The sequence below is a fragment of the Bos indicus genome, chromosome 15 (assembly GCF_029378745.1).
Source record: "Bos indicus isolate NIAB-ARS_2022 breed Sahiwal x Tharparkar chromosome 15, NIAB-ARS_B.indTharparkar_mat_pri_1.0, whole genome shotgun sequence".
NCBI classification, from domain to species: domain Eukaryota; kingdom Metazoa; phylum Chordata; class Mammalia; order Artiodactyla; family Bovidae; genus Bos; species Bos indicus.
In genome coordinates, this window is record NC_091774.1 from 81,278,866 (window position 1) to 81,393,805 (window position 114,940).

Here is a 114,940-nt window from a genome sequence, read left to right on the forward strand (position 1 = left end):
ATGAGTTCAAGGGGCCTTGAACTCTGCAGTCAGACAGCACACGGTGGGATGTTCCACACCTTCCATGAGACTGTTTCAAGTCCTCCCGAAAGGCAAAGGAAGTGCTAACTTTACCGGATGGTTTGTCCTCAAATTGCCAGGAATTATGCCACCAAACTTCACCAAAAAATGTCCTTGACTCTTGTGATTGAAATTCTAAGATGTCCCCCAAGATCCTTCTCCCACCCCCGGGCACACATGCTGAATAATCCATGGGGCCGTCTACAGGATGAATTTTTCTCCTGAGATTGTGCTGTGTTTTACAGGCCTTATAAAAGGGAGAACAGCCCGGAGGAGTCTAACCTAATGAGGCATACTCCTTTAAAGGGAGTAGGCTCTTTCTAAAGTCAGAGATTACAAACTCGACTGGAATTCACCCCGAGGAAGGTTCTCCATTGCTGGCTTTGAGGATGGAAGGGAGGGCAAGGAATGTGGAGTAGCCCCATCTCACAGTCAACCAGGAACAGAATTCTGCTACAACCTCAAGAGCTTGGAGGTGGACCCTGAACTCTAGATAAGAACACAGCTCAGCCAACACCTTGATTCTAGCCTTGGGAGACCCAGGAGCTGAAAATATGCAACCATGCTGTTGCAACTCAGTTCAGTTCATACAGTTGCTCAGTCGTGTCTGACCTTTTTGACCCCATGGACTGCAGCACGCCAGACCTCCCTGTCCATCACCAACTCCCAGAGTTTGCCCAAACTCATGTCCTTTGAGTCAGTGATGCCATCCAACCATCTCATCCTCTGTTGCCCCCTTCTCCTCCTGCCTTCCATCTTTCCCAGCATCAGGGTGTTTTCCAATGAGTCAGTTCTTCGCATCAGGTGGACAAAGTATTGGAGTTTCAGCTTCAGCATCAGTCCTTCCAATGAATATTCAGGACTGATTTCCTCTAGGATGGACTGGTTGGATGCTATTGCAGGGAGGAAGCCAATTCTGACTTCAGGTTGGAACAGTTTCTTCGACTTGCTTTTCGTTGCTTTTGTTATTATAATCATAACGGACGAGTTGCCTCAGAGAATCCTGCCCCTCTGCCTGACTTTTAAAGCGACTTTGTTCAGAACCTTGTCCACCTGTGGATTGCAGGAAGGAAGAAATTAACACATCCCCTGCCTGAGGCTGGCCATTGTAGGAGTTCCTGAGATCCATGGCCTTTTTACTTTGCCTCCTCACCTCCCCTCATCTCTATAAAAGAACCTGGCATCCAGACCCCAATAAGATGGTTGCTTTGAGGCGCTATCCTGCCATGTTCTCCGTCTGCCGGCTCCCCAATTAGATTAAAGTCTCTTCCTCGCCTCCACACCCCGTCTCTCAGATTCACTGGCCTGTTGTGTGGCGAGCAAAGCGAGCTTGGACTAGGTAACAATGCCATGCCGACACCTCTGACCCACAGAACTGTGAGCTAATGTATGTTGTTTGAAGCCACTAAATTTGTGCCAATTGTTATATGGCATAGAAGTCACATACAACCCTCAAGGCCCAGTTCCTTCTCAGGATGAAATTTACAGTTGGTACCACTGATGGCAGCGGGGGCGGTATTGATAGGCATAGGAGAGCGCCCCAAACAAATTGGCTGGTGGACCTCCCAAAGAACCCAGGGAGAAGTCAGGAAATATGAACAGGGAGGAAGAGAGGTTTGATTCCAGCCAGAAGCCCTCCCTTCCCCGCAGCCGTAAGAAGCTGGTTAGCCTCCTCTAGCTCCAAGTCCCACCCTCAGAGAAGCAATGAAGGGCAGGAACCAGAACTTCAGGGCTGATCAACTGCCTGCTGCCTGGACTCAGCCAACATCCCCCTGGGGCAGGTAAGAGGTGCGGGAAGGGTTAACGTCACCCCAGGAGTGAGCAGCCCAGGAGATACGGACCCAGGCCGTTGCTCTGCGAAATCAACCTTGATTCACAGTTCCTTTGACACTTCCCTATTTGGAAGCTTCAACAACTGACGAGACCAAGAGCGCCAGGGTTCGAAGGATCTTTAGAAATGGCCCAGGCCAGTGTTCACGCCTAAGATATGAAAGTGCCCTGGGCTGGACTCAGAAGCTCATGTTCTTCCTGCCCCCAAGGCGAGATAACGCCCCCTTCCCCTCCAGACATCTCCTCTCCCCGGGACTGTGCACACACAGCAAGGCTGGAAGGGATGTCTTTGCAGTCAGCGCCCATGCCCCTACCCCGGCTTCCACCTCCATACCTCCCCAGGCCATCTGTCTCTCTCCGTCTCTGCGGCCACCTCCCTAGCCCAAGCCACCGCACTGGATAATGTACGTTCAAGCCCATCATGCCCGTGCTTCCCATTCAAAGTGCTGCCTCTGCGCCAGCAATTAATTCAAGCTCATGACCACTGCCGGCAAGGCCCTCTATCCATCGACTTGTCCAACCACCCTGGTGCGTGTGACCCTTGTCATACTGATTTCTGCTCCTTTGGCCAAGCTGAAGCCTTGATACTCGTTCCTCATCCAGCAGGCTCAGCTCAGAGGTTGCCTTCTCGGAAAACTCTTTCTAACGAAGCCCACCCAGCACACTTCCCATATCTAGTTACTTTGATCCACATTATTCATTTATTTCCTCCAAAGAGATATGGAGAACGAAATGGCAACCCACTCCAGTATTCTTGCCTGGAGAATCCCATGGACAGAGGAGCCTGGGCCTGGTGGGCTACAGTCCATGGGGTCGCAAAGAGTCGGACACGACTGAGCGACTGACGCTTCACACTCAGAGATGCACTCTTCCTCTTTTGCTGGTTTCTTGTTTGGAAGAACTTGGAAGAAAGTTCCAAGAGAACAAGGACCTTGTCTTTCTTACTCACTGCCTAGAACTCTACCCACATCGTAGAAGGAGCTTTTTGATCAGTTGATTCACCATCTTGAAATTTAATTCCTGGAGAAGGTCCGGCTGAGTTAAAATCAGAGTATATAAGTCCATTAATTGGAATTCCACAGGTGTCTTTCTGAGCCCCAACTGCCATGAACACTATTGTGGGCCAGCTTCTGAGCACTGAATCATACATTCATACATTCAATAAATATTCTGAGTCTCTAATCTCAGGAAGGCCTCATGTAGCCGATAAAGCAAGACAAACAAAATGAATCTCTTAGTAAAACAAGGCCCTGTACTGAGCCGACACAGAAGGCTAAATCTTGCACGTGCGGGAAGACACTGATTTCCTGTGCTGCTGAAACAGACCAGGACCCTGTGGTCCTTGTCCCCATGTCCTCAGCCTGCCTTCTGTCTCTGGGAAAAAAACCTGAGCCACAGAGTAAGTTTAGTGAGAGAAGTGAGAAAAGGCAGAGACAAAGGAAATCAAAGACTAATACTGTCCTCATTAAGCGTCGTCAAGGACCTTGTTCCCTCTCAAGGGCTGTGGATAACATTCTGAGCCATATCCTGGGAGCTGTCTTGCAGAGACGGAAACACTCCCCGCCCTAAGGTGGAGAAGGTAATACATGATGACCGGACCGCAGCCGTGAAAACTCTGCTGCAATTCTGAGAGCTGATCTCAGAATGGAAACGAGCTGACCCTGAAACTGAAGACTAACTGTACCCGAAACACCCCAGATGATGCTGGTCAGACCACCAAGGACCAATTTCAAGGCGACTGTCAGGGCTGGCTGTGCTGTTTCTGCATGTGGCCCCTCACTGTGCCTATAAAAGCTCTTGCCCCCCTGAGTGTTGAGGGGCAGAGGCGTCAGCCTCTGGACTGATGTCTGCCCTATGCCTCTAGTTGCCGGCATCTTTCCTTCCCACCAAGCTGGCCTGTTTATTGGCGTTTGAGCGGTGAGCAGCCAGAGCCCGCTTCCAGCAACGCTATCAGAGCTGCATTGAGGGCAAGGGCAGGCAGAGAGGGCTTCTTTGAAAAGGCGTTCCTTGGACTTGGCTCTGAAAGATTGACAGACGGGATAGGAGAGGCAGAAGAGAAGCCCTTCTAGGAAACAAACCACAGCACTGCTGGAATTTGAGCCAGCATGTGGCTGATTTGGTGCTTCCTGGAGGTTAAGTCAAAGAACAATGCGAATTCTCTTTGCACCAAAACCGAGCTCCTCCAATGAGCCGTGTAGACTTAGTGAAAGTCGCTCAGTCGTGTCCGACTCTGTGACCCCACGGACTGTACAGTCCATGGAATTCTCCAGGCCAGAATACTGGAGTGGGTAGCCTTTCCCTTCTCCAGCGGATCTTCCCAACCCAGGGATTAAACCCAGGTCTCTTGCATTGCAGGTGGATTCTTTGCCAGCTGAGCCACAAGGGAAGCCCAAGAATACTGGAGTGGGTAGCCTATCCCTTCTCCAGTGGATCTTCCCGACCCAGGGATAGAACTAGTTTCTCCTGCATTGCAGGTGGATTCTTTACCAACTGAGTTATCAGGGAAGGCCATAGCATAGAGTTAACTGGCCAGCAACTCAACCGCCCCGACTCCTTACACTATATTACCAGACTACTCTGGTTTCTGCCCACCGTGCGATGCTCCACAGAAGCTACTCTTGCCAAGGCCCCCACTGGCTGCCTGATTGCCAAACCCAACAGACACTTCAGTTCGTGTCCTGCCTGACCTCTGTGGCGCCTGGTATCTCTTTACTTCCTCCTTCTTAAAAACAACGTCTTTTCTTAACAACCTTTCTAGCCACTCCTTCCCAGCTTCTGTTGAGGGGCTCCTCTTCCTCTTCCAGAAAGTTAAATATTGGCCATCCACTGGCTTCTTGGTGCCCTTCTTTCCTAACCCCATACCTGCTCTGTGGGTTAGCCCATCCACCCCTGTGTCTCAGGCTGCAATATATATACTCTCATCACTCCGAAATCTTCATCTCCAGCCCCAGACCTGCCATCCACCAGGTGTGGTCCACAGCTACAGACTCACATATCCAGTCACCCGATAAGCTTTCCAACTCGGGTGTCCCACGTGTGTTATGAATTCAACACGTGTCCGATTGACTCGTCTCACACACACACACACACACACACACCTGCTCCTCCTCGTGTGGTCCCTTCCTCTGGAGAAGTCATCACCTTGCACTCATACCCCCAAGCCAAGACCCCGGGGCCGTCCTCCACCCACCCTCTCCATCACCCGTACATCCAGTCTCAGCACCTTAACCATCTTGTCTCCCTACCCAGTCCCACCTCCTCCGCCCCTCTTTTAATCAGCTGCTGGCCATCCTTCACCTGGACCACCTCCAATCTCATCTTCTAACCAGCCACGGTCCATCTGTCACCTGGACCACCTCCCCATCTATCTTCTAGCCATCCGCTGGCCATTTGTCACCTGAACCACTTCAATGGCTCTCAAATCACTTTCCCTTCCTCCTCTTCCTATAACCTACCCCCATCTCTGATACATTGTCTGGATGCTGTTAAAATGAGCTCCTAAAACCTGGAGCTCATCACACAAACACTTGTCAAGTACTTCTAACAAATACTGTCTTTCTGATCTGGCCCCTCCTGACCTCAACCTGAGCATTTTTGACACTGGGGACCGGATTCTTCTTTGTTGTGAGGTGTTATCCTGTGCCGGGTTGGGGTTTAGCAGCAATGCCCTCACCCTCTAGATGCCAGTTGTACCTTCCCCCCAAGTTGGGACAATCAAAGATGCCTCCAGATATTGCCAAATGTCCCCCTGAGGGGCAGAACCACCTGCTACTTGAGTCACTGCCCTACAACCTCATCTCCCCAAACACATACACAGGCACGCGTGCGCGCGCACACACACACACATACACTGCTCCCATCATACTGAGCACCCTGCTATTTCCCAAATATACTATGAGCTCTCAGACACCATTTCAACTGTCTAGAGTGCCCTTTCCTTGATGCACTTTGCTGTACAGAAGAAATTAACACAACATGTGGGATTTTCCTGGGTTCAGAAGATCCCTGGAGAAGGGAATGGCAACCCACTCCAGTATTCTTGCCTGGAGAATTCCATGGACAAAGCAGCCTGGTGGGCTACAGTCTGTGGGGTCACAGAGAGTCGGACACGACTGAGTGATGAACACTTTCACTTTCAGTGACAGCTTGCACAATCCAGATCTACACATATAGTGAGCATATCTACATATATAGAGGTCCCTGGGACCTCTTCCAAGTTTAAGAAGGAAGGTTATCGCCTAAGGAGTTGCGACCCTTTGTGAGATTAAGAAGGAATGTTGTCTCCTCAGGCAGTCTGATTAATGCCTACACACAACACACATCTTCACTCCCAGAGCGGGGAGGCCAAACCAAGGAGAAAAGTTTTCTGTTTTTTATGCTTCAGTCTTTGTTGTCTTGTCATAAAACATACAGTGATTCCATCCACTTCCCCAACATGACACCTTCAACCTTCTCCAAAGCCTCCTAGTTCAAGTCATCCTGCATTTTCCTCAAGCAAGTCCCTGCCAATGGCAAATGGAGATCTCAGGGCAGTGGAGGCGAAAGAGGTGCCCCTGCCTCAGTCATTCATTTCCTTCCCTCCTTCTTTCCTTCCCCTCCCTTTCTTCCTTCCTTCATCTCTCTCTCTCTCTTCCTGTGTCTCTTATATCCAGTATTTCTTGAACCTCTATTGTGTACCTCCTTGGAAGAAAAGCTATAACAAACCTAGACAGAGTATTGAAAAGCAGAGACATTATTTTGCCAGCAAAGGTCCATCCAGTCAAAGCTATATTTTTCCAGTGGTCATGTATGGATGTGAGAGTTGAACCATAACGAAGGCTGAGCGCAGAAGAACTGATGCCTTCAAACTTACGTAGTTCTGGAGAAGACTCTTGAGAATCCCCTGGACTGCAAGGAGATCCAACCAGTCCATCCTAGAGGAAATCAGCCCTGAATATTCATTGGAAGGACTGATGCTGAAGTTCCAAACTTTGACCATCTGATACAAAGTGCCAACTCATTTGAAAAGACCCTGATGCTGGGAAAGATTGAGGGCGGGAGGAGAAGGGGATGACAGAGGATGAGCTGGCTGGAGAGCATCACCGACTTGATGGACATGAGTCTGAGCAAGCTCCGGGAGATGGTGAAGGACAGAGAAGCCTGGCGTGCTGTAGTCCATGGGGTCGCAAAGAGTCAGACACGACTGAACGATTGAACGACAATTCTGAGCCAGGTAGTGAAATTCACTCAGTCGTGTCTGTCTCTTTGCAACACCATGGACTGTACAGTCCATGGGATTCTCCAGGCCAGAATACTGGAGTAGGTAGCCTTTCCCTTCTTCAGGGGATCTTCCCTACCCAGGGATCAAACTCAGGCCTCCTGCATTGCAGGCAGATTCTTTACCGGCTGAACCAGAAGGGAAGTCCTCTGTGCCAGGTAGGGAGGGGGCAAAGCCCTGAGGATACAAGGGGTAATAAAAGACACTGGGCCTCCCTGGTGGCTCGGTGGTTAAGCATCTGCTGCCAACGCAGGGGACACAGCTGTGGTCCCTGGTCCGGGAAGACCCACAAGATACAGAGCGACCAAGCCCGTGGGCCATCACTCCTGAGCCCGAGCTCTAGAGCCCACGAGCTGCAACCACGGAGCCCACACACCTCAACTGCAGGAGCACAGTAAGGAAGACCCAGCACAGCCAAAAACAAATACATTTCTTAAAAATTACTTTAAAAAGATAACTCTATCATTAGGAAAAAAAAGATACAATTACTGCCTACCTGGAATTCCAAGACTGATGGAAGTCCTGCATTATTATTATTTTTTAATCTGTACATTAAACTGCAACTGTAACAAGCTCTGTGCTAGACAAGTGCCTGGTACAATGAAAATCCGTACAGGGTAACAGGCTGGAAAGGAAAGAAGGGAGGTAGGAACTGAAAGGAGTTAACTGCAGGAGTTAACCATGGGTTGGGTGCGATACTTCCAAGCAAGGAGAGTAAAATCCTTTCACTTCTAAAGCATACACATTAATGGAAAATAATTTCAAAAATAATATATGTGTGTAAGTATCACTGAATCACCTTGCTATGCATCTGAAACATTGTAAGTCAACTGTACTTCAATAAAATATATATTAAGAGAGAAAAAAAAACAAACAAAAACGTGCATTTGACCTTTAAGGTGATATTGTGCGTATATTAACAATAAAAGTTACTCCGGGACCTGCTATGAGCCAGGGCCAAGTGCTTTTCACGTGAAGCCTCTTCATCCTCAGCAGCAGGGAGAGGCTGTGACCCATTCAAGAACACACAGCTTGAGGACAGAACAGAGTGCAGGGCTGGCTGTCTGCACTCCCACCTGGACCCCAGCCATCCCTGACCCCTGGCCCCGGAAGGAATCCACAACCCAATCCCTCTGTGCCCACAGATTTCCTGTGCTGACTACTGCAGAAGCAAAGAGTAGGGCAAGAAATTAATATGAAGGTTGATATTTTTCACTGGCTTAAGATTTGGGATAGTTAGAAAGTTTTGTGGTTTTTTTGTCTTGAAGCTTTCCCATTCTACACAATTTAAGAGGATCTGCCCTGCTTTGTCAGACAGAAACGAGTTCCGACAAATGCTTGCGAGCTGGTTTCTGCCCTGAACCAAGGCAGTGACGTTCCAGGCTCCCCCAGGCCTGGAGTTCTCGCTCCGTCTGCCCCCCAGGGAATCACAGGTACTGCCGATAACATGCGGTGCTTGCCTGCCAGAAGCAAGGCAGTTTATGTCGTGTTCCAAGTGCTTTGAAGTCATTACTTCACTTCATCTTCCCAACCCCAAGATCCAATTCTATTGTTATTCTCAGTTTACAGACGAAGAAACAGAGGCACCTGAACCAAGTCCCGAGCTCTGGGGGGAGAGAGCCGGAAGCTGGTCGTGGAGACTCCAGCTGCCTCCAGGTTTTACTCCCCGAGTCCTCTCTAGTCTCTCCAACCAGCCCTGTGCTGTCTATCGTCTCCATCGCAGGTGAGGAAACTGAGGCTCTGGGGATGAAGGGGTGCCTTGAGGTCACGCTGGGCCGTGTCTGGGACGCCCTGAGCCTTTCCCTGCACCTACAGCTTGAGTCCACCGTCAGGCTTGGGAGGTGACCCTGGACGCAGGAAAGGGAATGCGAGGGCCCTGAGCACAGTCCCGGCGAGTCGGCCCCACTGTGGGCAGCAACGGGCCAGGAGTGGTCAGACGCGGCCCATCTGGGACTCCTCATCACCAACAGAGGACCGGAGTCTGGACTTGGTGCTGGAAAGCAAGCATTCTTCCCGCAGAACATTCAAGGAGGGACTTGGGGCTGTGCCCAAGCCACACTTGATGCATTCGGGGATCATCTAGGCCCGGAGAGGCAGGCAGGGAAAGGAGCTCCAGGCCATCCCTGCAGGGACCCCGGGTTTCGAATCAGCAGAGGACAAACCGCCCTGTGAAGCAGGCAGCCAGCGCCTTCAGACTGGAGAACAGTCAGCCCTAGACCAATGAAAGGCGCTCAGTCGTGTCTGACTCTTTGCGACCCATGGACTATCCAGTCCATGGGATTCTCCAGGCCAGAAAACTGCAGTGGGGAGCCTTTCCCTTCTCCAGGGGATCTACCAAACCCAGGGATTGAACCCAGGTCTCCCGCATTGCAGGCGGATTCTTGACCAGCCGAGCCACCAGGGAAGCCCAAGGGAAGAGGATTAAGCACCGTGATGGGGTTCCCCCAGAAACTCCTAAGGGGCTTCTCTGGCTGTTATTGTTCACAGCCCCGACCTGCAGCCCTCCACCCCTCTCCCGAGTCTCTGCCATCTGGGACCCCCGCCCGGGCAGCCCTGGGGGGACAGAAGAGACAGAGGCACATCGTCCACGACCCAGGGGGAGCCGGGAGGTCACTGTGCCATGGCCATCAGACGCGGGTGTGAGTGGCCATTTAAAGCCACGGCTGTGACAGTGGCGTAATGCTGTAAAGAAGGGCTTGGGAGGTGGTTTCCGTCATTACACACACAGTGGCACCTCGGGGGGCACACAGGGCCCCGTGCTAACGCAGACATTTCTGGGTACTGAAATGAACGGTGATAACCCTCTATCATGTGGCTCTTTATTCTCTGACCTGCTTTACAACAGCTGTCTCTTTCTGACATAAGAACGAACGCCGAGAGTGTGAAGGAAAGGCAGAGGCTCAGGTGGCATGAGCCGCCTTGCCCTCCACCTTTGGTCTCTGCATCTTTTGCAGAGCTTCTGACAGCGCTGGGTGGGCACAGGGCAGCCGGAGGATCTCAATCTGTGTGTCCACAGGAGCCACCGTGAGGAGTCTGGGGAAGAATACGCCGTGTTCAGTGGGAGGTGACGAGCTGTGATGACTGTGTTCTTTGGGTGTGGAGGCGCAGCCCTCCTTGACATCAAGACACCAACTGCTTAACAAATAATCCACGAGACAGACATGAAGAGATGTAACCTCTGAAAAAAGGATCAAACTCATCCTAGACAGGTTTGTAAATAACCTTACGGCATAAAAATAAGAACGTAAAGAAAAGGTCACACCTAAAAGGAACGTGACCTTAGGAGTCAGACAGATACAGGGTTTTTTTAATCTGTTTGATTTATTTACTTGGCACACCAGGCCTCAGTGGCAGCATGCAGCGTCTTCGTTGCAGCATGTAGGACCCCCGTTCCCTGGTCAGGGGTTGGACCCCAGCCCCCTGCACTGGGAGCACAGGCTCTGCCACTGGAGCACCCAGGGAGTCCCCGGACGTGGGCTAAGGCAGCAGCTCCACGAGGCACTAGCTGGATGGTCCTGGTGAAGCTTGCCGTCACAGCCTCGCTGTCCTCTTCCGCAAGTTGGTGGTGAAAGCAGATGGCCACACGCAGCCGCTGACTCACACTGTCCCTGTCCTGGGGGCAGCAGGCGCCCTCCTCTCCCTTTGGGTGGACTGTCCCCTGCCCCAGAGGACCCCGCCTGGCACCGCCTGCAGCGGTCCCTGTCTGCTGAGGCTGGCAGCAGAGAGCAGGGTGGCACTGCCCACCTGCTGCTGAGTGGAACCTACCCTCGTGAATCCCCCGGCGAGCTCACTTCCCTGTTGCAAAGAGCGGTTGATCGCATCTGAGGAGGAACTCACAGAAGGGTTTCTAGGATGATAAAAACGCTCTGAACTTGACGATGGAGACGGTGGTACAACTCAGGGCACTAAAACCCAATGCGCTGTGCACGTTACATGGGTGGATCGTATGGTATACACGTTCTATCCCCATAAAGCTGTTACTAAAAAAATGCAAGTGCCTGGATCCTTCAGGAAGTGCAGAGAACACCTCTATCCAGAGTCAGGGGTGATTTCTGGGGAAGATGAGTCAGTGAGAAGCAGCTCACGTGCCCAGCCCTAAGAGTTCTCATTTCCCTTCTGTGAAAGTCAGTCGTGTCCGGCTTTTTGTGACTACACAGTTCATGGAATTCTCCAGCCCAGAATACTGAAGGGGCTAGCCATTCCCTTCTCCAGGGGATCTTCCCAACCCAGGATCAAACCCAGGTCTCCTGCATTGCAGGCGGATTCTTTACCAGCTGAGCCACCAGGGAAGGCCTCTATGGATTTTTCTGTTCTGGATGTTTCGTATCTGAATGAAAATCATACTACCCTCATGGTCCCTGTCTTCTCTCACTCTGCATGTTTTCAAGGTTCATGCGTGTGGTCGCATGTATCAATATCTCATTCCTTTGTATCACCAAGCAGGAGTCCACTGTATGGTCATACCATTTTATTAATTCGTCCACCACTTGGTGGACACGAGGCAATCCTTTCAAAATTTAAGACATTAACTGTAATGATAGCTTTGATCCGTTAGGTACCCCCCGTGTCTAGGCACCTGACCTAACTTCTAATCCAGTCCAGAGAAGCAGGTCTATTTCCCCAATCACACTGATAAATAACCGAGAGGTGGAGAAGCGGTCCCTCCAAGGTCACACTGGTGACCGAGCCGGGATGCCAAGAGGGTTGCCTTGGCTCCTAGTCGATTGTTGCCCTCCCCACCACACCCTGTGTGCCCTGCTCTGTCCCTTGTTAAAGCTGAAGCCAGAACAAGACTCCACTCATTCAGTGATCAGTCTTCCAACAGGCAGTAACTGGCACCGCGCACCTGGCAAGCAGCCGCTATTCCCTGAGCCAGGGGTGAGACCCAGAGGCTGCCTCCCGGGCCTTTGTGTCCAAATGGGAAAAGGGGCCAAGAGAGGAGGCGGGGGCCCGTCTCCAAGAAGGGTGTGACCAAGGCCCGGGAACTCAGGGCTGCTGGAAGCCACAGAAAGGCTTTCAGAGGAGATGGCGTTTCGAGCCGGACCCCTGTGGACCCAGCAGAGTTCCCTGGCAGAGACGGGCTGGGAGGGAGGAACGGGCAGTTCTCGCAGATGTTAGAGCGCACACCTGGGCCCACGGGGATGAGCTGGGCCCCAGGAGGTGAGGACCGGAGGGGGAACTGAAATCACGTTGCTGACCGGCCATCCGCACTGCCAGGCTGGCATCTAGGCTCCACCCCATGGGCCACAGAGAGCCACCGAAAGCTTCTGAGCAAGACTACCGGATGAAAGCATCTATCAGCAATCATGTCATCTGCACACCCAGGCCCGGCCCCGGAAAATTAGCCCTCGGCAGCTCAGAGAAGAGCTGACTTCAGACTCTCGGGCACCTCTCTCGATGCCCCAGTGCCTAGAACAGACCCCACAGCAGCTCAGTAATCTGACTGAAGGCAGGAGTCAGTCCTCAGTCCTCTCCTGGAGAAGAGGAGTCAAACCCCGGCCTGTTGCAGACTTTCTCCCATCTCGCCCAGCCCGCCCCTCACCAACGAATGCTCCAGGGTGCCCAGCACACACCAGACAGTGGAGACCACCTTCAGTTCTCGCAGGCACCTCCGGGGTGGAAAGGACTCACCGCAGCCAGCAGTTAAGGACCTCAGGGGCCTGCCCAGCTGCTGCAAGGGTCAGACCTTCTGAGTCCAGCTGGGGGGTGGGGGCAGGCGCATGTTACAGCAGGGTGGGGGCAGGGTGGACAGCAAGAGCGGGCGAGGCAGGGCATTCCTGGGGGCCCCCCAGCCCAGGCCTTGGGACCAGGTGGCCGGACCCCAGTCTGAGGCTCCTGCCCCACCCTGGGTCCAGCTGCCATGCCTGGGGCTGTGGCCAGCCACCTCCACACTGCCCACGTCCACGCCCCCGGGCCAGGTCTGGGCTGGAACACACAGGCATGCACACACACCACCACGGCCCCAAAGCCTGGGAGCAGCAGTTGTCTTAGACAGAAAAGCTTTATTTCTTCTAATGAAATGATTTAGGACATAACTCAATGTTATAAAAACCAATCATCTCCCTTCTTGAAGAAAACCTCCCTGAAAGGCTTCATCAGAGACCCCTGGGTCCAGCAAGCCAGGTGGTTCTCATGGCTCTGAGGGTGGGCAGGCTGACACTGTTCTGAAAAACTTCTACTGGCCCAAAACTTTGTTCGGGTTATCTCTGCCCCCTCCTCCCGCCCCCCATAACATCTTACAAAAAACTCAAATGAACTTTTGGGCCAATCCAGTGGAACACGAATGCTGGAGGGAAGGCCGACTCCAAACCCCCTCTCCTTTCACAAATGGGAAACCGGCGCTCCGAGGGGAGAAGGGTCTGCTCAAGGCCACTTGGCATCAACAGCAGACCTGAGACCCCCACCCCAACCCACCTGCCTCTCTTTCCCCCCGGGCTCATCCTCTGGGCCGCTGGGGGCAAGCTGGGTGCCACTGCTGAACGCTGAGTAGCGGGACAGCCTCAGCCTTCACCGGGAAGTGTATATGGTGCACAGCGTCCAGGCGGGCTCAGGCTTCAGGGACAGAGACCCGGAGAAGCAGGAGACACAGTTCACCATCCCATCACCCGCCTCGGGCCAAGCATTCGCCAGGGCCAGCTGTTCCTGCCTCTGACACTGAAAGCCTTTCTGTGCCTTTGCTCCCATTTTGCAGATAAGCAGTCTTGGCAGGCAGGTGAAAACGGCTTTTTGTCTTACGGAAAGAAAAATGGTTACTTAATATAAGCAGCCTGGGTGGCCAAGTCTTCCTGGATGTGGGGTTCTCCGAGGGGGAGGAAGATGACACATCCTCGGGGCAGCAAAGAGGGGGCTTCTGATCTAGGCGACCTCACGGGGGCTTTCCTTCCGCTGGCACTCCCGGTTCACCAGGAAGGGGTGGATGAATGTCAGGAGAGTCAGTAGCACCAGCATTAAGTTCACCTGGAGGGTGAGGGGCAGTGAGGCCAAGTCCACCACCATGCAGGGACCAGAATCCCGCCTGCAGGGTGAGGGGGCAGTGAGGCCAAGTCCACCATCATGCAGGGACCAGAATCCCGCCGGGTTTCTCCTCTGCATCCCACTCAGACCTGACGGTGCCCTATGGGATGGATTCCGGGTGACTTTTCGTTCCACCCGCCTAAGGGCAGGGCAAGGAGGAAAGCTGTGCCCATTCCACAGGTGGAGAAACTGAGGTCTGCAGAGTCCCCGATGACCTGGGAGGCCATCCACGTTAACCCTTTGGCTTCGGGGATCCCCGGCACACGATAGGTTCTCCCACGGACTCCCGTTGGAAAAGCAAGACCCAGGACGTAGCCATGTGCAGAAACGTTCCCGCGGGAACCACACCCAGGCCACCCCGGCCAGGCTTGGAGACTGACAAAGTCGCCCCGATCTGAGTCTAAGGCCAGGGTCCCCGCCCCCCAGTACTCACGTATAACGGGTCATTCTGGAGGGGGCCTTTGATGAGGGTGAAGAGGGGAAACTGCAGCAAAGACACGACGGCCGACAGGGCCATCACGAGTCCAAACAGCTTCCCGAAGTGCTCCGAGGGGAACCTGCACGGGGGCGGGCAAAGGAGGTTCCAGCGGCTCTGGGGACCCTCGCTCCACGGAAGGGCCTGGCTCTGGTGGGTCTTGGTCAGCCCCCTGCTCCCATTCCCCTAGTCTAAGCCAGCCAGCACTTACTCACACCCACGGGGCCCCCCCTTCACCTCTGCTGGAGCACAGAGATGGCCCCGCGCTCGACCCGGGGAAAACAGCAGGGCCCCAGACGCAGGCTGGGCCCCAGGAGGTCTCAGGAAAAAGACACAGATACATCCACCATATACTAAATGATGCATGCCCCAGCAGAAGCAGCAAGAATAATGACTTCCCTGCTGGTCTACTGGGTTAAGACGCTGCACTTCCCATGGAAGGGGTGTGGGTTTGATCCCTGGTCAGGGAACTAAGATCTCACAAGCAGTGCGGCAGGGCCAAGAAAATATCCCCCTCACCCAAAAAAAAGAAGAAAGAAGCAGAGTGCCACAAGGAAGGAAAAGGCTTTCTTTCTGCTCTTCCTTGGGAGGGCTACAGCAGAAGTGGGCGTTGCAGGGCGAACAGGAGCTCGCCAGGCAGATCACAGAGGCAGGGGAGCAGACAGGGAGGGCGTTGGTGGGTGTGAAGGCTCTGCCTCTCCCACAGCCTCCAGCGCGCCTCCCCGGCATCTGGGTCTCCTCCCCGGACTTCTCCGCCCCCAGGACATGGATGTGAAGGCCCTGCCCCTCCCACAGCCTCCAGGGCGCCTCCCCCGGCACCTGGGTCTCCTCCCCGGACTTCTCCGCCCCCAGGACATGGATGTGAAGGCCCTGCCCCTCCCACAGCCTCCAGCGTGCCTCCCCCGGCATCTGGGTCTCCTCCCCGGACTTCTCCGCCCCCAGCACACCCCACTCAGTCCCGGGGAATCCCCCATCAGGGAGCGCACATCAAGCCCACGTACGCGAGCGTGAGGAAGGCCGCGTTGCACCCGTACAGGAAGGAGCGGCTGACCACTTGCAGGATGAAGGTGGCGTATTGCAGGGGCAGCACCGGTATGGAGGCGCAGACGGCAAAGCCCAGGCTCAGCAGGGACGTCAGGGTCAGCGAAGGCACCACCGAGCGCAGGGCAGCGGCCTTGGCCACGGCCCCTGTACCGAAAGGGAGACAGGAGGCTGAAGGGACGCCCAGGGGGCGGGGGGCCACGCTGACCCCTTCTCTCCATACACCCCATCTCCAATTCATCAGTACATGCGGATAACTCACTTCCTAAACATTTGGAGAAGACTCTTGAGAGTCCCTTAAACTGCAAAGAGATCCAACCAGTCCATCCTAAAGGAAATCAGTCCTGACTATTCATTGGAAGGACTGATGCTGAAGCTGGAACTCCAATACTTTGGCCACCTGATGAGAAGAACTGACTCACTGGAAAAGACCCTGATGCTGGGAAAGATTGAAGGCAGGAGAAGGGGACGACAGAGGATGAGATGGTTGGATGGCATCAGTGACTCAGTGGACATGAGTTTGGGTAGACTCCGGGAGTTGGTGATGGACAGGGAGGCCTGGCGTGCTGCGATTCATGGGGTCACAAAGAGCTGGACACGACTGAGCCACTGAACTAAACTAAACCAAAACACCATTCAAACATGTACCCATGCCTCCATCTCCAGCGACTCATCTTAATCACAGGCCAGCGTCAGCCACTCGTAGATGATCACAGCCTACAGCCAGATACTCCGGGCAGGACCATGGGTTCCCGCGAAAGACCGGAGGTGTCCAAACCAGCAGCAGGAGGCGAGTGACTGTGGCAGACGGTAACAGAACGAGGCAGCAGACGAAGGCAGAGGGCTGCCTGGGGGCTCAGGGGGAAAGAAGCTGCCTGCCAACGCAAGAGACGCAGGTTCGATTCCTGGGTCGGGAAGATCCCCTGGAGAAGGAAATGGCAACACACTCTAGTGCTCTTGCCTGGGAAACCCCATGGACAGAGCCTGGCGGGCTGCAGTCCATGGGGTCACAAAGAACCGGATACGACTGAGCGACTAAACAACAGTCACGGAAGGATGGAGTCCTGCCGAGGGGCGGTCCTGGCTGCCGCCTTTTACCTAAGAAAGGGAAGCTGTTTATGCAAACGAGTCTGTCTTTAAGGGGGAAAAAAAAGCAATTACCAAACAAGGGCAGGAAGGGAGGCCAGGGGACCGAGGAGGAAACAAATGCGGTGGGCTGGTTCCCATTTCCTAGTTGTGGCTTCGGAATAATGTCAACGTTTGATACAAAAATGTCCTTAAAAATTAAATCAGAGTAATAGGAAGAAAACAAGCAAGGCCATTCCCCCCCAAAAAGAAAAAAAAAGAAATCCAACGAGATGAAACCAACGAATGCAACTTTTTGTATCCAGTTGCTGACTCTTAAAATACCATAATTTTGACGGACAGATCCTAGGGGACGTACCTTCAGAATGAGAATGAGGGAAAGGAAGGCGCACCAACAGTCGGCACCGGCACTGTTATTAGTAACAGTACTGACCTTGCTAAACCAGCAGTCATGCGTAAAATATATTTTTAAAAAACTATATATAGAATATATATGTGTGTGTGTGTGTATATATACAGTACACAGTATGTATATATAGTATAATGTATAGTATTTTAGGAACCATGATTTTCAGAAGAAAAGAGACACAAATGCAAAAATCAAGTAAAATTTGAACTAAAACATCAGTATTAGATATTCATGATTTATTTTCTTTTCATCCAAAAAATTATCTATATTTTACCTCTGAGGACTAAAAGCCATGAGAGCCCAGGAGAATTAGAAACCCCAGCATCCAGACTGCCATTGTTAAACACCACTTCTCATTCAAAGGGACCCAGGACTATTTGAAGGCATGGGTGGTTTCGGGTCTGGGCCAGGAAACATACCCAGTGAAAGGGACCCGAGCACTCTCCAAAAGTAACTTTCTGTAAAGGACACAGATGCTTGACTGGTCACGCTCCCAGGGGTCAAGGGTGAGGGAGTCTGAACCTCAAGAAGGATCGTCACAGAGACGGACTGAAACACGTCAGATATACTGAAAATAAGATTTCAAAAGAGAAACCGTGAGCGGTTACCCCTGGAAGTTGCTTGGATACCAACTCACTTTTCTGAAACTAGTAAAGAGGAGGAAAAAGTGTCCACTGCACATTCGTATCTGACTCTTTTGCGACCCGGTGGACTAGCCCGCCAGGCTCCTCTGTCCATGAGATTCTCCAGGCAAGAATGCTGGAGTGGGCTGCCCTGCCCTTTCTCCAGGGGATCTTCCCAACCCAGGGATCGAATCTGGGTCTCCAACACCGCAGGCAGATTCTTCACCATGTGAGCCACCAGACAGGCTCAAACAGAGGAAAAAATACGCATTTATTTCCGGGTAAACAAAACAGTTAATAAAGTTTGTCGTTCCAGGGAAAGTTTTAGCTATGAAAAGCAGAAGGAAAAGATAGTCATAGAAATTCTCTGTTTTGCAACCCTAATAAAATAACGGGTCTAGGCATCAAGCATCAGTAGCGGCAAGGCCTGCAGCTGATGAGAACCTTTCACAACGGGTGGATCAGACTGACAATGTCTGAGTGCACGGATCAATCCTAACATCATAAGAACAAGGCAACGGGTACCCAGGGTCTGCAGATGAGACCTCGGAGGAAGCCCACGGCTCCACCTCTCAAGTTATTCTTGCCAAAAGATACCAAACTGAGTCTCCGATCTGCCTGTTTACAGACAGAGCCCAGTCAAAAGAACGTTTAAAAATGACACGAAAAGGATGCCAAATGCAAAATGTGGGAAACCTGACCGGACAAGTAACCCAGTCCCGTCAGTAAGTGAACGAAGCGGAAAAAGGGGGCGGGGGATAGAGACTTACTACACTGTGGCCCTGTATGGATCCGAATTTGAACAAACAAACCGCTGACAGAAAGACTCAGATGAGACCGTTAGCGAAATCCGAACTGGACCACGTGAGTGAACACATGACACTGAGAAATCATCGGAGGCTGTCTCATGCGTCATAATGATATTCCTCCCGGTGATGCTTCACTTAAACAGAAGAGGCCTTACTTGTTGGCACTACATACTGAAGTGTTTACAAATAAAATGATCTGACGTCTGAGGTTTGCTTTAGAAGTGGCTCAGAGAAGCGGGGCGGGGGAGATGAAACTCCAGGGGTACCGGCAGTCCCTGGGGTCCAGCGGTTAGGACTCAGTGCGCTCACTGCCGTGGCCAGGGTCCAACCCCTTAGTTGGGGAACCCAGATCCCACAGGCCGTGCGGCTTGAGGCTGAAACAACAAAACGAGCAGGCCGCCCTGTCCATCTGTTCTCGTCCCAGGATCAGGCCCCAGCTCCCTGGCAGGACGCCGCCTGCCCTTTCTCTCCTCTCCCCAGCCCCCGCCCCAACACGCCCTGTGCCTGAACCACCTGCTGGGGCTCCTCAGCTTCCTCAAGGTTTCATTCTTTCACCACCATGAACAATGACCCCGCTGCACCCCTGGGCCACATCCCAGGCCCTCGCCTTCATCTTGCCACTTCTTACTCTCCCTTTAGGAGCTCAGAGGCCGCTTCCTCCAGGAAGACACAGTGTAGGTGCCCTGCTTTGTGTGGCCACAGCTCCCTGCAGGTTTATTTCAGGGGCCACAAAGCTTGACTACTTGCATTTCTCTACTCTCTAGACTAGAACAGCGTGAGAACAAGGACGTAACTGTCAGGTCTGTTACCGAAATCTGGAACTATGGTTGGCACGTAACTGGCACTCAGTGACTACTGGGTGTATGGAGAGACGGATGATGGATGGATGGTCGATGGATGGATGGATGGATGGATGCATGATGAATGGACAAAAGGACAGATGATGCATGGAAGGATGGATGATGGAAGGATGAATGAGTGAAGGATGGATGAATGATGGGTGGATGAGTGATGAGTGGATAAAAGGACAGATGATGGATGATGGATGGATGATGGAAGGATGAATGAGTGAAGGATGGATAAATGATGGGTGGATGAGTGACGAGTGGATAAAAGGACAGATGATGTTTGGATGGATGGGTGAGTAAAGGATGGATGAGCAATGGATGGATGAGTGATAAGTGGATAAAAGGACAGATGATGGATGATGGGTGAATGATGGAAGGATGGATGAGTGATGGATGGATGAGTAAAGGATGCATGAGTGATGGACTAATGAGTGATAAGTGGATAAAAGGACAGATGATGGATGATGGGAGAATGATGGATGGATGGATGAGTGATGGATGAATGAGTGATGCATGGATGAGTGATGGATGGATGGGTGATGGATGGATGGGTGAGTAAAGGATAGATGAGCAATGGATGGATGAGTGATAAGTGGATAAAAGGACAGATGATGGATGATGGGTGAATGATGGAAGGATGGATGAGTGATGGATGGATGAGTAAAGGATGCATGAGTGATGGACTAATGAGTGATAAGTGGATAAAAGGACAGATGATGGATGATGGGAGAATGATGGATGGATGGATGAGTGATGGATGAATGAGTGATGCATGGATGAGTGATGGATGGATGGGTGATGGATGGATGGGTGAGTAAAGGATAGATGAGCAATGGATGGATGAGTGATAAGTGGATAAAAGGACAGATGATGTTTGGATGGATGGATGATGGAAGGATGGATGGGTGATGGATGGATGAGTAAAGGATGCATGAGTGTTGGACTAATGAGTGATAAGTGGATAAAAGGAGAGATGATGGGTGATGGGAGAATGATGGATGGATGAATGAGTGATGGATGAATGGGTGATGGGTGGATAAAAGGACAGATGATGGATGATGTATAGATGAATGATGGATGGATGAATGAGTGATGGATGGATGGGTAATGGATGGATAAAAGGACAGATGATGGATGATGTATAGATGAATGATGGATGGGTGAATGAGTGATGGATGGATGGGTGATGGATGGACGGGTGATGGGTGGATAAAAGGACAGATGATGGATGATGTATAGATGAATGATGGATGGGTGAATGAGTCATGGAAGGATGAGTGAACAGATTCAAGTAGAAAAGGATTTAAGAAAAAGACGATGGGCGTGGATGTAAACAAAAGCCTCCCGCACGCTGGCTCCCTCACCCTCTGGAGCGCAGGGCTCACCTGTCCTCTTCGCTTCCTCCTGGTACTTGTGTTTGAGCCGGTCCATGAGCAGGCCGTTCCAGGGCGCACACAGCACTCCGAAGAACTGAGTCACGGCAAAGGCGTTTGTGTAGGTGCTGACTGCAGAGGGCAGAGAGGGGTGGGCAGCAAGAGCTCTTTAGGACTGCCTTCCCGAGGAGGCCACCCACCCACCCCTGCCCGGCCTGACCCTCCAGCCCACACCCCGGGCTCAGACCTCCCTCGGAGCACAGAGCCCTGCTGAGCTCAGCGCCCCACCACGTGAGGTGCCAAGTCCCCAGAGGCGATGCACAGAGGGGCTGCCTCCCGACCCCCCACCTACCTATCGCACTGTCCCTGCTGGCCAAGTTGTTGAGCAGGGAGTTGAGGGTGCCGATGAAGAGGTAATGCCACAGCTGTATCACGGACAGCCACACCACGTGCCAGGCAAAGCGCGGAGAGAAGGTGTGGCTCCAGAAGGAGCCGGGTGCCTGCTGCTGTCCCGGGGTCTCTGATGAGCGGGAAGAAAATTCGGGTAAGAGCTACTATTGAATTGGGGGGGGGAATGGGTGCACAGGTCTTACCGGGAGAGCCCGAGCTCTGAGCTCACCCGTTCTTCCCCCCCGGACTCTCCGAGGGCAACACCCCCGCCTCCACGCAACATCCCAGCCCCACCACCGTGGGGGCACAGCTCTCCCATGCTCTGCTGTCCACTATCTGACCCTTCACACTGGGATGCTTCTCGCACTACCAACCTTCCCAGTCGTTCTCAGGCAGGATGAGGAAAAGACAGGCAAGGAGAGGAGCAAGTCAGAGGCGATGTGCGGGATGGCGGGGACAGCGAGGATTTCAGCGGCTCCACAACCCCTCCTCCTCTTTCAGCACCAGCCTCCAAGTCTCCCACGGAAACCTTCCCCGCCCTGATCTTCACGGTCCGGGTGAGCCCGTGGACTGAGTGCTCTGCGCCTCACCCCAGGCTGCCCAATGGGACCGTTCTTCTCGAGGGGCAGAGTGGTGAGGATTTGACCCTGGGGTCCCCAGGGGTATCCTGCTTCGGCTCCTCCTGGATGCGGCCTGGCAAGCGCACTCCTCCCTTCATTCGGTGAACTTCCCAGGGTCTTATTCTTGTTTCTACCTCAGCCGACAGAGCTCTGGGACGTTTGTAACCCAGGACCCAAAACAGACAGAAAGGCGAGGCAAGATGGAGACGGGGCAGTGAGAGAGGGCTGACCCACGGGACCTGCAGTACTGGACAGATAAGGCACGCTTAGGAGCGGGCGGGCAAGGGAAGGCGAAGGGTGGAGCCTGAGCTCTGGGGAGCAGGGCCACGGCATGCTGGGGACGGAAAGGAGAGATGAAGTGAAACCGGTTGCCCTCTTGGACGCTCGGTAGGCTGAGGGAGTTGGAAAGATCCTACAGGTCTCTTCGCCACCTGACCTTCTCTGGCCCTGAGTCCCTGGCAAAGCTCTGGAGGTGACAAACCACGCTGGCCGCAGGGGAAGGCCAGGTTCTTTGGGGGGAAATGAGTTAACCAGCAGGCTTCACCTTTCTTCGGGGAAGGGAACTCCTTTGACTGCAGCTCCAGCTTTTCGGACCCAGCTTCCTTCTTGTCTTCCTCTGGGGGGCTGTCCCTGGAGCAGAGACTGTGGAAACAGAAGCTCTATCAGCCCAAGCCAAGGACTGGGAGCTGAGCCTGACACGCCTGCGGGATGCAGGGAAAGGAAATGGCCCCTGGCACTGCACACTGGGATCACCTTTTCACAGCCCCAGCGCTGGCATCCAGGCCCAGACCAGCGGAGTCAGAAGGTCTGGGCATGGAAGGTAGGCTCCCGTTATCTTTTTCAGAAACATCTCCAGTTAATCCCAGCAATTCTAATCTGCAGCCACATACGGGAGCAACAGAAGGATGGGAAGCGTAGAACAGACGTGGGTTCCAATCCCAGTCCTGCCTCTTCCTGGCTGTGGCAACGTGGCTCAGACCTAACTCTTCCGAGCCTCACTGTTCTGATCTGGAAGATGGAGATACAGATACGCAGCCGAGTACTACCATGAAATGAAACCAGAGCACATGCCAGGCTGCCAGAGAGTAAGTGACCCGCCAGCAAATGCCCCTGGCGCCACTGCTCGTACTGAGCAGATGCAGAGATGGTCCCGTTTCTTCATCTGCTTTCTTCTCTACGCTTTGCAAAGGAACTTGGCAGCTCTGTTTCCCCAAACCCTGAATCTGGGCTGGCCTCGTGAGCGGCTTCAACCAGGACGACCCATCAAAAGTGACGCACCGGGCCTCCCTGGGGGCTCAGCGGTGGAGAATCCACCTGACGGTGCAGGAGCCACGGGTTCAACCCCTGATCCAGGAGGATCCATGTGCCATGGAGCAACTAAGCCCGTGTGCCACGACTATGGAGCCCGGGAGCCACAGCTCTGAGCCCTCGGGCGGCAGTTTCTGAAGCCTGTGTGCCCGAGACTTTGTGCCCCGCAACAACAGAAGCCACAGCAGTAAGAAGCCCGCTCTCCACGACCAGAGAAGAGCCCATGCAGCAACAAAGACCCAGCACGGCCAAAAACAAACAATAATACATAAATTTATTAAAAATAAATAAGTGGTGTGCCAATCCAGCCTTAAACCTGAAGAAAACTTGCATGTTGCTGCATGCTCTTGGAACCCTGAAACCAAGAAGTGAAGAAGCGCCAGCCAGCCTGCTGGAGAATGCAAGCCACGTGACCCAGATATCCTCGCCACCCCAGATAAGCAGACAAATCCCCTGTGAGTAAGGCCATTAGGCCAGCCGGCCCCCGGCTAGCCCTCCAGACGATCGCAGGCATGAGAAGTCTGTCAAGAGCATCTAAGTAGCCCCCCCTGATCAGTAGAACTAGCCAGCTACCACTAGACTTAGGAAGATAATAAATGCCTAAGGTTTTAAGCCCTTAAGTTTTGGGATCGTTCATTACGCAGCAGTAGCTAACTGCTACTTGGTCTAGTCCTTGGTCTAGTCCTCCTCTCCAGAGACAGGTTTCCTCTGCCCTACTGTAACCACATCCGTCCCAAACCCTCTTCCCACTCCAGGTCAGAGGAGGGACTCTGGCCACACCGTCCCCAGCTCACAGTCCTTACCCGTAGCGGTAGTTGGCGGGCAGCGGGTAGGGGATGTGCCCCCGGGGCATCAGGAGGAGAGTGCGCCCGACATGCCAGGCACTGCAGACAGAGATGAAAAGGAAGGAGGCCTTGATGGTGACGCCCTGTTCATAAAGGAGCTGCAGAAACAAGAGGGGAAAGGTCAGCGTGACAGTCACGTTCACACCAGCATTACTCACGACACCTGAAAGGTGGATGCAAACCAACGTCCCTTCAAGGATGAACAGATAACAACTGTGGCACGCGCGACGGAACAGGCGTCAATCTTAACAGGAAGGGAACTCTGACACCTGCTAAAACAAACTGTGAACTTTGAGGACATGATGCTACATGAAATAATACAGTCACAGAAAGAAAAAAAATAGGATGTGATTCTACTTCAGAGGTACCTGCAGTAGCCAAAATCACAGAAATAGAAATTGTAACAGTGGTGGTCAGGGTCCAGCGGGAGGTGGATGGGGCGTGGGGAGTTATTGCTTGATGGACAGTTTCAGCTTCACGGGGTTGAGAAGCGTCCCAGAGATGGGTGCTGGTGGTGGTCGTACAACAGCATGAATGAGCTCAATGCTACTGAACTCACACTTAAACACGGTGCAGGTGCCAAGGTTTATCTTGTCATAAACTGCATTGTACAAAAAGTCCAGGTAAGAATCCGGGGCGAAACTTATTTCTAAGAATACGTCTTGGTCCAGGCTCTTGCCTTCTACGCTAGAAGCTGATTATGGATGTCTGGGGCCCACCCCAAGGCCCAGCCAGCGGCAGGGGACACAGGCGATTGCCACCCTCTACCTTGATGATGAGAAAGACTGCCGAGGAGGAGTCAAATGCTCCGTTGTACATGGTGATGATGGTCGAGCGGTGTTTGCCAAACAGGTTCCCGATCTGGAGAACACAGGACCAGCCCGAGTCATTCACTCGCCCGTGAAACACTTCCCATGCACCCAGCAAGCGTCAGGCCCTCATACACAGACCCCCCCTCCACCCCAGGAGCTGCCACTCCGGCTGGAGCCCACGCCATCAGAGGCCGCCAAAGCAGCAGGGCTTGCGCCTCCCCCGCCCACCCCAAGGTCCTGCCAGGTGCCCTCGGCCAGGGCGGGCTCACACCTGCAGGTTGGTGATCAGGAACAGGATGCCCCCCACGGCGAGCATGGGCATGGCCAGGAAGAGCAGCACAGCTGAGTCTGCAAGCATCCGAGACAGAGGCGGGGTGATGCCACCCAGCAACCCAAACACGGAGTCCCGCACTCTGGGGCTCCCCTCTGCTCCCCACAAGCCTTCGCTCAGGGCCCCGATTCTGGGCAGCCCTTCCAGCACCCTCCAAGTGTCTCAGGGGACTGTCAAGGCTCCCTCACATGCTCCTGCAAAGGGACCCTCCTCCCCGTCAAAGATGACCCTTGGTCCTCGGCAGGCTGAATGTCTACCGAGAGAGGCAGGACTCGACCCACTGCCCACTTCCTTCACTAAATCGCATGCAATCCTTTTCATCTTGACACTGCAGGGGAGAGGAGCCTGGACTGAGCCCACACACCCAGCCTCTAACTCAGTGCACTGAGCTGGACTCTGAAGTGCGACTCAGTCATCTCATCTGATAGATGGGAACAGTCCCTGCTCTTCTGCCTTCCTAGGGCGCTGTGGGATCTGAGAGAGAAAATGCCCGGAAACTGCATTTCCTCTGTTCATTAGACTTTGAGCATTTCTTCTGTGGTGGGTGTTTGCCTGGCGTTAGAAATGTAGGATGAATAAAAAGAATTTCTTGCCCTTGAGAAGACTGACATGCAAAAAAAAAAATCACTCCAGTGGCTCTGGCAGCTGTTGGGCAAGAAGAGCAGGGCTGAGGAAGAACAGCACCAGAGGCTGGGGCTGGTGCAGCCGCTCAGTCGCGTCCGACGCTGTGCAGCCCCACAGACTGCGCCCCGCCAGGCTCCTCTGCCCACGGGCTTTCCCAGGCAAGCACCCTGCAGCGGGCTGCCCCTTCCTCCTCCAGGGCATCTTCCTGACTCAGGGATCGAACCCATGTCTCCTGCACTGCCAGTGCCGTTTCAGGTCACTGCCTTCTGTCCACCTTCATGATCTGGGCCATAGGCCGTGCCTCTCTTATTTGCTAAAAAAAAGAATTTTTTAATGTGACTCACTATCCAAAAGGAATCTATTATTTTTGAAGGAAACTTTATACGTGGAGTTGCCTGGTGGCCTTGTGGTTAGGATGCCAACTTTCATTGCCATGGCCAGGGTTCGATCCCCGGGTAGGGGACTGAGATCCCACAGTGAAATAGCGAGGGGGCCAAAAAAAGGGAATCTTTATATTACGAGTGTCAGTGAAAACTAACTGGCGTTGCTTGTTGTGAACACGTGTGTGTTGGTCACTCAGTCGTGTCCAACTCTTCTCGACCCTATGGACTGTAGCCCGCCAGGCTCTTCTATCCATGGGATTCTCCAGGCTAGAGTACTGGAGTGGGTTGCCATTCCTTCTCCAGGGGATCTTCCCAACCCAGGGATCGAACCCAGGTCTCCTGCATTGCTGGCATATGCTTTACAGTCTGAGCTACTAGGGAAGCCCTAACTATAAAAATAAGTACAATGAAAGCAGTGTTAATAAATTGTAGCTGAATGCAGTTGCACTTAGAATGTTCAAGGCCTGATTCCTGCTCTTGCCAGTCTTAAAATTACCCCAGCCCTATGTGATTTCCTGAGTGAAATCAGAGGCCTGAATGAGAAATAAAAACAGCGTAACATTTCCACCAAGTGATTCAACCTTAACATAGCATACGTGTGCTTCCCAATAATATTCTCCAAAGTAACTATTATTCTAGTAACTACTGTTCCCTACCTGGAGACACACGGTGAACTTGCTCATTTTAGAGCATTCACACTCCTTACCATTCAATTTCTGTCTCTGGAAAAGGTGCCTCCCCAAACACCCTGAAGGTTGGCTGAGGTTCCTTTCAAAAATAGCATCACTGTGGTCTCAACACTTTTTCCAAAATCAAAAAGCCCCATTTTCTGGGGGAAGGGCAAATTGTGGCTCCAGTGATTCACAGATGGGAGTCAAAACGTAGCCAGCCATTACCTCCACACTCAGCCACTTGAAAGTCACGTTCAGACTTTTAGGGACAAAGCCGTGCTGATGAGCAGAGTGGGTTTTAAATAACTGGCTGAGGTGCCAGGCTACCTCCTGAGGTCTGTTCAGACAGAAACCTCAGTTGGCCTGTGTTCACTGAACACCAATGCAGACCACCAGCGTCGGGCGGCCGCCACTCACAGCAGAGCAAGGTGCTCTTACCTCCTAAGCCCCAAAACTGAGCCCCAAGACCTGACTCCGGGGAGAAGACCGAAAGGCATCTGCTGGCCTCTATAATGAGAAGCTGCTAGCAAAGAGCACAGCCAGGGTCCCAGCCCCACTCCCCACTAACTTGCTCTGGGGCCTTTTCTAAGTCTTTGCAAGGGGGTTTCTGACCTCAGTTTTCTCCTCTACACATTCCCCACTTTATTCCCCATGAAGAAAGCTGGGAATAAACCAGATTGGGCATTGAATGGTGGCTCAGATGGGAAAGAATCTGCCTGCAATGCGAAAGACCTGGGTTCAATCCCTGTGTTGGGGAGATCCCCTGGAGGAAGGGAAAGGCTACCCACTCCAGTGTTCTTGCCTGGAGAATCCCACGGAGAGAGGAGCCTGGTGGGTTACAGTCCATGGGGTCACAGAGATTCGGACACAACTGAGCGACTAAGCACATCACAGCACGCAGACCAGTAAAATTTGAAGAGGAAAATTTTTTGACTACCATAGAGTTGTCGGTTTGCACCCTGCTAAGTCAGGATATTTTCAACAACTACCGTTTATATTATCGTTTCCTTTCTTTCCTCTTTCTTTGGCCGTGCTGCACAGCTTGTGAAATCTTAGTCCTCTAACCGAGGATCACGAATACAAGCAGAAGTGCACACCGGACTGCCAGGGAATTCCCTATTATTTCATTTTTTAAAAAGAGAGGACATTTTAAGACATAACAAAAGGATGCAATCTTTTGAATCAGTTCTTCCTCTCTGAAGCAATTTCTCCCCTGTCCTTATTATTCACACTTCTCACTAAGCTGTTTTTAAAGACCAGCAATAGCGCCCTCAAGGGCCCTTTCCAGCTCGGAGTCTGTGGATCTGAGTAGCTGTGGGGCCGGTGTCTCCATGACCCTTCTGCCCCTGCCCCATGCACCAGGTGCCCGAGGTCACGTCCCTCCCCACAGCACTCACCTGCAGAGGTGAAGGCTATGGTGAGCGTGGCGCTGGTGTAGAGAAATCTGGAACACAGAAGGGGAGACGGAGAACGTCGTCACGAAGAGAGAAACCCGGGGACTCCCCTTGCGACCTGGTGACCAGGACACGGAGCTCCCAACGCAGGGGCCCAGGTTCAACTCCTGGTCAGGGAACGAGACCCCACGCACCGCAACTCAGGCCCAAGGCATCCAAACAAACGTTTCTTTAAAAAGAGAGAAGTGTGGCGGGGCAAGGCTGTGTGGAGCCAGGTCCTCCAACCCAGAAGTCCCAAGAGGCCAAGCCCTTAAAGAAAGACGTCTGGGCCTGGTCTACAAAACCTTGAGTTCAAACAGCTCTTGCTGTGTGACCTTGGGCAAGGTACTACTCTCTCTTAGAAGCTTGTTTCTGTAAAGGAAATGACTGGACTGATCCAGACCCCAGGCTTAAAGTTCTAGGATGCTATGATTTCACGACCAAGATCCCAAGGTTACTGAGATCTCTTAGAAGTCTGGGCATCTTGTAAGGCAGGGGGTAATAAAAACAGGGCTTATGTGTGATATTCTGATTTATGACAAGAACTACATATTTGGTCCTTGTCCCCAGGCCTTGACACAGGGGTTCTAATAATTGTATAAGTTCCTGCAGAGAAGACACTACGAGCGTCTTTTGTTCTACTGTTCTGATGAAATAACTGTGGAGGGGTGGAAAAGCCACAATGAGATGCCTGGAATTTCCACCCCTGTGTCCACTTCTCTACAGAGAGGGGAGACGGCTGGAAGTGGACTCAATAATGGATTGTGCCTATGTGAGGAAGCCTCCATAAAATCCCCTAAGTGTGGAGTTTGGAGAGCTCCCAGGTTGGCAAACACCTCCACGGACCAGGAGGCTGCTGCACCACAAGCCCACAGGGACGCAAAAGTTCTTGGGCTCGGAACCACCACCCACCTGGCCTTGTGTCTCTTCAAGTGGCTGTTTATCTGTATCCTTTATCATGCCGTTTCAGAAACTGGTCAATGCATCTCCCTGCGTTCAGCGAGCCCTTTCGCAAAGAACTGAATCCAAGGAGGAGGTCAGGGGCATCTCAAGAGTTGTAGCTGACTCAGACAGACGTTGTGGGGAACCTGGGGACCTACCATTGCAATTGGCATCTTAGAGGGGCAGGCGCGGTCTGGTGGGACCGAGCCCTTAACCTGTGGGGTCTGCTGTAGGGCCTCCAGAGAGAGTGTCAGGATTGAATTAAATTATAAGACCCCCAAGGGCTTCCCAGATTGCTCAGCGGATAAAGAATCCATGTGCAATGCAGGAGACAGAAGAGACGTGGGTTCGATCCCTGGCTTGGGAAGATCCCCTGGAGGAGGACATGGCAACCGCTCCAGTATCCTTGTCTGGGAAATCCCATGGACGGAGGAGCCTGGCGGGCTCCAGTCCACGGGCATCGCAGAGAGTCGGACACAACTGAGCACTTGGCACACACCTAAGACACCCAGCTGGTGCCAGAGAATGGCTTGCCACTTCACTTCTGACACATCTGGTGACCAGAAGTATCTCAGAAGTGACATGTTCTGTGTAAAAGTGGAGGAGCAAACACAGGTGGGAAGACTGGGTTTTGCTTTACATACTCAAGGCCAGAGAAGAGGGAAAGGGCAAAGGCAGGACAGGAAAGAGGAGGAGACAGGAGACTGGAGCCCAAGAACGACAGCGACGGTCACCCAAGGGCTCAGAAAGCCGAGGACCTGCTGCACCGTCCCGCCACGGCCTGGCCCGGCCGCCCTCCAGTCCCTCGAACAGCTGAACGCCCCAGACCTCCAGGGAGACACCGCGCTGGGTCCTAATCACGCCCACCAGGCCGCCGCTTATCACAGAAGCTGGCCAGCTCAGCGGCATCCCTGTGAGCCAGCGTGGCCCTCCTTCTCCTCGACTACTTGGCCTGGGCACCCCCACGGGAGGGAACCTCAAGTCCCCACCACCAAAGACACCCCGGGGCACCGTCCTGCCTAACTTCTGGGAAGTGACAGGGTTGGGGGGAGGCCAGGAGGAGGGTGGCGAGGAGCCACTTGGGTGTGATGAAGACATGGGGTCCCCTGCACCAAGGCAGAGACAGTTCAGTTTTTCTCTGTGGCCACGCCACTCGGGATCTCGGTTCCCCGCCAAGGGATCAAACCTGCGCCCCTGCAGTGGGAGCTCCAGTCTCATGGGTGTCAGTGGCAACTCTAGGCTTTGCTGATTTCACAAGCCCTGCCCCAGGCCAGCACCCCCTACAGGAAGCAGGCCTGGCCTTCTGCCCAGTTCAGCACGACCAACAGCCCAGTGTCACATGCAACAGAGAAGCGGGGGGAAAAAGGGAAGAAGGGGCTAAGGGAACAGGGAAAGCCGAGACAGGGTGTCAACACCCAGGTGTATTCCTAGCAGCACTGCTGGAGCAAAGGTGCCCAGCTGCCTGGCCTGCGGCTTCCTGCAAACAACGCCTCTGCCCAAAGTCCCCTTGCCCAGCCCTGGCCCGGTGCCCCTGGGACCTACATGGCGATGAGGCGGGCCACGGTGGTCTTGAAACGGTCGAAGATGTAGCCCGTGGGGAAGGTCATGAAGTTGATCGTGAAGGAGGCCAGGGTGAAGATGAGTGAGAACCGCTCGTCCCGGGCCCTGCACTCTGGAGGAGAGACGGGCCCGTCTCAGGAGTCCAGGCAGACGGGCCACCCCCCACCCGTCCCAGCCTTCCTGGCGGGCCCTGCACTCTGGAGGAGAGACGGGCCACCCCCCACCAGTCCCAGCCTTCCTGGCAGGCAGGCACCCAGCCTGTTCCCAGTCCAGGGCAGCCTCCTCCATCTGGGACAGCCTGCCGAGGGGAAAGTTACCCCTTTCACAGCTAAGCCGTGATGGCCGCTAATCAGCCCTTGGGAGCGGGCACCTCCCTCCCCAGGCACCTCTTAGGTCCAGGTTGAGGGTGGGGGAGGCTGATGCCCCCTTTTTCTCACCATAGAAAGCCTGGCTTTGGGCGGGGGGCTGGGGGGGGCGGGCCCGGAGTCCTGTCTAGCCCTTCTTCCCACCACCTGGGAACCAGATTCAGAGACGGTCCTGCTCCCTTACCATCCAGCCCGGTGGCATTCCCCAGCGACCCAGCATCCAGTTCACACAGCTCCTCAAAGTAATGCTGCTTTTTGAAGACAAACACCAGAGATGTCCAGCCAAAGAGGACACCCGCAAAGCCGAGGCACTCCAGGAGCCCTGTCACCAGCGTGGCCACGCGGAAGGGCAGGCTGCGGCCCTGCATGACGCCAGGGGAGCCGATGCCGTGATCCCACTGCTGGCCTCCGGGCTACCCAGGCCTGGCGTCCGAGCCCTTGGAGATATTCCTAGGGTCTGGTTGGCTCTCTGGTTTCTGGCTGTTTCAGGCTTGCTCAACAGTCATCCACAGGGCTTCTCTGGATCCTGTGAAGTCAGGCGGAAGCTGCTCGGTCCACGGGGTGCTGTGGGCAAGATAGGGCAGACCAGGGGTTCTTTGTGGGACAGAGCCCAACTGCTAGACACAGTTACAAACCTTCATCCCACAGCTGGCAACAGCTGGGGAGGCTGGAGCTGAGCCCCAGTTTCAGAGCCGCGGTCGCTAAGGAAGAAGCAGTTCTGGGCCAGGCACAGAGGCTGGGGGACCCCACAAGAGTCCTCCCTGAGCCTGCCAATAACTTGGTTAAGTGGGTCTTCCCAGTTCACTGACAGAAGCTCCGGGAATCTTGTCAGCTTCCCTAGGTCACGTGGGCTGATGAGTCACGCCGCCGGCAGGACCAATGGAAAAAACATCCCCCCAAGCCCCCTACCCCGCTCAAGATCCCCCGCGATCCAAATCTGGGACCCCCCAAAACCTCCACCCCACCCCACTGCGCCCCTCTTCCCATCACCATCCGCCGGAAAAGCACCCGGGACCCGCTCCCCGCCCCCACCTCGCTGCCCGCGACCCGTGGCCCCCGGCCCCCGGCCCCCGGCACAGGGTCAGCCGCCCTCTGGACAGGGGTTCCCAGTGGTTTGCGCAGCCCCGGAGCGCGCCGCCCCACCGGCCCCGCGCCCCCGGCCCGGCCCCGCGCCCCCGGCTCCAGCTCCGCGCCCCCGGCCACCGGCCCCGCGCCCTACCGGCCGGCCAGCTCGCCGAGGTCCCCAGGCGTGCCGCCGCGCGCCCTTCAGGTTTGCATTCGCACCGCCCCTCCCCGCCCCTTCCCTCCGCCCCTCCCCGCCCCTCTCCAGCCCTCCGCGCGCGCCCGGAAGCCCGGGGGGGGTGGGGGGGGGGTTGCGGGCGGAGATGCCGCGGGCCCCGCGCTTTCCATCAGTTCCTTCTGCCTGGGCTTTAGCAATCTCGCGGCCTCTTTGACCACGCACGGGGGCCTTCGCTTCCCGGCCTCTTCTGACCCCGGCGGCGTCTGTTTTCCTTTCTGATCCTTTTTCTCCCTCCCAGCTGCCGTGACCGACATAGTTTTAATGCTGTTGCGCACACGGTCAGCACCTCCCCCCCCACCCCGCCCCACGGAAAAAGATCACAAACTCACAGCACACAGAGGGCTTACCCGCAGACAGACAGACGGACACACACACACACACACACACACACACACACACACACACCCGCTTCCTTGGGCTCCATTTGGACCACGTTGGCGGGCACAGGTTACATTTCTTCCCATTTGCCCACCAGCTCGATCCTTTCTCCTGAGTTCATGCTCCTCGCACCGTCAGCAAATCCCAGCGGAGTCAGAGAACCGCAAACAAGAACTAGAAAGTGCAGATCAGATCAGATCAGTCGCTCAGTCGTGTCCGACTCAATACGACCGCGTGAATCGCAGCACGCCAGGCCTCCCTGTCCATCACCATCTCCCGGAGTTCACTCAGACTCATGTCCATCGAGTCAGTGATGCCATCCAGCCATCTCATCCTCTGTCGTCCCCTTCTCCTCTTGCCCCCAATCCCTCCCAGCATCAGAGTCTTTTCCAATGAGTCAACTCTTCGCATGAGGTGGCCAAAGTACTGGAGTTTCAGCTTTAGCATCATTCCTTCCAAAGAAATCCCAGGGCTGATCTCCTTTGGAATGGACTGGTTGGATCTCCTTGCAGTCCAAGGGACTCTCAAGAGTCTTCTCCAACACCACACTTCAAAAGCATCAATTCTTCGGCGCTCAGCCTTCTTCACAGTCCAACTCTCACATCCATACATGACCACAGGAAAAACCATAGCCTTGACTAGACGCACCTTTGTTGGCAAAGTAATGTCTCTGCTTTTGAATATGCTATCTAGGTTGGTCATAACTTTCCTTCCAAGTAGTAAGCGTCTTTTAATTTCATGGCTGCAGTCACCATCTGCAGTGATTTTGGAGCCCAGAAAAATAAAGTCTGACACTGTTTCCACTGTTTCCCCATCTATTTACCATGAAGTGATGGGACCGGATGCCATGATGAATGTTGAGCTTTAAACCAACTTTTTCACTCTCCACTTTCAGCTTCATCAAGAGGCTTTTTAGTTCCTCTTCACTTTCTGCCATAAGGGTGGTGTCATCTGCATATCTGAGGTGATCGATATTTCTCCCAGCAATCTTGATTCCAGCTTGTGTTTCTACTAGTCCAGCGTTTCTCATGATGTACTCTGCATATAAGTTAAATAAACAGGGTGACAATATACAGCCTTGACATACTCCTTTTCCTGTTTGGAACCAGTCTGTTGTTCCATGTCCAGTTCTAACTGGTGCTTCCTGACCTGCATATAGGTTTCTCAAGAGGCAGATTAGGTGGTCTGGTATTCCCATCTCTTTCAGAATTTTCCACAGTTTATTATGATGCACACAGTCAAAGGCTTTGGCATAGTCAAGAAAGCAGAAATAGATGTTTTTCTGGAACCCTCTTGCTTTTTCCATGATCCAGCAGATGTTGGCAATTTGATCTCTGGTTCCTCTGCCTTTTCTAAAACCAGCTTGAACATCAGGAAGTTCACGGTTCACATATTGTTGAAGCCTGGCTTGGAGAATTTTGAGCACGACCCAGATAATCACGATGGTGTGATCACTGACCTAGAGCCAGACATCCTGGAATGTGAAGTCAAGTGGGCCTTAGAAAGCATGACTATGAACAAAGCTAGTGGAGGTGATGGAATTCCAGTTGAACTATTTCAAATCCTGAAAGATGATGCTGTGAAAGTGCTGCACTCAATATGCCAGCAAATTTGGAAAACTCAGCAGTGGCCACAGGACTGGAAAAGGTCAGTTTTCATTCCAATCCCAAAGAAAGACAATGCCAAAGAATGCTCAAACTACCGCACAATTGCACTCATTTCACACGCTAGCAAAGTAATGCTCAAAATTCTCCAAGCCAGGCTTCAACAGTATGTGAACTGTGAACTTCCAGATGTTCAAGCTGGTTTTAGAAAAGGCAGAGGAGCCAGAGATCAAATTGCCAACATCCACTATTCATCGAATATTCATCGAATCCATCCAATATTCATCGAAAATCCAAGAGAGTTCCAGAAAAACATCTACTTCTGCTTTATTGACTACGCCAAAGCCTTAACTGTGTGGATCACAGCAAACTGTGGAAAATTCTTAAAAAGATGGGAATACCAGACCACCTTACCTGCCTCTTGAAAAATCTGTATGCGAGTCAGGAAGCACCAGTTAGAACTGGACATTAAACAACAGACTGGTTCCAAATAGGAAAAGGAGTACGTCAAGGCTGTATATTGTCACCCTGCTTATTTATCTTTTATGCAGAGTACATCATGAGAAATGCTGGACTGGAAGAAGCACAAGCTGGAATCAAGATTGCCAGGAGAAATATCAGTAACCTCAGATATGCAGATGACACCACCCTTATGGCAGAAAGTGAAGAGGAACTAAAAAGCCTCTTGATGAAAGTGAAAGAAGAGAGTGAAAAAGACTCAACATTCAGAAAACTAAGATCATGGCATCTGGTCCAATGACTTCATGGCAAATAGATGGGGAAACAGTGGAAACAGTGACAGACTATTTTTGGGGGCTCCAAAATCACTGCAGATAGTGATTGCAGCCATGAAATTAAAAGATGCTTGCCCCTTGGAAGAAAAGTTATGACCAGCCTAGACAGCATATTAAAAAACAGAGACATTACTTTGCCAACAAAGGTCTGTCTAGTTGAGGCTATGGTTTTCCCAGTAGTCTTGTATGGATGTGAAAGTTGGACTATAAAGAAAGCTGAGCGCCGGAGAATTGATGCTTGTGAACTGTGGTGTTGGAGAAGACTCTTGAGAGTCCCTTGGACTGCAAGGAGATCCAACCAGTCCATCTTAAAGGAAATCAGTCCTAAATATTCACTGGAAAATCTGATGTTGAAGCTGAAACTCCAATACTTTGGCTACCTGATTCAAAAACCGACTCACTGGAAAAGACCCTGATGCTGGGAAAGATTGAAGGCTGGAGGAGAAGAGGACGACAGAAGATGAGATGGTTGGACAACATCATTGACTCAATGGATGTAAGTTTGAGTAAACTCTGGGAGTTGGTGATGGACAGGGAGACTTGGTGTGCTGCGGTCCATGAGGTCACGAAGAGTCTGACAAAACTGAGCGGCTGAACTGACTGACCAGACAGGCTTTTGTTCACAAAGTAATGTCTCTGCTTTTTAATATGCTGTCTAATGTGTTGTCGTGCCCGATTCTTTTCCAGCCTATGGACTGTAGCCCACTAGGCACCCCTCTCCCCTTCCCAATCTATTGGACTGTAGATGCTCCAGGCAAGAATGCTGGAGGGGGTTGTCATTTCCTTGCAGCACCTGCAGGCAACCAGACGGTGCTCTCAGAGGGGATTAAGAACGGAAGAAACAGGATACTGGCCCTAGATAATTAGCATCTTATCTAGGAATAACTTCAAGAAGCGGAGATTCTTGCCTGATCCCCTACTTGTCTGCTTTTGTGATTGGCAGTTATCTTTTCATGTATGACAATATGGAGTGGGTTTTCTTTTCTTTTTTTTTGGGGGGGGGGGTCGGGTGTTTGTGTGTGTGTTTATTGTTTTTCTCCAGTAAAAACTCCTAGATATCCTGGCTCCTCCCTTAGCTCTTTGGAACAGTTCCTTGGAGCTATGTGAGAGGCTGTGATCGAGGGCGTCTCTTCAGAAAGATCCCCGAAGGAAACATAAGTCGCCACTTTTCATTTTTTTTTTTTTTCTTTTCAGTGGACAGCACCTTTTCAGAGACCACCACCGGGAGTGGTGCTCTGCGTTTTCAATGCCCAGGACCCCTTTGATTACTTCCTGCCACACCCCCAGCCCAGGTTCTGAAAGAGTCAACCCACCAGACCTTGATGATTAAGTATTCATTCACTGCTCCATTTTTTATTAATCAAAGACGTATATAATTGCCCGCCGGAGCTTGTGATCAGCAGGAGAGAGCCAGCCAACCCAGCTGCCCAGCTCCCATTCCTGCCCAGAGCAAGTGAGCTGCTGGCTTCCGCAGGGACCGTTTCCTGTTCCCTGTGGAGAAAGCTGAATTGGAGGAGAGAGCTTCTTGCATATTCAAGGCACTCTACAAACCCCCACGCCCAGCGTCCTGGGCTCCTCCTGGGGCTCAGGGACTCAAGCTATTCCAAGCCCACCCTTCCTTTTAATGAGGAAAAATTAAAAGATCAGGAGGACAGTGGAAAGTCAGAACCAGGGACTATTTTCAGGTCGCTACCAAAACAGAAAGGCTAAAGTGTAACCAGCCAAGCACCCGAGCCAGCCCTTTGGCAGGCGGCACTGCTGATAAGAAACCTGCCTGTTAATGCAAGAGACATAAGAGACTCTGGCTCTATCCTTAGGTCAGGAAGACCTCCTGGAGCAGGGCAGGGCAACCCACTGCAGTATCCTTGCCTGGAGAATCCCACGGACAGAGGAGCCTGACGGGCTACAGCCCCTGGGGTCACAAAGAGTCGGACACGACAGAAGCAGCTTAGCACACCTGCAAGCCAGCCCTTAGGAGGCCCCGCCTGTAAGATGGAGCCTGTAGCACCTTAAATTAAGGTCCCGATCATATCACGAAAGAAACAGAAGACGGGTTGATGAAGCTGCACAGCCAGGCAGTAGCCGGACTGTCCACTATAGTGCTGGGTTCTCCAGGGCCTGCAGAAGCAGCCTTGGGAGGGGACTTCAGAGGAACTTGCCTCGTCTGGTCACTCTTCACACTCCCAGGCTTCACACTGGCACATGGGACGTCGGTCACTTGCCTCAGTGACTTGGTGGACATGAGTTTGAGCAAAGCCCCGGAGACAGTGGGGGACAGGGAAGCCCTGCGCACTGCGGTCCGTGGGAGCTGCAAAGAGTCAGAAACGACTTTGCAACTGAACACCACCACCACAGTGGGACATGGAAGAAAACAAGTCTTTTCTAAAAAAAAGAAAAAATTGATCGATGGGTGGAAAACAAAGAAAGAAAATATAGCAGCTCAGGATAACCAGGACCTAAGATGCAAGATTTTCCATTTGACGGCAAGATACAAAGACACTGGAATTAATTCAAGCCCTTTCTCCTGCTCTGGCTTACGTGTTGGTCTCCGGAGGACCTGAGGGATCAGCAAGTATGGAAGCAGCAAGGGAGGGAACACAGTCGAATCAGAGAGAGGGAGAGATTCTAGACTGTGAATCCAGGCCCAGAGCTGGGACCGGACAGGTCGTCAGGGCTCTGTCTGCTTGTCCGGTACTCTCTCTGCTCTCATGGCCCCCCCACACCCACAGCTCTGTCTTCAGAAGGCATCCCTCTGGCCACGTGTCCATCTTGCTGACCCCGTTGGGATGCGATAATAGGATACTCTTTGACCCATTCCCGTTTTATGTGGATCGAGTTCCAGAAGCCAGGAGAGGCGGATGCTACTGAGATGACTCTCGAGCCTGACTCCGGTGAGGATCAGCCTGTAACATCACAGAGCGGGTGCTTACAGTAAGATCCGATGGTGCGCCCGGAGGTCTTTCTTCCTTCCTTCCCTCTTCACTTCCTTCCCTTCACTCTGCCTCTTTTTTTAACGGATCGATTCACTCCACAAACATCCGGGGGCGCTCTAGACGTTGTGCCCGGTGCTGGAATTCAGAGACAAGAGACTCACCACCTTCCCTCCAGGAGCTCACGCTCTAGCTGGGGAGCAGGACAGAGGGCCCCAGGATTTCTGGACGGAGGGGACGGTCTTGCAGGCAGAGGCCAGCATGGAGCCTGGGCAGAGCTGGAGTGCTCAGGAACCAGCTAGAGCAAGGCGGTGGAACGCTTCAGGCTGGAGTGGCTGCCTAAGTACGGCCTTTGGATGCCAGCCCGCATCAATCAATCAGGCCCTATCGATTGTGCCCCTTAATATCTCTCCTCTGCATCCTCGGCCACTGTCCCCTTCAGACACTCATTGTCTCTCTTCTGGACTTTTCCTGCTTCCAAACCGTCGCCCTTCTGCTTCAAGAGTCACGGTTGTGGTTCCCATTGGATGACACTGCTTACCTGTTCAAGGACTTCCCTGGTGGCTCAGACAGTACAGCGTCTGCCTACAATGTGGGAGACCTGGGTTCAATCCCTGGGTTAGGAAGAAGCCCTGGAGAAGGAAATGGCAACCCACTCCAGTACTCTTGCCTGGAAAATCCCATGGATGGAGGAGCCTGGTAGGCTGCAGTCCATGGGGTCACAAAGAGTTGGACACGACTGAGCGACTTCACTTTCACCTGTTGAAACTCCTCCCAGAGGAGAAGCACTGGGTCTCTTGCTTCCCACCCAAGTACTGGTGCTGGGGGGCAGGTTTCCTTCCCATTATGAGCGTGTCTGGATATGCAGGCTCCACCCAATGGATGTTATGACAAATGGGTGGGGAGGCGGGTATGTTTATTTAGGTCAAGGAAGGACAGTTTGCAAACAAGGCATAGGAATGAGTTGCACCAGGTCATCCCCTGGCCCGAGCTGTGATTGGCCCTCAGCAGCGTCAGCTCCCAGTGCAGCCCCACGTCTGCACGGAGCTCTCTCCTCCTCCGAATGCTCTCGTCCAGGACTGACCCCCACCCCCACCCTAAAGGGCACCCTTGAGACAGTGTCCACATGCTCTCTCCTGCCCCTTACTCCCTCCCAGATGTTTATGTGCAGGGGCTTCCCGCGGGGCCCGGTGTTTGAGGCTCCACCTGCCCTGTGCAGGGGGCGAGGTTCAGTCCCTGGTCAGAGAACTAAGGTGCACACGCTGCTGCTGCTAAGTCGCTTCAGTCGTGTCCGACTCTGTGCGACCCCATACACGGCAGCCCACCAGGCTCCCTCGTCCCTGGGATTCTCCAGGCAAGAACACTGGAGTGGGTTGCCATTTCCTTCTCCAATGCATGAAAGTGAAAAGTGAAAAGTGAAAGTGAAGTCGCTCAGTCGTGTCTGACTCTTAGCGACCCCATGGACTGCAGCCCACCAGGCTCCTCCATCCATGGGATTTTCCAGGCAAGAGTGCTGGAGTGGGGTGCCATTGCCTTCTCATAATCTGGGCTTGCTGCAAATCAAACTGATTCTCCTGGCTATGGTCGTGAATGAGGTTTGAAGGCCCTCCTTCAGAAGGCAAAATGTAAATGCACACATTTTCTGTTTCATTTCAATCGGGGAGAAAAATACTAACCATCTTGAGGCATGAAAAAAAAAGACACAGTTATTGGGCCAATTACTGCTCTTGCTGACCCCTCTGGGTTTCAGTGTCCTTTTCTATAAAGTTGGAATCAGGTTGCTGTATAGATTTAAAATGTAAGGAAATTGTCCAATTAGTACACTAGCTAATTAATAAATAGCAGCTGTTGTTGTTAAGAAAACTTACTTAGTTACCAAAAAACGGGGAGGAAATCACAGAGTCATATTTGAGAAGGGTGGCAAAGTGCTCCTAACAGCCTAAAGGCTGAGGTCTGTTCCAAAACCTCGGCCCCCGAGATCTGAGCTCTAGCTGCTCCCAGCTGCACAGCCCTGTGACCCCGGGTGACCGTTTCACAGCACCGACTGGACTGGTCCAAAGCAGGGGCCGGGTGGACTGAACTCTGAGCTGCAGAAGGAAGTCTGCTGGGGAAGTCTGTTGAAAGGATGGAGAGGGGCCGAGCCTCACCGCTGGACCCTTGAGCAGGTCCCCTGGTGTGTTCAAAGCAGTCTGAAGGGGCTGGGCAGGCACCCCAGAGCCCTGCGTGAAGGTGAGGCCCCCTACCCTGCTGGGAAGACCTTTCTCTTTATCCTAGAGTGAATATGGAAGGGCCCCTCCCCCAAAGAGGCGTGGGGCGGGGGGCGCTCTGGTGGAGGCTGGAGTCCACAGATGTTAAAACTTGCTCAGCCAGTGCCAGCGATAGAAATGGGAGTCACGGCCCCCACCGCACTCAGCCTCTGGAGCCCCCCACCTCCGCCCACCCCTCTCCACTCAGCTCTCATGTGATGCTCATCAAGCCACCGGTTGTTGGTAACTCGATCTCCTGCACAGACTCTGCTGGAACAGAGGGCCCTGGGTGCCCTGTTGACTCCTGAATCTCCAGAGCTAAGAACCAGGCTGGGAGATGCTGTCAACAGCAAGGCCTCCCCACCCCTGAGAGAAAGAATGACAAGCGTCAGGAAGCTTCTTCACTGAGCGCTGACCATCTGTCAGGCATTCTCCTAAGTGCTCTGAGCTTTTTCTCTCTGAACCTCAGACAATCCTGTGGGGATCGGTGGTGTTACTAGCATCCATTATCTGGGCCAGCTGAGGCCCACAGGGGCCAAGCAAGCCCCCCGGGGTCACCCCGCAGTACGTGGCAGGGCTGGATCGTACACCCTACTGCTCCAAGCGCGACAGACCTTCTCATCCTGTACCCCACCCATCCCCTCTGACGGGGCTCCCACAAGTGCCGGACAGAGCATGCGCGGGAATGAGGTGGGTGGGTTTCACTTATTGGTAATAGGGATGGGGCTGGGTACCCGCTTCGGAAGGTAGCCTTGATTAAAAGGAGAGCAGAGTGTTGCCTCTCCATTCACCCAGGGATCTGTGTCTCCCAGCCTCACTTACCCGGCAACCTGCACCCACTGTTGTGGATTCTGCTGAAAAGAGGAGATGAACCCAGGGGGAGAGACAGGATTCCCAAATGAAAACAGCAGGATTTTTCAGATGCCCAGCTCCGCCAGGAGAAAGAGGACAGGGAAGAGCTGGGGCCGATGAAAACACTTGCGTTTTGTGCAAAGGCAGAAGTGGGAAGAAACGCAGAGTCAGTTGTTAGGTTGATAGCAAGTCCGGTAGGAGTCTCCCCAGGGAGGAGATAGGGCTCTGGGGTTCTCAAGAAGCAGAACAGGACAATGGCTTTTTTCTATAGTGCTTTGTCTTAGTGTATCTTTAATTTAGTCAGTGTATCTTTATCAAAGTATCTACCATGTTTCTTGCTCAAGGACATGTTTCTCCTTAACAGGAACCTTCTGACCAATCTCGAGATCTTAAAACTTGTGTACTGTGGGAGCGGGTCTGGTAAGACCTTTCTATTGTAAATTCTAATCTTGTTAATTTGAGCTGTACGTTGTGGGAGAAGCTCTGGTAAAAATATAGAAGGCCTTGCCTAGACTAGCGAGGGGGTCAGTCTGCTCCCCACTTCTGATGTCTGTGCCAGAAGCTCTCTCTGTCCCTTATTCACTTTGATAAAACTCTGCTATACCAAAGCTCTTGAGTGATCCAGCCTGGTCCCTGGTCCCGAGGCTAAGTCTTCTTCTTCGGAGATCACTAATTGGACATCGTACTCCGTCAGCTCTCAGAACCGGGTGGGGGTGAGGAAGTACCAGGGAGTGGGCGGTTTCTGCTGCCCAGGAGAGCACGGGGAAACCCTGGCGCCCCCCTAACCTGTTCTCCTCTGCCTCTCCTCTGGGCCCCACCAGAATCACGCTTGTGGGGAGATTAGGGAAGGCCCCCCAGGATCACAGGACACGGGACAGAGAAGCAGGAGGCCTGGGGGCCGGGCCCAGGCCTGGGAACCAAGCTGGGAGCATCTTCTAGGGGAGAGCAGCACAGCCTGAGCTGAACCTGGCTCAGCCCCACCCCTGGTGATGCTGGGATTCTGTGCGGAGGCTGAAAGGGCTGGGGATCTGTTGGGGGTTGGGGGGAGCAGGAAGAACCCCACCCCCACCCCCACCCATGCAGGAGGCCAGACAAGGCCTTGGGGGTGAGTTGCCCTCGGCCTTTCTGCTTGGAAGTTGAAACGGCCTGACAATGACTCAGAAACCTCGGAAGTTCTCAAGGCCGATGGGTTCTTATAGATTGTACAGACAGCTCTGTGAAACCACAGGACAGGCTGTGACCACGCTCCCGGAAGGAGCTGTGTATGGCAAAGAGCTTTCTGGCCTCCGGGTCTTAAAGGAAACACAGACTCAACTCATCCCTTTGAAACAAAATTGCCTCTGGGGACACGGCAGGCCTCCACCTGCCTTCTCGTAGCATTCTCCTCAATGAAAGCCTCGTTTTGGATGTTAACAAAGCAACACTCCCGACAGCCATTCTGAGTGCCGTCTGTGGGCGCGGCACTAAGCGCTAAGAGCTATTCACGTGTGATATATGGTCACTTTATCCTTACAGCTACCCCATAATGTGGCTACTACTGTTATGCCCACTTTAAAGGTGAAGAACCTGAGGCCTAGATAAAGGAACTTGACCGAGTCATACAGCCAGTATGGGGAAGGAGACAGACTTGCAAGCCAACTCCAGAGCCTGTGTTCCAACCTCTATGCATTATCCCTCTTCCTGTGCCAATGTCCTCCTCCTCCAGGAAGTCTTCCTTGAAGTTCCTTTTCACGCCCTCCCCCGCCCCCGGAAGGCCCTCTCTGTCCTCTGCACTCTCAAAGGGCACATATTCATGCCATTCTTTGGACATCTTTCTTATATTACCCTGTTGATGTCTCCCCTCCAGCCTCTCCCTGGGAACTTAATTGTTGTCGTGGGGTCGGGGTGGGGGTGGGGGGGGAAAGGAGTGGGGAATGACCTAAACTAAACCAACTCACAAGAGACTGAGTGTTAAACCTGAAATGCAATTTACTAATTTACACTGAGAAATGAAACCATCTAGGAGACAGGAATCCTGAGGTTGGCTGGTCAGCACAATCTCTTCAGGAAGGACAGACTTTTGGGAAAGGAAATCAATACTTTGTTCAATCCAAAGTCAGAGTGAAGGGAATTGATGGGTTGACACTTAGGTGAAGGCTGACGCACTCCTCTAGAGCCTCCTACATGCCAAGGGACGAGAATATCCAAGGCAGGGGGCCATAGAGGTGTCCTTTTCTCTGGACAGTGCTGGATTTTTCTGGCTTCTACGAAAATCCTACCTTTATGGCTATATCATGTATCATGATCATGGCTGGCTTTTTTGTTCGCTTGTTTGTTTATATTAAATTCTGCATATCTGATAGAACTGCAGGGCAGTTCCCCGCTAAGACCCACCGTCCTCGGCAGAACCGTCACTTCCCTGTTGTCATCTCGTCTCCACGTGGCCTTGTGGTGGAGGGACAAAACACAAAGCCAGGCCGCCTGGGTGGATCCTGGTGTCGGCTTCCCCATCTCTAGGTTGGAAATAATAATAACACCCTCCTCATCATTTGTTGAGAGAGTTGAACGAGTTAATATACATCCAGTGCTTCGAACAGTGTCTGGCATCTGGTAAGCACTCAATCCTTGTTAGCAATGATTAATAATTAATCCAATAGATGAAAAAATTGAAACCCAGAGAGATAAAAATCAACCAATTCATACAGTCAGTAAGTGGTGAGGACAGAATTCCAGATCTAACTGGCTTCCTTCAGCTGCCAAAGTCTTTCCCCAAACCAGTTTCTTTTTTTTTTTTTTCTTTTCTTTATTTATTTATTTATTTTTACTTTACAATATCGTATTGGTTTTGCCATACATCAACATGAATCCACACGTGTTCCCAATCCTGAACCCCCTTCCCACCTCCCTCCCCATACCATCCCTCTGGGTCATCCCAGTGCACCAGCCCCAAGCTTCCTGTATCCTGCATTGAACCTCCAAACCAGTTTCTTATCCTTGATCCTTCATGAGAATCCCAAGGAAAGCCTGTTTTACAAATGCAGATACCCACCTACCAGGGTGGGGGAAGTTTGAAAGGGTGAAAAGATCACAGAAGGATGAGGCTGCTACACAAGTGGAAACAGACACAGCCACTCTGAAAACTATTCGGCAGTTTCTAATCGAGACAAACCCTCACCCACACCGTCAGCCAGGTTTCATCAGGGAAGCAGGCGTCCTGTGTCTATGGATTTGTCCCGGGGATTTCGACTTACCCAGTGTGGCAGCTGGTTAAGCAGTTTTGCAAGACTGTAGTTTTTGCATCTCACGTCAGAAGTGGAATTCCATAGGTAAGAAAGTTGGCTACAGGAGGTGGATATAAAGTGGTGGAGATCAAAAGAGGCTGGACCTGGGGCTTCACTGGTGACTCAGAGTAAGGAATCCACCTACCAGTGCAGGAGATAAGGGTTCAATCCCTGATCCGAAAGATCTCACATGCGGCAGGATGACGAAGCTCGCGTGCCACAGCTGCTGAGCTTGGGCTCTGGGGCCTGGGAGCCGCAACTTCTGAGCCCTGTTGCTCTGGAGACTGTGCTCTGCAACAAGACAAGCTGCTTCAATGACAAACCCGTGCGCAGCAAGTAGAGAGTAGCCTCTGACCACCTCGACTAGAGAAAAAGCTCTCATAGCAGCAAGAGACCCAGCACAGCCAAACAGAGAAATTAAATTATCAAAAAAAACACAACAGGCTAGAGCTCATAAGAGACTCACACAAGGACAGACTGAATCCCTGAAACTCATGTCTATTTTTGCTGCCTCTGTCCCTCATGCTGTGGGCATTTTGCAGGAGCCAACGTCCTTCCCCACTGGAGGTAGCCTTCAGCCAAGCCCTCACGTCACAAAATCATCATGTCTATCCCTAGGTATCTGCCCAACAGAAATGAGCGCAGCTCAGTTCAGTTCAGTCATTCAGTCGTGTCCGATTCTTTGCGACCCCATGGACTGCAGCACGCCAGGCCTCCCTGTCTTACTCAAACTCATGTCCATCGAGTCAGTGATGCCACCCAGCCAGCGCATATGTTCACGAAAGGCACGTGCAAGAGTGCTTCTAGGAGTCTTCTTCAAAATAGCCTGGAAGCAGCTCAAATGCCCCCTGGGCAGAAAATGAATTAGCAGCAGTCCTATAGTCATACAGAGGAGCACTGCTTCTCAATACAGAGAGCAAACCGTGGGTGCACAGGACACAGATTCACTTCACAGACACAACGTGAGCAGAGAAACCAGACCCAAAAGGGTGCATGATGGGGGCTCCCTGGCGGCCCCGTGGCTAAGACTTTGCCTGCGAATGCAGGGGGTGGACTTGATCCCTGGGGGGCAGCTAAGATCCCACTTGCCTCAAGACCAGAAGCAATGCTGTTCAGTTCAGTTCCATCACTCAGTCATGTCCGACTTTTTGTGACCCCAAGGACTGCAGCACGCCAGGCCTCCCTGTCCATCACCAACTCCCGGAGTTTACCCAAACCCATGTCCATTGAGTCCGTGATGCCATCTCATCCTCTGTTGTCCCCTTCTCCTCCTGCCCTCAATCTTTCACAGCATCAGGGTCTTTTCTAGTGAGTCAGTTCTTCACGTCAGGTGGCCAAAGTATTGGAGTTTCAGCTTCAGCATCAGTCCCTCCAGTGAACACCCAGGACTCTTTTAGGATGGACTGGTTGGATCTCCTTGGGGTCCAAGGGACTCTCAAGAGTCTTCTCCAACACCACAGTTCAAAAGCATCAATTCTTCAGCACTCAGCTTTCTTAATAGTCCAACTCGCATATCCATACATGACCACTGGAAAAACCATAGCCTTGACTAGATGGACCTTTGTTGGCAAAGTATGAATTCAATAAAGGCTTTAAAAATGGTACATATTAAAAGAAAAAAAAGCTTAAAAAAGAGCTTATGATGTATAAGTCTATTTGTGTGACATTCAAGAACAGTCAAAATGAACTCATGGTGAGAAAGGTCAGAGTGGAGGTTGGTTCGGCCGCAGCGGAAGACGGGCTCGGTGCTTACAGCGGGGAGAGAGCAGCTTGAGGTGCCTGAGGGCTCCGTGTCTGGGCCTGAGAGGTGTCGCAGAGCTCTGTTCACACGTAATATGCTTCCGGGCTATACACTTAGATTTGTGCTCTTTATCCTATGCATGATAAACTGTCATTTAAAGCGAAATGCAGACTCTTGCCCCTCCCCCTCCCCCCAGACTTCTGACGCAGCTTAACGACCACTCTGGGGAAATCTCTGCCCTGCACCTCATTTCTTCCTGAATCTGCTCCCCTTTCTGTAGGGTCAGTCATCCTTGAATTCGTCCTAAACCCAACTTCTTCAAAGAGAGAGAATATCCAATTTTGATCCTACATCTCTGGGATTTGAAAAAAAGCACATTTCTGTTCAAAAAGACACCCCGAGAGTGGGACTTAATCAGACAAAGCTTCCTAGTAACGGCCTTGGAAGGTGTGTTAACAATCTCTGAAGTTGAATTGCGCTTGGTTTTAAGATGCCAAGAAGCTTAATAGTTCCCCACTTTCAGGGACCTTTCCTTTGGGAACTGCTAGGAACCAGAGCCTCTCTGTGCTTATTACACTTGCCCACATCCCACACTCAGCCGCCCTCTCCCGGGGTGAACAGACCCAGGATGGCTGCCTTTGTTTCTAGAAGCTGCATGCTTTAGGGACCCTCGGAGGTCTCACTCCCCGAGGGGAGGGACATCCTCCCTGGGGAAAGCTCTAGAAAACCCTCAGTCCTGGATGCATCCGCACGGTTCAAAACGAGCATCATCTGGGACTTGCTGGCGGTCTAGTGGTTAAGACTCGGCACTTCCACTGGAAGGGAAGGGGGCGAGGGATCGATCCCTGACTGTGGAACTAAGATCCCACATACTGTATGGCATGGCCAAATAATAATAAATAATACGGTAAAATTCAAAAGTGAACACAGCCCTTCTTCCCGTCATTTAGAGCCTCCTCCTGTGGAGATGCTCCAATAGGCGCTCAAGTCCCTGTCCAGTCCTCCCTGTACCCGCTCCCCGGGCCTGAGTTTCCATTCTTCAGAGCTTCCCGCCGGCGGAAAGGGAGGAGACAGAGCAGTCACTCGGATTTGCACAGTTCTCCACAATTCATCAGAGGCCTCCCCACCAACACCCCACTCCCAAGCATCTGTCCCACCAGTGAGAAGAGACGCAGCGGTGTGTTTGCGGACGGGTTTAGACGTCCCTGAAGCTCAAACGATAAAGAATCTGCCTGAAATGCAGGAGACCAGGGTTCAATCCCCGGGTTGGGCAGATCCCCTGGAGAAGGGCATGGCAACCCACTCCAGTACTCTTGCCTGGAGAATCCCATGGACAGAGAAGCCTGGCATGCTACAGTCCATGAGGTTGCAAAGAGCTGGACATGACTAAGCGACTAACACTTTTACCTTTCAGGAATGGTGACAATGAACAATAAACCGAGTAAATAAACAATTTATGTAGCGTGTTGGAATTGATGGCAAAAAAGAAAAGAGTACAGCACATTGTCCAGCAATGATACGGCTCTGGGTTTGATCCCCCCTGCAAGTCTGTCCTGATGCGTCCAAGAGAATCACAGTGGTATCAGCCTCCTTGCCAGGGACTGATTCAGGAACCCCAACCCAAGTCAATCAGTGTATAATTCCTTTCAGGTGACAGCTGTCTCGAGGGGGTTTTGACCTAAAATATCCCGGAGAAAAGGGAAAGACTTTTATCCCGTGGCGGGGTACAGTCTGATTTCTCCTCCCAAAGTACAAGGAGACCTGGATAAGCCAGTTTGAGTTGGGTTTTCTGTAAAGTACTCTGTTGGATGAGGGGCATCCTTCCCATTTGCACTGTGTTCTGGTTTGACCCTCTCACAACTCAACATAAACAGTTCCCCAAGGTTGTACATAAAGCGGTCTCCCCGCGGGCCTGTCCCCTCTCTGGGTACCGTGGTGAACCAAGGAGAAAGAGCAGATGAAACCAAGGAGGGTCCTGGCATGTAGGAAAGGAAAACCAGACCCTTATGGTCCTTCCCTCCTCATGTTGTGACTATCAGTGGATTTCAGGTCCTCCTGAGCAGTATAACCTGTCTCCCCTCCTACTCCGTAGGAAGAAGGCATTTGCCTTGCTTTCCCCAACCCAGTACACGTGTCTCATCCAATCAGCAAATGACCACAAGACCCCTACCCCACTCCTTGTACCCTGGGTATAAAAGTGGATTAAGGACTCCTGTTCAATGTCAATTCTCCTTTGAGCTGGCCTGCTGTTCTAACAGCGTCTTCCGCTCTAATAAACTTTACTTCCCTCTCATTCTGTCTCGTGTCTGGAAATCCTTTTCCAACTCACGCCCGGACCATGACAGGTACCACCCAGGACCAGCTGCCGTCCCCTCAAACCATCCTGTGAAGAATACATGATCCCCATGTAATGGACTCTGTTTTCACATTATCCCCGCCTTAGAATAAAGCCCTTAGACTTAGAGGAGCCACTGAAATGTGTCTTGACCAAAAATCCACGTCTGAAGCCTCCCAGCTGCTGGCCAGAGAAGAGACAGGTGAAGGTTGTGAACTGAAAAAAGAGGGCGCCTGGGTCCTGCCTGTGCCGTGAGAGCTACATCCTGCAGCCTGGAGAGCCACCGTTGCTCAGGTGGGTCTTGCCTCAGGCAGGAGATTCTTCCTTTTTTAATTATAAATTTTAAATTATTAAACAGGTAATACATGCAGAGGGTTTTAAAACAGAAGCAGCGCAAAAGGTTACACAGTGACGCCTAAGTCTCCCGGGGGATCCGGGGCGGAGCTGAGAGGTGGCTGAGGTGGGGCGTCCCTAGAACTCTAATCCACAAGCCCCTCAAATTACCCTGAGACTCCACACAGTTTGCAGGCCAGACAAACCCTGCGGCCAGACCCTTCACTCCCGCTCAACCAGAGTCCTTCCAGGACCCAATTCTGGGCAGCCACCCCTACCTGTTTTGTTCCCGTTCTTCCGGAGGGAGTCTGTGTGTATCAGTATATGTGTATATAACTCTCTATATTTCATCTCACAGGGTTTTGATACAAATGGTAACATACTATTATACTGTTCTGCACTTTGCTTGGCTAGTATCTTTGATATTGTTCCATATGAGAACATATGGGTATGTGTGTACATATATATTTACATGTTTTGTTTTGTTTGTTTTTTACTGTGCTGGGTCTTTATTGCTGCCTGCCGGCTCCGTAGTTGTGGTGCAGAGGCTGAGTTGCCCCAAGACAAGCGGGATCTTCCAGGACCAGGAATCGAACCCAAGTCTTCTGCACTGACAGGCAGATTCTTCACCTCTGGACCACCAGCGAAGTCCCAGAACATACTTGTTACTGTTTAGTTGCCAAGGCCTGTGCTAAGTAGCATCTGACTCTTTTGCAACCCCACGGACTGTAGCCTGCCAGACTCCTCTGTCCGTGGGATTTCCCAGGCAGGAATACTAGAACTTCTCTAGGGAACTCTTCCCAACGCAAGAAGCAAATCCTCACCTCTTGCCTTGGCAGGGAGATTCTTTACCACTGAGCCGCTGAGGAAGCCCCTAAGAACTCACAGACTTTGTTGGTTCTTTTTGACGGATGTGCTAAAATTTATGTAAACAATTCCCTATTGATGATACTTAGGTTGTGTTTCCTACATCACACGCTACCACACACAATGCTACTTTGACTATTAAGCTACAGATAGCTCCGTGTCCATTTCACGAATAACTGCAGGATGATTTCCTAAGCCTGAATTGAATGAATTTTGGAGTCCATGAGCATTTTACATTTAATAGCTGTTGTCAAATTCTCTTCCAAAGCGGCTGTACTCATTAGGAACCCCATCCATAATGAATGCGCCCACTTTGGAGGGCAGAGAGGAGAGAGCTGCTGGCCTGTTTCTTGTATAACCCTCATCACTAATAAGACCCTGGATCCAAACGGTGAAAGGAACGTAGGGGTCAAACAGTATTTGACTCGGATCTGGGCTGTTGCTCATCCAATGTGTGACCTGAGCAAACGTCTTAAACCCTACGGGCTTCGGTTTCCTAACAAAACAGAAATTAAAAGTTATATCCATTTTATAAGGTCATTATTAGGAGCCAACAGTAAAGTTTCAATTAGTCAAGATAGTAAATTCTAGAGGTATGCTGTGCAACACCGTGCCTAAGGATAATAAGTTTGCATTGTTTGCTTAAAAAATCTGTTAAGAAGGTAGATCTCATGTTAAGTGTCCTTAACACAACACAATAAAAAGAACTCTGACTCAGAAAAGGGGAGAAAACAAAGGAGAAGAAGAGAGCTGATTAGATCATGTGTATAAAGTTTCTAGTATAATGCCTGGCACACAGTGGGAGTTTAATAAAGTGTTAGTCGCTCGGTAGTGTCCGACTCTTTGCAACCCCGTGGACTGTAGCCCACCAGGCTCCTCTGTCCATGGGGTTGCAGAGACAAGAGTACTGGAGCGGGTTGCCATGCCCTTCTCCAGGAGATTTCCCCACCCAGGGCTCGAACCCCGGTCTCCTGCGTTGCAGGCAGACTCTTTATGGTCGGAGCCACCAGGGAAGCTGAAACCGGAATTAATTATTGTGGTGGGCAGCCTTCTGGTCTGTGTCCTTTCTGTCCACTAATGGCTCAGTGTGCAACTGGCTCAGGCATGCCCTGCGGATGCCCTGAGGCTGGGAGCAGGAAGGGGATGCGGGGCAGGGCTGGGAGGAGCTTGGGGAGCTTGGCAGAGCCCTAGGAGGGGCTCCAGCCTCAGGAATGGCCGTAGCGGAAACAGCGGGAGCTGTGGGGGAAGTAAGACTGGAACGGGAGACCGGGGCCAACTGTGGCAGAAGGTAGTTCATGTTTTCTTCCCCCAAGACAGGTTTACAAGATGATCTCAGGTGATTTTTTTTTAATGCTATGAGCACTTTTTTGTATTATTGCACATTGGAAAATACAACCAATACATTTAACAGATGATTCCAAGGGGATTCTTGTTTAGGAAAATACCAGAGTAGGCATTCAAATGTTTAAAAATTGAGTTGATTTACATTTTATTTTTTGGCCACTCAGCAGGGCATGTGGGATCTTCGCTCCTCAGCCAGGGATTGAACCAGCACCTCCCTGCACTGGGAACATGGCGTCTTAACCTCTGGACTGCCGGGAAAGTCCCCTAAATTTTAAAATTAAGTACTTCACAGTACATGACGTATGAGCCACATGTGTGTGTGCTAAGTCAATCCAGTCGTGTCTGACTTTGTGTGACCCCATGGGCTGTAGCCCTCCAGGCTCCTCTGTCCATGGGATTCTCCAGCCAAGAATACTGGAGTGGGTTGCCGTGCCCTCCTCCAGGGGATCTTCCCGACCCAGGGATCGAACCTGCTCTTAAGCAGGACAGTTCTTTACTGCTAGTGCCACCTGGGAAGCCCGTACGAGCCACAGTTATTCCCAAATCATGATGGTGGGACACTAGTGACTGAAGTGCCTCAATACGTGACATACAAAAAGCCAATCAACGGCATTGAGCGCAAGCTGTGGAATCAGAGAGCCCTGGCTGTAAAGTGGTGCAGGTGGCCGAACATCACAGGATCTCAGGTCCCTAATCCGTAAAGCAAGAATAATACTAGCTTTTAGTCACAGGGTTGTCATGAAGCTCCAATGAAACCACATGGATGACTCACTCACTTCACTGCCTGGAATGTAGCAGACAACTAACAAATGTGATCACTATTTTTTAAATTATTTCATTATTAATTAAAATTTTTACATCCATTATTAATATTTAAGCAGTCATTATAGTGAGTGAAGGCTAAAGAGTTCTGGCTTTATTCTATAAGCCATAAAAACGGTTTTGTTTTTATAGTGTTCATTCTGTTGTGAAAACATTTCAACAACATTAACAAAGAATGATTCTTAAACAAAAAGGAAAACCACTCATCATTTCCCCAACCTTAAATAATTTTCAATTTTGCATATTCTCCTACAGACTTCGTCAACATGAATACTTACTATTCGTGGTTGCAATCACAGCGTTCATGCAAATTGTGTATCCTGCTTTTTCTCAACAAACATGATGTTATGAACAGTTTTCATGCTTCTGCGTATTCTTTATAATTATCATTTTTGTGGCAGCAGAATGTTGCATTGACTACATTAGGCATGGTTTTCTTAACCATCTCACTGCCTGGAGAAATACAGGCGAATAATGCCTATGACATGCCTGGAGCTTTTTTCTTCTGTTGAATTGTGCTCTTAAAATCAATTCCCAGGGGTGAGATTAATGGGTCAAGAGGTAATAATGTTTTCAAGGCTCTTGTTACATTGTACTAGATTGTTTTCCAGAGTTTTGCACACTGCTTCCAGAGAGGGAGGAAGACAGACTTCATCGAGCCCTGCCAGCACCGGGGGATGGGGGTTGTAAATTCTGCTAATTTAATAAGTATGAAATGCAATCTCCATACTGTTCTCGTTTGCATCTCTTTGATCACTAACCAGCTGAACTATTTTCCAAGTATTTATTTACTCTCTGCTTATCCTCTTGGGTGGAGTACTGGTCCACATCCTTCACCGGCTTATCTGTTGGAGGCTTTTCTTATCCATTTGAATGAGCATTTCAGAGTCGATAAATTTAATCATTTGCCAGCCAGACTTGGCCACTGGAGCCTTCTGAGCAGGAGGGTGCGTGATCACACAACACCCTGGGAAGGATTCATTCTGAGATGAGCTGAGGAAAGTGGGCTGGGAGACCGAGAAAGCTGTCCGCGTGTGGGCTGCCGGGGCTTGATCCCAGAGTAGGGGTCTGAACGCCACCACAGGGCTGGGAACGGCACGAGGGTCTGTGTGCCCTGTCCTGGAGCTCATGGTTCCCTGCGTGGTCCCCCACAATGCCCTTCATGCTCCCTCACAAATTCAGGGGCTTTGGCCCACAGAATTGCTGGGGAAAGGGGCTGTTTTCGCTGTGCAGGTAAGTAAAGTGTGTGGTCCGCGGGGGAACACATGGTGAGGGGATGCCACGAACACCTCCCTCACCTGGGGTCCCCAAGGCCAGGGGGGAGCAGCTGGAGAATTAGGGCAACCAGGAAAGGGGAGTCAGGGGAGTCTTCTGTCTACAGCACGGGTGCCCAGGCTGATGGAGTCGAAGGCAACTCAGCCGATAGCCACCCCCCAGGCCAGGCTTCCTAGTCCTTCCCCACAGCCACCCTCCAACCCCGAGTTCTCACCTAAGGCAATGGCACCCCACTCCAGTACTCTTGCCTGGGAAATCCCATGGACGGAGGAGCCTGGTAGGCTGCAGTCCATGGGGTCGCTAAGAGTCGGACACGACTGAGCGACTTAGCAGCAGCTGGGTATCAGCCCCGCAGCACCGTGTACCACGAGGGTTTACTAGCATCCACCTCACTAGTCGATGGTCCGACAGACCAGCCACATTTGCCAAGGGCCTCCTCCGGGCCAAGCTGTGCCAGGTGCGTGGAACAGACAAAGTCAAAGACGACACGGAGCTCACAGTCTCGTGAGAAAGGGAGGCGCTCTTCACCGGGAAAGGCACTCCAGCAGACACGATGGGACAACCTGCTTTTTCTTTACATAATTTTGTTTATTTCTTGGCTGTGCTGTGCTGTGCTGTTGCTTTTCGCTCGTTGCCGTGGGCAGGGGCATCTCATTGTGGTGGCTTCTCTTGTGGAGAGCGGGCTTTAGGGTGTGTGGGCTTCGTAGTTTCTGCACGTGCGCTCAGTAGCTACGGGTCCCGGACTCTGGAACACAGGCTCAATGGTTGTAGTGCACAGGCTTAGCTGCTCTGAGGCCCATGGGATCTTCCCAGACCTGGGATCAAACCTGTGTCTTCTGCCTCGGCAGGTGGATTCTCTACCACTGAGCCAGCAGGGATGCTCAGGACCCAGGTTTCTAACCGAGAGAACCCCAGGGAGCCAACACTCTGACTGTTGCTCGGGACTGGCATGCAGCGTCGTGAAGGAAAGAAAGACTCACACAGACCTGGATTCAGAGCCTAGCTCCAGGCTTCTTTGTCATGACACCTCTGATGAAGCCACATGACCTCTTGGTCCAGCTGCCCTTCATCTTTGTAAACAGAGGCTCTGGTACCAAAGACTGGCAGGGTCCACGCCAGGCAGCCCCTGCCCACAAGGTACCCCCAGCCTTCTACCACACTGGTATCACTCTGTCATGTTCTTCAAAAGAACCTGACATTGGACGGCTAAGTTCAAGTTTAGAATGACTGACTTCTCAGAGCTCTCTACATTAATACAGCCAACTCTTCTTCCCAAACACAGCTCCATCCCAAGCCAGGGCCTCACACAGATGTATCCTAACATTCCTCTTACATGTCCAAGCTCCACCCACAGCCCCTCCAAACAGCTGCCTCCTAGCCAATCTAGGGATACACACAGGGTGCAAAGGCAGATGGAGAAGCTGCCCACACAGGTCCTGGAAGTAGGCTCGGGTCATTTGATCAGGAGATCCCAGGGTTCTGGATGCCCAAAGCATGGTTTCAAAGGGGAATCCAGGGAGTTCTCTTGTGGCTCCGCAGTCAGGATTCCAGGCTTTCTCTGCGATGGCCTGGGTTCAACCCCTGGTCAGTGAACTCAGACCCCGTAAGTCACATGGCACAGCTAAATAACTAATAAAAAGTAAAAGGGGAACACAGACTCTCCGAGGACACAGCTGCTTAGTTTCTGGACTTTCCCCCCATGGAAGGATGCTGGCTGGAGGAGGACCACAGCAAAACCCTCTACTGCACGAGACCCAGGGCAAGACCCCTCTCGCCCAGACCTAAGGCAGTAGCACCTCTCCGAGTTTGTATCTCCATCTGTGTAAAGCGGACATCGATAGACTCCCGGTGCATTGAGCTGCTCTGAATCTTAAATGAGCCAGTGCACATAAATTCGTGACACGAAGCAAGTCGTTAGTAAAGGCCAGTTATCAGCACAAGTGATGTAGATGAACAGAGACCCTAGAGGCCAAGCAGGGGAGAAGGCGCACTCTGACACCCTTGCCCTTTAAACAATCTAGTCTAGGTGTTGTCTCCCGTGTTTGTTTTGTGTGTTTAGCGACACTGCGTCTTCGCTGAGGCTGAGGACTTCCCCAGTTTCGGTGTGTGGACTCGAGCGTGCACAGGCGCAGCAACGTGGGGGATCTTGGTTCCCGGACTAGGGATGCAACCCACACCCCCTGCATTGAAAGGCAGATTCTTAACCTCCGGACCACCAGGGCAGTCTCCTTGTCTCCTGTTTCAGAAAGGATCCCTGTCCCCAGCACGCCAGGCAGAGGAGGACGCATGACTCATTGGCAAGGGTTCTGGGTGCAAAGGGCAGGGGCAGCGGTTTCTCCCTCCCTCCAGAGTACGCGCTCACCAACCGCCGATCACCGACAGGGTCAGGGCAGGCCTGGCAGCCAGTGGGAGTGCCTGGGGGAGTGGGGATCCCTAGAAACTCTAATCTTCCTCTGGGGCCCCCGTCACACCCCCAGGGCTGGGAGAGATGGGGGCAGCACGGAATCTAGCTGAGAGGCTTCATTTTCAGTAGCTTCTGATTCCTGAGTCACAATGGTGGGGTGTCACCCAGTCATGGCTTTGCGAGACTTTTCAAGAGTTCTGAGTTCAAGATGCACCTTTTGAAAGAAGGAGGAGCTGGAAGCCCAGGGACAATAGCTGTCTGTCCCACATCACACAGCCATTCAGAGGCAGGGTCCGAGCTAGAACCTAAGGCTTCTAATACAGACCGGGCAAACAGCCCTGGTCTGTGGCTGGGGCAGGTGGACAGGCGGAGGTCAGACACGTGGGGTGGGACGTTCGAACTAAGAACTGACTCTCAGACCCGGCTCTGCCACTTGGGACCTCTGAGATTTCAGGTCATAACTTTACTGTCTGCCCCTGAAATGCAGCATCTATGTCTTCCAGTTGTTGTTAGGGTAAGCAAGAAAATTAATACGAATGTTTTTAGAATTTATTGAGCATAGGATCAGGCTCTCTGTTAGGTTCTTTCATGCCTTGTCTCATTTAATCCTTAAACAACCCGATGAGCTGGGAGCGGCTATTGTTTTCCTTGTTTTTGTTCAGGTGCTAAATCGTGTCTGACTCTTGATGATCCCATGGATTGCAGCACGCCAGGTTTCCCTGATTTTTTTTTTCCCATTAATTTCTTCTTTTTTTTTTTTTTTATTTTTGGCCGTGCTGGGTATTTGCTGTTGCTCCTGAGCTTTGTCCAGTTGCAGCGAGCAGGGGTCTACCCTCCAGCTGCAGTGTGCGGGCTTCTGATGGTGGTGGCTTCTCTTATTGCAGAGCAGGGCCTCACAGGCTTAGTTGCCACGAGGCATGTGGCATCTCTCCTGACCAGGGATTCAACCTGTGAGGCAGGCAGATTCTTAACCACTGGACCACCAGGGAAGTTCCGGGAACTACAATTGCTTGCTGCCCTCCTCCACCCCCATTTTTCGGAGGAGGAAACGGAAGCTTAGGAAATGTTAACTGCTAGCCCAAGGTCATCTAGCTGTGACTGCAGCAGAGCCAGGACAGCACCTGGCAAAGCTCTGCTCTGGACCACTGAGCCACCCCACCTTGTTGCCAAATACGTGGAGAAAAAGAACCAGGAAGGTTCTGGTGAACTCACCAGATGGAGTTGCCCAGAAAGGGGATGGGGCCCTGGGGGTCACACTGAGAGTAGGCGTGATGTTGAAAGGAGGGCACTGGTTGATGAAGTCAAGACCCATCTAGTCTGTGTCCGTGTCCTGCTGCTTCTTCCAAGTGACCTCCTAGGTCTCCACCCAGGGAACCCTCCTTCCTTGGGCAGGGCGGAGCGGGTGGGGATCCATCCATCAGCCAATTTGCTTGAGCTCCTGGGTGTCCCTTGGGGCTGCAGATCCACCTAAGGCCACCAGAGGGCGGGCCAGCTCTGTGCCAAGTCCCGGGGACACAGCACCCCGCAGAACCCTGCCAGGTGTCCAGATCGGCATAAGATGCCCCCTTTCACTTTGCCCCGAGGGCCATCAGCCTGGGCTTCCCCAATGGCTCAGTGAGCAAAGAATCCGCCTGCAAGGAGGGAGACCCGGGTTCCATCCCAGGGTGGGGAAGACCCCCTGGAGGAGGAAAATGGCAACGCACTCCAGTATTCTTGCCTGAAAAATCCCATGGACAGAGGATCCTGGTGGGCCACTCATCCAAAAGGTCGTAGAGTTAGACACCACTGAGCAACTAAGCAAGAGTACCCACATCAGCTTCCATCCCTTAGATCCTCAAACCTCGAACCGCAGAAGTTCAGTTCGATCCCACAGGGTGTCTGATTCTACTGAGATAAAGACCTTAAGGATCACCACCCAAACAGTAACGACAGCTGCTGCCACCACCAACACTAGGCAGAACCTCGTTTCACTAAGCCCTTTCTCATACCTTGACTTGCTGGAGACTTATTGGTAAGCTGAAGCATAACTGTGAGTGGTATACTCCCATCGTACAGATGAGGAAACTGAGGCCCCAGAAGAAGGAAGGCATTCTCTTTGGGTCACCTAGAGGACTCTGGTCCTCCGGAAGAGCTGTTTCCAATTTCCTGCCTGTCTGTAAGAGAGGCTGGGGGTTGGGGGGACGGCCTAAGGGATGGGAGGAACAAGAGGTGGGAAAGCTCTCCTGGGAAGATGGTATTTCCTGTAAATTGAGACCCCACTGCCCACCCACGCGCCATTCATCCACCCGACCTGTTCATTGAGCACCTGCTGGGGATGCAAAGATGGATGAGGCGAATTTCCTGCCCTCAAAAAGCTGGAGGTTTAGTAGGGGAAAGTAGTGAGTCAGCAGATAATTATAGGCAACCGACGCCTGGGTAGTGGGGTACGTGAGCACAGGGAATGTTCACCGACTGGGACACACCCAAGTTCGAGGTGTCTCTTGGGGCTCCCAGGCCGGGATCATTGGCAGGGGCTCCCCCTTTCCTGCAAGTCACCCTGGGATGGGAGCTCCCCTCCCAGCTCCGGGACCCGCCAGTGTCGGGGGTCCTCCCGGGTACCCCCCAACCACCCCCTCTCCAAGAGCGCCGGCCCAGGGACCGATGACAGCGCACACCTGAGTCAGCCCGCCGCCCACCCGCCCCTCTGCGTCTGTCTCCGCCTCGTGTGATATTTCGCTCCCGGGAGCCAGCCCCACCGCGCTCCGGAGGCAGCTCGGCAAACAAACCCAGCGACAGATTGTGCCGCGGCTCATTCCGGGGAAGGCCGCCAAATCCCACCCTGCTTCCCCCAACACTCCCTCCCCGCCTCCCTCTGCGGGCCCCCCTCCCGGGCGCGGGCGCTCCGCGGGGTGGGCCCGGGGAAGCGCAGGGACCCTGCTTTCTAGAGATGGGTGTGTGTGGGGAGGGGGGGGGGGTGGACAGGGGCCCCGGGGCCGTCCCTCTGCACTCCCACCCTACCCGAAGTCTGAGTCGCGGGGAGAGGAAATTTAGGTGCTGGGAGCCGGGGAAGGGCAGACAATGGAGCCAACTGGGGGGCGCCCGAGCGCCGAGGGGCAAGAGCGCTGGGAGCCCGCGACTGAAACCGGGTGGAAAGGGAGCTGACAGAGAGACACGAGACCCAGAGATGGAGAGACGGGGTCACGAGGACCGGAGGCGAGCGACAGACACACAGACAGAAAGGCGGACGCGGAAGGGGAGGGAGAGAGAAAGGAGACGGGGAAGGATGGGAGGGGACGGGGACCGGGACCGTGAAATGTAAGAGTCGGGGGAGAAAGGAGAGGAATCGGACGGGAACGAGGGACGCACGAGATTACGGACGGACCGAGAGTGAATGGAAAGATGAGATCAGCATTTATAAAGCGCCGACTGTATGCCAGGCGCCAAGCTGTTGTTCTGGCCCGGGAGGGAGAGGAGGAGCCCGGCGGAGCGCCGAGGGCATCTGTCGCTTTGCTCGCGGGCGGTGCCGTCCGGGATGCCTGCGGGTCCTGCGCCGCCCGCCTCGGTGGTACGCGCCGCGCTCACAGCCCCAGCCCGACCTGCGGCCCCGAAACGGCGACCCCGAGGGCCCCCCACCCGTCCCGCGCCGGGGCGCTCCCGAGCTCCAGGTGCCCTTCGCCCTGGAGCAGGTGAAGGCCGGGGTGAACCCCACCGCCGCCTTTATGAGAAGACGCTTCGGTGTCGGCCCCGCAGGGATCGCCCCGAACGAGGCCATGAGGGGCGCAAGGGGGTCCAGAAGAGGTTGGAATACACCCCTCTTGAGAAGGAAGCCCGCGCGAGGGTTCCACCGCCCTCGCGGAGGAGAGCCTCGCGCACCCAAACTTGCCCCCGCTTGCGAGGGCATCAAGGGGCGTACACACGCCAGGGCACACACACCCCGGCCACCCCGGCCACAAGCTCGCCTGCACCCAAACTCCCCCGGCCCCAGGTTCCCCATTCGCGCGGACCGGCGCGCGGGGGAACACCCGGCGGCTCATCGGTTCGCCCACTCAGGTACCCAGGCCACCCCCCGGCCCGTAAGAAAGATCACGTGCCAGCCCTGTCACACCTGCACAAGCATCCTGGCTCGCGCGCGCTCACGTGGCCCGGAGCTTGCACCCACAAAGTCTTGCTGACACTGTTCTTACACACAGGGCTCGGGGTCTGGAAACAGAAACCAAGCGGGAATCTCGGAGTTCCCCCAGAGGGAGGAGCGTCCGAGGCCTGCGCTTAGGAGCCCCGGGCTGCGCAAGGCGGGCGGAGGTGACCCAGGAGCCCTTCGGGGGAGTTGGGGTGCGGGGGGGGGAACTGGGCGAGTTCACGGGGTTCCCGAACACGACCGCACCCCCTCAGGCGGGGATTCCCCCACCAGCTGGGCGATCGAACACAGCCCAGCGGGGCGATCGAGCACAGCCCTCTGGGCCCCCCAGACAAGGGAGGGGGCCGGACTGCCGGGGGCCGGGGAGCCGCTCCGCCTCCTGGCGGCCAGGCAAGGGTTAAGCAGGCGAGCCGGGAGGCGAGGGCGGAGCCAGCGAGCGCGGGGAGGAGGCGGTGGGAAGAGCAGCCTCGCCGTCCGCACTCTAGCTCGGCGAGCGGCCGGGGCGCGCGGACCGACGGACTGACGGACGGGCCCGCGCGCTGCCTGCGCTCCTAGGGGCGCGGGCCCCGGGCGTCTACGGCCAGCCCTAGCCCTCCGCGCCCGGCCGCGCCCCGCTGAGCCCCGTCGGGGCCGATGGCTGCTCCCGAGGCTCGCAGCCCGGGGGGCGCGGGGTAGAGCGCCGCGGCCCGGCCACGCCGCGCGGGGCCCTCCCGGAGCCCCGCGGGGTCCCCCGCCGTCCGTCCGGCGGGCTCGGGGAGCCCGTGGAGGCGCCCTTCCCCCGCCGCCCCCCTCCCCCGAGCGTCGCGACAAGATGCTGCCCGGGCTCGGGAGCCTGCTGCCAGGTAGGGACCCACGCGGGCGGAGGGAAGCCGGACGCCCCGGCCCCCAGGGCGCGCGGGTGGGGCCGCCGTGCGGGTGGGGGGGAGCACGCAGCCCCGGGCCCCGCCCCCGCCCCCGGAGCCCGCCGGGCAGGGCGGGACGCTCCTGAGCGAGGGGGGACCCGGGCCGGGGCGGGGGGCGCTCTGGTCCCGCCGTCCCGGCCCCACCTGCTCCGGGCGATGCTGAGGGCTCCAGGCGGCCGGGCAGCGCCGACTCAGCAACTTCTGGCGCCCGGTGCCTCAGCACTTTCCAGTCGCCGGGAGGAGACGGGGGGTGAAGGCAGGGCGCTGTCTGGGAGGGTCGGGGGCGACCCCAACGGCCCTCCCCGGTAGGACAGCGCGGGGAGGGGGGTGTGTGTTAGAAAGGGCATCGCTCCACGGACAGGTGTGGCCGACCGACCAGGGTGTGGGCCAGGGACCGGGGGCTGGGCTGGGCTGGGAAGGGGCTGGCAGCGAGGGGCAGGCAAGGAGCAGCCAGAGATGGAGAGGGGTCCGCGGAGGGCAGCAAGGAGGGGGCGGAAGAAAGGTTAGACAGGAAAGCTGGGAGGGAAGGGGGACCCCGGTGAGGACGGAGGGGCGGGGGCGGGGAGAGGGGAGGCCGGGTCAGGGGCGAGGGGGGCAGACCACTAGGGTCAGGGCCCGGCTCCTGGGGGTGGGAGGGACGAGAAGGCGCTGAGGACTGCGATCTAGGGATGCCGAGGGCGCGGGGTGTGAGCAGACAGCCGGCGAGCAGAGGAGGACGGGGCGGTGGACGGAGGTGCGGGGTCAGGGACAGGGGACCGTGAGCTCCAGGCTTGGGTTTGGGAAACCAGAAAGGAGAGAGCGGTCGGGGTTGATCAGGACAGGGCCGAGGGCTGGGAAGGGCCGAGAGGAAGGAGGCAGAGGAAGGGGAGAGAGAGACAAAGAGACTTCTGGTGAGCACGTCCACGTGGGGAGCCCTCCATTTCCAAAGCGCCTGCCCGTCACACCGCTCCTCGCAGGGAGTGGCCGGCGGGCCAGCCCCTCGCCCCGGGCTCTGCGCTGCGGGCTCTGGGTGGGAAGGCAGCTGTGAGGGGGATTTGGGGGAGCCACCTGTGTGAGGCGGCAGCCTCCATGGGTGGGCGCCCTGGCTGACCGCACGCTGCCATTTATACTTCTGGGCCCCTCCGGCCGTCGGAGGAGGAGGAGCCTGCCGTCTCCGCCACCACCGTGGCTGCTTATTTCGGGGTGTTACATTCTGGCAGAGTGAGAAGCTGTTTGCAGCGGCTCTAAACCTCCGTCACCCGCGCCAGTGCGTCCCGGGCCCTGCGTCACGCCATCGCCTCCCACCTCCTCGGCCCCTACCTCCTCAGCATCTGCCTGCAGGCCCCAGCCCTTTGCCGCCTTTTTGGGTGTCAGAACCCCAGGCCTGGACTCCCTCCCCAGGGAGCATTTTCCCTGGGGCCACTCTTCCCCACCTCCTCCTCCAGCTTCTTCTCTTGCATCGATCTCTGGACCAAGGGGTGACTCCTGGGCCTAGGACTTTGGGAGCCTTGACGCCCCAGGGCTATCGCCGGCGTCCTTGACAATGGGCCCTCGGTGAATGGATCATTTCTGGCTCTGGGCCCCTCTGCCTTCCGGGATCGGTGCCATGTTCCGATCTCTCTCCGTTCCCTCCCCGGGTCAGTTCTGGCCGCATCTTCTGGACACGGGCCTCTCTTCCCGCCTCTCGGATGGGATGTCACCTCGAACAACCAGAGCCTGGAGCCCAGGGAGCCAAAGTTGCAGAAAGCCCGGCTTCCCCCCTCGCCTCGACCCTGGACAGGCAAACAGAACCAGCATCACTGCTGGCCCGGCCTTGTGCACCTGGGCTCAATTTCCATCCTCGCTTTCCCCCAAGCCCAGCAACTCTCACACACAGGGGTGGCTTCCGTGGCTGACGTGGGGTCTCCCAGAGAAAGGTCAGAGAGTCCCTTTAGACAGGAACTTGTCCCATCCAGGTCCTGCCTTGTACCAGCTGCACGACCCGAGGCAACTCATTTCACGTTTGAGAGCCTCCCTGTCCTCGCTTGCAAATGGGGGCCAGAATCTTGGTCTCATGGGGGTGATGCTGTGTTGATTCTGTGCACAAAGACGTCTCCAAATGCGGTGGCTGGCACACAGTAGGTGTTCAGTCACAGATGGTTTCTGCCCATCACTGCTCTATGCTCCCCTGCAACTTGAGCATCACCTACCTACTGACTTCAGTGAAAAATGAAAAAGAGAAAAGATAGGATGACATGAGCAGAGAGGGTGGGGGGAGCTGTTGGAATGGGCTTTCTTTGGCCCAGATAATGGTGGGGAGTCAGATGGAGCCTTGGAGAAAGGGGCTGAAGGCAGACTGAGATTCGGATGAGGGCCTGGGCTGCTCACTGATGGCGTGGCCACTGAGATAAGGGGTCAGCCCCTGATGGCTGACGAAGTGTCCGCTGTTCCTGCTCTGAGATTCTGTGCCTCTCGCCCCAGTGGTCACCAGGGATGCACGAGATGAGGCCCGGAGTGGACCTGTGGTCCTTGGGGGAGAAGGCGGGGCCTGCGGGGGGGATGGAGTGCTGGTGGGGAGAGGCAGGGGGCAGGGAGGGGGGTGGTGAGCCAGAGACCTGGAGCACGGGCTGCGGGGGGCAGAGGGGGGGAGAAAGACACTGCTCACCAGGCCCTGGGGGCAGAGAAGCCCAGAGCCCCCCAGCCTCCCCTGCGCCTGGCTTCCAGTGTGAGCCGCAGCCTGAATTATGGATGAGGCTCCTTGGGTTTCAGCTGCCTTGCATGGCGGCAGCCAGGGCCAGAAATGGCAACAGAGTCACCGTTAGGCAGCAGCTGTCACGGGGGCCCCTGCCCAGGGCCCTCCATCAGAGAGGCCACGGGGGCACCACTAGGCCATGGGGAGGTGGGCCGGGATGATGGGGGCGACGGGGGCCAGCAGTGGGGCAGGGAAGTGTGGGCTAGAGGGACTGAGGGGGTCCATGCTGAGCCCCCTGCCCCACCCCAGGCTGGAGGAGACCCTGGTGCCCTGGGGACTGGCCCATCTCTCCTGGGGCTTCTCTGCTCTCTCTGTCCCCCTGTTCTCTGGGGGTTCTCCTGTTCCCTCTGCCTTTCCTGGGGGAACAGTCGACCAGGAGGCTGGGGAAAGAGCTCCATAATCCTGGGGGGACAGGGGGTGGGGTGGGGGGTGGTGGCTGGCGGCTTTCTGAACACACACGCTGCGAGGTGATGGATCAGCCGCAGGATTAAGGGCTCAGCGAGGGATATGGCTTTCTCTGGTGTCGAGTCCTTGGGGAAGGGAGCCGGAGGGGGACCCCACCAGGAAGGGAACGGCCCTGGCCGGCCACGGGGCCCCTCCACTCCAGTGCTTGCCCCACTCTGCTGTGTGACCTTGGCCGAGGCACTGGGCCTTTCGGATCCCCGGCTGGCAGGTCAGCAGAACCAGAACCTGGATGAGCCTGGAGGGCTGCCCGGCTCTGAGCACCGCTGTCCTGGGCCCCAAAGCCCAGCCCTCGTGAAACTCCCTCCCCCCCAGGCTTCCACCCCTGCCTGGTGGGGCTGAGGGGCGAGAGACGCACCCCTGCAGCCCACGTGGCTCCCAGAAACCCCGGGAGGAGAGAGTGATCGTGAAACGCCGCTCGGGGGAGGGGTGAGAAGGGCCAGCAGCGCGGAGGTGGTGTGAACGAATGGAACAGCGGCGGCTGTGTCACTGAGTATTACATCACACCCGGCCCACACACGCACGGGGCCCGGCACTCACACACGCGGGGGGCCGCAGGCACACACCTGCACGCTCGCGGGGGGCCGGGAGCCGGGGACGACCGCGCCTTTGCCATCCTCCAGGGAGGAGGCTTCACCAAGCATTCCTGACATCCGCGCCATGCACGTGGTCTGTGTGCTGTCCCGGGGCGTGCGTCGTGTGTGCGCCCTGCACCACCCCGTGTGTGTGTCGTGTGTGCGCCGTGTGTGCGCTGTGTGCCACTCTGTGTGTGTGCGCGCTGTGTGCCATCCTGTGTGTGTGTGCCATGTGGACTCCGTGTGTGACGAGTGCCACCCTGCATGTGTGTGCCGTGTGCCATCCTGTGTATGTGTGTGCCGTGTGTACTCCATGTGTGTGCCGTGTGCCACCTCGTGTGTGCCGTATGGACTCCATGTACATGCCGTGTGCCACCCTGCGTGCGTGCCGTGTGCCACGCCATGTGTGTGCACCGTGTGCACTCCGTGTGTGCACCGTGTGCCACCCCGTGTGTGTGTGTGCCGAATGCCACCCTGCATGTGTGCCGTGTGTGCGTGCCGTATGCCACCCCGTGTGTGCGCGCCGTGTGCACTCCGTGTGTGCGCCGTGTGCCACCCTGTGTGTGTGTGCCGAATGCCACCCCGCATGTGTGCCGTGTGTGCGTGCTGTGTGCACTCTGTGTGCGTGCCGTGTGCCACCCTGTGTGTGCGCACCGTGTGTACCCCGTGTGTGCACCGTGTGTACTCCGTGTGTGCGCTGTGCGCCACCCCGTGTGTGTGCCGTATGCCACCCTGTGTGTGTGTGCCGTGTGCACTCATGTGCGCGCCGTGTGCCACCCCGGGCCCAGGAGTGCTACATGTACAGAGCACCTGGCTCACACACGCCTTCACGCCTCTGACACCTGGGGTCAGCAGAAGGCATGGACCCCCTCAGTCTCTCCCCCCCACCCCAGGGCCCAGGATCTCAGATCCTTGCGTCCCAGGGAGCAGGTCTTCGGCCGTTCCAGGCCTAGCACACTGCCTGGAGCAGAGGGTGCCCTTTCCCTGTGTGCCCAGAGGATAAGCATCTGGCCTTTGGGGGCTGCAAAACCTGCCAGAAGAAAATCCCAAGAGTCGTCGGGAAGCCAGGATCAAGGGTAGAGGTCAAGGTGGCTCCAGAACTTCCTCAGCTGCAGTGAGGGTCAGTGTCAGAAGGCCAGGGTCAGGATGGGCGAGGGGCCCACCGCCCCGCTGGCGCTCAGGGGCGTGGGGGTCTAGACGTGACTCTTTAGCCCCCAAGTCCCTGGGCCTGCCTCTCTGTCTGAATCATAGCCAAGCTTCAAGAGTTACTTTGAAAAAAACAATTTTTTTAAAGTTACTTTGAAGAAGAGCCTGGGGTGTAAAGTGAGGTTCCTGGGCTGTCGCCCTCGGGGCGCTGATTCTGCCCGGGCAGGGCCCAGAAGTGGCATTTCTTCCAGGACACCCACCCCCACTCTCCTGCAGGTGGCTGCTGGCCGCAGGGAGAGACCCCCTGCCCCTGGCCCCTGAGAGCCCTACCAGAGTGGAGAGGTGAGGAAGCAGGCCCGCGGTCACCAGGGGGCCAGAGGTCGTTAGACTCACTCGGTTTAGCTCCACCTGTTCCCAAATGGGGTCAGTTTTTCTTCCCAGGTGATACTGGCGATGATGCCTGGAGACCTTCTGGTTTTCGTAAGAGGGGACGAGTGTTGCATATCTAATGTGGAGAGGACAGGGCTGCTGCTAAAGCCCCGTGTAGCCGCCGTCCCCAGCCCTTTCGGCACCAGGGACGGTTTCATGGAAGACGGTTCTTCCACAGACCAGGAGAGGGGGTGGTCTGGGGATGATGCAAGCGCGTTAGGCTTGTCGTGCACTTAATTTCTGCTGTTGTTACATCAGCTCCACCTCAGATCATCAGGCCTTAGGTCCTGGGTGGGGACCCCTGCTGTATGGAACGTCATACAGGGCTGCCCCCCAACCCCCGGCCCACATAGCACTGGTCCTCACCTGACATTTGGGCCACTCTTGACGACTGGCCCGAGACCAGAGTCACCGCCAGACCCACCACAGTGAAAACGGGAAGGAAAGTAGATGCCGCTCACCAAACAACTTTCAACATAATCAGAGTGTCCTCTGAGCATTTATTTTAATGTACCGGGAGCCTCCAAAAGTGTAAGTGGCCAGAAAGTGAAAGTGAAGTTGCTCAGTCGTGTCTGACTCTTTGCGACCCCATGGACAATAGCCTACTAGGCTGCTCTGTCCATGGGATATTCCAGGCAACAGTACTGGAGTGGATTGCCATTTCCTTCTCCAGGGGATCTTCCCCACCCAGGGGATCGAACCCGGGTCTCCCTCATTGTAGACAGACGCTTTACCATCTGAGCCACCAGGGAAGTCGGTGGAAGTGACCAGGGCCTCCTGCAACTCTTGCACCCCGAATCCCAGCCTCCCCCAACCGAGGAAGGCAAGGCTCTCGGCCCAGGTCCGCTTAGGGGTAGGTGGGCCGGCGGGCCTGTGGCTGGCACCCCCCCTGGCAGCCTTCCCAACGCCCGCCCCCACCCCTCTCCCATCCCCGCAGGTCCCCTTCCGGTAGGTGGGCGGGGTCTGCTAGCCGCCCCCCACCCCACCCACCCCCCCCCCCCCGCCCCGGGCAGCCCGCCTAGCGCCTATTTGCTCGCAGGTCCCCCGGCCTGCGTCCTGCTGCTCCTCCTGGCCGCGGCCCCCGCCGCCGCCCGCTGCCCCATGCTCTGCACCTGCTACCCGGCGCCGCCCACCGTGAGCTGCCAGGCCAACAACTTCTCCGCGGTGCCGCGGGCCCTGCCGCCCGGCACGCAGCGCCTCTTCCTGCAGAACAACCTGATCGGCGCGCTGCGGCCCGGCTCCTTCGGGCCCAGCCTGCTCACCCTGTGGCTCTTCTCCAACAACCTCTCGGCCATCTACCCGGGCACCTTCCGCCACCTGCAGGCGCTCGAGGAGCTGGACCTGGGCGACAACCGGCACCTGCGCTCCCTGGAGCCCGACACCTTCCAGGGCCTGGAGCGGCTGCAGTCGCTGCACCTCTACCGCTGCCAGCTCAGCAGCCTGCCCGGCACCATCTTCCGCGGCCTGGTCAGCCTGCAGTACCTCTACCTCCAGGAGAACAGCCTGGTCCACCTACAGGTGAGCGCCTGGCGCGCGCGGACGCGAACACGGGAGTCCTCTCCTGCTCGCCTCTCTCCCCCGGGACCCTCCCTACCTCGCGCCCAGCGCCTCCATTGCTCAGCATTTCCGTGTCTCACCATCTCGTCCCAGTCTCACCCCCTCCCTCCGTGTCCCGGCCCCTCCCTCCGTGTCCCGGCCCCTCCCTCCGTGTCCCAGCCCCTCCCTCCGTGTCCCGCCCCCTCCCTCCGTGTCTCGCCCCCTCCCGCCGTGTCCCGCCCCCTCCCTCCGTGTCCCGACCCCTTCGTCCGTGTCCCACCCTCTCCCTCCGTGTCTCACCACCTCCCTCCGTGTCCCGCCCCCTCCCTCCGTGTCCCACCCTCTCCCTCCGTGTCTCACCACCTCCCTCCGTGTCCCGCCCCCTCCCTCCGTGTCCCACCCTCTCCCTCCGTGTCTCGCTCCCTCCCGCCGTGTCCTGCCCCCCCCTTCGGTGTCCCGGCCCCTTCGTCCGTGTCCCACCCTCTCCCTCCGTGTCTCACCACCCGCCTCCGTGTCCCGGCCCCTCCCTCCGTGTCCCGCCCCCTCCCTCCGTGTCCCGCCCCCTCCCTCCGTGTCCCGGCCCCTTCGTCCGTGTCCCACCCTCTCCCTCCGTGTCTCACCACCCCACTCCGTGTCCCGGCCCCTCCCTCCATGTCTCGCCCCCTCCCTCCGTGTTCCACCCTCTCCCTCCGTGTCTCACCACCTCCCTCCGTGTCCCGCCCCCTCCCTCCGTGTCCCGCCCCCTCCCTCCGTGTCCCACCCTCTCCCTCCGTGTCTCGCCCCCTCTCTCCGTGTCCCGCCACCTCCCTCCGTGTCTCGCCACCTCCCTCCGTGTCCCGGCCCCTCCCTCCGTGCCCCGGCCCCTCCTTCTGTGTCTCGGCCCCTCCCTCCGTGTCCCGGCCCCTCCCTCCGTGCCCCGGCCCCTCCTTCTGTGTCTCGGCCCCTCCCTCCGTGCCCCGGCCCCTCCCTCCGAGTCCCGGCCCCTCCCTCCGTGTCCCGGCCCCTCCCTCCGTGTCTCGTCCACTTCCTCTGTGTCCCGCCCCCTCCCTCCTTGTCCCGGCCCCTCCTTCTGTGTCTAAGCCCCTCCCTCCATTTCTCAGCATCTCGCTCCCCTCTGAAGGCTTCTGCTCCTCCCCCTGGTCCAGGGTTTTCCTTTGTCCCTTCCATCTTTCTCTGCTTCCCCACTCCCCGTCTGACTAGCTGTCTGTCTGTCTCTCCCTCGCAGCCCCTCTCCATCTTGCTCACTGACTCGCCTCCCCCGTCTGTCTGCCTCTGCCTCTTCTGTCTGTCTCCCTTCACGCGCCCACTCCACACACACCCCCCCAAGTCTGTCTGGGTGGAGGTGTGTGTCTCTTCCCGTAATCTCTCCTCTCCCCCTTGCCTCCGGGGGACTCTGCCTTTTCGCGGCAGTGCAGCCCGGAGGGGCATCGTGGCGGCTTTTCTCGCCCACCCACACGCCCTCCCACGTCACGGGCAGGGGGACACGGAGGGCAGAGCCACTGCAGCTGGCACCCCACAGGAGGCTCCCGCTCACTGGGTGCCGAGACCAGGGGAAACCCTACCCTTCCGGGATCCCATCCCCCCAAACCTACTGTCTCAGCGCAATGGGAGAAGGAGACAATAAAGGGTGATGAGCTGTGAGGTTGCTGGGAAATGGATGCTCAGAAAAAGGAAGGAATAACAGTAATTGTTATTTATTGTTGTTATTATTGATCTATTGTTCCCTGTTGTTCTTATGCTGACTGTCTGACAGTCAAGTCCTCCCACTGTTTCCCCAGGAAGCAATAGCAGGCCCTGCAAACCATCCGAGGAGAAAAGCCTCCCTCTCAGTTTCAGGCCTCTGGATTTCCAGCTGCGACCCTCTCCCCACACCCACCTGGACGGCCCTTCTCCTTCCTCACCCCGGGCTGGGGCCTGACTGCCCAGCACCGTGCGCATCTGATGCTGATAGTGACAGTAACGATAGCAATAGTAATCCAGCATTTATTGAGCACCAAGTAAGTGCTTGCTGGTGAAAAAAGGGCAGTGTTAACAGAGGAAACTCCTGCCTTTGTGGAGAGCAGTCTAGGGGCGGGGAGAGACAGGAAGTAAAATAGATCGTGCGCTGGGAAAGTATGTTGTGTTTTATTTTTACTCCGTGTGCTGTGCTTAGTTGCTCAGTCGTGTCTGACCCTTTGTGACCTCATGGACTGTAGCCCGCCAGACCCCTCTGTCCATGGGAGTCTCCAGGCAAGAATACTGGAGTGGGTTGCCATGCCCTCCTCCAGGGAATCTTCCCAACCCAGGTCTCCTGCACTGCAAGCATATTTATTGCATAAATACTGATAGTAGCAGCCCACTAGCCCTCAGCCTAGTGGCTCAGTGGTAAAGAAAGCGCCTGCCATTGCAGGAGACGTGGGTTCGATCCTTGGGTCGGGAGGATCCACTGGAAAAGGAAATGACAACCGACTCCAGTATTCTTGCCTGGGAAATCCCGTGGACAGAGGAGCCTGGCGGGCTACAGTCCATGGGGTCACAAAGAGTTGGATAGGACTTAATGACTAAACAACAAGCCATTAGTGGGCACACTAAGTGTCGGGTGCTGTGCTAAGGACTTTACAGGTGTCAACTCCGTCATTTACAAGTGTGTGACGTTTATAACCTCCCTGAGCCTCAGTTTTCCCATCTGTAGAATTGGAGTAGTCATAGCATCCATCTCCTAGGGATTTCAGAAGCGTTAAGCGCATGAATAATTTGTAAAGCACTTAAGATAGGGCTTGGCATACGGTAAGCATGCTATAAATGCTTGTTAAGATACTATTTTAAAAAGAGAAACCCGCCTCATTGAATACTGGTCTCGGTGAAATGGCTCATCTTGGGCCCTATCCTGAAGATATGGGTCAACTTCAAGGATTCTGCTGAGACCACGGGTGGGTGCCAGAACACTCCTTTTTTTTTTTTTTTCCTTCCTAACTTGGCACCTCACGGTTTCCTTCCTAACTTGGTCACCTCATCTCATTTCTGCAGCCCTGTTTGGGGATTGTTCACACCTCCTTACAGATAAGGCAGCTGAGACCGAGGGTCCCAAAGACTTTGTCCCAAAGTCTCGTAAACACTGTCCCAGTGCCTAGGGACTTGCGCGATCTCAGCCTTACAGGCCTCACAGCAAGCGGGGAGCAGGGGCACAGAATGACGTTTCTGAGGCTGCACCACCAGGAAGACCCGAGGAGCGCGAACCCTCGTGATCTGATGACATTTCAGGCTGTTCTCATCACTCAGAACTCTCCACGGGGGTCTGACCAGGTGTGGGGCGGTGGCACTCATAAGAGCAGCAGAGTGGGCTTATTTCTGAAAGCACACGCTTTAGAATCTGCCAGACCAGAGTTCAAATCCTGGAGCACATGTGACTTTGGACAAATTACTCAACCTTTCTCCAAGTGCATTTCCTCTCTGGCAATCATGATACTACTTAATCATATCAATACTGATCTAAGAAGTTTTGTAAGGATTAAAATGTAGGGAATTCCTTGGCAGTCCAGTGCTTAACACTTAGCACTACCCTTCAAGGTGCACAGGTTCGATCCCTGGTCAGGGAACTCAGATCCTGTGTGCCACATGGTGCAGCCAAATAAGAGAAAATAAAATTTAGCACAGGGCCACATCAATATATGGGCACTATGATTATTATTGTTGCTAATTATTACTAGTGCGACAACCACTATTACTGAGACCCTGACCTCCTTATCAATATATGTCGGTTATGCCATGCAGGCTTTTAAAATGATCAAATCTTTTAATGATTAAATCTTTTTTAACGATTAAAAAAGAGCCGGGTGTCTCTACCATCCAGTTGCACTCCAGTAGGTTAGGGAATCTAGGGTCAGCAGACCTGAGTTTGCATCCTTGCTCTGTTATTTTCCAACTTGATTTCGGCAAGTTGGTGCCCCTGACTCTGAACCTCAGTTTTCCCAACTTTAAGATGGGACTAGTAAAAAAAATACCTTCAAAAAAAAAAAAGAATACCTTCCATCAACAGCTGTAACGAGTCAATGAACTCGTATTTGTAAAGTCCCGTGCTGAATCAGTTTGGTCGTCAAAGCCTGACCCGCCATCACAAATGGCAGCTGGGGCCAGGGGTCAGGAACGACCTGGGCAGGGGGCACCTTCAGCAGTGCTGGGCTCTTCTAAAATGGGGCGTGCCGGTTCTGTACGCCCCTGGCCTGAATGGCACAGGCGTCATGGGAAGGAAATACCTGGCCCTTCACAAATGGGAAGGAGGCAGCCTCTGCCTGTGAATGGCCCGGAGAGACTAGCCCGGGAGATGCCACAGGCAGGTGGGGCGCACGAGCGGGGGTGAGGTCCCTAGGGTACAGGCATGACCTGCAATGGTGCCGGGCCACCCAGGAGGGGTGCGCTGGTGGAGGGAAGAGGACCACAGCATCTCAGGAGGAGGGTGGTGGAGCTGGTAACGGGGTCGAGGGTTCTCCCTGATGTCCCACCCTGAGGCAGCCTGTGGCAGGCACCTTGCTCACAGCTAACCGCTGAGCACACGCCAGGCTGCGTCCTGGGTGCCAGGGCTTCAGACGTGACCGAGGACAGGCTCCCTGCTCTCCTGCAGCGCCATTCCTACTGGAGTGGGACTGAGTGATAGACACACCGACCCTTTTTTGAATCATTAGAGCAGCCTTCGTGCCACAAAAGAGCAGTCTTTCCATCAGGCAGGTCTCATTTGCCCTGTGGCTTTGGGCAAGTTACTTAACCGCTCTGAGCCTCAACGGACCCATCCGTGAAACAGGGACAATGCCCTAAACCCCAGGAGTCTGTTGTGAGGATTAAAAGGGATGCTGCTTGAAAAGGGCTCCGCATGCCCAGTCCAATGAAGTGAAGTGAAAGTCGCTCAGTCAGTCCGACTCTTTGTGACCCCATGGACTATACAGTCCGTGGAATTCTCCAGGCCAGAATACTGGAGTGGGTAGCCTATTCCTTCTCCAGGGGGTCTTCCCAACCCAGGGATCGAACTGGGGTCTCCCGCATTGCAGGCGGAATCTTTACTCGCTGAGCCATCAGGGAAGCCCTGTCCAGAGTAAGCATCGTTCCTCTCACGCAATGGCTAAGGACACCGAAGCTCGGAGAAGTTAAGGCATCCCGTCAAAGGCTGCTCAGCTCATGAGCAGCACAGCCTAGAATCACTCGGGTCTGTCTCAGTCCAGAGTGCAGCTGTTCGGAGGCCTGGCTCCAGAGTTCACGTCTGCAAGGCACTTCCTATGGGGCATTGCACTAGGCCAGCCACCTGCCTTCTCCGAGCCTCCCTCCCCTAACCTCTGAAAGGGGGAGGATATTTTCTGCCTCACAGGGCTCTGAGGATCCGGTTACTACATGGGATCTGTGTAGCACAGAGCCTGGCACATGGTAAGCGCTCGGTTACTCAGCTGCTGACGCAAATGATGGTGATGATTCCCGGGGTAGATGGGTGAAGCCGTCCGTGGGGGTGCCTGGCACAGAGCAGACGCTCAGCCAGCTTTGTTGAATGAATGAGGTACGTTCCAGGACTCTCTTGCTCATTAATATCAGATGAGGATGGATCTTAATGATCAATGACCTCAAGTCCCTTGTTTCACCGATGGGGGTTAAAAAAAAAAACAAAAAACTTAGGCTCAGAGAGGTGCCTGCAGCTGCCAAGGTCACACAGCCCAGCAGCTGATTGGAGGCTGGACCGGGAGAGGCAAGGTTAAGAACAGGATGCTGACCAGGGAAGGGGGCAGGGACGCTGCGCTGAGATTCCAAATGGATGCAGAGAGCTGTGAACCGGCCGGGGCGGGGCGGGGGGTGGGGGGGGGGGGTTGCGAGAGAAATGTGGTTTTTCCGAAATGGAAGAGGATGACTTTAGCAGATGCTCTCTGCCCAGAGGGAGGGGGTGAGAGGGAGGGTGGTGGGGGAGGGCGAGGGCTGTGAAAGTCAAGAGCTTATTAATGCACAGAGAACCGTTTTCACAGCGGGGAGGGGAAGGGCTGCATCTGAGAGCTGCAGCCTAGGAAGTGGCAGTGGGATTTGGCAACAGCTTGGATCGGGCGGGCGGGGGCGGCGGGTACCCCCCAAGGCTGGGTTTCAGAAAGGGCAGGGGCAGGACTTTCGGGGGGAAAGACAAAGAGACTGGATTCAGGGAATTCTGTAGCGGAAAACGGGCTGCGGGTCAAGGGGGCTTGAGTTCCCTGGGGTTTCTGAACTTGGGTCGCCCCTTCCGGACGTCCGGAAGCTTCCGAAGTGCCCATCACCTCTGCCCTCTGTACCCCTCCCTCCCATATCAATCCTTGGACCCGGCATCTCTGGGTCCATCTTACTCTTGCTGACGCTCCATTAAAAAGAGAAATGCTCATTAGGTGTTCCTTAGTGGAAGGCATTCAGCCCCCGCCCTGGGGGAGCCGAGAAGAGAAGGACAAAGACGCCAGGGCCCGCTGGACCAGCTCGAGGCCCCTGGAGGGAGACCTGAGCGGGGCAGGGGGCGGGGCGGCGGCAGGGAGCCTCAAGGTGGAGGGGGGCGGATCTCGGTGCGGCCGAGAGGAGGGTTCTTGGCAGCCGCGGTTCCTGTAGCGGAGAGGGCGGAAGCCAGATGGGAGGGGGCGAGACAACGCGGGAGCACAGGAAGGTGGAGGCGGGGTGGGGTGGGGGGGGGAGTGTGGGTTGGGAGTCATCGCCCGCCCCCCGCCTGAGAGCCTGAGACCCGGCGCCTGGCGGTGGGGTGGGGGGGCCGCTGGGGGGGTCATCTCAGTGGTAAAGCCACTGCCAGGAACCGGGAATCCAGGGGGAGCTGGCTTGAGGGTGTAGGATGCTCCTGTCCCCCAGAACCAGACCCCTTGTGTCTGCGGACCACAGTGGTGTCTTCCACAAGGTGGGGTACCTCAGGACTGGGGCTCTGGCCGCCTCTCTGGCGAGCCCTTCATCTGTCTGGGTATCAGTGCTCTCTGTAAAAAAAAGGTAGGTTGGGCTGGTGCACCCAGAAGCAGTCACTCCCTAACCAGGTTGCCCATCACCAATACCTTGGTGAACTGGCTAAAATACAGAGCCCAGGCCCCTGCTAGCTCCCCTCCATGGAGCACACCCACCCCACCCTTCCCCTCCCGGAACCACAGTCAGGGCCCTTCCAGCACTAATAGGATCCGATTCAGAGACTCTCCAGCCTTGGGCAGGGGGCACAGCCCCTCTGTCCCTGTGGGGTGGAGCTGACATGGTCCCCTTAATGTCCCAGCCTAGTAGCAGAACTTTCAGGCTCCAGGAAGGTCCTCTGTTAAAGGACAGGGGATGGGACCTAATTCTAAGACCCTGTTGTCATAATGTTGTTCTTGTTTAGTAGCTAAAGTGACCCTGTGGACTGTAACCCACCAGGCTGGGATTCTCCAGGCAAGAATTCTGGAGTGGGCTGCCATTTCCTTCTCCAGGGGATCTTCCTGACCCAGGGATCGAACCTTTGTCTTCTGCGTTGGCAGGTGGATTCTTTATCACTGACTACCCAGGAAGCCCCCACTGTCATAATAACCATAATTTATTGATGGTGGTCTGTGTGCTGACTGGGTACCACATGGTTACCGGATCTCATGTAACCCCCCCCCCCCTCAGTCTGCTGAAAGAGTTGTTCTTTTGAGTTATACACACTGAGGAAACAGGCTAAATAACTTGGGGAAGGTAACGCAGCTGCAAAGAGGGCAAAGCTGCATTTAAACCCGGACTTCACCCATCTCATCCGCACGTGGATTGTCTTCTTTAAGGCTCAGAACAAACCCAGGAGGAGGTACACTCACTCCCATTTTATGGATGAGGAGACATATTGCTGGCCAAGTTCACAATAATGGCTAACTCAGGCAATGCCCACCCCATATATCAATACCTGTTGTTTCATTTAACCACATCTTACAGACGAAGGACTGAGTCACAGGGATACTGAGTGACTTGCTCAAGGGTCAGTTAATAGTAGGGCCAGGATTTGGAGTCAGGAAGTCTGTAAGATGTGCAGATAAAATGAAACAAGGTAAATGCTCAACCAAATCGTAAGTTCCCGTCTCCAAGTGAGGCCCTCCCACCTGCAGCGTCTGCGTCACCTGGGAACTCGTGAAGACATGCAGCATCGCAGGGCTCCTGCCCCGACCCCAACCGCAGACCTGCTGAATCGGGAACTGGGGGGCGGGGCGGGGATCAGGGATCCGCAGGGGATTCTGATGCACCCCAAAGTTATAAGAACTACACTGCCTTCCCCGCACAAGTAGGTTAGAGGAGGCAGGATTCGAACCCAGGACTCTAGAAGGCGGACCCTTTCCTGGTCTGCCACGCTGCTCCCCGCCCTTCCCTAACGCCCTCCGAGGCCGGCTCAGGCACACTCATCCGTCTTCTTCTCCCCCGTGCCCGCCCCAGGATGACCTGTTCGCGGACCTGGCCAACCTGAGCCACCTCTTCCTGCACGGGAACCGCCTGCGGCTGCTCACGGAGCACGTGTTCCGCGGCCTGGGCAGCTTGGACCGGCTGCTGCTGCACGGGAACCGGCTGCAGGGCGTGCACCGCGCGGCCTTCCGCGGCCTCGGCCGCCTCACCATCCTCTACCTGTTCAACAACAGCCTGGCCTCGCTGCCCGGCGAGGCGCTGGCCGACCTGCCGTCGCTCGAGTTCCTGCGGCTCAACGCCAACCCCTGGGCGTGCGACTGCCGCGCGCGGCCGCTTTGGGCCTGGTTCCAGCGCGCGCGCGTGTCCAGCTCCGACGTGACGTGCGCCTCGCCACCCGAGCGCCGGGGCCGCGACCTGCGCGCGCTCCGCGAGGCCGACTTCCAGGCCTGCCCGCCGGCCGCGCCCACGCGGCCCGGGGGCCGCGCGCGCGCCAACAGCTCCTCCAACCACCTGTACGGGGTGGCCGAGGCCGGGGCACCGCCGGCCGACCCCTCCACCCTCTACCGCGACCTGCCCGCCGAGGACGCGCGGGGGAGCCCGGGTGGCGACGCGCCCACCGAGGAAGACTACTGGGGCGGCTACGGCAGCGAGGACCGGCGGGGCGAGCAGACGTGCCCCGGCGCCGCCTGCCAGGCGCCCCCGGACTCCCGCGCCCCTGCGCGCGCTCCCGGGCTCGCCGCCCCGCTGCTTTGCCTGTTGATCCTGGCGCCCCACCACCTCTGACCGCGGTGCTGAGACTGAAGCAGCCAGCGTCTCCCCGGCCCCCCACCCCCGCCCCTCATCCTCCATCTCCAGTCCCCACCTCGGGCTGGCGGCCTGCCTTCTCCCAGTGCCTCGCATCCCCAGGGATCCGGCCACCTCTCCCCGCCTCCCGGGCCGCCGGCTGATGGCAGCCCCCGAGGCGCACATCTGGTGGCCCAGCCACCCGAAGACATGGCCGGGGTCTTCTCCCCATCTCCGGCCGTCAACCCGTGCCCATCCCGAGGCTGAGTGGGCACCCCGGGCCGCCGCGGACCCCGTCCTCCAGCGCCTATGGTAGAGGAGCTTTGTCTGCGGAGCAGCGCCCACCAGCAGAGCCCTCGTAAGCTCCGGGAAGGGCGCCGCTCCCCGGAGCCCTTTGGGGGGACGTCAGGCCAGCCCCAGGCCTCTGCTTATCCTCGCCCCTCGCCTCAACTTCCCGACACTGGAGAAATACTTTTCTCCTAAGTCTACCCTGGACACTTTTGAGGGTGCCTGGAGAGAACGTTCCTCTCCACCATGGCCCCTGTGTGGTGAAGATCAACAGACATTGTTTTGGGGGGAAAAAAGTTTATTAAAAAATTCTATTATTTTATCTCCTGTAAAGTTTATTGGCTCAGGATCTCAAAAGTGGGAGAAGGGCTTAGAACCATCACGCTTTCAGGGGCCGGGAGAGTTAGACAGCAATCAGGAGCCATTCCACAGCATCCAAGTGCTTCCTGCTGTTTCCCCTACGAGAAGAAACTGAAAGGCAGAGGAAGAAGTGGGTGACTGTGGAGCCCCGGGCAGGTCAGGTGAAATCCGAAAGCCAGGAGTGTGCTGATCACACCTCGCCTCCTCATCTGTCCAGGAGAAGCGGCTGCAGCCGACCCTGAGTTGTCTGTGCCGATGAAGCCAGACCTGGGGAAGGCCTCCAGCCTGGCTAATGGTTATCTCCCAGGCCCTGTTCCTTCAGGAAGGAAAAAGCAGCATCTCACTTTCCCCTGCAAGGAGGAGTGATAACATGGGCAGCGATGGTCACAGCCAGCCCAAACATGGCTTTGGGTAAACCTGAAAAAGACACCTCTTCCTTAGGGCAACACAGCTTCAGACTGCAGCAAACACTTTAGCAAACAGCAAAAAGCTGGAGTTCAGCTCACACTCGGCCCTTGTGCAGAGTGCAACCTGCACAGCTGTACACAGCAACCCTGTAGGCCAATGGGCTTTTCCCCTTGGCTCCTGTGAGGCAGAAGACATCAGGGAGGAATCCGGTCAGAGAGGCAGTTCTCCAAGAGGGTTAGTGGAAAAGCCGAGGGATTTTGGTGATCAGAGGGATGAGAATCCCAAGTCGGGGTGTCTTGCTCACTTGAGGTATGATGAGAAGCTTCTTTCCGGTGTGTGGAGGAGAGGCTAGGGAAAGGGGAGAGCCTTGGCTGAGGACTTGGGTGAGTCTCGTCTGCCAGAAGCAATTGGGGGAGACTTGGATGGTTTAAATTTAGGGTTAAGAATGTAACTTGGAAGCTGGGGATGGAAAGAGGATACCGTGGTGCCAGGGCTTAAGGATACTGAGGGCCTGTGGCCTTGGCCAGGGGTCCCAGAAGGCTGGCAGAGAGTGGAGGATGGAACAGGAGTTACCATCTGAGGCCTGAAGCAGGCAGACTTTGGATAAAGGTGTGAGGCTGGGGTGCAGTGGAGAGTGCTGAATCTGGGGTCTCACGGGGGCGCCTGTCATGCTGGCTTTGAGGAGGCTGATGAGTGGGCTTAGGGGGCCAGCCTGCAAGAGCTCTGAAGGAGGAGAGACCACTGGGGCCTGGGCAGGGAGGGGGAGGGGGGAGGATGCTGGTAAATCAGAAGCAGGCTGTCCAGGTCACAGAATTATCGTCGTGAAATATTCATGGGCTTTTGGTCCAGATGCTATTTCAGAACGGTGAAAGCGAGGGGGGTGTGTGAGCCTCGGGAGAAAGCCGACAGCAAGGCCACTTTCCCCCACCCCCGCCCCCACCCGCCCAGACAGACCCACGGACGCCCATCACGTGTACACCCACGCTCACACGCTCGCTCACACACACTTGCACCAACGCGGAGCGAGAGAGAGCACGTGCAGGCACGCCAACACCCACGGGCCCCACAAACAGGCAGATGCACCCCAAATACTGACGGCATGCACAGCCACTCCCGTGAGTGCTCGCACAGAGACCACCCCGAGATCTCACATGCCCAGACCCCAGCCTCCCCAGACAACACAGACAGATAAGCCTGAGCCGCACACTCTGAGACCGGAGGGCCTTGCAAGGCCCTCCGGTCCACCCCCCAGGGATGCTCCGAGGAGGGCAGTGGAGGCCCACTCAGAGAGGGGAGGGGGTTTGTGCAACACTTCCCAGCCCGGAGAGGAACCTCCTGGACCACCCCCCCCACACCGAGTGCCCACCCCCAGCCCGTGTTCCCTGCTTTCTGTGTTCTCCGGCTGCCCGACACCCATGGCGGTGAGCTCCTCCGTTTCTTCCTTGAATCTCCCATCAGCTCACCCACCCGGTCCCCCCGCAGCCCCCGCCCAGCCCTTCCTTCCCATTCCCCCCGCCGCAGCCCCGGCTCCCTGCCTGATGCATCTCCTCATTACCTCATGCCTAGAATGTGGAAGAAAATAGCAGTAACCTCCTCTCCCGATTTCCTGCATTCGATCTCTCCCTGCCTCCCACTCCACGGGCCCATGTTGGCCAGATCCATCAGACCAGAACTCGCATTATGTCATTGTGTTACTCAGGCACGTACCACGGGCTCCCTGTTCCCCTGCAAGTTAAAGATAAAATGTCTTAGCAAAGCCTCGGAGGCCCTGCAGCGTCCGGTCCTCGCTTTCTATCTTTTTCTCTCCTGCCCTCCCCCCGACACCTTCACTCCAGCTGGAAAGATTGCACCATGTGGGCCCTCCATTACCGTGAATGTGAACACCACAAATCCACTTTGCACCTCTCCTAAAGTTCCTCAGTCTTCCCCAGACATGGGACCCTCGCCCCCTGCCTCAGATAACAGAGTCCAGAGCCCCTCCCCAAGGCCAAATCTCCATCTTGCTGACCTCAGCCGTGGGGTTCTGTTCTCCTCCTTCAAAGCTGCTGGGAGAGGCTCAGGCTAGGGCCGGCTCCCAGGAGGTGGCTGCCCCTTACCGGCCACTGTGGGTATCACAGTCAGGCGCAGGAATCCTAACCTGAGCGTGAGCATCTCTCCTACTGGGTGGGGAGAGGCAGAGAAGGACACCAGATGACAAGGTCCGTAAGCCCTTAAACCTCTAAGGTTCTTACACTCAGAGTGGGGGGAGGGTTGTCAGCCCTGCTTTTTGAGCTGCTGACTCCCGATGTTAGCTCCCAAATCCATGAGAGAACCCCTCTCCTATGAAAGGCAAAGACTTGCGGGGTGAGGGTGGGAGGGGGCTCCCAGGTCCCTGTGGAAGTGACATTTGCCCATCAGGCTCTGAGAGGCCGCCAGGTGGGGACAGTCCAGGTGGTAGGCCCAAGGTCCAGCCGGGGTCAGGTTTCTAGATGAATTTTTAATGCTTCCAGCCAGACTTATCAGATGTTCCCCTTTCATCTCTGCATGGTCCCCTCTGCTGTCCCCACGGCCCCCGGGGGTGGGGCAGGTGGGGCAGGCAGGGCAGGCCTGGGGCACCTCCCAGCAACCTCCTGAGAAAGGCTCTGGGAGACGTAGAAGTGTGAATGACCGAGTTATTTTCCCACTTGCAGTGTGACCTTGAGCAAGTCACTTAACCTCTCTGAGCATCCCTCGTTTGGTTTTGCATTTACAACATGGGGGCGACAGCGCCTGCCTAAAGGGAGTTGTCGTGGGGAGTAAGTGCAAGGCCCTTGAAGGTCACCCATCTGTTTGCTGTTATCTTTCTCCGAGCCCTGCCCGCCTCCTCTGGTTTTTCTTTCAATCCCAGGGGTGCTTTTGCCTCTTTCTTGGGGAGGTGGGGACTTGGGCTCTGCCGTTCCCTCCTAAGACCCAAACGGCCCATCCCAGGAGCCTTTGGCCTTCCTAGAAACTTCAGATGAGGTGGGGAAGGGAAGGGAGATAGTGAGGCAAGGCTGGTGGCCTGATTGAGGACGGCTCCCCGCTGCGGCAGAGGGCCGGGCACAGAGAGAGGAAGGCTAAGGAAGGCACAGCTCAGAGAGGGAGCAGCAGGCACAGACTCGCTGCTTCCTCCTTCCTCCTCCCTCCCTGCTTCCTTCTGTCCTTCCTGGCACCTTTTTGTCCCCTGGAAGCCTAGGTGACTACACCGAGCAGAGGGGAGGGCAGGATCCTGAGAGAGAGGTTGCGAGTGGCCGTTGAGGGAGGCTTATCCAGGCTTCCCAGTCCCTGCCCAGTGTTTCTGAAAGTGAAGGTCTTTCCTATCAGATTCGGGTGGGAAACAGCTAAGACGCAGGTTCTCAAGCCCCTCAGACCCACTGGGCCAGTTTCTCCCTGAGCCCTGGAATCTGCATTTTAACACGTGGGGTTGGGTTAGGAAGGTCTCTGAAGGCGGAGAAACAGCTCCTCGGAGGTGCGGTGGTCCCGAGGGAGGGGGGCAGACAGGAGAAAGCAAAGAGAGAAAAGTTAGATCCTGGCGGAAGCCACGGGCAACACTCTTGCGTGGACAGGGGTGATGCCGCAGATAGGGGCGGAGAAGGATGCAGGAGACAGACGGGGCGGGGCCGCGGTGAGGGTCACGCCCGAGGAGAGCCTCGTTCTTCTGGGGCGCAGGGTCGGGGGGCGGCCTCCTCTGCAGAGACCCGCGGGCCTCCGTGGCGGTCCCCATCACTGCCCTGGCCGGAGCCCCCAGCCCGCCCCTCGGGTCCCTCGCCCACCGACCCCCGCCCTGTGCCCCGACCCCAGCCCCCACCTCAGCTCATCTGCGTGACGTTCCAATTGGCACATTTCCCCCCAGAAGTCTCGCCCCGCGTCCCGCCGCCCCCTCGCCCCTCGGAGCGGGGGTGGGGACCCCCATTAACCCTTGCGTCCCGGCGGCCTGGACGCCGCCCACTCTGGGGGTCCCGGGGATGAGGGGCGCGCCCCCAGGGGGACGGTGGGGTCTGCGGGGGGGGGGTCTTGGGGGGAGGGGGAGAAAGGGCAGGCGCTTGCCCGCCCCCTCTTTCTGGGAAGAGGTGGGGAGGGGCGCTTCTCCCGGGAGACTCGGGGCGTCGAAATCCCGCGTTCCTCAGCCCCCGGCCCCCGCAGCCTCCTCCTCCCCGCCACGTACCCTCTCCCCCCCTCCCAGCCATCTGTTCCACTCGGCGGCGCCGCGACAAACAGGCTCCAGCTCACGGCCGCCCCCGCCAGCCCCCTCCCCAAGCGCCCCCGCCCCGGGGACGCGGGGCGAGAAGACACCCCACCCCAAGAGGCCGAGATCCCTGCCTGCGTCCCCAACCCGGTCCCACGCCCTCTGGGCAGGGGCGGGGGCGCGATCGAGGCCCCCTCTTTCAGCCTCGAGGGTCGGTGGCGCCGTGGTCGGGGGGCACGGGGCTGTCTTAGGGGAGGGGTCTGGAGATGCGACCCAGGAGAGGCGGACGAGCCGGCAGGGACTGTCGAGGGAGGGTGTGGGGTCCCCCCTGGCTCCCTCAACCCCGTCCCAGCCGCAGCCACGCAGCGCCGCCTGCGGAGCGCAGAGTGCGGGCCGCACAGCCCGGCTCCCTCCGCCCGCCCCTCTCCAGACGGAAAGTCAAGGTCCCCGGGCACAGAGTGGAGCGAGACCCAGGCAAGGCTGCTGGGAGCCCGTCCAACCCGTTGGCGGATGCGGTCCAAATCTGGTTTCCTACTTTGCGTAAAGGACACCGTGGGAAGCCAGGAGCCTGGGCTGTGAGCAGCCAGGGCTGCGCCGTGTGGCTTAGCCGCGTCTCCAGACCCCGCTGGACATCCGTCAGATGGTGGAGTCAGGCTACCGAATCCGCTTCTAAAGAGAACTGCAGACAAAGGGAGGCCTCCTCTGCAATACTGTCCTCCACGGCCATTATTTCGGGGTTCTCCTAGGTTTTTTGGGAGTAGGGTGGTACATAAGGCCTTTGTAGTTCCTCTCTGCCCTGAGAGGGCAGCAGAGAGGTGGGCTGACAAATCTCAGAACCTCCTGGATTCTGCTGATTGCATCGGCAGACCTGAGCTTCGCACTCAGCAGCCACAACGCCCAGCCCCACCACCTGCCAGCTCTGTGCCTTGGGTCTTGTGCCTTAACCTGTCTGAGTCTTTCTCTCTCTACAAAACGACCCGGAGACACCGACCTCTACGGTGAGGACGCAGTGAGGGGCCTGTGTAGCTGGGACAGGCAGAGCATGGACACACAGGCCCCTCCCTGCCGTGTCCCTCCCCTCTGTGAGTTTCAGGTTTATGTCCCAGGACAGAAAGAGAGGCAGGAGTGGGATAAATGAGGTATAGCTTCCTGGAAGGCCCCTTGCCCTCAAAGACGGTGTCTTCCCTTGATGCAGGTAACTTTTAAAGTCTCCCTTTATTCCTGAAAGTAAATATAAATATAGCACAAGATGAAGCTCGAAATTTGCATGAAGTTTTAAGATAAAACACAACACCCGCGCCCCCAAAAATGTTACTTTCAAAAGACCTCCAGAGACGCATGACAAGAAAGTTCAAGAGGCACGCCTTAGCATTTTTTCCAAAGCCTTGATCGTCAGTAGGGAGAAAGGCCAACATCCCTGCCAGATGTACCCCAAACCCTGAGAAGTGGGGAGGCGGGTGGGAGCAGAGGGCAGGACCTCCACCCGCTCCAGGGCACGGCAAATAACAAGGAGCTGAGGCAGGCAGCTGGGGGTGGATGGGCTGGCACCTTAAGTGTCCTAGTTAATGCCCAGCTGAGCCTGGGTGAGGAAGGGGGATGGAGGTGTGGGAAGACACCGCACCCCCCCCCCCAACCCCAGACACAGGCAGGCACACCGCAGCCAGTTTCTCACTTCCCTTTTTATTTCCTCTGAGATCTACAGGCAGCAGCGTCAGGGAGAGAACCTGCCCTTCAGCCCCCAGGAGGGGCTTCGCTCCCAAGCCGAGGCCTCAGGACATGACCGGCACACCTCGGCCCCTTTCCCTGGAGGAGAAGGGAGTTCCACACGCGATCGCATGTACCCTGGGCCCTGCACAGCTGAGGGGTCACTTGTTCGCTGACCCCACAGGCCCCCAGAAGGCACCAGCAGGTAGGCTCCTCAGACGAGGCCCAGAGGAAGTGCAGGGCTGCACCCTGGGCCCTCCAACCCCAGGCTCGAGAAGGTGCGATCCTGGCACAGGGGGCGTCTTCGGTCAATAGAGCATGGCTTTGGGGATTTCTTTTTTTTTTCTTTCTTTTTCACACGTCCCCACAAAAATAGAACTTCCGTGATAAATCCGTGATCCCTGGCGCTGTGCGGAGGTCACAGGGAGAGACAGTGCCTCTGTGCAGGCCACGGCCGCCTGTGGTCCAGGCCCGGGACTCGGGGGGCCTAGGCCGCCACCTTGGGGCCGCCGTGCGTCTTCAGGGGGCCCCCCCAGCAGGCGACATCTGCCCTCTGGAGCCGGGCACGGCAGCAGAAGAGGTAGGATGGTAGCAGGAACCCCAGGAGTGAGAAGAGCAGGAGGCCCAGATTCACCTGCAGGGCCGGGAGAGAGAAAGAGAAAAAAGAGGCAATCTGTCCACCCTCCTCACCCTCGGGGGCCACTCAGCCTCCCTCATGGAGGAGAAGGCAGCCATCTGCACCCCGGGTCCTCTTCAGTGCAGTGCAGTTCAGTTCAGTTCAGTCACTCAGTCATGTCCGACTCCTTGCGACCCCATGGACCGCAGCACGCCAGGCCTCCCTGTCCATCACCAACTCCCAGAGTTAACTCAAACTCATGTCCATTGAGTCGGTGATGCCATCCAACCATCTCATCCTCTGTCATCCCCTTCTCCTCCTGCCCTCAGTCTTTCCCAGCATCAGGGTCTTTTCCAGTGAGTCAGCTCTTCACATCAGGTGGCCAAAGTATTGGAGTTTCAGCTTCAGCATCAGTCCTTCCAGTGAATACTCAGGACTGATCTCCTTTAGGGGGTACTGGTTCTGGGCCGGAAGATACACAGAGCGAGCCCTTGCTGTGGGCAGCCGCTCTCTGCTAGCATCTCACGGGATGCCCATAAAGCTCCAGAGCCGGGTCTGAACCCCACCTGACACCAGGGCCCAAATGACCTGGTGTGGGTTGGGAGCCTGCGCCTCTGAGGACGTGGGCAGTGGGGTCCCGTGGCAGGGTGGTGGCGGGTGAGTGTGGGTGCCCTGTGCAGCGGGGGCAGGAGGCCCGGGAGGCCCCGCTCAGACCCTGCACACAGCCCACCCCATTCCTCACGGGGCGGCTCACGGGCCAGTCACCTCGAGTCTACATCCCCCATCCTCTGGGCCATGGTGGCCATGTTCAGTGTAAATACACTAAGGACTGAGGCTGAAGCTGAAGCTCCAGTATTCTGGCCACCTGATGCGAACAACTGACTCGCTGGAAAAGACCCTGATGCTGGGAAAGACTGAGGGGAGGAGGAGAAGGGGACGACAGAGGATGAGATGGCTGGATGGCACCACTGACTCGATGGACATGAGTATGGGTAAACTCCGGGAGTTGGCGATGGACAGGGAGGCCTGGCGTGCTGCGGTCCATGGGGTCGCAAAGAGTCAGACACGACTGAGCCACTGAACTGCACTGATGTACTTATAAGCGCCTGGTGAGCACTCGGGACACAGTGGCTGTCATGCTCTGGCGGGAGGGTTGAGGGGAGCGCGTGGGTCCCTGGGGCAGATGTCAGCTTTAGGGAGGTGGGATCAGTTCAAAGCGAGGAAAAGCCTTTCCAACAAGACCAACAGCTGGTGCCCCAGCATGGGGGGTGTTTGAGCTCAGAGGGTTTGGAGGAGCCCTTTCTAGGAGAGAAGGTCCCTGCCTTGGATCAGGACTGGGCCAATCCCCAGGTCACCTGGGAGCTTATTACAGCGTCCTGGGCCCAGGCTGGGGCGTCTATAAGGAGGTCTGACCGACCACCAGTTGGGAACCCCCAGATGAGCGACCTCCACGGTGCCTCCTGGCTGAGACGAGAATGAAAGATTCCACCACCTGCGAGAGCCCCCCACCCCCAGCTCCTCAGCTGCACCCAGGCAGGGGGGTCCCATGGCCCCCACGCCCCCCTGCCACTCACCCAGAAGGGCTCTCCTTTCAGGGGCCCCACCATGGCCATGAAGAGCGGCTGCTGCAGCAGGGCAAACACGGCACTGAGGAGGGACTGCAGGCCCGTCAGCGTCCCGAAGTGTTTGGACGGGTACCTGCCGAAGAGAAGGGGGCCCCGCGTGAGGGGCGCGCCCCTCTCCAGCCCAGCTTGTGCCCTCCAGCCCTGGACATCACGCTCTGTCCTCTAGGCAAGGCAGAGGTTAAAAGTTCCGGCTCAGGATGGGCCTGACAGTCCAATGCTAAAGACCGCGCTCCCAGGGCTGGAGGCGAGGGTTCCATCCCAAGTGGCACGGCAAAAACTTTTAAAAAGTCTCAGGCTCTCTGCATATGCCCTGGCCTCGAGGGTATATGCTATGATTTGAAGGCTACAGAACTGGTTTCTGACACCTACTAGCTGTGTGATGGGCTTCCGTCGAAGCGCAGTTGGTAACGACTCTGCCTACAGTGCAGGAGACCAGGGTTCGATCCGGTCGGGAAGATCCCCTGGAGAAGGAAATGGTAACCCGCTCCAGTATTCTTGCCTGGGAAAGCCCATGGACAGAGGAGCCTGGCAGACTACAGTCCACAAGGTCACAGGAGTCGGACACGACTGAGTGACTAAACCACCACAACCAGCTGTGTGATAACAGCAAGTAACTCAGCCTCTCTGAACTTCATTTCCTTCCCTAAAAACAGGGAGAGTGCTAACCTCACTGGGCTGTTTTTGTTCTTCTGACACATTACTTATCGAGCTCCTACCATGCGCCAGGCACTGTTCTAGGTGCGTGGAGAGAGAGCAAAGAACCAGAGCTGGAGGTGGCATTCTGGGTGGCTGGGTAGTGATCACACAACAGGCGAGATAGACACGTAGCGCGGACTTCCCTGGTGGTCCAGCGGTTCGGGTTCCCAGCTCCCACTTCAGGGGGACACAGGTTCCGTCCCTGGTCAGGGAATTAAGATCGCGCGTGGTGCGGCCGAAAACCAAGAAACCACCGCATGTCAGAAGGTGGTGGTGCTGAGGAACAGAGGTGAGCAGAGCAGGGGGTGCTTCTAGGGAGGTGGGCAAGGCTCAGAAGAGGCCTCTGGGGAAAGCCCCGAGCAAGGCGCGACAGCTGGCTGGTGGACGTCTGGGGGAAGAACCAGCCGGGAAGAGGGGTGCTGGGAAGGGGCGCACGAGGTTTCTGCAGCACGAGGCAGCTGCAGCGGGAGACGAGACGGGGTGAGCGTGGTGGGGAGGGAAGGGAGAGGCCCCCGGGGGCCAGACCCTGCGGAGTCTCTTCATTTATGTTAATATATTTATCTATTTGGCTACAGCGGGTCTCAGTCGGGTTCGCGGGATCTTGGCTGCGTGCTTCACTGTGGCGCACGGACCCTCCGGTCGTGACGTGGGGCTGAGCTGCTCCACAGCTTCTGGGATCTCAGTTCCCTGCCCGGGGATCGAACGCACATCCCCTGCACCGCAAGGCAGATTCTTAACCACTGGACGCCCAGGGACGTCCCCCGGCAGGACGTTTTGAGCCGTAACAGAGCCTTTGGCTTTTTCTCAATGTGAGACGAGAGGCAGCCGTGGAGAGACGGGAAGAGACGTATGTCCTAACGGGACAGCTCCTGCGTTAGAAATACCGGGGAGGCAAGGGCAGATGGGGGAGGCTGCTGGGAGGCGGCGGCAGCCACGATCCAGGACGGGCGTGCCATCGCCAGGGATGCCGAGAAGGGCCACGCGTGGCGTCTGCGGAGCGTGGAGCATGACCTGGGCTGTGAGCAATGAGCATGCGGAATCCAGGGTGACCTCCGGCCCAGGTGCAGCTGCCCCGAGGTCTGGATAAGGGAGGGGGTCAGCGTCTCACCCTGCACCCACCGTGGAGTAAGCGGTCCACAGCCGTTAGGGTGTCGTCACCCCTCTTTCCCCATCACACGGACAGCAGAGACACGGCATGGAAACCAGAAGCCACAGAGGAAGGGGAACGCGGTGCCAGGGGAGGGGAGGTCGCCCCACATGAAGCAGGCATGTTATGAGGCAAAGAGACTGCGGTCTGGAGATTCCAGCAGGGCTGACGGGGGCAGAGGGGCCACTGCGGGAAGGGGAGCGGGCGTTATGGAGGGAGATGCAGGGCCAAACCAAGGATGTCAGCTGCCCCTAAGGGAGGACGCTCTGACGGTGGAGTCGTCCCAAGAGGGCTGCCTTGGAGGCAGGGAGCTCCCGGTCACTAGGGAGCTGGGAGAGGGCAATGAGCTGGACCACCTCCAGATCCTCACCTACCCTGCAGCTGCTGCTGCTGCTGCTGCTAAGTCGCTCAGTCGTGTCTGACTTTTTGTGACCCTGTGAACCACAGGAGTCCCCAGGCTCCTCTGTCCATGGGATTCTCCAGGCTCGACTACTGGAGGGGGTTGCCATGCCCTCCTCCAGGGGATCTTCCCCATCCAGGGATCGAACCCAGGTCTCCCGCATTGTAGATGGATTCTTTACCGACTGAGAAACCAGGGAAGCCCAAGAATACTGGAGGGGGTTGCCATGCCCGCCTCTGGAGGATCTTCCCCACCCAGGGATCGAACCCGCGTCTCTGACATCTCTAGCACTGGCAGGCAGGGTCTTTACCAAGGAGCGCCACAGACGCCAGCATTCCAGGGACGGAGGCTGGGGAGGCGTGCGCCAAGGGGAGCCCTCGGGAAGGCCATCCGCCAGGCTGACTCACCAAGCGGCGTAGAGGCCTCCACAGGCCGAGTGGTAGAAGCCGCGTACCACGGTGTGCAGGACGAAGGTCATAAACTGAAACGGAAAGGTGAGAGGGCAGAGGTGAAGGGCGGTGGGGGCGGAGCGGGGGTGTGGAGGGGGGGAGGGGGCAGAGGGGAGGGGCGGTGGGGGCGGGAGCGGGGGTGCGGAGAGGGGAGGGGTGGAGGTGGAGGTGGCGGAGGGGAGGAGGGGAGGGGGAGGAGGGAAGGAGGGGAAGGGGGCGGAGGGAAGGAGGGTAGGGGGCGGAGCGGGGGTGTGGAGAGGGGAGGGGGCGAAGGTGAGGGGCGGTGGGGGCGGGAGCGGAGATGCGGAGAGGCGGGGAAGGGGACAGAGCCCACGGGGCGGTCTCCTCGCCCACCGACCTCCCGGAGACACCTCCTGGAGAACCGGGCAAGTAGACCCATAGGATGGGGACCCCGCCGCCGGAGGCTGGTGCCGGGGAGACGACCATGAGGCAGGGAGCGTGGGGCGCATGGAAGTTGGTACCTGGAGATGTAGGTTGTTGATGAGGCAGGTGATGCCGAAACCCACGAGCAGCAGGTTGGTCAGGGTGAAGGCGTTGATGGCGTTGGTGAGCTTCTGGATCTCGCGGTAAGGTGGTCTGACGGACTTGGTGGCCGCCCCGTCCCTGCGCAGGACAGGCCGTCACTGGCCCCAACTTCCTCAGCGGCCCGCCCTCCCATTTCAGGGCACCAGGAAAGGAAGAAAGTCTCTCTTCCAGCCATGTGCTTCTCAAAGCATGGCTCCTCCAGCACCATCTGGTGTGCGTGCGTGCGTGCTCAGTCCTGTCTGACTCTCTGGGACCCCTTGGACTGTACCCCGCCAGGCTCCTCTGCCCATGGGATTCTCCAGGCAAGAATACTGGAGTGGGTTGCCATGCCCTCCTCCAGGGGATCTTTCCCACCAGGGATCGAACCCAGGTCTCCGGCTTTGCAGGTGGACTCTTTACCGTCTGAGCCACAAGTTCTATGGGATGATAATGAGAAATATGCCGCCTTGAAGAAGGCCCTCACCCACCCATGCTGGCACCCCGCTCTTGCACTTCCAGCCTGCAGAACTATAAGAAATAAATTTCCACCGACCCCAAGCTACTTTGTCTGCTATTTTGTTACACCAGTCTGAACAGACTCAAAAAGACTCTGAGCCAAAACCACCCAGCTAAGTCATTCCCAGATTCTTGTCTCTCAGAAAGGATGAGATAATAAATATTGTTTAAAGATGCAAAGTTTGAGAGTACTTCGTTACACAGTAGTAGATATCTAATACACCGGATCGATCTCTTCCTAACCTTAAGGCTCCAGAGTGTGCTCATCATGACAAAGGCTCTGGAACCTCCTACTAAAAGCTGCGTGATCTTGGGTAAGTTCCTGAACCTTTCTGCGTCTCAGCTGCCCTGTGAAGCGAGCATAATAATGTGTGTACCTAGCTCAGGGAGCCGGCGCAAGGTTAAATAGGACAGTGCAGGTGCCTGGGGCACAGGCAGCGTTTACTGCCAGCTGTGCTCATTTTCAACGCAGCCACGTCCCCTCCTGGTCTCAGTTTCCTCATCTGTAAAATGCATGGGCCCCTCCTCTCCCAGGTCCTTGGGAGAATGGAATAAGACACTGGGTGTGAAAGCACAGAGCCGTCCCCGCCCCGGGGCAGGTCACCTGGGAGTGGGGGTGTCCACGCAGTCCTTGATCCGCCAGTCCATGACGTAGCCGATGAGAGGGCAGGTGAGAAGGCACAACAGCTGCAAGGCCCCAAAGACAGAGGAGTAGAACTCCACTGGGCGGGCGGGAGGGAGCGGGGTCAGGGGCTGGCGGGCGGGACCCGGCAGCCCAGCCTCACAGAGGGCAGACGCCAAGATCTCCCCCTCTGACCCCCAGATTCTCAGATCCCCCACACGGCCAGGCCGGACGACCCAAGGACGGGTCACCCGACGACGGGAGGGTAAGGGTCCAGGCCTAAGCTTTTGTCCTCCTACCTGTCTCTGTGGCCCTCTGCTTCAGGTCATCCGTCTCTGTTGGGGGGTGGAAGCTAGGGTGAGGGGAGCTCGGCCAGCGTGCCCCCCACACCTCCAGTCCCCGGGGGCTCAGCAGCACCTCACCATGCTCCTGGCCGCCCGTCACCACGTACTCCAGCATCTTGTTCATGGCGGCCATGTAGAAGATGATGCGCAGCTGGGTCATGCCCATGGTGAGGAGGCTCCACAGGAAAATGGGGGAGCAGAGGCTCCTGCGCAGGGGCACAGACTCTGGGGGGATAGCGGGGGGCGCCCCTGAGCCCCGGGGCTCCAGTGTGCGGCATCCCAGGGGGTGCCGTTCTGGTGGGCACTGCTGCAGAGACCTCGGAGAGGGGCTGCTTCAGCCTCTCCGGCCTCCGAGTCGCCCAGCTCTGTAACTATCTCACTAGGAGACTTTTTTTTTTCTGGCCACGCTGCGTGGCTTGTGGGATCTCAGCTCTCTGACCAGGGTTCGAGCCCAAGATCTAACCACTGGACCACTAGGGAATTCCCTCACCAGAACATTCTCAGGTGACCTCCAGGTGTGTATCCTAGGCTTGCTGCTGCTGCTGCTAAGTCGCTTCAGTCATGTCCGACTCTGTGCGACTCCATAGACGGCAGCCCACCAGACTCCCCCGTCCCCGGGATTATCCAGGCAAGAATACTGGAGTGGATTGCCATTTCTTCTCCAATGCATGAAAGTGAAAAGTGAAAGTGAAGTCTCGCAGTCGTGTCCGACTCTTTGTGACCGCATGGACCACAGCCTACCAGGCTCCTCCATCCATGGGATTTTCCAGGCAAGAGTACTGGAGTGGGGTGCCATTGCCTTCTCCGCCTGGTAATAACTCTGGCTACTATTTACTAGGCATTTGCCGTGTGCTGCACACCTGACATGCATCATCCCATGTTATGAAACTGTGCTGTGCTTAGTCGCTCAGTCGTGTCCAACTCTTTGCAACCCCACAGACTATATCCCACCAGGCTCCTGTCCGTGGGATTCTCCAGGCAAGAATACTGGAGTGGGTTGCCTTGCCCTCCTCCAGGGGATCTTTCCAACCCAGGGAGTGAACCCAGGTCTCCCGCATTGCAGGTGGATTCTTTATTGTCTGAGCCACCAGGGAAGCCCAAGAATATTGGAGTGGGTAGCCTATCCCTTTTCCAGGGGATCACCTAGACCCAGGGATCGAACTCAGGTCTCCTGCACTACAGGCGGCTTCTGTACTACAGCCCAGTGTGCCGCACATCAGACAGATGGGGAACTGCAGCTCAGAACAGCCATTGACCTGCCCAAGGTCCCAGGGCTGGGAGCTGCAGGTCAGACGGACTCAGCTCAAGCCCATAACAGCTCTGCCTGGGGGACCCATCAGTGGGGACCACCTCAGAACCTCACAGCATGCCTCAGTTTACAGAGAGCTCATGTTCCTCCCTTCGTTCAATCCTCCCAACTAACTTCCCTGTGAGGTGGGTGTTCTCAGTTCAGTTCAGTCGCTCAGTCCTGTCCGACTCTTTGCGACCCCATGGACTGCAGCTCGCCAGGCCTCCCTGTCCATCACCAACTCCCGTAGTTTGCTCAAACTCATGTCCATTGAGTCGGTGATGCCATCCAACCATCTCATGCTCTGCCGTTCCCTTCTCCTCCCGCCTTCAATCATTCCCAGCATCAGGGTGTTCTTAGTGCTAGCTTAAGGGACGGGGGAAGTGGAGTTAAGCGACCCACCCAAGTCACGTGGCCTGGAACCGAGGAGCTGGACTCAAATCCCCATCTCGGGACTCCCATCGGCTTCCCCGCACCTCCTGGTTGACGCCCCGCCAAGCGGCCGGGCGGGAGGCAGGCGCAGCTCCCCGACGCGGCCAGCAGGGGCGCCAACCAACCGGGGCGCGCGGACCCAACCTGGTGGCTGGCTCCCCCGGGGGCGTCTGACCCAAGAGGCTTGGAGGTTGCAGGGAGCCCAGCGCAAAGAAACCCGCTCTCCCACAGGCCTGGAAGGGACCTGCCCCATTCCGGAAGCGGCCCGGCCGAGGACCCATGAACCCGAGCATCCTGGAGTTCTCTGAGCTTCGACTTTGCCCCCGTTCTAGAAACGGGAGGCGGGCCCACCTGTCCGGCGAGGGAGGCGGGGAGGGGGCGCGGGGGGGAGGGGAACGGGTGTTGTGAGAACTCAGGAGGGAAAATGAGCACCCAGGCAAGGGTGCTGACTCCCCGTGAGGCCCTGGCCTCTCCACCCGCCGAGGCCGGCCCGGGACCGGCGACTCACTCTCAGCAGAGCTCTCTGCGCCGCCGCGCACGTCCTGGGATGAGATAAAGAGGACCCCCTCCTCCAGGCTGGGGGCCTTCTGGCTCAGCCGCTGGCCCACCGTGCTGACGTAGGAGTAGAAGCGGTCCCCGGTCACCCTGTGGTCCAGGGCCAGCTCTCTGAGCTTGGTCTTCTCCCTGCCGGGAGCCGGGCAGCAGCTCGTGGGAAGCAGCCCCACGGAGCCCTACCTCCGCATCCTGCCTCTGGCGGGTGCTGTCCTGGGGGTGCCAAGTCCCCTGCACCCAGCACTGACGTGCTCTGCAGCGCGGGGCTTCTGTCTGCGCGGCTCAGCACCCGCTAAGTGAAGGGTGGATGAAGCCGCTTTCCACTTAGGCTGTTGCCTTGGAGGCCGCTCTAAGGACCCAGATTCTGGCGAGGGACTGGGCAGAGGGAAGGATAGATTAGGAGTCTGGGATTCACATATACACACTGCTCTACCTCAACATAAAACAGAGAACCAGCAGAGACCCACTGCCTAGTACAGGAAAACAGATCCAATATTTTATAACAACCTAGCAGGGAAGAGAATCAGAAAAAGAGTAGATGTGTATCTGAATTACCCTGCTGTACACCTGAAACCAACACACCATTGTAAACCAACTATACTTCAATAAACACATTTTTTTAAAAGAGGAACTCAGACTCTGAAGTTCTTTCTTCCTTTTGGCTGCACCATGCAGCTTGTGGGATCTTGATTCTATGACCAAGGATTGAACTCAGGCCCTTGGAAATGAAGGCATGGAATCCAGGGGAGTCCCAGGTTCTGGAGTCCTGATCCCAACCTTAGAGTCACTGTGCGGCCCCCACCCCCGCCCCGCTCGAATGGTGTGACTCCAGGAAAGTGACTGTGTGCCCCTGCGCCTGTTAGGAATGGAGTTAATATCAGAACCCACGTCCTGAGTCTGAGAATGGCCACTGGGCGCAGGGCCTGGCACACAGAGGGCGCTCGATCAGTGTCAGCTATTTGACTGGCGCCCGAGATGCTTGGTTGCGGAGCATCACCCCAGTACCCTGGGGAACTGACAGGGGCGGTGTGTGTGTGTGTGAACTGACAGGGCGAGGTGTGTGTGTGTGTGTGAACAGATGGGGCGGGGTGTGTGTGTGTGTATAAGTTGACCTTCAGGTTGCCCCATAAGGGGTGGGACATCATTCCTTTGCAGACCCCTTTTCTGGGTCCCCATGGCATGTGGCACTGTGGCAAGCGTCCCTGCCACTCTGACCCCATCCTCCAGCCTGGACAGAAGGATAGCACTCCCCAGCGTCATGCCCCAGCCATGCAGAACACCTGCAGGGGGGTCAGATCGGGCCCGAGGTTCAGGTGAGAAAGCAGAGCTCGGAAAGCTCAGGTAGTCCGCAGAGCTCGGTTTCCCTGACTCCCGAGCTGCTTCTAGCATCATGTCACCACACCCGGCTTCCAGGTCTGCAGGTGGGGTCCCCTCCCATCTCCCCCTCCCCCTACCCCCACGGTTGCTCACTTGTAGTTGACTTCCTCGGGGGAGGGAAAGGCTTCCCTGGGCCAGTTGAAGGCACAGTTCAGAAAGATGAGGCAGGCCAGGCCCGACCAGGCGAACATAATGGCCATGAAGGACACACCGGCATTGTAGATCAACTGTGGGGGGAGCAGGGAGGCCCGTGGCAGAAGCTGCCGGGCCCCAGGCCCACCCCCTCCAGCCAGAGCCGTAACCCGGGCCCCAGAGGCCTCCGGGAAGGTCTTTTCGAGCCCACCCCATGTGCCCAATTCTCAGATGAAAACACCAAGGGCAGATGCTAAGACCGGATCTAGAAGCCCCACTGCCCTCTCCCTTTTTCATCCCCATCCCTCCCAAGAGTGACATGGTTCCCAGCAGATACCGAAGAGGCTGGCCACAAGCTCAACACGTCTTTGGAATCTCAATTTTTATCTTAAGAAGATACACCAGTGTTGCCTTTGACTCCACACACGTGCTCGTTTTCACACACGTTTCATTTTCATCGACAAGAGAGGAGAGTGGAAGCTCCCAGTCGTGTTTGTCCTGCCCCTTCCTGCCGCCCTCCCTGGGGGAAAGACAAAACCTCCACCGGAGAAGTCTTAGCTCAGCTCTCACAGGTGTGGCGACCCGGGAGGTGGGGGAGCAGGATGCTGTGCAGCCTCAGGGCCAGCAGGCTCTGTCCTGACCAATTCTGTGTCCATGGGTCAGCCCCGCGGGTGAGGCAGCTGGGCAGGCGGAGCTGTCCTGCCTGCCACCCTCTGCCCAGGAGGACCGCTGTCTGCCCTGGTCCCAGGTCCCTGCTCTGAGCTCTGGCTCTGCCAGGGAAAACCGCTCCTCCTGGGCTCCAGCTTCAGGGCTCTTTTCTCCCCGGGAGCAGGACAGAGCTTCAAAGGGCCACACCCCAAGGGTCTGGCTCCTCAAATCGCTCTGCCTTAGTGGAGGGAAAGGAGACCTCCCCCCTTCCAGGCCTGGTCCTGCCTGAACAACTGTCAGCCACCCCATCAGTGCGGACTGCACCACCACTGGGACGGAGGCTGAGCAAAAAGTGAAGGTGCTCAGTGGTGTCAGACTCTTTGCGACCCCATGGATTGCAGCACACCAGGCCTCCCTGTCCATCACCAACTCCCAGAGTTTACTCAAACTCAAGTCCATCAAGTCGGTGATGCCATCCAACCATGGCATCTTGCCTGTTCACGCGATGCCAGCTACTGCCCTGTCCTATGGTGCTTTTCCAGCTACTCCACTATAAGATTAAAAATGGTGTTCTTTCTTTTTTGTGTTTGCTTGTTTTTTAATGTGTTATTTATGTGAGAAGTATCATAGACCTATTACACACCTGTTACATTATATACAAATAGTGTCAGTCCTATTTCACATACAGCGGATTGTATTAGTTGGGTATGGAGGCTAACTTTTTTGGCCTTGCAAACAAATAGGACTTACACACAGGCTCTTGGAATGGAACTCACTCCTTTGCAGGGGACTTACTATAATAAATTAACTCCCCGGAGCAGACTCTAAAGAGCATGCTTTGGCCCAGCTGAGAAGGTCATTTGACATCAGAGGCAGGAAGGAGGCTCCAGGTTTGCCCAGAGTGAGAACTCAGGCCTTTTGGCTCTAGGTGGACCTGTCTTGCAGCTGGCCTCGCTTGGACTAGCTTGGCGACCTCAGGACCCAAATCGCCCAGCCTCTCCAGGACAGGGAAAGGAGATGTGACGTGAAAAGTGGGGTGATGTCCAAGAGCCCAGGGCCTGGAAGGCATGTAAAGGGGTTGTTTTTGATTCCGCAGGTGAGAGAGCAGGTGGGTGAGCTAGTTCTCCATCTAAAATCATTCTGGAAATCATGCAGATGATTGCTCAGAGAGGGAAAACACTGGAGGCAGGGAGACTGGCTGAGAAAGCACTGGCCTGGGAGGCAGCATGAAGGCCTGGACTCAGATGACGGGAAAGGAAAGGATAACAGAGACCCGCTGGTCTGCAGCAGCACCGGGCTCTTTCTACAACGCCCCGGGGCTTGTCCCTGTGGAGGCAGGAGCTGACCTCCGCCTGGCCGGAGATGGGTCACCAGACATACCAGCCACCAAGCACCTAGTTCTTGTCTCAAGGCAGAAAGAAGACCAAGCAACCTCACGGACCACCACCCACTCCCTGAGCAGCCTCATACCTTGATTCCTGGGTACGTGATGGCAGAAGAGGCGTAGGAGCCGATCATGAGGGCCATGAACGTGGAGCGCAGGCTCCCAAACATGTTGGGCAGCTGAGAGAGGAGATGAGTGCCCGTGAGCTGGGGAGACCCTGATACCTGCCCAGGGCTCCCCTTCCCCTGCTTGGAAAAGCTTGGAAGCCTCTAATCCCAGCAGTCCTCAAAGCAAGCTCCAGGAACATGTGCCCGAGTCACAACAGAAAAGTTCTAAGGCAAAATCAATGAGGGAAACTGCTATAACCCCCTCCCACACACAGCACGTGTGCTAAGTCACTCAGTCGCGTCTGACTGTTTGCGATCCTATGGACTGCAGCCCACCAGGCTCCTCTGTTCTTGGGACTCTCCAAGCAAGGATACTGAAGCGAGTTACCATGCCCTCCTCCAGGGAATCTTCCCGACTCAGGGACCAAACCCGTGTCGCCTGTGTCTCCTGCATTGGCAGGCAGGTTCTTTACCACTGAGCCACCTGGGAAGCCCTCCCCTGCCACCCTACACACACACAGACACACACAGACACACACACACACACACACACACACACACACGGAAGTGCCTGCAAGGAGAAATTCTGTTTAACCCCAGGGTTTCCTAAGTTGGGTACTTATGGAGTCCCTTAATCATGACTTGCCTCTTAATAAGCCATGGTTAGGTATTTAAGAAATACCAATCTAGAGCAACTCCTTTGATAGCTGAGCACTGGGACTCAGAAAGGGAAAGAAATGTACTTAAGTTCACGGAGCTCATTAGTGACTTTCTCCCCAGTTCTGGCCATACAAGCTCTATCCCAGACCCCAAGGTTGTGACTACCAGGATGGTGCCTTTTAACCTTCTCAGTAACCCCAAAGGCCACAGTCCATGGTTTCAACTGAGCCAGGACAGGTAACAGGAGGGCTTGGGAGTGGATGATGGGAGTAAGGGAGGGGATAGGGCCAGGGCCAGGGCCAGGCCTGTGTCCAGAAGAGGAAGCTCTGACACACCAAGCAAGCCCAGAATTCCCACCGGTAGAGAACTGGTCGTGCTTTTTCCAGTAAGCAGCCTGAGGTAACCTCTAAAAATGGTGCGCTATTCTCTTGACCCAGAAAACCCCACAAAATCATGCAAATCAGGAAGTTCAGATCCGCAATTCACTTTAAGAACACTCATGAAACTGCCCAGGCCATTAAGGGTATGCACATCTGAAAAGCCCTCAAGTATCTGAAGGATGTCACTTTAAAGAAGCAATGTGTGCCATTCTGTCGTTACAGTGGTGGAGTTGGTAGATGTCCATGGGCCAAACGGTGGGGCTGGACTCGGGGTCGGTGGCCCCACAAGAGTGCTGAATTTTTACTGCACGTGCTCAAAAATGCAGAGAGTAATGCTGAACTGCAGGGCTTAGGTGTAGATTTTCTGGTCACTGAGCACATTCAGGTGAACAAAGCCCCAAGGATGTAGCAAAGGACTTACAGAGCTCATGGTCGGATCAACCCATACACGAGCTCTCCTTGCCACACTGAGAAGATCCTTACTGAAAAAGAACAGATGGTTCCTAAAACGAAAGAGGAGGCTGCACAGAAGGAAAAAAATATCTGAGGAGAAACTGAAGAAAAAAAAGGCCAAAAGCTTATGGCCTGGGGAATAAATGCCACAAAAAATAAATGCAAATAATAGTTAAAAAAAAAAAAAAAGGAGAACGACTGGTTTTCTGTTTACTGGCCTGAGCCAGAGTCCGAGCACCTGGAAGGAGGGGAAAGCAGAGTCGGGTAACCCCAACCCCGAACCCTACTCCTCACTGCCAGTCCACAGAAACCCCCGGCTGGAACAGTCTTAGATGCCACACAGGGCTAAAACCCTCTCCGCAGAGGGGAAAACGTGAGGCTCAGAACGGATCTGAAACAGCTCTGGAGAGGAAGGGGAATAAACACAGAGACATCCACAATCTCCATCAACCTCCACGCGTCTGGGAAACAGAGGCGGAGCCGGGATGACCCTACTCGGGCAGGGGTTTCCCCGGCAGCCTGGCTCTGCAAGGCACGCTTGCCAAGGACGCTAGAGAAAGCGCCAGGGCCGGGCGAGTGGCCCGCGCCGCGGCGCTCCCCTGTCGTGCCCTCCCACCCGCCTCCCGCCAGAGTCCGAGCGCCGTCTCCGCCCAGCACGGCCTGGGCCGGCCTAGCTAAGCCGACGCTGCACTGGACTTCCGGCCGGGATCCGCGCGGGCGAGCCAGCTCCAAGGCCGGGGTTGGAACCCGGCCCTCCCATTGGCTGGAGATTACTAAAGACGGGACGGGGGCGTGGCCGGATCCGGCCCTGCCATTGGCTGGAAAATTACTAACAGCGGGGCGGGGTGGGGCGGGGCCGAAGTCGGGCCCTACCATTGGCTGGAGATTACTAACGGCGGGACGGGGGCGTGGCGTCCCCCGGGCCCCCGGGCAGGGTTCGAGGTCAAGCCCCAAGGGCAGGGGAGAGGAGGGTTTCGGGGCCCTGAGCCAAGCTGCATGGAGTGGAAGAGAGGCTGCGTAGTCCTGCGGGGAGGAGGGGACCCGCTTCCTCAGGGAGTTGTGAAATGTCCTGGGCTGGAATTAAAGGCAGCTGCTGGGTGCGGTGAAATTCAGCCAGAACACCCAGTCTGGTGGTCAGGCGCTCTCTAAGATAAACAGCCCGGGGCAGCCCAGTCTGCAGCCCCTCCCAGCACCACGGAGGCTACCCATAAGCCTCCATCCCTTCTGCTCACTCATTCACACACACACACACACACACACACACACACACACACACACACACACACTCAGAGTGACACACACCAAGCACCCCGGTAGGAGGCCGAGCCAGGCAAAAAGGCCCTCTTTGAAAGTCGAGCACCGTCAAGCGTCGGCAATTTTGCATGGTTCAGTCTAACAAACCGACAAACACATTAACCTGCCACAGACCGCACGGTACGTACACCATGTGGCAAACATACACCCGTAGTCTCAAGCTGCGGGCCCCTCTTACTTCCTTCCAGCATTCAGGACAGCCCACATTAGTTTACTTGTTTTTAGGGTTGTCTGTTCCCCCAACCCCTGAACGTAAAGTTCCAGAAGGGGAAGTTATCAATTCTGTCTGTGCCATGGCCCCAGTGCCTAGGATGGAATTCGACAGATGTATGGGCTTGGGAAACACACACACACATACACACACATCCAGAATCCACACTGACAGCCTCATCTACACACACAGCCTCACACCCACCCTTCTCTGATACACACACACACACACACACACACACACACACACACACACGTCTTTGATCTGCGTCCCTCTTGCTCTTACCGCCCACCCCACTCCTGGGTACCTTGCTGCCAAGTCAGGGCCTGTCATACTCACTGTGAGTGAAGAGAAGGTTAGGCAGATGCCACCGAAACCATTCATGGACAGTGCCAGGAATATCAGCGGAGACAGAACTGGGAAGGGGAGAGAGACGGATGAGGGCCTCTGGGGAGCTGGGGGAGGCTAAAAGCAGGAGCTGGGGCACCGTCCACCTTCATCCCACCCATTTTCCTCTTGTGCCCCCCTTCATCCCACCCATTTTCCTCCTGTGGGGGCACAAGATGCCAGACATCTCACCTTTGGTGTTCCAGGAAGCCAGGGCCATGAGGGAGCAGGACGCAGCGAAGCAGGCACTATGGAGAAGCAGGGAAAGGGGAGCGGTTGCCTCCCTCCCCCTGCAGCACCATCCCACCCTCCAGCCCCTCGCAGCCCCTTCCAGCTCCCCCACAGCCCAACCGCCTTACCTGCCCATCAGCCGCGTGGGCCGGGGGCCAAAGCGGTCCATGAGGACCCCCAGCGGCAGGGTGGTGGCGCTGAGCATGAAGGAGCCAATGGTGAAGCCCAGGTTGAGCATCTCTTCCTGCTGGTTGCAGCTGGGCCACCCATGCGGCTCGTCCTGGGTGGTGTTGGTGGTGTTCTCAGCTGAGGAGGGGGGAGGAGAGGCAGCACGTGACCGCGGGAACCATCCCAGGAGCACGTGCTGGGATCAGGGGTCCGGCCCCCCAGTGCCCGGGCCTCTGCTTGCCTGCTGACCAGGGGACTTTGGAATCATACCTACTCTGATGGGGAAGGGGCTCCATAAATGGTAGCAACAGGTATTGGGCTTCCCTGGTGGCTCAGTGGTAAAGAATCTGCCTGCCAATGAAGGAGACCTGGGTTTGATCTCTGGGTCAGGAAGATCCCCTGGAGTAGGGACAGGCTACCCGCTTCAATATTCTTGCCTGGAGAATTCAATGGACAGAGGAGCCTGGTGGGCTATAGTCCATGCAGTCGCAAAGAGTCAGACACGACTGAGTAGGCATGCATGCAGTATATGACCCAGGGTGGGTCACACATCCAACCTGAGGCCTCAACTAGCTTGAACAGGATAACACACATCGAAGTATTTACTGCACTGAAATATTCACTCAGTGCCCAAGGTTAGGGGGTGATAGATCCGCAACAGGAAGCACCTGTGAGTCTGGAACAGCTTCAGTGAGTGATATTCGAATGATATAACAAGAATTCCCTTAAAACTTAGAGGTTCCTTTCCCCAAAAATGCATTCTGATAAAATAATAGCTCGTATTTTTAGATTAATTAATTTGGCTGCGCTGGGTTCCCTGACCTCGGATTGAACCTGGCCCCCCTGCAGTAGGAGCATAGTCTTAGCCACTGGACCTCTGGGGAAGTCCCCCAAGAGCTAATATTTGTTGAGCATTTAACCATGTTCTAGGCATATTCTCAACAGTCACTGTATTAACTCATGACAGTCCCAGCAGTTAGCTAATTAAGTTATCTCCACTCTCCAGATAAGGAAACCAAGATACAGAATTTGGAGCATGGCACTGCCCTACAGGACTCCTCCAGAAGTCATTCCCCAGGTAAGATGCCACCTGGGAGCTGTGACAGGTTAGAGAGAAAGGCTGATGGTGGGGGAAGGAGTGGGTTTTCACTTCATTCAAGGTTCAGTGAACTGTGAGGCTGGGACTCCCCTCCATCCTATTTTCACTGAGGCATCGTGGCCAAGGGCAGAGTCAGGGTGCTCCTGGAGGGCAGACAGACCAGGGTCTGAATTCCCACCCCATCCCCCACTGGCTGTGCAACCTTGGGCAAGTGACTTCCTCTCTTTGAGGCTCAGGCCCCTTGCCTGAAACAGGGAGCGGAGAATGGCTAACCCAGGCTCCTTAGGAGATTCAGCTGGAGAAGGGGCGCAAAGAGCTCTGTACTCGGCCTGGCCCCAAGAAGATGCTCCCGGAACAGCTGATGAAGGGGTCAATGGTGGTCCACAATCTGGGAGCCTCTCCTCCATGTGCTGGAGACCCCACAGTGAATAAGACAGCTCTCAGCTCTCACAGGGTTTGTACTAGATAATAATCAAGTGGATGCTGACATACAGAAAGTCCCCGACAAACAAACCTCAAGTTGCGAACGTGTGTTCCGTAAATGTCAGGCGTGAGTGACCTTGCAGCTCGCCCTCTGTCTCCTACTGCTGACGACCCTTCAGCTACACCATCTCCCACCTTTTCTCCCTCCTCCAGTCAGTAGCTTTCTTGCCTGTTCACTCGATGCCAGCCCGTGTGCCAGCTGTTGTTCTGTACACTGCACTTTTCAAGCGCGGTGCTGTGCTAAGTCACTTCCAGCCGTGTTCAACTCTTTGCCACCCTATGGACTGTAGCCCGCCAGGATTTTCCAGACAAGACTACTGGAGTGGGTTGCCATGCCCTCCTCCGGGGGATCTTCCCGACCCAGAGATTGAACCCACGTCTCTCATGCCTCCTGCATTGGCAGGCGGGTTCTTTACCACTGGCGCCACCTGTACTGTAAACGTTTAAAATATTTTCTATTTTGTGTTTGTTTTTAATGTATTATTTGTGTGAAAAGTATTACAAACCTATTACACACAGTACTACATAGCCGACTGTGTTGGCTGGGTACCTAGGCTAAGTTTTTGGACCTACTAACAAATAGACTTAAGAACATGCTCTCAGAACAGAACTCGGTGGTATGTAGGGGGTTCTTGTAAAGAGCAACAGGTGCTGTGCGTGCTAAGTTGCTTCAGTTGTGTCTGACTCTATGTGACCCCACAGGCTGTAGCCCCCCAGGCTCCTCCGTTCATGGGCTTCTCCCGGCAAGAATACTGGAGTGGGTTGCCATTCCCTTCCCCAGGGGATCCTCCAGGCCCCGGGGCTGAGCCCGCCTCTCTATGCCTCCTGCATTGGCAGGCGGTTCTGCACCACCAGCACCAGCTGGGAAGCCCCTCTGGGGTTCAGGCTAGCCCCCCAATTTAGTGATCTTCATTGCCACTGTTTACTTCTCCACTGGGTTGCTCTGCACCTGTCCGTTCCACCTCCACACACTTCAGTGACGTCTACTACACAAAAGCACCGTGATCTGACAGTAGGTAACACTGATGATTTAGGCCAGAGGCTGCGAAGAGGGGACGAGCAAGGAGCCCTGCAGGTGTTTTGCTTGGCTTGCAAATTTTAACTGGGGGCCGTTTATTTATTCATCTAGCTGCACCAGATCTTAGTGGCGACCTGTGGGATCGAGCTCTCTGACAGTCACTGAAGCTGACGCCCCTGCACTGGAGGTGTGGCGGCGTCTTGACCACTGGACGACTAGGGAAGTCCCCGGGTGCCAGTTTAAAATCAGGAGCTATCATCTAAAAATCCCGAAGTCTGGCTTTTCTTTACCACGTTAGAAGATCTGGCCACTGCTGGAGGCAAGTGGCGGCCACTCCTTTTCGTCAGGGCCTGCCCTCTCTAAGTCACCTCCCTATCAGCTCCCCACCATTCACCATCCTGTAGCTGCCCCGATTGGCCTAATTATTATTATGGTTTTCACTGAAGTATACTTGACACATAATACATCAGTTTCACGTGTACAACACAGAAATTTGACATTTATATATACTGCAAAACAATCATGCCAATGTCTAGTTACCAACCGCCACCATACAAAGTTAATGTACTATTAGTAGCTGTATTCGCCTGCTGGATATTAACGCCCAACTGTTATTAACTGCCAGGCCTCTGAGTCTGCAGCCCCTGAATTAGACACGGGCCCTGCTCCTAAGTCTTTCACAATCGAATGATACTTTCTCTCACTAGCTCTCAGCTAATCAACATTGTGCCAGGCTTTTCCACGTAGTATATCATTTAATCTTCATAACCCTAAGAAGTGAGTGCAGTGACCCCCACAGATGGTGAAGCTCTGAGAAACAAAGCAAGTCACACAGCTTCTTACAGGCAGGCCGAGTTCCAGCTCAAGACCTTGTCCAAAGCCAACACTTCCTGGTTGCTCCACCGGGCTGCTCTCTCCCAAACACAGCAACTTAGTAAGTTTCTGAACCCAACGCTAGTGCTGGGAAGGACGTGCGTTCTTCCATGGGCGGAGAATTCTGGCCCAGAGGACAGCAAATAACTGAAGGTCCATTAATGCATTCACTTCTCTGGTTTCAGTCGGTCTGCCTCTTGTGAGTTTGACTCACAGGAGCTAGTTGCTGGATGGATAAAGCCAGACCTTTTTTTTTATAATGTATTTTTTATGGCAGTATAATTGAGTTAGTTTCTGCTGTATAACAAAGTGAATCAGCTATACATATATCCACTCTTTATTTTTAAATCCCATATAGGTCATTACAGAGTATTGAGTTGAGTTCCCTGTGCTGTACAGTAGCTATCTATTTTATATATAGTACTGTGTATAAATCGATTCCAATTTCCCAATTTACCCCCTGCCAACCCTTTCTCCCTGGTAGTGGCGAGTTTGTTTTCTACAGCTATGACCCTATTTCTGTTTTGTAAATGAGTTTGTTTATACCACTGTTTTAGATTAAGCCAGACTTCTGAAGCAAGAGGGGAGCCAGCCCAGGGTGCAAAGACCTCTTAGACCTCTGTCTGTGTCAGTTACAACAGGAGAGGTCTTTGAAATCTAATGTCTCCCATTTTACAGACAAGCAAAGCATGAGTGTGATGAAAGGAACGTATGCAGGAAGTTAATGACCGAGTTGGGCTCTGAAGTCAGAGAAAACAGTGTTTCCCCAGTGTGGTATGCATGGCGTGTGCACACTCAAGTGGGCTTTAGAGGTACAGTTGACCCTTGAGCAACAGGGGGTTGGGGCCTTAACCCGTCCTCCTCGAGTTAGAAAATCTGCCTGTAATTGAGTCAGCCTGACCTACTCGGGGTCCCTCTGTATCTGCGTTTCTGCAGCTGCAGATTCAACCCACCAGGAAGTGTGCAACCTTGTACGATTTACTACTGAAAACAATCCTGAGCGCTTCAAACCTGTGCTGTTCAGGGGTTAACTGTACAGGTTTCACAGTGTTAGTTATTTGAAAGTGTATCTTTTTTTATAGATATTATTCGAAAGTATATCAAACACACACATGTACATACGTACACATATGGAAATAAACATCCCTTCATGGGTCACAGCCTCGCCCTGGGAAAGGGGCTTGTGTAACTCAGTGAAGCTATGCGCCATGCCATGCAGGGCCATCCAAGACAGATGGGCAACCTGATGCCAAGAGTCGACTCATCAGAAAAGACCCTGATGCTGGGAAAGACTGAGGGTGGGAGGAGAAGAGGGCAACAGAGGACGACATGGTTGGGTGGCATCACTGACTCGATGGACATGAGTTTGAGCAAGCTCTAGGAGATAGTGAAGGACACAGGACCCTGGCAGTCTACCAGGCCACAAACAGTCAGACACGACTTGGTAACGGAACAACAGCAAAGAGATATATATGTATGACATGCATCTGTGAGTAACATCAAACCCAAGGTTCCAAGAACATCACACTTTAAACTGCGGCTTTTTAGGGGGCTTCCCTGGTGGTGCAGTGATGACAAGTCTGTTTTTCCAATGCAGGGAGTGTGGGTTCAATCCCTGGCTGCAGAACTAGGATCCCACAGGCAGCGTGGCCAAAAATCAATAAATAAAATGAGGCTTTTTAGTATTACACATAGCTGATTCACTTCGCTGTACATCGGAAACTAACACAACCTTGTTAAGCAACTATATATACTCCAGCAAAAAATAATTTAACAAAGGAAAAGAAAATGTGGCTTTTAAAACTTTTTTTGTTTGTTTGTTTTCATGAGGCTTTTTAAGTGGACTGATTTAAAAGGGAATAGGAAGTAAATAATAGTACCTATGGCACACAGAATTGTAAAATCATGCAGGTGAACTGCAAATGAGAGGTCTGGGAAACACCGGGGATGACTGTTTCTGGCTCCACTAGCTGAGCGGCCGAACCTCTGAGGCTCTGTTATCCCATCTGTGAAATGGGTTCAGTGGTTGCAACTGTAGAGGAGGGCTGTAGGGACTGCTGCGCACACACAATACTCACAGAAAGATCCCATTGTCTTTGTCTCCTGGGTCTGTGAGCCCTTCCTCACCATCACCCCCTCCCCCCAGCCCCAAGATTCCCCGCCCTGCAGCTAACAGCCACAGTCCCAAACACCCCCAGGTCTGGGCTCTGGCTGGCCGTCTTGTCTGTAACAGGACTCCCACAGGAGGACTCTTGAGCTAAAGCCCATGGGGAAAGATTCTGGGGTCCGATCTGAGGCTGAACACTCACTCTGCTCCTTATTTATTCGCTGTGTGACCTGGGGCAAATTACTTACCATCTCTGAGCTTCAGCTTTCTCCTCTTTGTTTTTAATATTTATTTTGTGCTTGTGTGCTCAGTCATGTCCAATTCTTTGCGACCCATGGACTATATATAGCCCTCCAGGCTCCGTTTTATCTGGCTGTGCCAGGTCTTAGCTGTGGCATAAAAGATATTTAGCGGCAGCATTAATTGAAGTATTTGAGATCTAGTTCCCCAACCAGGGGTCAAACCCAGACTCCCTGCACGGGAAGCACGGAGTCTTAGCCACCGGACCAGGAGGGAAGTTCCGGCTTGCTCTGCTACAAACGCAGAGCTGTTGTGAGGGCCTCACAACATTGTGTGACCTCTAAAGATCTCACCAGCAGTCAGTGCTCGGTGAGCGCTGGCTGCTGCTTCACTGTTGTGGCATTTATGCGGCATATGCAGTTGTGTGTCGGCAACTGAATCGCCTCTGCCCACCTTCTGAGTAACAGAGTCCGCTTTAGCTGCGGTGCCCCTGTGGGGGGTGAGCCATCCACCGAAGCTGAGAGGAAAGAAAGGGGTGGTCAGGGAGCCCCAAAGCCAAGGCTAATAAGCGCCTCGATGACGAACTCAACGTCTGTTAAACGGCATCGTTGGTCCTCATGTCATTTCCCTGAAGCGAGAGGGATGAGGGCTGTCCACTCCATGGCACAGACTTAGACACAGAGATCCAGAGAGGCCAAGGAACTCGCCTAAGGTCGCACAGCAAATGCTGGGAGAGCTGGGCGCACAACAAAAGAAGAATGCACGCCTGGAGTCTGAAATGTTTGCTGGCTCTCATTTCACTTTCCCAACAGCCTCGTGAGGTAGGGATTGTCGGTCCTACTTTATATACAGGGTAACGCAGATATTAGTGGGCTTCCCGGGCGGCTCAGGGGTAAAGAATCTGCCTGCCAAGGCAGGAGATGTGGATTCAATCCCTGGGTTGGGAAGATCCCCTGGAGAAGGAAAGGACAACCCACTCCAGGATTCTTGCCTGGGAAATCCCATGGACAGAGGAGCCTGGTGGGCTACGGTCCATAGGGTCGCAAAAGAGTGGGACATGACATAGCGATTCAAAAACAACAACAATATTAAGAAGGGTGAGTAACTGGCTGCAGTCAGCCAAGCAGCACAGAGCAGATCGGGAAGCCGCACCGTCTGCCTCCTCCCACACACAGGGGGGACGCAGAGTCCCGGCCTGAGTCTGTGTTCTTGGGACCCTGTCGAGGGAAGCTTCAAGAGGCAGAAAGCAGGTGCGCTGGGCAGAGTAGCAGGTACAGCAGCCCCCAGGAGCCAGACGTCTGGAGGCTGAAGTCCTCTGAATGAAAGAGAGCCCGTTGTTCCCGCTTATCAGAGTGTTCATAAAGTTCTGAAACAAGGAGGGGTCACTCTGGTCACCACTAGTGATCCCAAGGAACCAGCCTCCAACACACACTCACGTCCGGGCAACCGGAAACACCAGATGGCTACCTGACACTGTCCACAAAAAGTAAGTTCAGATGGATTAGAAATCTAAATGTGACAGCTAAAACTGTAAAACTCCTAGAAGAAAACACAGATGTGAATCTTGGTGATCTTAGATGAGGCAATGGTTTCTTAAACATGACACCAAAGCACAAGTGTCCAAAGAGAAGATAGTTTGCACTTCACCAGTATTAAAACCTTTCACGCTCCAGACCAAATTTAGGGTTACCAAAGGGGAATGCGGGAGCGGGGAGAGGGATGAATTAAGAGTATGGGATTAGCAGCTACAAACTACTATCTACAAAACGGATAAACAACAAGGACCTACTGAATAGCACAGGGAACTATATATTGAATATCTTGTAATAAACCATCATGGAAAATAAAATGAAAAGTAATTATACACATATATGAGCGTATGTATTAACAGATAAAACTGCATCACTTTGCTGTGCACCAGAAAGGAACAAAACACTATAAATCAGCTCTACTTCAGTTAAACAAAAAAAGCTCTGTGCTCGGAAGAACACCATAAAGAATGTGAAAAGAGGGCTTCTCTGGTGAGTCAGGGATAACGAATCTGCCTGCCAGTGCAGAAGACACGCGTTTGATCCCTGGGGGTGGAAGATTCCACCTGCAAGGAGCAGCTAAGCCCGTGTGCGCGGTGACTACGGAGACTGTGCTCCAAAGCCCAGGAGCTGGAACTGAGCCCACACATCCCAGAGCCTGTGGTCTGCAACATCCCTGAAGTGAGAAGCTCCTATATCTGGTAAGGGACTTGCACCTATAATACAAGGAACTCTTATAACTCAGGAATAAAATATAACCCACTTCAAAAATGGGGAACGGATCTAAATAGATGTCTCCAAGAAAAGATACATTAGTGGCCGAGAATACATGAGAAAGATGTTCAACCGTCATTAGCCGCCGCCGCCACTGCTAAATCACCTCAGTCGAGTCCGACTCTGTGCGATCCCATAGACGGCAGCCCACCAGGCTCCCTCGTCTCCGGGATTTTCCAGGCAAGAGTACTGGAATGGGGTGCCATTGCCTTCTCCGTAGCCGCTAGGGAAATGCAAATCAAAACCACAGAAAGATAGCACTGTCCACAATAAAACAGATGAGAAATAACAAACATTGTCTAGGATATGGAGAAGTTGGAACACTCGTGCACTGCTGATAGGAATGGAAAATGGCAAACAGCTGGCAGTTCCCCCAATGTTAGAGTTACTCTGTGGCCCAGCAATTCCATACGGAAGGAAAGCACATGTCCACCCAGGACTTGAGCATGAGTGTTCACAGGAGCATCACCATAATAACCCCCAAATGGAAACAACCCAATGTCTAGCAACTGTTGAAGGGAGAAATAAAATGTGGTGGCAAAGGACTTGGAAAGGAACCACGTCTTGATACCTTTGCCAACACGAAAAAACCTTGAAAACATCATGCTAACAGGAACTAAAAAGCCTCTTGATGAAAGTGAAAGTGGAGAGTGAAAAAGTTGGCTTAAAGCTCAACATTCAGAAAACGAAGATCATGGCATCTGGTCCCATCACTTCATGGGAAATAGATGGGGAAACAGTGGAAACAGTGTCAGACTTTATTTTTGGGGGCTCCAAAATCACTGCAGATGGTGACTGGAGCCATGAAATTAAAAGACGCTTACTCCTTGGAAGGAAAGTTATGACCAACCTAGATAGCATATTCAAAAGCAGAGATATTACTTTGCCAACAAAGGTCCATCTGATAGTCAAGGTTATGGTTTTTCCAGTGGTCATGTATGGATGTGAGAGTTGGACTATAAAGAAAGCTGAGCACCCAAGAATTGATGTTTTTGAACTGTGGTGTTGGAGAAGACTCTTGAGAGTCCCTTGGACTGCAAGGAGATCCAACCAGTTCATTCTAAAGGAGATCAGTCCTGGGTGTTCATTGGTAGGAATGATGCTAAAGCTGAAACTCCAGTACTTTGGCCACCTCATGTGAAGAGTTGACTCATTGGAAAAGACTCTGATGCTGGGAGGGATTGGGGGCAGGAGGAGAAGGGGACAACAGAGGATGAGATGGCTGGATGGCATCACCGACTCGATGGACGTGAGTTTGAGTGAACTCTGGGAGTTGATGATGGACAGGGAGGCCTGGCGTGCTGTGATTCATGGGGTCGCAAAGAATCGGACACGACTGAGTGACTGAACTGAACTGAACTGAACCCTAACACAAGATCACCTGTTATAAGATGCAATTTACATGAAACATTCAGAATAAGCAAGTCTGTGTCTGTTATAGCAAATCTGTAACAGAAAGTAGATGAGGGGTTGCCTCGTGCTGGGGGGGTGAAAGAAGAGGCAGTGGGGAGTGGGTACTGCTGTTGGATCCAGGGTGACTTTAGGGGGCAAAGAAAATGTTCTAAAAGTGGTTGTGGTGATGGTGGAACAACTCTGAATAAATTAAAAACCACTAACTTGTATCCTTTTTTTTTCCTGGCCATGTTGGGTCCTCGTGGCTGCACGCAGGCTTCCTCCGGATGTGGTGAACAGTGGTTACTCGAGTGGCCGTGCGGGGCTTCTCTCTGCAGTGGCTTCTCTTTGGGGAGCAGAGGCTCTAGAGGCTCGAGGCCCACCTGCCCCACAGTATGCGGGATCTTCCTGGACCAAGGATGGAACCTGTGTCCTCTGCGTTGGCAGACGGATTCTTAACCACTGGACCACCCAGGAAGCCCCAACTTGTGTACTTTCAATGGGTGAATTGTAAGCCATGAGACTTCTATCTTAATCAACCTCTATCCATATTTTTGAAAAGCTGGACAATGGGCAGCAAGAGGGAAGGAGTTTTGCAGGTGACGGAAATACTCTAAATATTGAATGTGGTGATGGTTCCTAACGTGTATAAATTTGTCCAACCTCATCAGAATGTGTGATGTAAATTAATCTTCAATAAAGTTGATTAAAAAAAAAAAAAACAGGTGCAGAGGGCTGGAAGAAGCCACTGGACAGGCAGAGACAGGCATCAAGACCAGGAGGCAGCAAAGGGCAGGTCTCCCCGGTGTCCAGGGCAAACAGCTCAGCGCAGACCTGGACACCTGGCCTCCCCTGGCACAGGGATGCCCCGGCCCTCTGCCTGGCTCTTCCAGCCACCCTGGGATGCCCAGCACACCACCCCAAGCCAGCACCTCCTGACCCAGCCTGCCCTTCCTAGCCAGCTGCCAGCTTGAATCCCCACCTCCTCGGGCCCCCCATCAGGCTGTGCATGCCCACGCATCCTGCACCCCACCTGCCGCTTACGGATTAGTCGGGCAGGGTGCAGAAATCAAGGACGCCCCAGCTCCACTCCCGCAAAGGCAACAGTTTTCTCCCACAGCCAAGGCAGGCTGCAGGGAGTGAAGTCAGGAGCTGCGAGAAGCCAGGAAGGACACTCACACGGATCACGTACTGTTCCCTCTCATTGCATAGACACTGCTTTTCTTCCCACTTTGCAGACCAGGTGTCTAAAGCTCAATGGTTTAGCCTGTGTTCGTGCTCTCTGCAGTCATGCCCAACTCTCTGCGACCCCATGGACTGTGGCCCGCCAGGATCCTCTGTCCATGGGATTCTCCAGACAAGAATACTGGAGTGGGTTGCCATGCCCTCCTCCAGGGGATCTTCCCAACCAGGTATCAAACTCTTGCCTCTTACTCATGTCTCCTGCATTGGCAGGCGGGCTCTTTACCACTAGTGCCACCCAGGAAGCGCTCAGCACTTTAGAGACCTTGCCAGTGTCAGCCAGCTCCTGGGATTCTAACCCAAGCTGGCCCTCCTCCAAAGCCAGTTCCTCAGCCAGGTGTTTGGAGGAAGAGGATAAGCAGGCCAGGGCCAAACTCCACATCCCTCCAGCTCCTTGGGCTGAGCCTGTCAGTTCAGCACCCTCCTTCCCAGAAAAGAAAGATCCCCATGTCAGACAGGAGGAGAAACTCAACTCCCAGGCAGCAGGAGGGGCAACTCCTTGTCTCCTGGCACTTGAAGACAGCCAGCATTCCCCAAGATTGCTAGAATTGTCACTCCAGCCTTCAGGGCCCCTCATACAAAGCCCAGGTGACCAAAATGGGAAACAGAGACCCCCATGAGCTGGGGCCCTAGAGGAAATGGGCTACTCACTTTGTATAAGAGGTGACTTAGGGCCTCCAAGAGCCTGGAAAAGGAGGCGCACCAACCCCCACCCTCCACCACCTTGACGGTCAAATCCAGCTTGAAGACTCTCCTTTGCCTCCTTCAGCCTGACAATAGCCCCAGCAAGAAAACCCTCACTCAGCTAGTAGCTGCAGTGCGGTCTTGCCCTAGACCTGAGATTGCCAAAGGCTCCCACCCGGAACCTGGATGCCGGCAGGATGCCTGGGTTTGAGTGCAAACGCAATTTGGTTAGTGGGTTCTTCTCTAGATAAAGTTTGGAGGACACGTGGGGGTGTCCAAGCCCCTGCGGGGTGCTGGGTCTCCGGCCTCGGCCAGCGCCCCCTGTCCCCGTCTGCCGCCCCCGCTGGTCCTTTCTTGGGGTACCTGAGCACATGCTGGAGTAGAAGCCCTCCTTCTTGAGCATGATCAGCAGGGAGCTCCAGCCCAGGAGCACTGCGGAGAAGAAGAGGTTCTCCAGCACCGCGGTGCAGGCCATCCACCAGCGTCTCCGGTACGCCTGCTCCAGCGTGGGGGCCATCCCGGTGGCCAGCCTGCTGGGGCACAGAGGACTAAGCCAAGCGCCCAGAGGACCCCGAGAAGCATCCTTTATCGTGGGGGCTCTAGAGACCCACCTTGAGCCCGCCCGCTAAGGGGGGACGCCCTTCACGGAGGCCCCCATCGCGTCCTGGGCTTCCCAGCGGGTCTGGCCGAGCTGGGTCTGGGCGCAGGGGCAGCGCCGGAGGCGCTGGGGTCGCCCATGCCCCCCGGGTCACTATTAGGGACCGGAAGGTCCTGTCTGCGCGCTACGGACTCCTGGCGCGCCTCCAGGCTTCTCCACCGAGGCCCAGGCACGCGGTGCCCGGCTCCCGGCGTCCAAACCCGCGCTTCCCCGAGTCCCCAGAGGTCAGCAAGGGGCAAGGCGCGCTCTGAAGCCGCCGCCGGCCGCCAGCCAGCCTCCAGCTCCAGGAAGGACCCCCCGAGGAGAGCAGGAGGAGGAAGGGGAAGTCCGATAGCAGCCCCAGGACACCCCCCGCCTCCCTCCGTCTTCCCGTGGCCCCGGGGAGACCACTCCTCTCCCCCGGGGCCGGGCTCCCGCGGGCCCTGCCCCTTCCCGCGCCGGGCGACCCAAGCGCCCGCGGGCTCTCGCTCCCGGCCCGCAGTTGCCACGTGGAAGGCGCCCCAGGCGGGCCCTGCGCGACCCCCGCGCCCCCCTCTCACCCGAGGCGCCCGCTCGTCCTCTCCTGTCCGGGGACGGGGCTCGGGTTCCCGCAGGAAGTCCGGCGGCTGCTGACTCAATAAGGGCCTGGGCGGCGGAGGGGCTGGGGAGCGGGCGTGTTTACCAAAGGGAGACAAGCCGCCCGCGCTCCCCCCGCCCTGCCCCCGCCCCAGCCTCGGGCACGGCCGCCGCCGCGGGAGGGGACAGCATGCGGGCGGCGCCGGGGCGGAGAGCGGCCGGGACTAGGGGGAAGGAAAGCCCGAGGAAATCGCAGAGGAGAGGGGCGGGCCGGGCCGCAGAGCTGGGGGAGGCGCGAGTGCCTGCCCCCGGGAGCCTCAGTATTCCCATCTGTGAAATGGGCCTGGGCCTTCGGGCGCGTCCGCAGGTCCGCACGGCCTCCGACGCGAGTGTGGCCCAGAGCCGAGGAAGGGCCGCCGGAGAGGGGCAGAGGGGCCAGACCGAAGGGGCCGGAGCCGCGCGCTCAGGTGACAGGGTTTCTTGGGGAGCCTGGAAGAATCGGCAGGAGCCACCCGGGGACCCCCGGTTCTCAGGGACCCCCCAGCCCAGCCCCGCCGGCTGCTCACCTCTGATCCGGGCAGACGCGCCTCGCGTGGCCGCGGACCCGTCGGCGTCCGGCGTCCGGTGTCCGGTGTCCGGCGGGCCCAGCTCGGGACCGTCCCGGCGCTCGCGGCCTCGGAGATTCCGCCTGGGGCTCTCACCGCCCCTGTTCCATTGGAGGAGGTCGGGGGACACGACGCCTCCGGGCGGCCCCCCGTCCGCGCGGCGAGGGTAGGACGAGGTGAATCGACGGAACGAGCCAACCGCTGTATTGACGCCCGTCCGGGGCTGCGCCCCGAGCTGGGGGCGGGGGTTCCCTCCCCAAACCCTGCCCCTAGGTCGAGTTTCACGAGCACGTGACTCGATCCCGGATACCCAGACACCCTCCCCGGCACACGGCCCTGCGCCTAAAATGTCCACCCATCTCCCTCCCCCTAGCCTCTGCCTCGGCCCCCAAGGAGAACCAGGCAGCCCTCTCTGTATCCTCGGCCACAGCAAAGAACATCTCGGCTGGAGCGTGCTGACCGCGATGCCGGGCCGGCGGCCGATGGGGGCGGGGCGGGGGGCGGGGGTACGGGTGGGGTTTTGAATTGTGCAGCTGGGGAACAGAGTTTTCCGAGAGAGGCAGAGTGACACGGATTTCCTTGTAGAGGTAGTCAGATTGAGCTCTGAGAGTGGACGTGAACGCTGTCCTGCGCTACCTTGAGCGAGTTGCTTGGCCTCTCTGAGCCTCGGTTTCCTTCTCTAAGTTGTACCAACAGCACCTGCCTTACAATGGTACCTATGGTAGGACTGCTGGAGAGCTGGGGGCTGGAGTTGGGCGTTCTGAGACAGGCAAAATGCTCACGGCCGCTCTTGGCACAAAGGAAGCATAGTCAGAGTTCACTGTGGTTATTACTGCTGCCACTGCCATTATTGCTACAGAAGATGTGGTCATGGGAGCCCTCCAGACAGCCTCTGGACCTCCCTGAGCCTCAGCGTCCTCATCTGTAAAACAGAGGGTGAGCTGTGGTGTGGACTCATGGGATGAGGGCGAGGGCCCATCAGTACAGATGTGAGTTTACTGGGGGGTCTGGAGAGTGATGCTGATGATGTTCGCAAAGCTCTTTGGGCTTGTGAGCAGCTGCCCAGGATGTTCCAGGCCCCAGACAAGAGGGACTCTCTAAACAGCTGAGCCACTTCACCATGAGAGGAACTCACATTTGATGAGTGGCTAATGTATGCTGGGCACTTTCCAGGCAAAGTGTTTGTCGGTCGCTCAGTCGTGTCCAACTCTTTGCGACCCCACGGACTGTAGACCTCCAGGCTCCTCTGTCCATGGGATTCTTCAGGCAAGGATACTGGAGTGGGTATCCATTCCCTTCTCCAGGGGGTCTTCCTGACCCAGGGATCAAACCAGGGTCTACCACATTGCAGGAAGACTCTTTACTGTCTGAGCCTCCAGGGAAGCCCATATTTTTCCAAGCAAAAGTTATCATTAAATCCTCAAAACATCACAGGCTCATTTAAACCTTGGAGCTTGTCACAGGCGGACAGGCCTGG

The 114,940-nt window shown here is 55.4% G+C and overlaps 3 protein-coding genes and 2 long non-coding RNA genes across 16 annotated transcripts; 1 reads left to right on the top strand and 4 right to left on the bottom strand.

The window, feature by feature from the left end:
• Window positions 1–13,129: 13,129 nt before the first annotated feature.
• On the bottom strand, window positions 13,130–32,392 carry SLC43A3 (solute carrier family 43 member 3). Its single transcript, XM_070804282.1, has 13 exons — window positions 32,329–32,392; window positions 31,294–31,673; window positions 30,727–30,856; window positions 28,207–28,253; window positions 25,072–25,148; window positions 24,757–24,849; window positions 23,947–24,086; window positions 22,380–22,477; window positions 21,178–21,345; window positions 20,838–20,957; window positions 15,638–15,824; window positions 14,595–14,718; window positions 13,130–14,104 (listed from the first exon to the last, which is right to left on the bottom strand). Exons 2-13 carry the CDS (start codon window positions 31,475–31,477, stop codon window positions 14,003–14,005), a joined length of 1,470 nt encoding a protein of 489 aa, XP_070660383.1. The 5' UTR covers window positions 31,478–31,673; window positions 32,329–32,392; the 3' UTR covers window positions 13,130–14,002.
• A 4,147-nt stretch (window positions 32,393–36,539) lies between these two features.
• On the bottom strand, window positions 36,540–41,331 carry LOC139187208 (uncharacterized). 2 transcript variants are annotated; one of them, XR_011570802.1, is made up of 3 exons: window positions 41,184–41,331; window positions 38,116–38,253; window positions 36,540–36,676 (listed from the first exon to the last, which is right to left on the bottom strand). It is a non-coding gene; the product is annotated as an uncharacterized lncRNA (long non-coding RNA). The 2 variants fall into 2 exon arrangements; XR_011570803.1 differs by lacking the exon at window positions 36,540–36,676 and adding an exon at window positions 37,128–37,493.
• An 18,833-nt stretch (window positions 41,332–60,164) lies between these two features.
• Window positions 60,165–77,207, top strand: RTN4RL2 (reticulon 4 receptor like 2). The gene is made up of 3 exons (XM_019975367.2): window positions 60,165–60,550; window positions 66,972–67,450; window positions 75,848–77,207. Exons 1-3 carry the CDS (start codon window positions 60,520–60,522, stop codon window positions 76,595–76,597), a joined length of 1,260 nt encoding a protein of 419 aa, XP_019830926.2. The 5' UTR covers window positions 60,165–60,519; the 3' UTR covers window positions 76,598–77,207.
• Window positions 77,163–79,896, bottom strand: LOC139187398 (uncharacterized). The gene is made up of 3 exons (XR_011570963.1): window positions 79,662–79,896; window positions 79,209–79,378; window positions 77,163–77,356 (listed from the first exon to the last, which is right to left on the bottom strand). It is a non-coding gene; the product is annotated as an uncharacterized lncRNA (long non-coding RNA).
• A 3,601-nt stretch (window positions 79,897–83,497) lies between these two features.
• Window positions 83,498–113,862, bottom strand: SLC43A1 (solute carrier family 43 member 1). Of its 11 annotated transcripts, none has more exons than XM_070804284.1 (16): window positions 113,425–113,839; window positions 112,843–112,943; window positions 112,009–112,175; window positions 100,165–100,342; window positions 99,998–100,053; window positions 99,758–99,834; window positions 96,380–96,472; window positions 94,223–94,356; window positions 92,709–92,884; window positions 90,559–90,705; window positions 90,436–90,471; window positions 90,119–90,201; window positions 88,956–89,097; window positions 88,432–88,505; window positions 85,731–85,854; window positions 83,498–84,174 (listed from the first exon to the last, which is right to left on the bottom strand). In XM_070804284.1, the coding sequence occupies exons 3-16, from the start codon at window positions 112,160–112,162 to the stop codon at window positions 83,849–83,851; spliced, it is 1,800 nt and encodes a 599-aa protein (XP_070660385.1). In that variant the 5' UTR covers window positions 112,163–112,175; window positions 112,843–112,943; window positions 113,425–113,839; the 3' UTR covers window positions 83,498–83,848. The 11 variants fall into 11 exon arrangements, 8 of the variants coding, with proteins under 8 accessions (XP_070660385.1, XP_070660384.1, XP_070660387.1 ...); XR_011570960.1 differs by lacking the exon at window positions 112,843–112,943 and adding an exon at window positions 86,151–86,242 and having other exon boundaries at window positions 83,927–84,174; window positions 90,119–90,236; window positions 113,425–113,849; XM_070804283.1 differs by lacking the exon at window positions 112,843–112,943 and having other exon boundaries at window positions 113,425–113,837.
• Window positions 113,863–114,940: the final 1,078 nt, after the last annotated feature.

Coding starts and splice junctions, on each gene's coding strand:
- SLC43A3 (XM_070804282.1), bottom strand. CDS start 31,477: ATGCAGGGCCGCAGCCTGCCCTTCCGCGTGGCCACGCTGGTGACAGGG. Junction 25,149..28,206: donor CATAGCCTTCACCTCTGCAG/GTGAGTGCTGTG, acceptor GGATGCTTGCAG/ACTCAGCTGTGCTGCTCTTC. Junction 24,087..24,756: donor CAGTCTTTCTCATCATCAAG/GTAGAGGGTGGC, acceptor TTGTTTCTGCAG/CTCCTTTATGAACAGGGCGT.
- RTN4RL2 (XM_019975367.2), top strand. CDS start 60,520: ATGCTGCCCGGGCTCGGGAGCCTGCTGCCAG. Junction 60,551..66,971: donor GCTCGGGAGCCTGCTGCCAG/GTAGGGACCCAC, acceptor ATTTGCTCGCAG/GTCCCCCGGCCTGCGTCCTG. Junction 67,451..75,847: donor ACAGCCTGGTCCACCTACAG/GTGAGCGCCTGG, acceptor TGCCCGCCCCAG/GATGACCTGTTCGCGGACCT.
- SLC43A1 (XM_070804284.1), bottom strand. CDS start 112,162: ATGGCCCCCACGCTGGAGCAGGCGTACCGGAGACGCTGGTGGATGGCC. Junction 92,885..94,222: donor CCCGAGGAAGTCAACTACAA/GTGAGCAACCGT, acceptor GGCTCCCGGCAG/GGAGAAGACCAAGCTCAGAG. Junction 85,855..88,431: donor GGAGGCCTCTACGCCGCTTG/GTGAGTCAGCCT, acceptor TCTCTTCGGCAG/GTACCCGTCCAAACACTTCG.